The 139991-nt window shown below is 40.7% G+C and overlaps 14 protein-coding genes, 2 long non-coding RNA genes and 1 other non-coding gene across 32 annotated transcripts in view; 5 read left to right on the forward strand and 12 right to left on the reverse strand.

The window, feature by feature from the left end:
* Positions 1 to 564: 564 nt before the first annotated feature.
* LOC125967480 (uncharacterized) lies at positions 565 to 2095 on the forward strand. The gene is made up of 2 exons (XM_049718627.2): positions 565 to 1165; positions 1233 to 2095. The coding sequence occupies exons 1-2, from the start codon at positions 736 to 738 to the stop codon at positions 1943 to 1945; spliced, it is 1143 nt and encodes a 380-aa protein (XP_049574584.1). The 5' UTR covers positions 565 to 735; the 3' UTR covers positions 1946 to 2095.
* Positions 2096 to 2181: 86 nt separating this feature from the next.
* On the reverse strand, positions 2182 to 5892 carry LOC125967486 (low choriolytic enzyme-like). 2 transcript variants are annotated; one of them, XM_068650437.1, is made up of 10 exons: positions 5829 to 5892; positions 5610 to 5677; positions 4686 to 4719; positions 4526 to 4576; positions 3789 to 3938; positions 3573 to 3702; positions 3116 to 3294; positions 2810 to 2891; positions 2458 to 2582; positions 2182 to 2340 (listed from the first exon to the last, which is right to left on the reverse strand). In XM_068650437.1, coding segments are annotated over exons 1-10 (870 nt in total). In that variant the 5' UTR covers positions 5878 to 5892; the 3' UTR covers positions 2182 to 2338. The 2 variants fall into 2 exon arrangements, with proteins under 2 accessions (XP_068506538.1, XP_049574599.1); XM_049718642.2 differs by lacking the exon at positions 2182 to 2340 and having other exon boundaries at positions 2450 to 2582.
* Positions 5893 to 10772: 4880 nt separating this feature from the next.
* Positions 10773 to 15098, reverse strand: LOC125967485 (hatching enzyme 1.2). Of its 2 annotated transcripts, none has more exons than XM_049718640.1 (8): positions 14954 to 15098; positions 13348 to 13381; positions 13181 to 13228; positions 12414 to 12563; positions 12207 to 12336; positions 11713 to 11891; positions 11304 to 11385; positions 10773 to 11188 (listed from the first exon to the last, which is right to left on the reverse strand). In XM_049718640.1, the coding sequence occupies exons 1-8, from the start codon at positions 15089 to 15091 to the stop codon at positions 11056 to 11058; spliced, it is 894 nt and encodes a 297-aa protein (XP_049574597.1). In that variant the 5' UTR covers positions 15092 to 15098; the 3' UTR covers positions 10773 to 11055. The 2 variants fall into 2 exon arrangements, with proteins under 2 accessions (XP_049574597.1, XP_049574596.1); XM_049718639.1 differs by having other exon boundaries at positions 13181 to 13231.
* A 107-nt stretch (positions 15099 to 15205) lies between these two features.
* LOC137840216 (uncharacterized) lies at positions 15206 to 24956 on the reverse strand. The gene is made up of 2 exons (XR_011086721.1): positions 24806 to 24956; positions 15206 to 24654 (listed from the first exon to the last, which is right to left on the reverse strand). It is a non-coding gene; the product is annotated as an uncharacterized lncRNA (long non-coding RNA).
* Positions 23269 to 35563, forward strand: c1qtnf4 (C1q and TNF related 4). The gene is given in 5 exon segments (XM_049718626.2): positions 23269 to 23530; positions 23532 to 23587; positions 23590 to 23629; positions 30341 to 30704; positions 31764 to 35563. Coding segments are annotated over 5 exon segments (1323 nt in total). The 5' UTR covers positions 23269 to 23450; the 3' UTR covers positions 32547 to 35563.
* Positions 35564 to 37453: 1890 nt separating this feature from the next.
* Positions 37454 to 38875, reverse strand: LOC125967494 (uncharacterized). Its single transcript, XR_011086720.1, has 4 exons — positions 38537 to 38875; positions 38177 to 38258; positions 37741 to 37865; positions 37454 to 37626 (listed from the first exon to the last, which is right to left on the reverse strand). It is a non-coding gene; the product is annotated as an uncharacterized lncRNA (long non-coding RNA).
* Positions 38876 to 42202: 3327 nt separating this feature from the next.
* Positions 42203 to 47569, forward strand: LOC125967487 (low choriolytic enzyme-like). 4 transcript variants are annotated; one of them, XM_068650448.1, is made up of 10 exons: positions 42203 to 42250; positions 42293 to 42510; positions 42857 to 42890; positions 43007 to 43057; positions 43770 to 43928; positions 44011 to 44140; positions 44424 to 44602; positions 44985 to 45066; positions 47165 to 47289; positions 47401 to 47569. In XM_068650448.1, coding segments are annotated over exons 2-10 (816 nt in total). In that variant the 5' UTR covers positions 42203 to 42250; positions 42293 to 42456; the 3' UTR covers positions 47403 to 47569. The 4 variants fall into 4 exon arrangements, with proteins under 4 accessions (XP_068506549.1, XP_068506548.1, XP_068506547.1 ...); XM_068650447.1 differs by having other exon boundaries at positions 42216 to 42256; XM_068650446.1 differs by having other exon boundaries at positions 42226 to 42250; positions 42297 to 42510; positions 43010 to 43057.
* A 4940-nt stretch (positions 47570 to 52509) lies between these two features.
* Positions 52510 to 71889, forward strand: pkd1l3 (polycystic kidney disease 1-like 3). 5 transcript variants are annotated; one of them, XM_049718621.2, is made up of 23 exons: positions 52510 to 56964; positions 59343 to 59456; positions 59566 to 59591; positions 59669 to 59690; positions 59772 to 59833; positions 59934 to 59996; positions 60216 to 60374; positions 60459 to 60571; positions 60664 to 60787; positions 60868 to 60990; positions 61147 to 61363; positions 61689 to 61870; positions 62537 to 62767; positions 62873 to 62974; positions 63600 to 63778; positions 64134 to 64280; positions 64347 to 64549; positions 67577 to 67764; positions 67898 to 68030; positions 68117 to 68312; positions 68413 to 68629; positions 69900 to 69984; positions 71146 to 71889. In XM_049718621.2, exons 1-23 carry the CDS (start codon positions 56649 to 56651, stop codon positions 71187 to 71189), a joined length of 3246 nt encoding a protein of 1081 aa, XP_049574578.1. In that variant the 5' UTR covers positions 52510 to 56648; the 3' UTR covers positions 71190 to 71889. The 5 variants fall into 5 exon arrangements, 3 of the variants coding, with proteins under 3 accessions (XP_049574578.1, XP_068506546.1, XP_049574579.1); XM_068650445.1 differs by lacking the exon at positions 62537 to 62767; XR_007480748.2 differs by lacking the exons at positions 68413 to 68629; positions 69900 to 69984; positions 71146 to 71889 and having other exon boundaries at positions 67867 to 68030; positions 68154 to 68295.
* ist1 (IST1 factor associated with ESCRT-III) lies at positions 71120 to 80019 on the reverse strand. 2 transcript variants are annotated; one of them, XM_049718628.2, is made up of 12 exons: positions 79861 to 80019; positions 76689 to 76792; positions 76408 to 76588; positions 76212 to 76299; positions 76042 to 76125; positions 75807 to 75917; positions 75546 to 75731; positions 74927 to 75028; positions 74431 to 74470; positions 73086 to 73252; positions 71319 to 71361; positions 71120 to 71223 (listed from the first exon to the last, which is right to left on the reverse strand). In XM_049718628.2, the coding sequence occupies exons 1-10, from the start codon at positions 79887 to 79889 to the stop codon at positions 73086 to 73088; spliced, it is 1092 nt and encodes a 363-aa protein (XP_049574585.1). In that variant the 5' UTR covers positions 79890 to 80019; the 3' UTR covers positions 71120 to 71223; positions 71319 to 71361. The 2 variants fall into 2 exon arrangements, with proteins under 2 accessions (XP_049574585.1, XP_049574586.1); XM_049718629.2 differs by lacking the exons at positions 71120 to 71223; positions 71319 to 71361; positions 79861 to 80019 and adding an exon at positions 77697 to 77864 and having other exon boundaries at positions 72019 to 73252.
* A 1210-nt stretch (positions 80020 to 81229) lies between these two features.
* mphosph10 (M-phase phosphoprotein 10 (U3 small nucleolar ribonucleoprotein)) lies at positions 81230 to 87447 on the reverse strand. Its single transcript, XM_049718625.1, has 11 exons — positions 87288 to 87447; positions 86168 to 86819; positions 85915 to 86069; positions 85652 to 85817; positions 83796 to 83937; positions 83154 to 83221; positions 82922 to 83059; positions 82713 to 82823; positions 82053 to 82160; positions 81700 to 81942; positions 81230 to 81473 (listed from the first exon to the last, which is right to left on the reverse strand). Exons 1-11 carry the CDS (start codon positions 87371 to 87373, stop codon positions 81327 to 81329), a joined length of 2016 nt encoding a protein of 671 aa, XP_049574582.1. The 5' UTR covers positions 87374 to 87447; the 3' UTR covers positions 81230 to 81326.
* On the forward strand, positions 87436 to 90411 carry mcee (methylmalonyl CoA epimerase). Its single transcript, XM_049718651.1, has 3 exons — positions 87436 to 87497; positions 88162 to 88502; positions 88879 to 90411. Exons 1-3 carry the CDS (start codon positions 87470 to 87472, stop codon positions 89029 to 89031), a joined length of 522 nt encoding a protein of 173 aa, XP_049574608.1. The 5' UTR covers positions 87436 to 87469; the 3' UTR covers positions 89032 to 90411.
* fth1a (ferritin, heavy polypeptide 1a) lies at positions 90219 to 92551 on the reverse strand. The gene is made up of 5 exons (XM_049718649.2): positions 92281 to 92551; positions 91680 to 91785; positions 91071 to 91217; positions 90724 to 90849; positions 90219 to 90624 (listed from the first exon to the last, which is right to left on the reverse strand). The coding sequence occupies exons 2-5, from the start codon at positions 91779 to 91781 to the stop codon at positions 90466 to 90468; spliced, it is 534 nt and encodes a 177-aa protein (XP_049574606.1). The 5' UTR covers positions 91782 to 91785; positions 92281 to 92551; the 3' UTR covers positions 90219 to 90465.
* A 2037-nt stretch (positions 92552 to 94588) lies between these two features.
* trnaw-cca (transfer RNA tryptophan (anticodon CCA)) lies at positions 94589 to 94660 on the reverse strand. The gene has a single exon. It is a non-coding gene; the product is annotated as a tRNA-Trp (tRNA).
* Positions 94661 to 95676: 1016 nt separating this feature from the next.
* On the reverse strand, positions 95677 to 97294 carry LOC125967493 (large ribosomal subunit protein P2). Its single transcript, XM_049718653.2, has 5 exons — positions 97125 to 97294; positions 96531 to 96654; positions 96386 to 96434; positions 96047 to 96142; positions 95677 to 95844 (listed from the first exon to the last, which is right to left on the reverse strand). The coding sequence occupies exons 2-5, from the start codon at positions 96651 to 96653 to the stop codon at positions 95765 to 95767; spliced, it is 348 nt and encodes a 115-aa protein (XP_049574610.1). The 5' UTR covers position 96654; positions 97125 to 97294; the 3' UTR covers positions 95677 to 95764.
* Positions 97295 to 97485: 191 nt separating this feature from the next.
* On the reverse strand, positions 97486 to 104150 carry lin7c (lin-7 homolog C (C. elegans)). The gene is made up of 5 exons (XM_049718648.2): positions 103937 to 104150; positions 101963 to 102081; positions 101334 to 101405; positions 100980 to 101189; positions 97486 to 99922 (listed from the first exon to the last, which is right to left on the reverse strand). The coding sequence occupies exons 1-5, from the start codon at positions 103971 to 103973 to the stop codon at positions 99755 to 99757; spliced, it is 606 nt and encodes a 201-aa protein (XP_049574605.1). The 5' UTR covers positions 103974 to 104150; the 3' UTR covers positions 97486 to 99754.
* Positions 104151 to 107033: 2883 nt separating this feature from the next.
* bdnf (brain-derived neurotrophic factor) lies at positions 107034 to 119666 on the reverse strand. Of its 6 annotated transcripts, none has more exons than XM_049718632.2 (2): positions 119469 to 119666; positions 107034 to 108089 (listed from the first exon to the last, which is right to left on the reverse strand). In XM_049718632.2, exons 1-2 carry the CDS (start codon positions 119613 to 119615, stop codon positions 107256 to 107258), a joined length of 981 nt encoding a protein of 326 aa, XP_049574589.1. In that variant the 5' UTR covers positions 119616 to 119666; the 3' UTR covers positions 107034 to 107255. The 6 variants fall into 6 exon arrangements, with proteins under 6 accessions (XP_049574589.1, XP_049574591.1, XP_049574594.1 ...); XM_049718634.2 differs by lacking the exon at positions 119469 to 119666 and adding an exon at positions 118864 to 119201; XM_049718637.2 differs by lacking the exon at positions 119469 to 119666 and adding an exon at positions 118651 to 118813.
* A 14038-nt stretch (positions 119667 to 133704) lies between these two features.
* Positions 133705 to 139991, reverse strand: part of kif18a (kinesin family member 18A) — a 17203-nt gene continuing 10916 nt past the window's right edge. Inside the window, exons 15-18 of the mRNA XM_049717364.2 lie at positions 136064 to 136409; positions 135225 to 135314; positions 134567 to 134661; positions 133705 to 134457 (exon numbers count right to left, since the gene is read on the reverse strand). Coding sequence (XP_049573321.1) covers positions 134300 to 134457; positions 134567 to 134661; positions 135225 to 135314; positions 136064 to 136409 — 689 coding nt within the window. The 3' untranslated portion in view covers positions 133705 to 134299. The remainder of the gene's footprint in view (positions 134458 to 134566; positions 134662 to 135224; positions 135315 to 136063; positions 136410 to 139991) is intronic.

Genomic DNA, 139991 nt, shown 5'->3' on the forward strand with positions numbered 1-139991 from the left:
TAAGATGCTGGCCCAGCGAAGAATTTCCTTCCCAGGTCTTTCTTTACCAGGTCCGGCTAATGGATGCTGGCCCGTCGACGGTGTACAGCGTGTCGTCCTCCGTCGGTCAGATGGCGGGTATGAGAGAGTCCCGGGTTTCGGCACCAAAATGTTAGAGTGGTGCTCACTCTCGCTTATTTTTGCAAGAACCACACGGAGACAGTATGCCCTTCTTAAGCTGTTGCAAATGGAGAACCATCGAATGAGGTCTGGTTCAGGCCTCTTGCAAGAGCATATTTATTGAGAACAAGCAGCGTGGTGGTGACATTGGACATGTTTGGTGGTCACCTCAGCAACTGGTTAATCAGTGCGGAGGGTCCCAGCTCATTGTTTTACAAGGTCGTGGAAATAGAAACTAGTGGGGCATTTTAGATGACTAACTAAGGAAGAATGTTTCCACACCATTTGGAAAGTTTCTACAACCGAATGGTTAAACTTTTCAGAGTCAAGGAAAGGTAAAAGGTTTAAACAAAGTTAATAATTCTAGTCTACATTCCAACATAATCATACGATCAAGATAAGCTGTAAACCCTAACACTATTTATACACTGGTGAGGTCCGCCCTCAGTGATCCTATTGTTGTAGGACATCACAGTGGATGCAAAACATAAAGACGTCAAAAAAACACAAAAGACAAAAAAGAAAACAGAGGAACAAATTTTGCATGGATTGTTTGATGCTGCAATCAAAATCAAGATGGCGGCGCGTGCACACGCAGCGGCCACTCTCTGTGCCGTCAGTACGGTGATTTGTTCGTCTAATGAGTGTTCGTCCGACAGTCTTGTGTGTTCGTCTCGTCCGTGCTACAAGTACAGCAGGCAGGTTCTGCTTGACATCGGCAGAAGTGGGTTTTGCGGCGTTCTGGACTTTGAAGTGTCGACATTAAAGGCGCTCGGACTGCTACGTCCTGAAACGTCGCCGACCTCACCCGCTATTCCTCCCCCGGTTGGGAGCCGTCGGAAACGGTGTGCGAGGAGGCAGAAGAGAGGCAAGCGCGGAGGCGTCCGGGCCAGGCTGAAGGCCAACCTAGCGCGACCGGCGGTGCCCTCCATTCTTCTGGCCCAATGTTCGATCGCTGGACAACAAAATGGATTACGTTCGCCTGCTGAGGTCTACGAACCGGACGGTGCGGAACTGCTGTGTGCTCGTGTTCACCGAGACCTGGTTGAGTGACAACATTCCGGACTCTGCAGTGCATCTGGAGCGGCTAGCGTGCTATCGGGCGGACCGTGCCATTGTACGAGGGGGAAAGTCGCGAGGAGGTGGAATATGCGTCTACATCCGAGAAGAATGGTGCCGGGACTCTGTGGTGGTATGTAAGCACTGCTCGCCGTTTGTGGAGTTTGTGATCATTAAATGCCGTCCTTTTTATCTGCCGAGGGAATTTACCGCGATTCTGCTAGTCGCGGTATACATCCCGCCTTCCAACATCGAAGGAGACAGGATCGCGGCGCTTGGTGAACTGTACCAGGCTGTCAGTGAACAGCAAACAGCGCACCCTGACGGTTTCACCATCTTCGCTGGAGACTTCAATCATGCCAACCTGAAGTCTGTTTTCCCGAGGCTTCACCAGCATGTTCCTTTTCCGACACGTGGAGACAGCTTCCTGGACCTAGTCTACTCGGCGCAAAAGGGAGCTTTCAAAGCCACCCACCTCCCCCATCTGGGGCTTTCTGACCATCTCACCGTTTTGCTTTTGCCCGCATACAGACATTTGGTAAAGGCATCCAGGCCGGTTCGGAGGCAGGTTCGAGTGTGGCCTGAGGGTGCCTCCGATGCACTTCGTGACTGCTTCGACACCACTGACTGGGACTTGTTTAAGCGGGCAGCCACCTACAACGATTGGACGAAAAGAAAACAGAGGAACACATTTTGCATGGATTGTTTGATGCTGCAACAAGTTTAACGACACGACCCATTAATGACCCTTGGTGGCATGTCCTTGCTTTCCTCAATTGCCAAGGAGCCAAAGATGCTGAAGAAAATGGCAGGCAATGAGTGATCCTTTGCTCTTTCATTTTTTTGACTGCATCGAATAAATCAATCAGTTAGCTCATCTGTGTATTGTCAACCTGGAGTCCACCTACCTCATGAGCCAATGGCCTATTCTACAGAGAATCTTTTAAAGGGAAAACTCACACATTTAACTCTTTACAATGTATTTATTTTTGGATTCAAATATATGTAAATCACTGTAAGTTATGACTAATTACCAGTTAATACATTTAAAATTAGTATTTCTTTCTGTCACCACCGGAGACCTCAACAAGACTTGGACATCCGCCGTTTGTCTTGAAGTTTCTAATGGTGAGAGGGAAAACAGACAGCAATTAACAGGCGAAATTATACAGTTAGGCAGATGTTCGTGTATTTTGTATGTTTTTGGAGCAAATGGTGATTCACAAAGTGTTTACTCACAGCACTCATAAAGACGATTGACAAGATCATAGTCTCTGGCACTCATCTCTGTTGCGGTGCCAAAATTAGTTATAGAACTATCTATGGCAACGATGGTCGGTTCACCATTTGAGGAGAAGGCACGTCTACAAACAATAATTAAATAACCTATTATGTTTTCAAATCATAAAATGCTGAATTAGGTGAAAGTCAACTGGAATTTCCCATTGTGGATGACCAGTAATCTTTTCAAATATTTTCTAAATAGATTTGCCACAACAGACGAACAAAACAAAAAAAAAAAAAAACAGAAACATTGAGCAGTTGGACATCTAGATTCAAATAGATCATATGGTTGGACAGATATACTCACGGGGCGTAATGCATCACAGAGTCAAAATCATAGGGGGTTCCCAAGTTGTTTGTATTTGCAATCTGAAAGTTTCGTTCCGTTCCTGCATACAGGGAGAAAGCCATAATTTAATTCAAATTTCTTTCAGTAAGATGAAATTCCAATAAAAAATATCCATCACCCATCTTATAGTCGGTGGGAAGTAGCATACACTTTGGACTAGCCGTCAGCCATTTCCAAGAAGATAGTAAATAAATTGAACCATAGTCAATATGTTCACATGTAAGTCCAGTACCAATTCTGTAAAAAGTCTGTAGGCAAGCTAACCTGATATGATGTTTTCAAATTTAATGATGACGTGATCATCTCTGTCAGAGCGGACCTGCTCATGGTGGAATCCAAGTGCATGGAGCACCTCGTGTTGCACAATGTCTTTGTACACACAACCATATCTCTGCAAGGAGATTGGCTGTCTGCCACCTATTTGACCTAGGTATGACCAACACCTGGCACACAAAATCAATTGATATCATGATTGATTTGCTGACTTTTAGCCAAATGGAAAGTCAGAGATCTGTACAGAATTTTACTAAATTGTTGCCCCACTGTGATCTTATGACACTAAAGCAAAATATGTGCAAGCAAGCTACTGACTCAAAAATAAGAAATGATTTCACACTAAAAAACAACCACAAAAGTACTAAAGTATGAAGGTGCTTTTTTGTGCAGATAAGCTGGATCAATGGGAAAAACAAATGTGAGTTTTAGCAACTGTATTTCTTACCCCGAGTTTGATATGAAGGATAGATAGTTTCTATCTCTTCCTCTCTTCTTGACAAAGCGAACGCAGGTTGTGCGCTCTCCATTACTGAACTCATTTAGGGCATTTTGTATAAGTCTCTTTTGTCGTCTGCCTGCAGGCATAGAACATTGAACTGCTAAGTTTGATTGATCAAAGTTACACCTATAGTTTACAACCCTTTGTGTTACGATGACTTACTAAAAGCGCCAGAGATTTCATAGGGAATTATGACTTCGTTTCCAGATTTTGGCCATTTACAGCCACTGCTGGTGCAGGGGACAGCATTCCTCAAAATTCCGTCGTCATCAATCATGTCACCCATGATGTCCCCATATGTCAGGTTTAAGCCTGTAGAATAACAAACAGCAGAGATTCAGACAGTGTGATTTGTCATGTCGAACAGTTTCTTTAGTCAGTTATAAGGTAAATGTTTCCACAACAGGTAGACAATATTTCAGAGGTTAACACTTTACCAAATTTTCCATTTTCGGTTAAAAGAAAGTTATACCCCCGACATGAGAAACCCAATTCGATTGAAATGTTTGAGTGCATATACCAGAGTATTTACACCTTATGGCCTAAGAGCTTTACAAAGCCTCACATTGACCTTGTATTTTTATTTGCAATATTAAATCGCAAACAAGTTTAACATTTAAAACTCATTGGTTAGCTACCTTACACTTTACATCGATTTCACTTAAAGGCTTCCACTTCGGGTTTTTTTTTCTAACTTTAATACATTGACATGAATAGACCAGATATAAATGGTGATACAATATTAGGTTGACTACGTAACTGAAAAGAGTCAATTAATTTATTGTCGGTTTTATTGCCCATAAATAGGATTTTGGAAAATGTTTGTGTTATATGCTGTGATGCAAAGACAAAGATTTCAGTACATACATTACATTTCATTGCCAAAGGAAATCACTTACCTGGTCTAACATGTGCATTTGCTTTTTCAATTTTTCTAGAAACTGACTCTTCTGGAAAAAAATAAGGACAGATACAATCACAAAAAAAGCACTAGAATATTTTCATATTGTTCACACTGAGACTCGAACAACCAATTGTATAGTAATAATTTGTACACACCGTTTTTCTTTTTGCCATTGCGCTTTGTTGAGACCTGAAAAAAAAACAATCACATTCTTAAGTGTCCAACACAACAGTGCAAATGTAAAAGGACAAATCATTTCATGTAAATTGATCATTTTTATATTAGGAGGACTTTGAAGAGACGAAGACCACACATTTGTATAAATTTTTCTGGAAACTGCAATAGCAGAAAAATCCTACAAAAGCAAAATAGCATTAAATTCTTCACAGAGAAGATGTGACAAATCACAAAACCCATCCATCCATCCATTTTCTGAACCGCTTAGTCCCCACGGGGGTCGCGGGCGTGCTGGAGCCTAACCCAGCTGTCATCGGGCAGTAGGCGGGGGACACCCTGAACCGGTTGCCAGCCAATCGCAGGGCACACAGAGACAAACAACCATTCGCACTCGCACTCACACCTAGGGACAATTTGGAGTGATCAATCGGCCTACCAAGTATGTCTTTGGGATGTGGGAGGAAACCGGAGTGCCCGGAGAAAACCCACGCGGGCTCGGGGAGAACATGCAAACTCAGCACAGGGAGGGCCGGAGGTGGAATCGAACCCGCACCCTCCTAACTGTGAGGCGGACGTGCTACTCAGTGCGCCACCGAGCCGCCCTAAATCACAAAACCTTATTTCATAAAACTTCAGACATTTTGGTATTAAATATCTGAAAGAAAAAAAAAAAAATATGTATATATATATATATATATATATATATATATATATATATATATATATATATATATATATATATATATATATATTTCCATATATTTCCTTATAAATAGTTAACATGTCACTGATAATGATGGCCAATTATTCAAAAATGTATATCAGTAAAAATATTAAATGCATGTCTTTATTGTCATTGATCAGAGGATATAAAAACTTTTAATTCGTAAACTTGATCATACCGGAGAAATGGCTGCAACAGACAGAAGGAGAACAGTGATGACAATTGGCGTCATGGTGTTGCTATTTTCTAAAAATGAAGATAAATAATAATAAAAAAAAACAGACATTAAAAAGTTAAAATCACAGTGATGGGTGTGTGCGAGAGAGAGAGACAGAGAGAGACAGAGAGAGATGAATTGAAAGATAAAGCAACTAAAAGTAGAGCAATTTTGTCTTACCGGTGTTTTCAGGTATGCCTGTGGTCCCTGGTGGTTGCCTTTTATACATTGTAAATAAGGTGTGTCTGACGCATTCCAGCTGTCAAATTAAGTCATCGTATGTAAGTTTCTATGATTTGTAGTACGGAACAACATACCAAAACTTCCCACTTACCAAGAACACTGTCACGTCTCATCTCCAGTGGTCCATGTGTCAGTGTTGTCATAGTTTCCATTCGCATCTCTGTGCACTCGCCCCTCCCCTCCTTTGTCTACCCATCATCATTGTAATTACCGTCACAAACCTCTCGATACCTGTCCAGTATTTAAGTCATGTCTGCATGTCACTCCTGGTCAGATTGTTTGCGGTTCCTCATGTTACTCTGTCTCTGTCAGTTCGTTTCTGTTAGTCAGTCAGCCCCGTTAGCCCGTCTTGTTGTTTCCCTGCTTGGACCTGCCTGATCCTGCTTGTTTGTTACCCTCATCCTCTCCTCCAACACCCTATTCCCTCAATAAACCCTGGTCCAAGCTGCATTTGGTTGCCCCGCCCCATTCCTGCACATGACAAACTCAAGATCCATCCATCCATCCATCCATCCATCCATCCATCCATCCATCCATCCATCCATCCATCCATCCATCCATCCATCCATCTTCTATACTGCTTGTCCCCACGGGGGTCACAGGTGTGCTGGAGTCTATCCCAGCAGTCATCGGGCAGTAGGCGGGGGACACCCTGAACCAGTTGGCAGCCAATCGCAGGGCATATTTTTACCTATAGAATTCCCACAAATATTTCCTTATTCATTTTCATTCAATGTAACTATGTATTTTTTTTTTTTATTCAACATTTAAAAATATTAGCAAAAAATCATTTTTGTTTGTGTCATTCATTCTCTTCCGTCCGACACCTAAAATGATAATTAATGCTCTGGGGTGAAAGGAATTTGGTGCTGTACCGTAATGTGTAATTTACTTGTCTTGGAAGAAAGACAAATTATTACTTTTATGTTCACCATAGAACATAATAGGGCAATCAAAAAATTAACATCAGTCAACGTTTGTGGAATTTGGATTGTGTAAGTAATCAAATATAAAGATGTGTAACTAATCCTAGTTACGTCGTAAAACTTAACGCATCGGAGAGCTGGTCTCTGAGTTAGTGGCCTGGGTTGTTTGCTCAGTGATTACCAGAGGTGGCCATCGTCCTCCGTCCCTCAGTTTTCGTCCCAATTTTAGCCTCGCCCAGTCAGTCTGTGTCCGCCAAATGCAGTCTAGAACAGACTTACTTTTACCACCTCACACACGTGTTGCACATCGGACATGCAGTCAAATAAATGAAGAATAGTTTGATACCTTTCAGATTTACTGACTGCAGTGACAAGTGTCCCATCTTGTTCTGATTTTTTGTTGTTGTTTCTACATTTGGCTACTTGTACATTAGCTGCTTGTGTGATTCCCGTGTGTACCGTGGAAACTATGTTCCAATAGAATCATATATTCAATGTAAATTTAATCTGACATTGAGAGTATGTAAGCTTCAATGAGGGTGCTTGGTGAAAGCTTACCACTGCTCGGCAATACTATATTTACATTTACCGTATTTTCCTATATGTCGCTCGAGAGTACAAGTCGCATCAGTCATAAAATTTTAATATTTGACAAAATGCAACACCAAGAATAGACATGAATACGCACAGACTAAACAATACAATATGCTAATGTTACATACACACAAACGAGGAACTGAGAACGTGCCTGGCGTAATATATTAACAGTTATTCAAATAAATATAACATAAACCACACGTTTATCAAACCATCTGTGTCACTACAAATCATCAAATCCATCAAAATCTTCGTCCTCTGTGAAAACAATGCCGCTGCTGACTCTGGAAGTACATGCGGCACTGAGGTTAGACTCATTGTCAGATGCGACTCCAATTATTCCACAGGCCAAGTCAAAGTCAAAGTCAAAGTCAGCTTTATTGTCAATTTCTCCACATGCCAAAGACACACAAAGAAACCGAAATTTTGTTCCCCCCTATCCCACGGTGACAAGACATGGCTCACAACAGACAAACAAGTAAACAAGTATAACAAAAGCGTGCTGAATAAATAATGAATAAATAACACAACAATAAATAAATAAATAAATAAATAAATAAATACATAAATAAATACATAAGAGGAGCAGAAAAAAAAGGAGCAAGTGCGCGTACAGCAGACATTCCCGAAAATAGCGCAACAGTGCCCCACGCTACGCAGAAGGGGGTAGCGAGTTCAGGGCCCTAACAGCCTGGAGAAAGAAGCTGTTGGCGAGTCTGGTGGTGCGGGAGCGCAGGCTCCTGTACCTCTTCCCAGAGGGCAGAAGGTCAAACTAAGTGCGCCCTCATGCGGTTTAAAGTGAAAATAACATGTGAAGTTACCAACTATATGATGTGTAAGTGATCAAGTAATAATGTGTTAATAATTTCACATATAAGTCGCTCCTGATTTTAAATCGCACACCAGGCCAAACTATGAAAAAACTGCGATTTATAATCCAAAAAATACGGTATAACCTAAATTGTCAATCTAACCTTGCTAGACTAGCTTCACAGGTCACAAAGCAAATAAGTGCAGTGATTCTAAACAGTTTATGGAGGAAGAGGTGAACCTCTCAATTTCATTAACAAAAATTGGATAGGTAGTTAAAATTTTACATTTGGTCTTAAAAACAGAAATGTCATCATTCTGAGAGCATAAAACCATTTTTATTTTTCTCTACCGTGAAGATCAAGATGAAAAGCTTGTAAAGAACATGCATGCAGAATGCTCCTTCCTCTTTATTGTTTAGTTATGCTAAGAGATCAATATATTCTCTTCAATGCAAACAGCACAGCTTTCAATATAAAACTCATCATCCTGCCAATGTGTATGCCTGTTTCCTTGGGCATAAAATGTGTTGGAGTGAGGAAGAGAAATGTGGCTTGATCTGCACTATAGACACTCTGCTTCTATAATTGGACACAGAGGAGCAAAAAGATCCTCCCTTGGGCATTTTATTATTCAGATACAGTGAAGCATAGCCCACATATATCCACATTCCCAGCTCAAGGCCTGCACACTTATATCAGAATCAGCTTTATTGACCAAGTTTGTGCATGCCAAACAGGAATTTTGACTCCGGTTGAGCTCAGCTTCTGTACAACATTTAAGTGACTGACAACATTCTGGTAGCTAACAACATTTAAGTGACGAGAGCAGGATGTTATTGCACTCTATTGTGATGTCTCTGAGTCTCTATGAGTGGTGTGAGTTCATCAGAGCGACAGCCTGGGGGAAGAAGCTGTGTCTGCTGGTTTTGGCGTACAGTGCTCTGTATTGCCGTCCAAAGGGGAGTAGTTTGAACAGACTGTGACGTGACCTGGGTGAGAAGGGTTGAACTTCCTGAGCTGTAAAACCTCTGCTGGGCCTTCTTCCAAACAGAGGCTATGTGGCCGGTCCATTTCAGGTCCTGGGAGATTGTGGATCCCAGGAACTTGAAGGTGACTGTGGTGGGAATAGCATTCCTGAGGATGGTGAGGGGTGGAAGTGGCAAAGGGCCCTAAATCACAAGCCTCAAAGGGCTTCACATGTACAAAAACTGACGATTATTCTCAAACATTCCTTGATCGTAAACTCCCAGGAGGGCACAAAGTCCAGCCAAATCGGCCACCACAGGTTCATTAAATGCCATGTCATAAAAATGTGCCTTTAATCTTGTCTTAAATGTTTCTATCGAGGTAGCAGTTCTAATATCTATCGGTAGCGCATTCCAAAGCACTGGAGGCCGAATAGAAAATGCTCTAGACCAGGGATGGGAAAACCACGGCCCGCGGGCCACATCCGGCCCACAGGGCCGTTTGATCTGGCCCGCCAAAGCTGAATAAATTGTATTATTGAACAGTCTTTGAGTCATTTTCCCTGCAATGACTGCATTTCACCAGTAAATGGGGAAACGCCCGCACGCGCATTTACTCCCGGAAGTCGTGTCAGAAAGCTTGTTGCACACTCATAAGTGTGTGTATGTACTCAGTCGTACGGACCCGCGCTCTATTTCCAGTGTGAGCTGTGACGTCAGCATTCTCGTAATTCGCCAACAGAGCAAATGTCTATCTTATAAGGACATGTTCTTGCTTTCTAGCTTTTTCCTTTCTCGCCTTTTGCTTAGTATAAAAGCTTCTGACCTGGAGGGTGGGCATTGTTTTACATCTGCTGCAGTGCCTCGTGTACTGACCGCCATTAAACAACCCAAGATCTTGCCAATAAAGAACCAACTGTTACTCCACATCTTTGTTTTCCTTGCTCAACGACAGACATCTTGAACAAAACGCAACACTACAAACAGGAGCCTCGCGATTTTTTTGCATCTACTTACAAACCAATTTTTGACTTTTGAACTGACCCACCAGCATCTCATGACAGAGGCTCTGATGTGATATGAACAATAGTTTTTGTTCTTGTGTGTACGGTTTTTGCAACCAAAACCACAAAAGGACAACATTTTTCCCCAGAAAATTAGAAGGGTTTACTGCTGAGTGAAGCATCTTTTGCTTCCAGCCTTATAGACTATGTTTTGCCATTTGTTCATGGCCAGATCATCAATTGACCCTGGCTTTTGTATGTGTATGTGTATGTGGTTGTTTCCATCCAATCTTGTTAATTAAAAGGTCAGTACCCTCTGCCTGTACCGCAATTACAGGATCTCTTGACTTTAACTTGAACACTATCCATTAACGACCCTTTGTCCTGGCATGTCCTTGCTTTCCTCTATTGCCAAGGAACCAAAGAGGATGACATGAAAATGGCAGGCGATGAGTTAGCCTTTGTCCTTCATTTTTACTGCTTAGAATAAATCAACGTCAGTTCATCTGTGGATTGTCAACCTGGAGTCTTGTAAGAAATATCCCAGAGAGAATCTTTTAAAGGGAAAACTCACACATTTACTTCTTTAAAATTTATTTTTTTGCATTTGATATACATATGTGAAATACTGTATCTTATCAACAACCACCAGTTAATACATTTAAATGATATGATTGAGCACTTAATTTGATCACCACTGGAGAGCTCAACAAGACCTGGAAATCCTATGTTTGTCTTGAAGTTTCTGATTGGTGGGGGGAATACACAGCAACACGTGTAATCATCCAGTAAGGCAGAAATCAATGTATTTTGTATGTTTTTGGAGCAAATGCTGGTTCACAAAGTATCATACAATGTGTTTACTCACAACACTCATAAAGACGATTGACGCGTGCATAGTCATTGTCACTCATCTCTTTTGCTCTGCCAAAATTAGTTATAAACCTGTTTTTGGCAATGATGGTTTGTTTGCCATTTTTGGAGTAGGCATATCTGCAAAAAATAAATACATAGTTTTAAGTTGGGCAAAAAGAACAGAAACATTGAGCAGTTGGGCATCTGCATTCAAATAGATCACATTGTTGTATGGTCGGACAGATGTACTCACGCGTCAAAATGCATCACAGAGTGATAATCATAGGGGGTACCCAAGTTGTTTGTTGGTGCAATCTGAAAGTGTTGCTCAGCTCCTGCATAAAATCAGAAAGCCAAACAAAAGTAATTTAAAATTGTTTCAGTAACAATATGTACCAGTTTTTAGTTGTATTATCTGAGTATCATGAAGTTTATTTACTCAATAAAAGTGATGAGGATGGTGGAACATTTACATACATGATAATATGGATGCGATTCTGACTAGTACCCATCACCCATCTTACAGTCAATAACAAGTAGCAAGTAGCAGCTATAGTCGAGCTGCCAGCCATTTCCAAGAACATAAATGAAATGAACCAAATACAATATGTTCTCATGCACGTCCGGCACCAGTTCTGTAAAAGGTCTTTCGGCAAGCTCACCTTGTATGATGTTTTCATAATTAATGATGACGTAGTCATCTCTGTCAGAGCGGACCTGCTCATGGTGAAATCCAAGTGCATGGAGGGCTTGATGTTGCACAATGTTTTTGTGCACGCAACGGTCTCTCTGCAAGGAGATCAGCTGTCTGCCACCGGTTTGACCAAGGTATGACCAACACCTGGCATACAAACACATAAATTTAATTGATGTCATAAACTCACTGATTGCTGACTTTTAGCCAATTGGAAAGGAAGAGAGATGTACAGAATTTTTTTAAATTGTTGTCACACTTGATTTTACCACATTAAAGTGAAATATTTTCTGGCACTGCGTGCGACCAAATGCCTCCCAAAAACAAAAAAGCGATTTCACACTGAAAAACCACCAGAACAGGACTAAAGTCTATCAACTCAAAGACGGAGGTGCTTTTTTATGCACATAAGCTGAATCAATGGGAAAAACAAATGTGAGTTTTATTAACTGTATTTCTTACCCTGAGTCTGATATGAAGGATAGATAGTTTCTATCCGTTTCAGTCTTCCTGACAAAGCGAATGCATGTCGTGCGCTCTCCAAAACTAAAGTCTCTTAGGGCTTTTTCTATAGTTGTCCTTTGACGTTTGGCTGCAGACAGAAAGTTGAACTGCTAAGTTTGATTGATTAAAGTTACACTTATGGTAGGTAACAATACCATGACTTACTAAAAGCTCTGGAGATTTCATAGGGAATTATGGCTTCGTCTCCAGTTTTTGGCCATTTACAGCCACCGCGGGGGCAGAGTAGAGCATTCCTCAAAATTCCCTCTTCATCACCCATGTGTCCCATAATGTCCCCATGTGTCAGGTTTAAGCCTGTAGAATAACAAACAGCAGAGATTTGTGATTTGTCATGTGGAACAGATAGATTCTTTCATCAATATTCCCACAACAGATTGGTAATGTTACTGAGATGGACACTAAATTTACAAAATGTTGCCAGTCCGTCATCTAGCCTTCATCCCCGGACTTGGACACCCTTCGGTCCTTGTCTGTCCATCCTTATTCCTAATTCATTCGTCCCTTCATCCATTGTCGGTCACAAAAAAAGTGATACCTCTACAGGAGAAAAACCCAATTTGATTAAACCATATGGTGGCTGCTAAAGAGCTTTAGAAAGCCTCAAATTCACTTATATTTATTTGTAGTCTCAAAACACCAAAACGGTGGCACTTGACCCGAAAAAAGACGATTTCTGGGACGGAATAAAACCTCACTTCTGTGAGTGCTCAGTCTGTCGGGTAGACTCTGTCCTCAGAAGCTATTAGGATGAAAGATGAAACTTTAGTTTGACCTAGTAATGAATAATTTAAAGTTCAATTCTTTATAGGCCAGAGGTATTACGATAAAAAAAAAATCTACAAGAAAAACAGTCAAATAAAATGTTAGCTGAATCCTGCTCAAAGATAGATCTCTAAAATGAAATCACTGACCTGGTTTGACATTTGCATTTTCCTTTTCAATTTTCACAGAAACGGGCTCTTCTGGAAAAAATAAGAATAAAATCACAAATAAGCACTAGAAGATTTGTTCACATTGACAATTAAATAACCCAAACGTCGATTGTTTGGGTTGACAAATTACATAGGTTTTTACAAACCTATTTTGTTTTTGCCATATCTATGTATGGAGCCCTGGAAAAAAACAGTAACAAAACACATTTGTAATCACGTTTTTAAATCACATTTTACAGTAGTGCACATATGAAAAGGCTAATCATTTCACGTATATTGGTCATTTTTATTATAGAAGACCCTAAAAAGAAACTCTGAAGAGACTAAGACTATACATTTGCGTAAATTTGTATTGAAAATACAGTAAGAGAAAAGTCCTACAGAAGCATTAAATCACATTAAAATCTTCAGAAATCACTTTCCAAATCTTAGAACAGGGGTGGGCAAACTTTTTGACTTGCGGGCCGAATTGGGTTCTAAATTTTGACCGGGGGGCCGAACCAGGAGCAGATGGATGTAGTGTTTGTGTAAAGTAATATAAACGAACTGTAAAGGTCATTGCATAAAAGGTTTTGGCCTTTAGTAGGTAGTAAAGCATGGATATTCAAAAAAAAGTTTTTTGAAAACAAATGCATTTATTAACAGCATTAAAAAAAAAAAAAAACATCCCTAAAAAACTGCTATCAGTGATTCTCATAAAATATGACACTCTTATTATGAATAACAGTCTCCATCACTTCAGTGCCTGCAGGTCAAATTAATGAAAGATGTATGTTTATCTTATGAGATCACATCAAACGGCAAACATTCTGACCAAATATATCATCTTGAAGAATTGGTGAAAGCATACATCCAAATAAAGTAATCAAAACGGCAACACAGTGAGGGGTGTCTGAAAATCAGAGCAGAGTTTTAACTCACAAACACCTGGTAACAGAAGTGAGGAAAGGGAAAACACTTCCTTAAAGTAAGCCTTAAGAACTTTAAAGGTTAAGATTAGTCACAAACAGGTGGTGCATCAATGTCCTTGAGCATCCTGCATTGTTTGAAAATGAGAATGGTCGCTAGTTTCAATCCCTGCTATTTGTACAGATCATATTCAAAATGCATTTTTTTACAACAAACTTGAAAGCCTCCCCTTCATTTTCAGTGTTCATTTGATGTTGATGTTCATGTTGCTGAACGTCACGTCGCGTACGTCGAGCCAAATTGGCCACTCTTTTTAAACACTCGGCACTCAGTGTCCACCTTGCTTTTCCTTGGGCGACTCATTTTAATGGAAAGATTCCAGGGGAAGGTTTGTGGGTGGCTTTAGCGTAAAACTGTATCCGAAAACTCGGCGCGCAAATTACAAGAATGCTGTCGTCACAGCCCACTCTCTAAATTCGGCACTGCTACAAATAGAGCGCGAGTGCGCCATTTCCGTACTACTGAGTACGTACACGCACTTGTGAGTGTGCACCGAGCTTTCTGACACGGCTTCCGGTAGTAAATGCGCAGGCGAGTGGTTCCCCATCTACTGGGGAAACGCAGTCATTGCAGGCAAAATGACCGAAAAAAAAAAAAAAAGTTTAATAATACAATTTATTTAGGGTTGGCGGGCCGGATTAAACGGTCCCGCGGGCCGGATGTGGCCCGCGGGCCGTAGTTTGCCCATACCTAAGACTTAGAACCTTATTTCATTACATTACAGACTTTTTGTCATTAAAAATTACCATATCACTTATTACGGGTTTGTAAACCTGATCTTACCGGAGAGACTGCTGCAACAGACAGAAGGAGAACAGTGATGACAATTGGCGTCATCGTGTCGCTGTTTTCTAAAAATGAAGATAAACAAATAAAAGAAGTTAACATAAGTACAGAAGTTAAAATCACAGTGATGTCCATGTGTGCATCCATGTGTGTTTTGAGAGATGAGAGGAGAGACAGACAGAGAAACAGACAGAGTGAGAGAGAGAGAGTGAAGGAAAAACAGGTAAAAGTAGAACAAGTTTGTCTTACCGGTGTTTTCAGGTATGCCCGTGGTACCTGGTGTTTGCTTTTTATAAGTTGTAAATCGGGTGTGATGCCAAATCAAGTCCTAATATGGAAGTTTCCATGATTTATTGTCCAGCATTATGCAACCTGAGGCTGAACTCGATTGTTTGAATCGTCCAGTCATGGTACATCATGTATCTTTCATCTATCATAATAACAGTGCTTGCTTGGTGGACTCTATTGTGGTTGTATTTCACCATCCGTTTTAATTGTGCTTCACGAAAGCGATTCTAGGGTTATGTTAGATTACTCAATGAGGAGTGCCCCAGTTGCATTTTACAGCATAAAACTAATACCAATTGTCTATGCCCAACTTACTCAACGCCTGTTCGTTTTTCTTTAGTTTAAGGAAAGTATTTACACCGACACACACACAAAACCATAAACAATGTGGGTTGAATTGTAGCCCCGCAGTCAGTTCTGTTTCTCTGCTCTCGCCTGAGCAAAAACTAACAAAAAGCATATCTGCACTATAGAGGCTACAAAACAAAATGAACCAGCCAACTAATGGAAACACACTTGTTTTACGGTGCCAAATTTTGGGTTCACAGCTATCCCACTTTACTGAAACCTCGCTGGAGCTTCAAAAACGAGCACTACGGACTATAAACTGCAAACCATACAATTTTCACACAAAAGAATTGTTTCTCAATTATAAAATACTAAAGCTCCATGATATTATTCTAGGACTTAGTGTTTCTGTAATCTCCTTGCATCATGTCTACATTCACAGGCAGGCACATGTTCCTGATAGTGTAACCTGTAAATGTGAGATGGAGTCGCAGTCTTGCAGGCATTCTGGGGGCTAGTCTCACAGCGCAGGAACAGGCACAGCCTCTAGTGTATTATCAGCAAAGGCTCTCCTAAAATGGGTCTTCAGGTCAATCAACTAGACCATCGCCACTCGACGCACTGGAACTAGCGAGCCGCGGTGCCCCCGTGGTACCGCTCTCGCAGGTACACAATGGACGGTTGGGGCATAAAGGGAAATGTGCTTTTGTGAGTTTGCAAACATATTTTTTAAGGTTGTGTTAAACTTATAATCATATTAATATCTAGTATTGGAGTGCTCGTGTGGATTGGTGGGGGGCGAAGAATGTGCAGGCAAACTGCATGAACTTGTTTTCGTTGAAGTGTTGTGTATAGGCCCAGACAGGGAGTACCGGACGAGAACACCTCAAGGTCGTTGAGGAACGAGAACAACAGCACGTCTATGTCTAAATCCAACCACCTGACCTCAGCGATAACACCGACACGGGGAGGAGATGGCCATCGACCAATCATCTCACAATATTTTGCATGCTTTAATATTGATATTGTGTTTCTTTAAAACTGGGCAACCCGGAAGAATGTGTCGTCTTTTGGTGATCACAAAAACGCACGAGTTTTAGTGTGAGGGACCCGGGACCCAGGCCTGTTTAGTGCGCTTTGTCAGGAATAAAGAATTGGTAAATTTGGTCTGATTGATCTACTGGTCTTCTCGTTGACAGAACGAACTCGCAAAATTGTTAGGTGCGCCAGTGTGTGGATTAGGACATAGCAATTTATGTGTCAAGTGTTGATCGCAATTTGGAGTCAGATCAATAACTAAAATCCGTAACCTAACAGGCAGGTGGCTTGTCTTGTGCCTCAGCATGTTGGACACAGAAGATGTTGAAGATGTGTACATCTTGATCTTCATTCTTCTCGGATGGCTCTCTCTGACCCTCACGGTTCTGCATGTGTACCAAATGCCAAATCTATTGCTACTGACATGATGTTTTGAGAAAATCCCGAAATTAGCTGGAATAGGTTCCACCTCACCCGTGATTTGATTTTTGTCATGCATATTTCAGAGATTCTTTCACCTAATGGGAAGCTGTGAAACCTTGTCATCATCTATATTTTTTAATACAATGATTATCTAGCCATCTCCTGTGTCTCCTCCATGGAGAAAAGGCAAAAGGTAAGATGACAAGGGCCTCCTTGGGGAAATATCAAGCTCCAAACTGGAGAAAAAAAATGTGTGAAATTATTACACAGCAAGAGGAAAAGATGTGAGGGGACAGGAGGCAAAAGAAACTAAGATAAAAAGGGGATCAGGGAATAGTGTGAAATAGGATGGGATTGAAGTTCAAGGAGAAAGCGAGGGGTGTGGGGAGACGGAGAAATTAAGTGTTGATGGAAGTAAATACATTCACTATACAATGGTGGCCCTCTGGCAGAACCAGATTAAGACCATCACGTCAGCACAGCGAGGTTTGTGCTACCTGCATATCTTTAATCCCTATGCAAACTGCAGGCATGGGACATGCCTACATTTACATCAGGATGTTTCAGTAAAAAATACTCCTATTTTTAAAGAGCATTAACAGCCAACACCTAATTACTGATTACACAAGCAATAGAAACGTCATCATTCAGCACTAACAAGATTAGGCCAACGCAATGAGGAAGCTTTACACATCCAAAGTTTTCAAGTTGTCTCACATTTTAATTAAACTAATTATGAAGAGGAAAGTTTGTGGTAAATCCTTCCTCATAATGATAGTTGTGTTACCTTAGCTCTCTGGATTGGTTTTCACCCTTCCATTTCTTCACAAGGGCACGATTTCATCTACATGTTCGACATGTACCATTTCCACAGTCATAGGAATGCTATTCCGACCCCCCCTTGTAGTTCAAGGAAAAACATTCACTGGTTGGTTCAGCAGTGTTATTGAATTTGTATGTATTATTCGTGTTAAAATGAGTCTTAATTTACACTGAGCACAACTACAGTAATCCCTCGCCACTTCGCGCTTCACCTTTTGCGAATGCGCTACTTTATATGTGGGCTTATATATGACAGGAGAATGGCGTTTAAATAAACGCTGATAGCGTGGGGCGAGCCTCTGAGCAATGTGCGTCACTGCAGAAGCACCGGAAGCGCGGCATCAAGCATGTCACGAACGAGGCAGGACAATGTGCAATGTGTACCATGTGCAACATGGACTATTTAGGGAATACAAAATGAGGAAAAAGGGAAAAGGGAGGCTAGAACCCCAACAGAGTTCTGGTGGCATCTCATTACACAATGCAATTCATCTCATACAACTACCGTATTTTCTGCACTATAAGACACACCTAAAAACCTCCAATTTTCTCAAAACCCGACAGTGCGCCTTATAATCCAGTGCGCCTTATAAATGGACCAATATGGATTCGTGAATGAGGACTAACTTATTAAAGTAAGCTTTACGTGTTTACTTTGTGTGTTGTGTGATATTAACGTTTGAACAACGTTGAGTTATTCATATATTGTTATTGTTTTCACTATTTCGAGTGTTACTATATTGTGATTGCATTAACGTTTGCGCAACGTTGAGTTATTTATTCTATGCGCCTTATAATCCGGTGTGCCTTATATATGGACAAAGTTTTAAAATGGGCCATTCATTGAAGGTGCGCCTTACAATCCGGTGTGCCTCATAGTGCAGAAAATAGGGTACTCAAAATACATCCAGAAGGAGTGAAAACAGGGCGCACAGTGTCAAAATCAGCAGAAGGTCTGATGCTAATTAATATGAAAATAAAATAAATTTTTGTGTCATCTCAAGATTATCGCTTTAATGTGTCGAACGTTTCCATTGATCGAAGGACCTGAATCCTCAATGAAACAAAGTCTTTTGGCAAATCCTTCTCTATACTGACAAGAGATTTCTGAAATACTTGTCCTTGAAGTGCTTCACACACATAAGCAGATGTGGGAACTTCGTCCTGAAAATTTTGATTTAACCAGGCATTTCTTTGAGATTCTCATGCTGGGGGACGGTGTAATGAGTTGTGTGGATGAATCTATCCAACAAGGGAACATTTTGATGGCTCCACTTCAGCATCCTTGTGTTGTTTGGACTACAAAAGTCTCTCTCTTTGTAATAAAGATGGCGGATGTCAGGTCTAAGTACCATCAGACATTAATTCACACACTGAAACAAAGAGGAGAAGACAACCAGTATTTGTTTTACTTGCGAGGAGAACTAACAGAGCATTTCAGTTACATTCTCTTTCAGTGGTTATTGGCTCGTGGATGCATAGCGCAACCCTAGTCAACCTCAGTTTGTTGCAGTACAGCCTCTATTTTATGCGCCTTTTAATCCGGTTCGCCCTATATATGAAATAATTTCTAAAATAAAAAATTCAATGAGGGTGCGCCTTATAATCCAGTGCGCTTTATGGTGCGAAAAATGCGGCCTCTAGCAGGGATGGCCAACAAACCAAGAAAGAAAGGGAGGTATAAGATGAGAGCCACACATACGACTGGGAGTTAAAGGAATTCTCTGGAGCTAGACAGAGAGCTTTGTTGGAGCAAGGGAGTCCATCCATCCATCCATCCATCCATCCATCCATCTTCTTCCGCTTATCCGGGGTCGGGTCGCGGGGGCAGCAGCTTTAGGAGGGACTCCCAGACTTCCCTCTCCCCAGCCACTTCATCCAGCTCATCCCGGGGGATCCCAAGGCGTTCCCAGGCCAGCTGAGAGACATAGTCTCTCCAGCGCGTCCTGGGTCGTCCCCGGGGTCTCCAACCGGTGGGACATGCCCGGAACACCTCCCCAGGGAGGCGTCCAGGAGGCATCCTGATAAGATGCCCGAGCCACCTCATCTGGCTCCTCTCAACGTGGAGGAGTAGCGACTCTACTCAGAGTCTCTCCCGGATGACCGAGCTTCTCACCCTATCTCTAAGGGAGAGCCCGGACATCCTGCGGAGAAAACTCATTTCGGCCGCTTGTATCCGAGATCTCGTTCTTTCGGTCACGACCCATAGCTCGTGACCATAGGTGAGGGTAGGAGCGTAAATCGACCGGTAAATTGAGAGCTTTGCCTTTTGGCTCAGCTCTCTCTTCACCACAACGGACCGGTACAGGGTCCGCATTACTGCCGACGCTGCACCGATCCGCCTGTCGATCTCACGCTCCATCCTCCCCTCACTCGTGAACAAGACTCCAAGATACTTGAACTCCTCCACTTGGGGCAGGATCTCATCCCCGATGAAGGGAGTCCAACTCGTAAATTATGAGGGCCTCTGTCACCATCCAATTATTCCAACAGCGGATCTGCATAACCGTCTGGCCACACCCATTACCTTGTTTGGTACTGCCGCTCCAAAGACTGTGACATAATAGATAATTGAACAGAGTAAAAAATATCCCCCAAACTGATTATGAAAATATCTCTGCAGCACCTGGAGGGATTAGATTAAACTTTTCTACAATACTGGAGACTCCAAGTCCACAATAAAATGTATTTAAAAGTGGATTTTCCACGATATAGGAAAATATACTACACCGCCTTGAACTTTTTTGGTTTTGCAGCATGTGATCAGTGTTAATTCACATTATAATCATCTTTAATTTGCTTTATGAACACACCTATTCATTGATGGCATTTAAACACCTTTGGCAGTTTAATTACAGGGTTTAGCATGCAGACAAAAGTGCTGTCAAATGAGAAATCAAGTTATACTCGTAAGCAAAGTTTTATTGGTTAATTTGGATGGACTATTTTATGGGTGGGACGTGGTTGATTGGGTAGCACATCCGCCTCACATTACAGAGGTAGTCGGTTCAGTTATGTCTCCGGCCTTCCTGCGTGGAATGTGCATGTTCTCCCTCTGCCTGCGTGGGTGACCTGTGGGTACTCTGGTTTCCTCCAAAATTCCAAAAACATGCATGGTCGACCGATTGAGAACTCCAAAATGCCCGTAAGTATGTGTGTGAGCGGTCAAGTGTCGGTGTGTGCCCTGTGACTGGCTGACGACCACTTCAGGGTGCCCCCCGCCTACTTCCTGAAATCAACTGGGATAGGCTTCAGGACGGCCGCAACCCTTGTGAGGATAAGCAGTACAGATAATGATGGAGAAATGGATTTTTTTGTTGAGGGATTACTCTTCTATTATGAATCGATCCAAATCCCTCCTCCACACGATTCCCACCCTTCTAAACATTACTTACACTTAATAAATTATGAATCGTTTTAAAACACAGAATGTTTTAAATCCCAAGCTGATTGTAGTCTGTGTCCAGTGTTTATCTTCAAGGCAACATGCCAACATAATGAGGGAATCCTGCAATAGATGAAGTTAGGACCAAAAATGAAAACCTGCAAGTCTGTAATAGCACAACAGAGAAGTAACAAGGAAACCTTGTAACATTTTAATTTAATTTCAAAGTCTAACAAATTGCAGAAAGAAATTAGTCTTGTAAGACTAGACATAGGGCTGTAACACACAGGAAGACGTCCTGTGTGGTTCCGGTGCCAAAGATCACACACCCCAGGGAGCCCAACACTACAGACTTGAGGCCCTGACCTCTCATCTGATAAAGACCATGGAGAGGCTCATCCTACAAGCCCTCCGTCCACTGGTGAGCTCTGCGCTACCCCCCCCCAACTACAGACTGGAGAACGTTGTCATCCACTTGCCACACAGATGGAGCAGGGGGTGAACACTGTGAGGGTCATGTTCTTTGACTTCTCCCATGCGTTCAACCCTATCCAGGCTGCACTGCTGAGAGAGAAACTGGAAGGGGTCAGCGCGGACAAGCAGCTTTCTGCATGGACCATCCATTACTTCACAAACAGACTACAGTTTGTGTTGTTTCATGGTTGTGTGTCTGATGTGGTAGTCTGCAGCACCGGGCACTGTTCTTTCACCTTCCCTGTTTAGTCTCTCTACATCAGACTTCAGGTACAAGTCAGGCCACTGCCACCTGCAGAAGTTCTCGGATGATATGGCCATCATTGAATGCGTACCAGACGGGAGCGTTCATGAATACAGGGGTGTCATCAGTGGCTTTGTGAGCTAGTGTGGGGCCAACGCTCTTAAAATCAATGCCAACAAGACGAAAAAGATGGTCATTGATTTCGGGAGGAAGTCACCCCCTACAGCACGAGTGAACATCCAGGGTAAGGACGTTGACACAGTGGTTGCTTACAAGTACCTGGGTGTTCACCTCAATAACTAGTTGGACTGGACTACAAATACAGACGTCCTGTACAAGAAGGGCCAGAGTCGACTTCAGCTGCTGAGGAGATAAGTCCGACATTCTGAACGATCGTAGGTCATTGGGACCGGTGCACTGCCACCATGTGTTGCAGGCTGAGCTTTTTTTCATCAATGAATCATAATATTCCTATGGAGATCTGAAGCATATTTACTTCTCCGACACTGCCTTTTTCTATATCTGTGCAATTAAAAATTTTGAAAAAGAGATGGCATGTGGACTAGAAAATACATTTTCAGTTTATGCTATTCTTGCTCATTAATGAAAGGAAGTACCCGAGACATCTGCTGACATTCCTTCACCAAGATGAATAAGAGCACACCTACTCGCTTTTTCATGTCAACTCGACACTGCAGCAAGCATCTACAGGGGTCCCCTCCCCGCTTGGCACGTTTGCAGCAGATGCAGGTTAATTTACGTCTTCCGAGACGATAAATGGTTTGGTGATGAAGCTGGAGTTGCATAAAAATTAAGGTGTTGCTCGGCGAATAATAGCGCAAGATGCAGGGTGTACCGTCTTCCAAACTCAAATGTCTCATGAAATGGATTTTCATTGAGTAGAATTTATGATAACCGTAAAAAAAAAGAATGCATATAATTGTTCCAGATGATACCGAGCAAAAATATCTAACTAGAGCAGAGTCCCAGTGTTTGTGGGGGTTTCACACTTCATTATCTTTCATTGTCATTGTGGAGCTGTGCAGCCCACTCTTAAATCTATTTCTGCACGTTGGCCGAAACACAAACAGCACAGCAGTTTGCTGCAAAGGCGCTAAGATGATCAAATGCAAAACAGCGCAGCAGTCTGCCAAATGCCTGTAAAAAAATAGGTTCAGTGCATGTTTATGTGTAAGAAACAAAGTGTCAAATTTAAATATAGGGAATGCGGGTGGGTTGAATTTCAATTTGCAAATGGATTACTCAGACTTAAAAGAGAGGTAAGATGAAGAGAAAAATGTCAGGGGGGAGGGCTGGCTGCAATATCACCAGCAGCACCAAACAGCAAAGCTCACACACACAGACTGGGTGTATCTAAACTGCATCTCTGCAGTATACGCATTGCACCCCCGAAACCAATCAGATTACAACCCACCATAGCATATGATAAGAGTGTGAGGGAGGGGGGTGGGTGGAGTGGAGGTGTGTTAACAGAAGGTACAAGAAGAGAGATAGAGCAGATGGAACAATGAATGATGGCAAAAGGAGGGGAGAGCAGATTGAAGGAAAAAGAGGAGGGTGAGTACGGGGAGAGAGAGCAAAAGAGAGAGAAGGTTTATCCAAACGGCGTTGGAGGGTGGGAAGTTTCAACGCTACTCTCTGCTTGACGCAACGACCAAGACACAAGGTTATCCCAAACACACACGCCAAGGTGAGAAGACTCCATCATCATCACTGTCATCACCATCCTCATCATCATGTGGTGTTTTTGTTTTTTTGCCAAATACGATATGTGATGGCATCCTAGAATGGTTGGGAGTGCTGCATGCAAGCGGTGAACTCAGCCGCAGCCCAAGTTGAGAGTGTCTGTGCAGAGGAATGCAACATAAACAGCAACACACCACCGGGGGGGCTTGGCGAGTCCTTTTTGCATCCTGAGAGATTGTCGACACAATTGGGAGCTCACAATAGAATGTGTTTTATAATTTTTATAAAAAAAGAATCCTTAGATATGTGTAATGTGCAAATGTTTTTCCAATTAAAGCAGTATGTTGGCATACAGCGAAGCACTTTGGAGGAAAGTCTGATCTTGTGTATTTGCATTCAGCATGCACTTATGCCATATTTCAGCAGAATGCATTATTTATCTGCTGTGAAATAGCGATATCTCAACTGGGAAAGAAATGTATAATGGATGCTCCAATGCAGTCATACATGTCATATTCAATAACAGGGATGAAGAAAAGAGTTATTACAGAGAAAAACAACACGTATGAACGTCATATGGTTCAGTATCTGGGGTGGTGGTGGTGGTGGTCCACGAGGCAGCAGGAAGCTGTGATGTGAATAAAGCTTAGGTCATGAGCTCTTATCTTAAAATGGGCTTCCATACAAAGGAGATTTCTTTTGTCTGCGGCTCCTCTTGTCTTTTACCATCAGTGTAAGATATGGCTGCTACATGAGATACCGTGTGGACCTCAAATTTGTAAGCAGTGCAGGTTTTTCTGTTTGCTAGGGTCCGTGTGTGTTTGTGTTTTTCGCTGCTTTCCTCTCCTGTACTCTGCTGTGTATGTGCAAGGCTGCTCATAAAAAAAAAAAAAATAATAATAATAACAATAGTGCAAACCAGTAAGATTGTGCATGTGTGTTTTCACTGTGACCTATTTGTGGGCAGGGCTGTTTCTGTCTTGACACTGAATGTTGAGGGTTGAATTTCTGTGGATTACGGGCAAAATTCTAAGAAAATAATGAAAATAGAAATAAATAAATACTCATAAATAAATACAAAATGATAAAATTTACCTATTTGATGTATTGTTTTTATGTCCAAAATTTGTATCTGACTATTTGCCATCAGATAGGATTAGAAGTTAAAATGAGTACTTACAGACATAGAAGACATGAGAGAACTATGTTGAAAAATTCTTAGACAGAGGCAACACGGCAAAGCCAAAACTATTTGTCAAAACAAAGCTCGAAAGTCACAGCGTCTGTGTACTTGTCAAGGAAGTGCAAAGCAACTGTGGGAAGTTTTTAACTACAGACAAACCGCAAAATATGTAATTAAAGTTTAACCATGATCAGTTCGAAGTTCTCACCACAGAGATTTTAAATAATTTCTGTGTACATCTGTTGTTGATGAGATGCAAGAGACATTTTCAATGTAAGAGAAATGTGGTTTTAAGAGTTACTTAAATGTACTTTTATCAATGCTAAATAATTCTGCGGCAATTCTTGATAATTGCTTGCTTTTGGCCGTCTGCCCTCTCTGTGCGTGACTCTCTTTAGTTTTATTGGGTAACAGAGGCACAGTGTTGTTATTTATTTTGTTTTCAGGTAGTGGCAGTAGATGGAAGACAGGTTGGATCAGAGTTCTGAGAAATACTTTGTCTTTCGCTCTTGCCTTCGCTGACATTAATTTCATCCCGAGGCTGTTTCTGTGTCTACAGTCAAGCAGGCAGCTGACAGCTCGCTGACAAGTGTTGAAGATGAGAAGCAGGGAGGGGGCGAGGAAGAGAGACTAATGAGAGGGGTTGCAGCAGCGGGGGTCTGTCAGTGCACCTCCATATAACAGCCCCCCTAACTCTTTGATATGTCCCAAGAGGCCAGGTCACCCCACCGCATGTACTTAGTGAGCTTTATTAAACATCTCGTGCGCTAAAAGAAAGGAAAAGGAGGTTATCTATAATCAAAGCGTGAATAAATAAACTTAGGGTGGCTTTCAATCAGTTTTTGAAATGAGGTATAATTCATTTTTTTTACTAAAATGTCATTTTCAGAGAACCATGCTTTGCTGAGGCTGTCTCAAAATATGTCAACACCCAATATTATATAAGGTATCATAAAGGCATACTTTTGTCTTTTAGATTGTTCAGGTGTTATTTTAAATTGGAGTTCAAACAGGTACTGGTAAAACCAGTGACTGGACTCCACTTTTGATGCCCATGCACATTTGAAGTGCTCATTGTTGAGGTTTTTTCAAACCCTCCTCAGTTTTTTTTCAACCCTCCTCACTTTGATATCGACCACTCTCACTATGTTAAGGGCAGCATCAAAACATTGCACTTCCAACTGAAAACTTCCACCCCTCCCTACTTCCCTCATGGAACTCCAAATAGTATTGTTCATTGTGGACAACTTTATATACTGCAGATGAATACAATTATGAAATCACCTTTTTTTTTAATTAAGCATAGCCCTAAGACTTGTGTAACATAACCACAGTGTGTATGCGTATATCTATACGGACTAGCTTGTGGAGGGTAGTTAGACTTCTGCAGTTACTACTTAAGGGGCAATTTTAATTTAGTTCCCGGAAAACTTTACTTACTGACTTATTTACTCACTCACTCACTCACTCACTCACTCACTCACTCACTCACTCAACTCACTCACTCACTCACTCACTAATAAACCTATTCAGGTTGTGTTTATCCAACAGGCACAAAGATTCCACTTTCAAGGTTTTCGGTTTCTAAGCAACATCTGTCCCCCCTGTCAGAACTACATTCTGTATTGACCTTCAAACAATTTACACTACAGTGCCTGCCAGGTCTTGCATGACAAATTTGACAGCCACTTCCTGTTTATTACCATAAAATGTATTTGACAATGAAATACAGTATGACCATAACTCATCAACAATTCATATTATTTTTACCTGAAGCCAGCTGGGAAGACTGTGTGTGACTGTAAAATGACTACATTTGTAGCAAAGTGTGATTTCTTCATTGTTTTTTGTGAAAAGCTGTAATAAAATTAAAATTTATAATACATTAGATAGACTAATTGTAAACCTCAGCAAACCACGCACTGTTTAGTTAAGACTTATCGGAAACTGATGCATGCCAAAATTGAAATTCATTTATTAGAAGCTCCTACACCCTCGTTCCACTTTATTTATTTATTTCTTTTTGTGCTCTTTTCATCTCTGCTTCTACCATCTATTGATCTGTCTCCAGAGCTCTATTTTTAGACACGTAATGCATCTCAGGGAGCTACTGGGAGAAAGAAGACAGATGCCACCGATACTGTTAGGTGGCTGTGTATTTGATAGCAGGTTGATAAGACTTCAGATGTCTTTTTGAATGTTTTTTTCACTTTGGCGCAAAGCCGTGAATAAGCCCATACACACTCATATTGCTATGTGTTGCTTGTCCTCGTGTTTATGTTCCGGGCAGCTTCGAGTGACAGAAATATTCTAAGATAAGACAGTTTTCACGATGGATTTAGGGATTTGATCAAATCACTCCAACTTCACATTCAAAACCAACACAAGGTCATTCTGTGCTATGCTGACTTTGACATGGAACAGAAAGTGGTGCAAACAATGTTAATTCAAGCGATTAATATCGTATTATTAGGCACAGTTTCTATGAACAGGTTTATTTTCAAACAAGTCACACTGCACTATAAGGCACATTATCTTTGTGAAGCTGTATGTTAAGTCGTCTATCATTAGAACACCCAATAATTGCATTGAATTGAATGGAACCAAACGTCTTAAATTGTTTATGGTCTGGTGTCTTGCCAACATGAATACAGGTTTGCTTGACAAAGATAAATACAGTACAGTAAGTCAAAGTGTAGACTGACTAGTTAGTCCGCATTTTGAAACCGTGGGGAAAGTACTCGTGTCATTATGCTGCGGAAGAATGTCACAGCATAAGGCAATTTGTTCAGGAACACAATGTTCAGCTCAGCCTCTTGCAAAATAATCAACTACAATTGTGCATCGTTTATTGACACATTTTTTGCCACCATAAGAAGGAAAATAAAATCCATAATGGAATACTCACTGAAATAATATTTGACCAGGGGTGCGACTTATACTCTGGAGCAACTTATGTGTGAAATTATTAACACATTATTATATAATTTCACGTTATTTTCACACTAAACCGCAAAAGGGCACGCTGACCCGTGTTGATAATTGTTTAATGAGTCGACGTAGAAGAGGAAACGCCGCATCTTCTACCTCCGTTGTTAGTGGAGTTGTTTAAAAGTGACACAAAGGATGAAGATTTCATTGGATTTAATTATTTGGTGTGACACGAATGGTTTGGTAAACTTGTTAGCATGTTATGTATCCTATGGTTATCTGAATAACTCTTAATAATGTCACATCAGGCACGTTCTAAGTTGTTTATGTGTCATGTAACGTTAGCATACCGTACATTTATTCAGCCTGTTGTTGCCTCTATTCTATTTTTATTTTAAATTGCCTTTCAAGATGACATGTCTGTTCTTGGTGTTGGATTTTATCAAATAAGTTTCCCCCAAAAATGCGACTTGTAGTGCAGTGTAACTTATATACGTATGTCTTTCCCTTTCTTATTATGCATTTTATGGCTGGTGCGACTTCTACTCTGGAGCGACTTAGAGTCTGGAAAATACGGTACATCCAAGTTGGAAGAAAATTGCAAAATGGATGCTTTTGACTGAATTTTAGCAATACTATTCAGACTTGCATACTATTTTGTGGATTTTAACTTGCATGGGTAAGTTTCATCTGCCTGATTTGCTCCCAATGGTGCTCATTACGGAAAACGATCGTTTGGTCGACTCTTTTCAGCGTTGTCACCCGTCTGTTGAGTACCATGAATCATATTAGAACGTCTACCATTAAATAAATGAGCCATATAAATAAATGTACAAAGATATAATATAAAAAGTTCTAAATTGTGTTGTAAAAATCACTATATATTTTTCAAACTAATTTGTAAAACAATACATTACTATGCTGTTTATGTTATACACCAAACTGAGAACCAGACCAAAGTCCGCAGCAATTCATATGAAGGGATAGATACTTTTTAATGACCTCTTTGGTGAACCGCAAAGGAGAAACAGACGAACGCTGACATAACAGTTATGTGAACATACAGTCATTTAATCACAACAGGTACAGGAGGTGAAATCAGAGCACAGAGTATGGGCCCTATTTTGGTGGTTACTGGCGTCCATGCACTTGGCAGAAAAATGGGCATTTTTGTACCTGTGTAAATCTAAACGTCTTTTTGGGGCCATGTTGTGCCTAATTGGAATGGCTGACAGGTCTGGACTGCTGGCTGGCCAGTCTAGTACTGCCACTCTATGAAGCCATGCTGTTGTACGTATAACACAAGCAGAATGTTGCTTGACATTGTCTTGTTGAGAATATGCCTGGACGGGAGCAACCTGTTTTTTTATCTTTCAGCATCATTGGTGACTTAATGTGTAAATTACACATGCCATGGGCACCCACATACCATTACAGAAGCTTGCACTAACAACAATCCAGTTGGATCTTTGCCTTTTTGGCTCAGAGGACACAATGTCCTTGATTTGCAAAAACACTTTGAAATGTGGACTCGTCAGACCAATACACACTTGTCCGCTTAGATGATCACAAATGAGCATAGGCCCAGAGAAGGTGGCAGCGGTGATGAGGTAATCTCATAATTTCTTGCAAAAATGTAAATGCTGTTTTCAAACGGTTGGACTTGCACAATTGTTCTCACAGTTGACGATTCACTAAGCAGTGAACCTCGCCCCATCCTTTCTTGAGTACAAACGCCTTTTAGGCATGCTACTCACCTAGTCTTGACATTTACCTGATCAGCTGTAGAATGTTAAGTAGTTAATTGGTTGTCTTGCATCTCTCCAACAACGAGCTGTCGTCCCTTGGGGAACATATTCAATGTAATTAATTTAAATGAATGGATGTCAAGGATGCAAAGCTAAACTAAAAATGCATTTTGCTTTTTGACACTGAATATACATCACAAACGGATTAAAGATTCAATTTATTTTTATTACAGAAATGATTGCTCATGCTATACTGTACAATACTAAATTAGAATGTTATTTTTAATACAGAATTAAAACCTGCAACCAGAACATACTGTATTAATATTAATCTCCATGGGGTGCTTTAAATTGCTATCCTCTGATTTTTAACCAGGTTTTGGTTGCTTGGCAACAGATATATTGCAGTCTGTAATTCACAGCTTTCACACATCTTGCATTGTAAACAGCAGCAATGAGACTATCTTAAGGGTCCTATGCCACAGTTTTTTCCCCCAATGATCTTTGATATACTTTGATCACATTTACATAATTTGGGATGGACATTTTTCAAGATATTTATGTGTTTTTCAATACCTGTCATGTAAAATGATTAAATTTCTCAATAATATTCAACATGTATAGAAACGTTCTGCTTTTCTGCGTAAAACATCCTTCCCAGGTTAATAAAGATGCAAAATTCCAATTTCGATATCTGTAATATTCATATTAAGGATTCATATGCAAATATATATTGGTTGTATGTTTTGTTTTTTGCGCTGCTGGTACAGTCAGTAGTAATATAGCCACTACTTTACTGTCAACTGAATTAAAAGGTTATTTATTTATTTATTACACATTTTCATCTTTTCAGAGACAAGATGCTGATCTCAGCAGTCATGCTGATTGGCCTGCTGTGCATGAGCCATGAGGGCGCTGTGATGGGTTTCGCTCGACTCCCAGACAACACTGAACTACGGTCAGCTTTCTCAGTCGCACGGACCAACAGCATGGAAGGGGGACCCAAGATGACGGTGACCTTTGACACAGTCTACGTCAACATTGGTGGCGATTTTGACCCAAAGACTGGCTTGTTTCGCTGTCGCATCCCTGGGGCCTACTACTTCTCCTTTACAGTGGGGAAGTTCCCTCATAAAGACTTGTCTGTGATGCTGATGAAGAATAGAAATGAGGTGCAAGCCATTGTGTATGAAGAGAATGCTGGAGAGGAGAGGAAGGTAGGTCAGCGCTCTGGCACTGCAGCATAGCAAATTTGTGTATAAAGTAAAGCACACTGCTGTACTGAAGAGGAATGCCAAGTGAAAGGCGTATGTACAAATGCACACACATAAGAAATGTGCTTTCACTTGGGTGCCTTTAAAGGCAGCGCAAAGGTGTATGTACAAACACACACACATAAGAAATGTGCTTTCACTTGGGTGCCTTTAAATACTTTTTAATTTTTTCAGTTATAGAATATATATTTGTTGCAATCCTTAGAGATTAACTGAACACTCAGTATATTCATTCATGGCCCAAAGGATTCTCTCGCAGTGAAAAAATCCTTATGAATATAGACCATTCTTAAATGGATATTTTTTGCTATTTGCTTTGGTTTTCTATCTATTATAGTCCAGAGAATACAGGGATAACATCTTGGTGCTTTCCTCTTTCTATTACAGGGTACCTGTAGAACAGTAGAAATTTTGAAAAAAAATGTAATCAATAACTAAAGGGGTACTCTCGTTAAGTGTTTATGAGTTCTGGAAAACACAGCATACTATGAGGGAAAAAGCAATTTCAATGATCACAAACGCCCTAAAAAAAATACCTTAGCATGTATGTATGTAATTGTAATCTTATAGTACAATAATTACAGTAAGCTATATTTGTAAAATTTGCTTTGAGTGCAACGTGTAAAATTAAAAGAAACCTCCTTCATATTGTGTACTGCATTATAAATTATGTAATTCTGTTTTCAGAGATGGATTCAATATTATCATTAACAAATATGATCTTTAGTGTCATTTTTTAATTAAATATACAAATCAAAATGTAATTTATATGGAAGGAGCTCACCTTTTCTCCTTCTCCAAATTCGGTCTTTTAGTTCTTTGCATACTCTAAATGCACCTACACTTTAATCCTTCAGTCCTCTCCATTCTAAACATTTTTAGGCTTGGAGCAATAGAGGATGAAGTTGCTTTACCCTTTATCAACGGCTAGAAGTGTCACAAATAGTTTTGATTGATGGTTGATGTGAAGGAGACTTCCCATGCAAACTTTGCTTCCTTTAGGTACAGAGCCAGAGTGTCATGCTGCAGCTGGAGTTTGGTGACAGCATCTGGCTCCGCCTCCATGGCGACCCTCGCTATGCCCTCTATAGCAACACTGGACACTACACTACCTTTAACGGTTACCTCATCTATCCAGACACCTACGACTACCAGACAAATCGCCCGCAGCAGGACCGCCCTGCTTACAACTCCCAACAGCCTCAAGAGCAGAATAGTAACCAGGCCACAGTGGATATCGGAACTGATCTGAAGAACATAGTAGGCAAGAAGGAGCCGCATCAATATGATGAAGAGGAGCGAGAGGACGAGGAAGATCCACGATCTGCTTTCTCAGTGGGTCGCACTCAGAGTATAATAGGAGAGAATCAAGCCGGTATGCCACAGCACCAGCCGGTCAGCTTTGACACGGCGTTTGTTAACATCGGTGAGGACTTCAATGTGACAGAAGGGATTTTTATGTGCCGTGTTCCTGGCACATACTATTTCTCCTTCAACGTGGGCAAGCTTCCGCAGAAGACGCTCTCCGTCAAGCTGATGAAGAACCACTTGGAAGTGCAGGCAATGATCTATGACGACAGCCACGGAGAGAAAGCGCTGCAGAGTCAGAGTTTGATGCTCTCGCTGAAAACGGGGGACACAGTGTGGCTCTACTCCCACCAGAGAGATGGCTTTGGGGCGTACAGCAACCACGCCAAATACATCACCTTTACGGGCTTTCTGGTGTACCCAGACTTGCCTCCCACTAGCACCACCAGTCAGTTGCATGCAGAAAAGAAGCCCTAGCCACAGCATTTTGGCTACAAACTAAATGTTGAGGGTGGAATTCATGCAAAATAATGGGCATGAATGATTCTTCAAGGCTCCTCCATACTTTCTCTTCCTGTGAATTTCCTTCGGTATGCTACAGAGAACGGATTGAAAACGGATATGAATTTCCGGAATCTCCAGCCTCACGAAATGAGATCTAACCCCGCTCTGCCCTTTGATTGATAGCGAGGGGTTGAATATGTAATGAACATGATCATTGTCTTTAGACCTCATAGACAAATTGACAAACATGGCTGAATTGACTTCAAACTGTTGGTTAATGTCACTGAATGGTGTGTCAGATGTAGTCCTGTAACTTTACTTTGATCATTCAAAAGAAATGTGAGCCAACCTTTTAAAGGGAAAGTCAAGTCTTTAAAATAGCATGTTCTCTGCAACCCCACTAACATATTCTGAGTAATGTTGTATTTGTGGAATATTAATTAATCAGAAAAACCCACTTGTTTTTACTCATCTCAAGGGGCAGCCAGTTTGACTTGTATTTTCTCTTGAAAATGACATCATAGTGCCTGATGGTTCAAATAATGACCGGCACGGCTCACGTGGTTTTTTGGGTCTGGTCAAGTGATGTTCACAAGCTGCGCCCTTAGACAATGTGATGTGATCATACGCCACAAACACAATATCAATCAAAATACCGTGTTTAGGCCAGTGGGGGCACATAAAACACACTGTAAAGTTTTTTTTTTTTTTTTACTTAAAAGAAAATGGTGATAGACAAAGTGTTTGTTCTACTTTAAATTAATTCTGTCTCGTGTTTCTGATTGTAAGTATTCTTCCTAATTCTATTTACCGAATTATTAAAAGACAATATTGGACTGTTTTGCTGTTGTTGACATAATTGGTCATTCCCATTTCAAAGCATCACTCACACTGAAAAAGCCACAAGGGCAGTTGAGGACAAAACTAACTTTCTTTTAAGGTTTAGTACAAACACCATATCCATCCCATATGTGCTGTTGACCACATGCCAGCACTGAGCCTGAAGGAATGGGCAGCATAATTTGATTTCTAATTCTGGCAGAGTGTAATTTATTCTTAAAATGAAGACCACTATGGGGAAAATTAAATTTCCTCTTCAAGGCCACTTTGATATGCATGTCGGTTTCATTATACACTGCGGGGAGAAACATGATGCCGTTGGAAATTGTGATTACCCTTGACATTATGAATTTATATGTATGCTGTCTGAGAAGGCCGTGATGTTTTTCAGATTAAAACTTTTCTAGTTTTCATCATAGTCATAGTTAACAGGAATGCAAATTATGAAAGAGGTCGCTTTATATAGGTGCTTTACTGAAATACTTTTCAATAGATGGAAATGAAATCATGTATTTTCATTACTACTTGAATACTTTTAAAAAATACTTTTCAGGTCTGCACTGTCAATACCTTATTCCAACTGGTTCATCGCCATTCAATGCCCTTAAAACCAGAGCTCAGATAAAAGCAGTCTCTATCAACCATCCCTCAACTACTTTTGCAATATACTTCTATATTGACCCGTCTCAAAACCCACCTCGTTAGAGTGCAAAAATGTTTTGCAAATATTTGAGAAGTTTTTTGTATATCCCTTTTCAGTTTGCTGTGGTGCAATTTGCATTTTGCACATTTATCTGAGAGTAATGGAAAAAAAACAGCGACTTTGGAAGGTATGATAATGACTGGTTTAAGAGCACGTGTGCACACATGCACGCCTACACATGCACTAATTGCAAGCCCTGGCCAACCCACTGAAAAATGTTTAGCTTTGCACTTGAATAAACCTTTTGTACATATAAAATGATACATACAGACAGACACACATATACATGCAAGCAAATAAAGTCTCTTAGGCCTAACATTTATTTTGGTCTGACACATGCAATAAAAATGTATTACATGATAAGTGTCAGTCTCCCAATAGACCGCCATCCACCTCAGTGGTGTTGATAAGCATTTTCTAAAGGATACTTTGACTCAAAGTATGTCGCAAGCTGCAGCTCATTCATTTGTGTGTTGCCTTTTTGTTGTAATGTTTTCAGCTCCAGCCACATAGAAATCACAGTTGACAATGGTTCTTTGTAAAACTTCCCACCACTACCCAAACTTGGAACATGTATGGAAAATCTAAATTAATCCATGGTGTGAAGTGACTTTATCATTCTCATCTGAAACGTCCAGTGGTAGTATGAGATGTGACGCATGCATGTAACAGAAAAGTCAATGAATTGGAAAAAGACTCTTACTACTTTCTTATTATTATTATTATTATTATTATTATTATTATTATTATTATTATTATTATTATTATTATTATTATGCAGCCATCCATTTTCTATACTGCTTGTCCCCACGGGGGTCACAATTATTATTATTATTATTATTATTATTATTATCCTGCTATTCCTTACATATTTTCTATCCATCCCTCACCAGTTTCAAAATAATCATGCCTTCCAAGCTTCCGTTTCTTTATTTAAAAAATTCAAAAATTTTTCCTAAATTTCACACTATTGATCCAAAAATTCTCATACTGAAATTCACATTCGACATAAAACATTTACATCATTATTGTGTGTTTGAAATTTTCAACATTGCAGAAATTTATATAGACAACTGTATTCCCTTATTATTATTATTATTATTATTATTATTATTATTATTATTATTATTATTATTATTATTGTTCAAAAGTATAATAATTTTCACTGCTCTGTTACTTTATAATAAAAGGATTACAATTATTATAATGTATTAAGTAGACATAGACACACATACATAAAAAGGGACTTTGACTGAAGAAAGACAGCTTAGCTCCATCTAAAATAAAATCACAGAATACATTATGAACCTTGTCTTATAAATGTGGCTTGTCTTTTAGCTGATGAATTTTTTTTATAAATGTGGCTTGTCTTTTAGCTGATGAAAATTTTGACAGTGAATTCACCAATTATTTCTCCATTCAACAAAATAAAACAATTTAAAAGATACATTGGTTTGATTGGATGATCATTTTATCTCCGGATAAAGAAAACAGACAGAAGCAGCAGTGCTCTGTTTCAAATGATGCTGTGGCGCTATCTTCAGGACAGTTGCCGCAACCACATTGATTTGAATACACACACATAAACACACTCACACACACACACACACACACACACACACACACACACACACACACACACACACACACATTGCAAATCATCTTTATATCCAAAAGTGAGCGTTTTGGATGGAGGGTAATTTATTCCATTTATCCTGCAAGCGACACTTTCCTTGCCATGATGAAGGTAGTAGGTGTCCAGTGTGGCTGGAATCCGGCATCTGCCTCACATCACTCAATCTGAAACCTCCAGGAATAGGTTGATTATGGATTTTTGCCTCCCATTTGGAGTGAAATTTGTGGACTGGATTCACCATCACAATTTGGAATTTCATAGAGTGACAGGATTTACTGAAAGACTGAGAATGGAAATTTAAGGGAAATAAACATTGTCCATAACAAGCTGAGTAAAAAAGAAGTGGTGTTTCACATTACCTCAAGTTAGTAGATAAAAACAGAAACAATAAACTGGAAAAATGTAAGTGACAGTGTAAGTGAATTACTAGTTTTTGACATTGTTTATTTTGGTTTCTACATCATGGCAGCGCATGATTGTGATTAAGCATGTAAATCTGAATTTAGTTTCAATTAAGGGCTCACAAAGAAGATAAAGAAACAAGGGGGGAACGACAAGATGACGAATCACAAAACAGAGGTAAATATGCTGTTTGCGTGTATTTTTTATGATATGTTGTTTTCATTGTGTCTTCAGACTACTGGTGAAGATGACTTTTGGGGAGGCAATCACTTATCAATTTGACTTGTGTGGCATAATGGATTGTGAGGGGGTCAGATACCAAATGGAGATATTATAATATGTATATATGTGGTTTTACTAACGGGGGATTGGAATTAAAGAAAACAAATAAGGGGTGATGCTATTTTTACTGGGATGTTCTACTTCCCCTACACGAATAAAGATAACGGGTGTTTGGGAAATCACAAGCCACTTTACTAATGGTATATCAGAATAGGTATAGATTAAATTGATTATTTTTTGGCTGAGTGAAAGGGGGGGAGTGTTCGATGTTTGGGGCTAAATCGTTGTACTTGTACCCCCAACAATACGGTGACAACCCCGGAGGTGAAGTTGTCGGATTGAAAAGTTGAACTTGGAAAGATCTGGCGCACCAGATTCTCAAGAATGAGGCCGATTATTTAATCAAGTGAGGCTACTAAAAGCACCTCCTTTTCAGATAGGCAAATGACGGAGTACCCTATATATTAGCTTCAGGGTAAAACGTAAGTCAAAAGAGGTCTTACGAATTTTGACTGAATTGTCACGTCTCGTCCCCAACTGCTCCACTATGTGTCTGTTGTCTTGGTTTCTGTCTGTGTGCTCGCCCCTCCCCTCCTATGTGCCCATGATCAGTGTGATTGTTCCCACCTGCCTCTCGTTACCTGTCATGTATAAAAGTCCTGTCTGCCCCTCAGTCCCGGTCGGATCATTGGTTTTGGTTGCTGTCGTTCGGTGTTGTCGTCCTGTCTTCATGCCGTCATGTCCTGCTGTCTTCTTGTTTCACGTCCCGGTCAGTCAGTCAAGTTATTGTTTGTTAAGTCATGTCAAGTTGCCTTTTGAGTTGCACCAATAAACCCTGGTCCAAGCTGCACTTGGTCGTCCTGCTCCATGCTCCACCCGACCGTGACATGAATATATAAAGACCTATGAACAATTCAGCTTACATAAAGGCTCGGAATACATTGTGTTTGTGTATGTCTGTGAACTAATTAAAGAAAATAGACTTGACAGAAACGGCACTTTTATCTATTTCAGCATTTCATGACGATAAGAGGCTTTATTTTTTTTTGCATTTGGTATACATATGTGATTTACTGTATCTTATCAACAACCACCAGTTAATACATTTAAATGATATGATTGAGCACTGAATTTGATCACCACTGGAAATCTTAACAAGACCTGGACGTCCTCCGTTTGTCTTGAAGTTTCTGATTGGTGGGGGGAATAGACAGCAATTAACAGGCGTAATCATCCAGTAAGGCAGATGTTCGTTTTTGGAGCAAATGCTGATTCACAAATTATCAGACAAAGTGTTTACTCACAGCACTCATAAAGATGATTGAGGCGTATATAGTCATTGTCACTCATCTCTGTTGCTCTGCCAAAATTATCTGAAAACCTATATATGGCAATGATGGTTGCTTGGCGATTTATGGAGAAGAAAAATCTACAATAAATAAATAAATGAATGAATAACCTATTAACACGTTTTCCCATCTTCAATTTATATCACCTAAACTCATAAAATGCAGAACTAAGTGAAAGTCAACTTAGATTTTCCATTGAGGATGGCCATTCATGTTTTCAAATATTTTATAGATTTTTCACAACAGGTAACAATATACCCATAATATAATTTGGTTGTTTAGTTCCATGTCAGAAACAACCAGTTGGGCCAAAAGAACCAAAACATTGAGCAGTTGGGAATCTGCATTCAAATAGATCACATTGTTGTATGGCTTGGACAAATGTACTCACGCGTCGTAATGCATCACAGAGTCATAATCATAGGGAGCACCCATGTTGTTTGTTGGTGCAATATGAAAGTTTGATTCCTTTCCTGTATACACAGAGAAAGCCAAAATTAGTTCAACATTCTTTCAGTAAGATGGTGTACTAGTTTTCAGTTGTATGTATTCTGAGTATTATGAAATATATTTACTCAATAAAAATGATGATGGCGGGACATTTACATATGTGATATTATGAATGCCATTCTGACAAAAAGCCCATCTTACTGTCAAAAACAAGTAGCATACACCACAGACGAGCTGCCCGCCATTTCCAAGAATAATAATAAAATGAACCAGTTCTGTAAAAGTCTATCGGCAAGCTGACCTGGTTCGATGTTTTCATAATTAATTTTGACGTAGTCATCTCTGTCAGGGCGGACTTGCTCATGGTGGATTCCAAGTGCATGGAGGACCTCGTGTTGCACAATGTCTTTTTGCACACAACCATTTTTATCCAAGTCGATTATCTGTCCGCCACCGATCTGACCAAGGTGTGACTGACAGCTGGCACAAAAACACACAAAATCAATCGATCTCATGAGCTCACCGATTTCTGACTTTTAACCAATTGGAAAGGAAAAGAGAATTCATGCAAATTGTTGCCATACTTAATTTTACGACACTAAAGTGAAATGTTTTGCGGCACGCAACTGACTCACACAGACAAAAAAGTAATTTCACACTGGAAAACAACCAGAACAGGACTAAAGTCTGTCAACTTAAAGAAGGAGGTGCTTTTTTATGAACATAAGAGTGAATCAATGGGAAAAACAAATGTGAGTTTTAGTAACTGTATTTCTTACCTATTGGATGATAAGAAGAATAGATAGTCTATATCCCATCTAGTCTTTTTGACAAAGCGATTGCATGTCGTGCGCCCTCCAAAACTAATGTCTATTAGGGCATTTTCAATAATTCTCTTTTGACGTTTGGCTGAAGACAGAAAATTGAACTGCTAAGTTTGACTGATTAAAGTTTCACAGATTGTAGTTAACGATACCATGATTTACTAAAATATCTGGAGATTTCATAGGGAACTATGACTTGGTTTCCAGTTTTGGGCCATTTACAGCCAAAAATGTAGCAGGGGATACCATCCCTAAAAATTCCCTCCTCATCGCTCTTGGGTACCTTAATGTCCCCATATGTCACGTAGGTCAGGTTGCCTGTAGAATAACAAACAGTGGATATTCAAACAGTGTGATTCGTCATGTGGAACTGTCAGTTTCTTTGGTAAGTATTCCCACAACAGGTTGACAATATTCCTGAGATAGACACCAAATTTTGCCAGTCCCTCATCTTTCCTTCATCCCCAGACTTGGACACCCTTCAGTCCATCCTTATTCCTAATTTATTCGTCCCTTCATCCATTGTTGGTCCCAAAAAAGTCCTACCTCCACAGGTGAAAAACCCAATTTGATTCAAATGGTGGAGTGCATATACTGGAGCAGTGGTTCTTAACCTTGTTGGAGATACCGAACCCCACCAGTTTAATATGCGCATTCACCGAACCCCTCGTTAGTGATTTTTTTTAATTATTTTTTTTAATTCAAGACATAGATGTTTTTACACTGGTGCACAAAATGAGCCGTGCATGAACATCACCTTGTTCAAAGAACAAAACCATCACAATGCATGAACTCTTAACAAATTACATACTGGCAAATCAGAATTTACACAATAAATCTGGTTTGTTCAGACCTCCTCAGTGGAGGCTCAGTCGAACCCCTGAGACCGACTCACCGAACCCCTAGGGTTCGATCGAACCCAGGTTAAGAACCACTGTACTGGAGTATTTACACTCCAGTGGCTGCCAAGAATTTCTACAAAGCTTCAAATTCACTTATTTTTAATTGCAGCTTCAAAACACCAAAACGCTTCAAACCCCAAAACAGGACAATTTCTGGGATGGAACGAAACACAACTATGAGTGCTCAGTCCCTCCTTTTTTGACTTTCTTATTCCTCATCCTTCAACTGCAAAATGTCTTTCTGTCCGTTCGTTACAATATTCATGTTTTTCAAAAGTCACCCTCATAATCCTAAAACAAATTAAAGGTAACTACCATGTCCATTCTTAAATGTTGTGTTGATCTGTTTCAATTGTAGTATTTCAATTTTTTATTAAACATACCTGGAAAAACTGAAGTGAATTTGCATATATATGCAACATCACAAGATTATAAGCACTAATTTCACTAACAACTGAGACAGACTCATGTTTCCCCGTTTGCATCTAATAACAAAATTTAAGTCATTTATTTGTTGCCTGCGCAATTCAAAAGCTATTGGGACACATTGGGATGAAATGTGGAACTCCTTGCTTGGTGGAATATATTGTGGTTGTATACCACCATGCGTTTTGTGCTTCACACAAATTATTGTAAGGGTGTCAAAGACAATTTTGTCACGTGCCGCATCATGGACTTTGGAAGACCACCATGGCTATGAACAAATTACAACAATTTGATGAATAACTAGTTTGGAAATAAGAGTCTCGTAAAACTGTTCAACTGAGTCTCAGAGTCATTGCTGTGCAATAACATCCTGCTCTCCACACCTTTTTTTGAATTGTCTACACTGTTTGTACTACGTGTCCTCTCTGCATCCATTGCAGCCTGGTCATCCTGGAAGAGGGACCCTCCCATCTGTGGTCTCTTCTCAAGGTTTCTCATTTCCCCTAGTTGGAGTTTTGAGTTTTTCCTTGCCCTCCTGGGAGTTTAAGATCAGGGGATGTTTGAGAATATTTGTCATTTTTCACACGTCATGAGTGTTGTTAGTCACCTAAATGTTGAACAGAGGCTGTGATGTACCGAATTCAAATTCCTTGTTTGACACGCTCAAACATGGCAAATAAAATCTCTTGAACCTTGAATATTTTAAAAAGTTGAAACGTAACCAAATCTGCTGGCAATCGCTCTATTTTCTTTTTTAAAAGTGAAGACAAGTTACAATTTTATTATTGACAGATGAAAAAAAATAGAGAGATTGCAAGCAGATTTTGTTTCCATTCAAGTTTTTAAAATATTTGAACAGTTTTACTAGTTTTACTACTTGTGAAGTATAATTATGATAGATGACAAATACTAGATATTGGATCATTCAAACAATTGAGTAATCCAGCATTCTAGATGCCAAATCAAGTCCTAATAAGGAAGTTTCCATGATTTATTTTAAGACATTATGCAACTTGAGGCTTACTACTTTTGAACTATAATTATGATAGATGACAAATGCTAGATATTGGATCATTCAAACAATTGAGTTCAGCCTCGAGTTACATACCAATGTCTTAAAATAAATCATGGAAACTTCTATATTACGACTTAATTTGGCATCTAGAATGCTGGATTACTCAATTGTTTGAAAGATCCAATATCTAGTATTTGTCATCTATCATAATTATACTTCAAAAACAGTAAAACTAGTAAAACGGTTCAAATATTTTAAAAAGTAGAACATTAACAAAATCAGCTGGCAATCTCTCTATTTTTTTTCGTCTGTCAATAGTAAAATTGTAACTTGTCTTCACGTTAAAAAAAAAAATATATAGAGATTGCCAGCAGATTTTACCATTTAACTTTTTAAAATATTTGAACAGTTTTACTAGCCTCTCGTTTCTAAACCAGTTATTCATCAAATTATTGTAATTTGTTCATAGCCATAGTGGCCTTCCAAAGTCCACGATGCGGCACTTGACAAAAATGTCTTTGACACCCTTACAATAACTTGTGTGAAGCACAAAACGCATGGTGGTTTACAACCACAATATATTCCACCAAGCAAGGAGTATAATTATGATAGATGACAAATACTAGATATTGGATCATTCAAACAATTGAGTTTAGCCTCAAGTTGCGTAATGTCTTAAAATAAATCATGGAAACTTCTATATTACGACTTGATTTGTTATCTAATGCTGGAATAAGTAAAAGACACACCCTATGTACAACTTATAAAGGACAAACACCAGGTACCACGGGCATACCTGAAAACACCAGTAAGACAAACTTGCTCTGCTTTTACCTATTTTCCTTCAATCTCTCTCTCTCTCTCTCTCTCTCTCTCTCTCTCTCTCTCTTTCTCTCTCTCTCTCTCTCTCTCTCTCTCTCTCTCTCTCTCACTCTGTCTGTCTATTTCTCTGTCTGTCTCTCTGTCTCTCCATCTCTCTAATAAACACACTGAGATTTTAACATCTATATATTTTTTTAGTTATTTATCTTCATTTTTAGAAAACAGCGACACCATGACGCCAATTGTCATCACTGTTCTCCTTCTGTCTGTTGCAGCCGTTTCTTCGGTAAGATCAGGTTTACAAACCCGTAATCAGTGATATGGTTTTAATACAAAAAAAACCTTTTGCAAACTTTTAATGCCAAAAAGTCTGTAGTCTTCAGAATTTGCAAAGTGCTTTCTGAAGATTTTAATGCCATTTTTGCTTCTGTAGGACTTTTCGCCTACTGTATTTTCAAGGAAAATTTACACAAACGTGTAGTCTTAGTTGCTTCAGAGTTTCTTTGGGGGGTCTTCTACAAAAAAAATGATCAATATATGAGAAATGATAAGTCTTTTCACATGTGCACTATTGTAAAATGGACACTTAAAAATGTGATTTAAAAATGTGTTTTGTTACTGCCTTTTTCCAGGTCTCAATACATAGAAATGGCACAAAGAAAATGGGTGTGTAAAAACCAATGTAATTTGTCAACCCTAACAATGGATGTTTGGGTTATTTAATTCTCAATGTGAACAAATCTTCTAGTGCTTATTTGTGATTGTATTCTTATTTTTTCCAGAAGAGTCCGTTTCTGCGAAAATTGAAAAGGCAAATGCAAATGTAAACCCAGGTCAGTGTTTTCATTTTAGACTGAAATATATTGAGATCTATCTCTGAGCAGCATTCAGCTGACATTTTATTTGACTGTTTTTATTATAGATGTACTTGTTGTAATACCTCTGGACTATAAAGAATTGAACTTTAAATCATTCATTACAGGTCAAACTGAAGTTCCACATTTCATCCCAATGTGTTCACATAGCTTCTGAGTTACGCAGACAACTAATAAATGACTTAAATTTTGTCATTCGACGCAAACGGGGAAACATGAGTCTCAGTTGTTAGTGAAATTAGTGCTTGTGATCTTGTGATGTTGCATATACATATATACAAATTCAGTTCAATTTTTCCAGGTATGTTTTAAAAATTTTGAAAACTATAATTGTCATTGCCATTTTAAAGCGATTGGCGTTTTGAGGCTGCAATCAAAAAGAAGTGAATTTGAGACCTTGTAAAGCTTTTTGTTAGCCACCATGTGTGTAGATACTCCGCTATATGCACTCCACCATTTGAATCAAATTGGCTTTTTCACCTGTGGAGGTAGGACTTTTTTGGGACTGACAATGGACGGAGGGACGAATGAATTAGGAATAAGGATGGACTGAAGGCTGTCCAAGTCCGGGGATGAAGGATAGATGAGGCACTGCCAAAATTTGGTGTCCATTGTCTGTTCCACATGACGAATCACACTTTCTGAATATCTGCTGTTTGTTATTCTACAGGCAACCTGACCTACAACCTGACATATGGAGACATTATTGAACACATAAGCGATGAGGAAGGAATTTTGAGGGATGCTACCCCCTGCTTCATTATTGGCTGTAAATGGCCGAAAACTGGAAAAGAAGTCATAATTCCCTATGAAATCTCCAGAAATTTTAGTAAGTCATGATATCGTTATGTACTATAGTAAGTGTAACTTTGATCAATCAAACTTAACAGTTAAATGTTCTGTGTCTGCAGCCAAACGACTAAAGAGATTTATAAAAGATACCCTAAGAGAGTTTAGTAGTGGAGAGCGCACAACATGCATTCGCTTTGTCAGGAAGACTGAAATAGATATAAACTATCTATCCTTTGTATCACAAAATGGGTAAGAAATACAGTTACCAAAACTCACATTGATTCAGCTTATGTGCATAAAAAAGCACCTCCATCTTTGAGTTGAGAGACTTTAGTCCTGTTATGATTGTTTTCCAGTGTGAAATTACTTTTTTGTCTATGTGAGTCAGTTGCTTGCACGCAAAACCCAAAAACATTTCACTTCAGTGTCGTAAAATTGTGTGGCAACAATTTGAAAAAAAATCTGTACATCTCTCTTCCTTTCCAATCAGCGAGCTCATGACATCAATTGATTTTGTGTGTTTGTGTGCCAGGTGTCGGTCAAACCTTGGTCAGATCGGTGGCGGACAGATAATTGACTTGAAGAGAGACAAATGCATGCGTAAAAACATTGTGCAACACGAGGTCCTCCATGCACTTGGATTCCACCATGAGCATGTCCGCTATGACAGAAATGACTACGTCACCATCAAGTATGAAAACATCAAACCAGGTCACCTTGCCGAGAGACCTTTTACAAAACTGGTGCCGGACGTACATGAGAACATTTTGTATATGGTTCATTTTATTTATCTTCTTGGAAAAGGCTGGCATCTCGACTATAGTGTATGCTGCTTGTTATTGACTGTAAGACGGGTGATGGGCACTTTTTGTTAGAATGGAAATGGCTGGCAGCTTGTCTATAGTGTATGCTAAGATGGGTGATGGGTACTTTTTGTCAGAATGGCATCCATATTATCAAATGTACCTCCATCCTCATCATTTTTACTGAGTAAATAAATTTCATGAGAGTCAGAATATACAACTGAATCTGGTACATAATGTTACTGAAACAATTTTAAATTACTTTTGTTTGGATTTCTCCTTTTATGCAGGAGCGAAAAAAAACTTTGACATTGCACCAACAAACAACATGGGTGCTCCCTATGATTATGACTCTGTGATGCATTACAACGCGTGAGTACATCTGTCCAACCATACAACAATTTGATCTATTTGAATGCAGATGTCCAACTTCTCAATGTTTCTGTTCTTTTTGCCCAACTTGTTGTTTTCTAGCATTGAACTAAATATCCAAAATCCCAGCAGCTGTTTGAACTATTTATTATGCAAATATTGTTACCTGTTGTCGAAAATCCATCCATCCATTTTCTTCCGCTTATCCAGGGTCAGGTCGCGGGGGTAGCAGCTTTAGGAGGGATTCCCAGACTTCCCTCTCCCCAGCCACTTCGTCTAGCTCATCCCAGGGGACCCCAAGGCGTTTCCAGGCCAGCTGAGAGACATAGTCTCTCCAACGCGTCCTGGATCGTCCACGGGGTCTCCTACCGGTGGGACATGCCCGGAACACCTCCTCAAGGAGGCGTCCAGGAGGCATCCTGATGAGATGCCCGAGCCACCTCATCTGGCTCCTCTCAATGTGGAGGAGCAGCGGCTCTACTCCGAGTCTCTCCCGGATGACCGAGGTTCTCACCCTATCTCTAAGGGACAGCCCAGACACCCTGCAGAGGAAACTCATTTCAGCCGCTTGTATCCCAGATCTTGTTCTTTCGGTCACGACCCATAGCTTGTGACCATAAGTGAGGGTAGGAGCGCAGATCGACCGGTAAATTGAGAGCTTTGCCTTTTGGCTCGGCTCTCTCTTCAACATGACGAACCGGTACAGAGTCCGCATTACAGCTGACACTGCACCGATCCGCCTGTCGATCTCATGCTCCATGCTGCTCTTGTTCGTGAAAAAGACCCCAAGATACTTGAACTCCTCTACTTGGGGCTGGAGCTCGTCCACAATCCGGAAAGGGCATTCCACCCTTTGATCATCAAGTCGATCATTGATCGAACTGCGGCCTAGGGTGTCCTGGTGCCAAGTGCACACATGGAGACCCTTATGTTTGAACATGGTGTTCATTATTGACAATCCGTCTCGAGCACAGAAGTCCAACAATAGAACACCGCTCGGGTTCAGATCGGGGGGGGGGGGGGGGGGGGCGTTCCTCCTAATCACGCCCTTCCAGGTCTCACTGTCATTGCCCACGTGAGCATTGAAGTCAACCAGTAGAACGATGGAGTCCCCAGAAGGAGGTTTCTCCAGCACTTCTTCCAAGGACTCCAAAATGGTGGGTACTCTGAGCTGCCGCTGGGTGCATAGCTACAAACAACAGTCAGGACCCGTCGCCCCACCCGAAGGCGGGGGGAGGCTACCCTCTCGTTTACCGGGGTGAACCAAAATGTGCAGGCAACCAGCCAGGGGGTAATAAGTGTACCCACACCTGCTCGCCTCTCACCGTGGGCAACTCAAGAGTGGAAGAGAGTCCAGCCCCTCTCGAGAGGGTTTGTAACAGAACCCAAACTGTGTGTGGAGGCAAGTACAACTATATCTAGTTGGAACTTTTCTGCCCCGCACACCAGCTCGGGCTCCTTTCCAGCCAGAGAGGTGAGATTCCATGTCCCTAGAGCCAGTTTCTGCAGCCAGGGATCGGACTGCCAAGGTACCCGCCCTTGGCCGCCGCCCAGCTCACTATGCACCCAACCCTTTTGGCCCCTCCCACAGGGGGTGAGCCCATGGGAAAGGGGACCCACGTTCCCACCCACTTGGCGAAGGCCCGGTCACCAGACGCTCGCCTTTAAGCCCCCACGCTAGGCCTGGCTCCAGAGAGGGTCCCCAGTGACCCGCGTCCGGGCGAGGGAAAACCAAATTCAATTTTGTTAAACATCACAAGGGGTTTTTGTGAGCCGTGCTTTGTCTGGCTCCTCACCTAGGAGCCTTTTGCCATGGGTGACCCTACCAGGGGCATGAAGCCCCAGACAACATGGCTCCCAGGATCATTGGGTCACTCAAACCCCTCCACCACGATAAGGTGATGACTCACGGAGGGGTGTTGTGGAAAATCTATTTAGAAAATATTGGAAAACATAAATGGTCATCCTCAATGGGAAATTTAAGTTGACTTTCACTTAGTTCTACATTTTATGAGTTCAGGTGATGTAGATTGAGGACAAGAAAACTTGTTAATAGGTTATTTATTTATTTATTTGTTTATTTATTTATTTACTGTAGATTTTCCGCCTCCAAAAATGGCCAACCAACCATCGTTGCCAAATATAGGTCTATAACTCATTTTGGCATTACAACAGAGATGAGTGACAATGACTATGCACGCCTCAATCGTCTTTATGAGTGCTGTGAGTAAACACTTTGTATGATGATGATCTAAAAACATACAAAATACATTGACGTCTGACTTACTGGATGATTACACCTGTTAATTGCTGTCTATTCTCCCCACCAATCAGAAACTTCAAGACACACAGAGGATGTCCAGGTCTTGTTGAGGCCTCCAGTGGTGATCAAATTAAGTGCTCAAGCATATCATTTAAATGTATGAACTGGTAGTTGTTGATAAGATACAGTAATTCGCATAAGTATATCCAATGCAAAAAAAATAAATTTCAAAGAAGTAAATGTGTGAGTTTTCCCTTTAAAAGATTCTCTCTAGGATATTTCTTACAAGACTCCAGATTGACAATCCACAGATGAACTGACATTGATTTATTCTAAGCAGTAAAAATGAAGGACAAAGGCTCACTCACCACCGGCCATTTTCATGTCATCAACTTTGGTACCTTGGCAATGTAGAAAAGCAAGGACGTGCCAGGACAAAGGGTCGTTAATGGATAGTGTTCAAGTTAAAGTCAAGAGATCCTATAATTGAGGAATTAACAAGATCGGATGTAAACAAACACATACACATACACATACAAAAGCCAGGGTCAATCGACATTCTGGCAATGAACAAATGGCAAAACATGGCTTACGAGGCCGGAAGCAATAGAAGAGAAGTCAGTTGTAAACACTTCTAATTTTCTGAAGAAAAATGTTGTCCTGTTGTGGTTTTGGTTGCCAAAACCGTAAACGCAAAAACTATTGTTAATATCACATCAGAGGTGTTAGAGTGGTCCTCACTCTAACTTCTTTGCAAGAACCACACGTGAGACAGTTTGGCCATTTTACTCCTGCAATAAAGAGAAAACCATCTGCACACTGTGTGGTACAGTGATGATTGAAGGCAGTCTGACTTAGACCTCTTGCAAGGGCATATTTATTGAGAAAAAGCAGGGTGGGGGTGACAGGTTTGGTGAACATCCTGTCAAATCAGAGTAGGGGGTGTTTAACGATGTTGTAAACAGAACAACTTTGATTGTTTTCTCTGCAGCTGATCAACTAGTGCAGAGGATCTTAGCACTTTGTTTTACTATGTTGTTAAAACAGGACAAGTTTGGTTAATCATTATAGTTTACATTCCAACATAATCATACGATCAAAATAATCCATCAACCCTAACAAGAGCCTCTGTCATGAAATGCTGGTGTGTCAATTCGAAAGTCAAAAATTGGTTGGTTGGTTGGTTGGTTGGTTGGTTGGTTGGTTGGTTGGTTGGTTGGTTGGTTGGTTGGAAGTTGGTTGGTTGGAAGTTGGTTGGTTGGAAGGTGGTTCGATTCGACCCAAAATTGTTGGTTTGTTTTTTGACAAAAATTCATTTGTTTAAAAGGTGCGTAAAAGGCCGAAATGTAAATAGTGTGCAAAAAACCTGTTGTACTACTAGTCCTGTTGATGTCATTACTCCTGGAATGACTCTTACCCAATCAATTGTTTTGTCAGTTTTTGTTGGCTATAATAACCAAATAGCCGGTTCGATTCCACCTCCGACCCTCCCTGTGTGGAGTTTGCATGTTCAGCCCGTGCCCGCGGGGGTTTTCTCCGGACACTCCGGTTTCCTCCCACATCCCAAAAACATCCTTCTTAGGCCAATTGAGCACTCCAAATTGCCCCTAGGTCTGAGTGCGAGTGCGGATAGTTGTTCGTCTCTGTCAGCCCTGCGATCGGTGGCAATCAGTCCAGGGTGTTCCCCGCCTATGGCCCGATGACTGCTGGGATAGGCTCCAGGACACCAACGACCCCCGTGGGGACAAGCAGCATAGAAAATAGATGGATGGATGAATGACTAGCCAAATAATTGTTGTGGCTAAACTGATCCGTCTGGCCATAGATCAATCCATTTTTACCATCTTGTTAGTCAAAGTCGAAAGTCAAAGTCAAAGTCTGCTTTATTGTCAATTTCTTCACATGCCAAGACACACAAAAAGATTGAAATTACATTCCCACTATCCCACGGTGACAAGACAGTTCACAATGTACATACAAGTAAACAACACAAGAAAAATAAAACAAGAAGGCACAATCAATGAATAAATAAGAGTGATGAATAAATAATAAATAAACAAATAACACAATAAATAAGTACAGGATGCTACGCAGAAGGGGGAAGAGAGTTCAGGATCCTAACAGCAGGAAGTTGTTGTCCCTGCACCACGCGGTCAGAAGGTCAACCTCCAACCTGTACCGAGTCGTCAGCAAACTTCACTATGCGCTGTAGGACGCAGTGCAGTCATGCGTCAGCAGGGTGGAGAGCAGCGGACTGAGCACACAGCGTGATGCTGGCGGAGATTTTGTCGCGAACACGTACCACCTGAGGCCTCTGACAGAGGAAGTCCAGTAGCCAGTTGCAGAGGTAGGTACTGAGGCCCAGCTTATCGAGTTCGCAGATGAGTTTTTGTGGCACAATGGTGTTGAAGGCAGAACTGAAGTCCACAAACAGCAATCTCACATACGAGTCCCTACTCTCCACGTGGGAGAGGGCCGAGTGGAGGCCATCCTCAGAGGACTGGTTGGCCCGGTACGCAAACTGGAAGGGGTCTAAGGTGGGGGGGGAGAATGGATCTGATGTGCTCCAAGACAAGCCGCTCAAAGCACATCATGATGATGGGCGTCAGGGCCACGGGGCGGTAGTCATTGAAGCAGGACGGAGCAGGCTTCTTCGGCACAGGTACGATGGTGACAGCCTTGAAACACGAAGGGACGATGGCCTGCTGCAGGGAAATGTTAAAGATGTCCGTGAAGACACCCGCCAGCTCCCCAGTGCAGTCCTTCAGCGCTCGACCTGGGATGTTGTCAGGGCCCGCCGCCTTACGGGTGTTGATAGCGGCAAGCGCCCTCCTCACGCTGTCGGCAGAGAGGCACAGGGGCTGCTCGTGTGGAGGGGGAGTGGTCTTCAGCGGGCAAGTGCTGTTCTGAGCGTCGAAGCGAGCATAGAAACGGTTAAGATCGTTGAGCAGACGGATGTCGCCCTCACAGCTCTGCGGCGCGGGCTTGCAGTCCGTCATCATCGGTTTAAAGTCCGTTTTCCAGGCGCCGCTGGGTTGGACTGGGTTCTTGATATGGCTTTCTTCCACCGGGAACGGTCCATGGCCATCTCGTGGTTGATGCCGAGTGCCTTCATGTCGGCTGACACGGTTGTCTGCCAGGTCTTTTTAGGTCGGCCACTGGGTCTTGTTCCCTCTACGTCAGTGTTTCCCAACCTTTTTTCATTCACGGCACACCTTTTCATTGGAAAAAATCTCGCGGCACACCGCCAACAAAAATCTGTTAAGCTCCTATATTAAAATCAGTTATATTACAATGAAAGACGTAAAGTCCTATTCCTATATATGTATGGAGAGTTGAATAATTTAATAGAAATAAATACTAAATATTCTTTAAATTGTATTTCTTTTTTTAAATAAAAGTGACATTTTTTAAAAAGGTTTTAGACGGTGTAAGAAATAAACTATTTAAAGTGATTGTGATTAAAATAGAATCAACGTGATTTTGTTTACTGTTTTAGACTAGGTCTATAAATATTGCAACAATAAGAACAGTCACTTTTAAAGACGCTCTGCCTTTCTGACAGCAGCTGAGTGGCTATCACAGTCAAGGTGTCTCGACTTGACTGCTTATTTTATGCATGTGAAAAATAACCAATCCAGGTTCTCCGGTTGAACTGCATGCTCTGATTTCCATTGGACCACAAACGCACCACAACCGTCATAGTGTCTGTCACTGTTAGCAAAAGCACACAGCAACACACACATAAAGTGAATATGTGCCGGTGCAATACAATTAGACCGACACAATATGAAATCTCAAAATTCTCAGATTCTCCACGCATGCACGATTAGCAAGTGGCTGACCAGGCCTTGCGCAAACTGACCACTGGTTTGGCGATCCTGTTTACAATGCGCTCCGTAATTAATATTGGACAATCCCATGGCACAGCTGAACGTCTTTCACGGCACACCAGTGTGCCGCGGCACAGTGGTTGGGAAACACTGCTCTACGTTATACGACATAACTTTCTTCACCCAGTCGTTCTCGTCCTTCCTCACTACATGTCCGTACCATCGCAGTCTGCCTCTCCTCACCACATCCACTATGGCCTCCACTCCCATCTTCTTTCTCAGCTCTGCACTGTTTTTTTTCTCCCTCATTGACACACCACACATCCATCTGATCATCCTCATTTCTGCTCTGTTTAGTTTTTCTTCGTGTTCTGTTTTCAGGGCCCATGCCTCATTTCCGTACGTCATACTACTTCTGACGCAGGCTGAGTACACTTGGCCTCTCATCTTCAGGGATGGGGCCTTAGATGTTAAGAAGGGCATGAGTTCCCTGAATTTCTTCCACCCGCTTCTCACCCTTGTGGTCACTGCTAGGTCCACCCCCCCATCAGCGTTAAGCATGTCTCCAAGGTAGCAGAAGCTGTCCACCACCTCGTACATCTCCACATCTACTATGAGCCCCTCTTGCTCAGCTGGGTCTGCTTGGGCGACTTCTCCCCTGCACCGCTTGCATTTGAAGGTCTCACTTGCAGCTAGTAGGCTGCCTTTTACTCCGCTGCATCTCCGGTGTACCCATCTCTGACAACCCTTGCACCGGATAGAGTTAGCTTGCACACCCTTCCCGCAAACTTCACATGGCCATGCTCCTGACTGTGGTACCACTCCCAGGCCAGCACCACCGACCATGACCTTTGATTTTGCTGCATTCACCTTCATTCCTTTCACTTCCAGGCAGGTCTTCCAGGCTGCTAGCTTCCTAGCTAGGTCTTCTCGACTGTGAGCCATCAATACCAGGTCATCCGCGTAGGGCAGCTCCCATGGTAGTCCACCCCTCACTTCCCTCGATACCACATCCATCACGATAGCAAACAATAATGGGCTGAGCACCGATCCCTGGTGCACCCCTACCCTTACTTCAAACCCATTACTGTCGCCAACTCCTGTTCTAACAGCTGTGCATGCCCTGCAGTAGAGAGTCATCACAGCCTTAACCAGTCCCTCTTCCACGCCCGACTTCCTTAGGGCCCATCTCACCACCTCCCTTGGCACCCTGTCGAATGCTTTTTCCAGGTCAACAAAAGCGAAGTACAACCTCTTCCTCTTCTCCTGGTGTTTCTCCTGCATCTGTCGGATGACAAAAATTGCGTCTGTTGTACCTTTACCAGGCATAAAGCCATACTGCATCTTGTCCACCTCTACCCGTGACCTCACCCTCTTTTCCAACACCCTCTCTATCAACTTCATTCCATGCTCCAGCAGCTTTATGGCCCTGTATGACCCGCATGCAAGTGGGTCCCCCTTCCCTTTGAATAGCGGCACCAGGACGCTTCTTGTCCAGTCCTCCGGAATGTGCCCCTCAGCGATGACACTGTTACACAGGTCAGTCATCCACTGCACACCGACGTCTCCCGCTGCCTTTAGCATCTCTGCCACCACTCCAGATGGTCCAGCTGCCTTTCCATCCTTCATGGCCTTCATGGATTTCCCCACTTCTGTTCGCGTGATCAGGCCACATTCACCCTCCACTTCGTCGCATCCCACCTCTCCATCCCAGTCATTCTCCACATTCAGCAACTTCTCCATGTACCTTCGCCATACTTCCTTCACTCCTCTGTTGTCTGTCACGATGTTGCCATCCTCATCCTTTACACAGTTTGCACCAGTCACATCACGCCTCTCCTTAACCATTTGCTTTGCTATCTTGAAGAAGCTCTTTCGTCCTCTCTCACTCTCCAATTCACTTGCAAATTCTTTCCTCTTGGTCTCTTGGGCCTCCCACACTGCTGTCCGTGACGCCCTCCTTGCCTCTACATACGGCGCTCGGTCTGCCTCTCTTTTAGATTTCTTCCATACTTTATGGCACCTCCTCTTCTCATTCACCGCTCTTTCGACGCTGTCATTCCACCACCATGTCTCTCTTTGTCTTGCTTTACCCTTTGACCATCCGCACACCTCCTCTGTAGCTTCAAGCAGAGCGTTCTTCATTCCCTGCCACTTGCCATCCACACCACCCGACTCCATCATCTCCTCCACTTCTTCTGTTATATGCTTAATCTTCTCCCTAAACTCGTTTTTACTCCCTGCGCTATGTAGCTTCCAGATCCTCAACTTGGGAGGATGCTACTTAGCTCCCACCTTCTTGATTTGCAGAGTGAGGTCTCCGATGACTAGGCAATGCTGAGACACACACTCTTCTCCGGGGATTGCCTTGGCATCCCTGACCAGGACGCAGTCCTCCTTTCTGACCATGATGTAATCTATTGTGCTCTTGTAGCCACCCGAACTGTATGTTACTAATTTGGCTTCGTCCTTCTTGAAAAGCGTGTTGCACAGCACCAGCTCCAGTGCGTCGCCGAACTCTAGGATCCTCTCTCCTTCTGCGTTCCGCATGCCGTACCCCTGTCTCCCATGTACCCCCTCCAAGCCATCTGACTCCCTCCCCACGTGTCCATTCAGATCACCTCCCAGAATTATGACCTCATTCTGGGGGATCCCTGACAGCACCATGATGGCCTTGTCCCAGAACGCATCCTTCTCGTCCTGACTTCTGCCAACTTGAGGGGCATAGATCGAAATTACGTTTGTCAGGCGCTTCCCAGCGATCAACTTCACAAAGATGATCCCCTCATTTACCCTGCTAATGCTTAGCACTTGATCTATCCACTTTTCAGCGATAAGTACTCCAACACCACCAGTCCCTTCATTGCAGCCTTGCCAGAAGAACTTGTACCTTCTGCCGATTGCACCCAGCATCCTTGCACTTCCACCCTTCCATCTCAACTCCTGGACACAGCAGACATCCACCCTTCTTCTGTGTAGAGCCTCAACCACCTCCCCGGATCGGTGCGACATGCTGCCGATGTTTCATGTAGCCACCCTAACACGTGCCTCCTGCCCCTCTCTATTCTGGTTCGGGCCTCCCCACAGTCCATCGGGCTAGGAGCCGTCATATCCACCTGCGGTTTGGCCTCCATTTCCATCATTCTTTTTGTCGTAGGCTAATGAAAATGCCCACGGGGTACTTAAGGCTGTACCCCACCTCTTCTGTGTTTGTCTAGCCATACTGAGAATATTTTTGGAGCAAACGTTTTTACAGTCGGATGCCCTTCCTGACACCAACCCAAGGGGAAATTGATTTTCTGTAGGGGTTGACTCCCTTAGTCCATTCCTCTCCCGAGGAGCCCACTGGGCCGTGGTACTATTTAACCCATAGTTGGGGGCTGGTTCGTGGGCACCAGGGCATGTCCACACACCGGTGGGCCTGCGTGCCGCACGTCTAGGGGCCAGACCTCCTCCGAGTCCCTTGTAGTTTTGCCTGGGTCCGTGTTGTACCCAGTTACCATGTGTCGCCGCGTGGAGGCACTACATAGGGCTTGCTGTTAGAGAGACTATGTACTGGCAGGGAGAGACTTACGCACTCGGCTCTCCCGTTCGCATACTGCTAGCCAGCGGTGAGGGTTGACAGTGAGAAGTGACATGCACTGGGCACTCCACCAACACACTAGACGCATCTCAACAACCCGACTTGGTCTTATGAAGTCAGACACCGTGATGGTCTGAATGCCCTGCCAAAGGCTCCGTGCGTCCCTGCTGTCTTTGAAGTGGGCGGTAATCTTGCAAGAGAACGCCCTTTTCGCTTCCTTGATGCCCCGGGACAGGTCGGCCCTCGCTGCCCTCAAGCCAGCCACATCCCCCGCTCTGAAGGCTTCGTCCCTGGCCCTCAGCAGCCTGAGGACAGCCCCCGTCAGCCACGGCTTCCAGTTAGCCCGAGTGACGATGGACTTCGAGTGAGTCACATCGTCAATGCACTCTGTGACGTAAGAGAAAACAGAGTCAGTATACTCCTCTATGTCTGTCCGATCGTTGCAAGTGGCCGCCCGCTTACACATGTCCCAGTTAGTAGTGCCAAAGCAGTCTCGAAGCGCATCAAAGTCACCCTCAGGCCACACCCGTACCCACTTGCGAACCGGCCTGGATGCCTTCACCCTTTGTCTGTATGCAGTGAGATGTTCAGAAAGTCCAAGATGGGGGAGGGGGGCGGCCTTGAAAGCTCCTTTATGTGTAGAGTAGACCAGGTCCAGGAAGCTGTCACCACGTGTTGGAAAATTAACATGCTGGTGAAGCCTCGGAAAAACAGACTTCAGGTTAGCATGATTAAAGTCCCCAGCGAAGATGGTGAAACCGTCAGGGTGCGCTGTCTGTTGTTCACTGACGGCCTGGTACAGTTCACCAAGAGCCGCGATCCTGTCGCCTTCGATGTTGGAAGGCGGGATGTATACCGCGACTAGCAGAATCACAGTAAATTCCCTCGGCAGGTAAAAAGGACGGCACTTAATGACCACAAACTCCGCCAGTGGCGAGCAGTGCCTGCATAGCACTACGGAGTCCCGGCACTATTCGTCACGGACGTAGACGCATATTCCACCTCCTCACGACTTTCCCCCTCTCACAATGGCACGGTCCGCCCGATAGCACGCTAGCCGCTCTCGATGCACAGCAGAGTCCGGAATGTTGACAGTCAACCAGGTCTCAGTGAACACGAGCACACAGCAGTTACGCACTGTCCGGTTCGTGGATCTCAGCAGACGAACGTAATCCATCTTGTTGTCCAGCGAACGAACATTCGCCAGAAGAATGGAAGGCACGGCCGGGCGAGCTGGGTTGGCCGCCAGCCTGGCCCGGACGCCTCCGCGCTTGCCCCTCTTCTGCCTCCTCGCACACCGCTTCCGACGCATTCCAACCAGGGGAGGAATAGCAGGCGAGACCGGCGACGCGCCAGGACGGGACAGTCCGAGCGCCTTTAATGTCTCCGCATCAAAGTCCAGAACGCCACAAAACCCACTTTCGCCGATGTCGAGCAGAACCTGCCTGCTGTACCTGTAGCACGACGTATTACGACGAGATGAACACATAAAACTGTTGGGCAAACACTCATTAAAGAACAAAACACCGTACGGGTGGGACAGAGAGAGGTCGCTGCGTGTGCACGCGCCGCCATCTTGAATTTGATTCAGCAGGAGGTTGAATTTTGAATCTGTTAAGACTTGAGGTAAAGCTTCAAACTATCTCAGATGACTGTGGGCAAAAACCAGACTACACCTTGGAGTAGTAGCTAGATACAGTCACACTAGTCAACCCCGTGATGATACTTGCGTTTTGCATCTTGTTTGAGTGTCGGCAGTGATTTTCCTAATGTATTGAGAACACATGCAGAGTTTTCTTGGAGAAAGCGCTCTGCTTTACATTTGTCGACTGAACTAACCTTGAGCAGTTGCTGCTACCAGCCGCCCTCTGCACCATTGTGTGAGCTAAGAAAAAGAGCAAACATGTTAGTCAGAGTTGCTGTTTTTTGGGGGGTTGCTTCTGTATATTTATCTGAAACAACTGAGCTCTGTCAACCTGAAGGAACACCCTCACTGTGTGAAAATGTGTTCAAAAATGCTTGTTATGAGATTTACAGCGAGTCTAAATCCTGGATGCAAGCAAGGAACAGCTGTGCACAGCGAGGAGGAGTCTTAGTGATGGAGTTTAATGATGCTGTCAAAATGTTTCTGAGCAACATCACCCAACAGAGAAGCACCAGTAACCTCAGCTGGTGGCTGGGGAAGCAAGTTTGCGTGGACAACCTGGATGCCTTGTTGGGTGAGAGTATTAAATTTTTGTTCTTTTGTAGGTCATTGACATTTCGACAATATTTCAACAAGAATTTTCACTCCGTTTCTACTTTCATTACCTCCATAAATGTGCAAAGGCAATCATTAGATGCATTGTTTTAGAAATGCTATGATGTGTTAGGGTTTTCAGGTTAGTTTGATCCTATGATTATGTTGGAATGTAGACTGTAATGATTAAATCAATCACGTCTGGCCCTCACAATGTAATAATTAAATCAATCACGTCTGGCCCTCACAATGCAGAGTCTGTTTCCCACAATAGTGTAAAACACCCCCTGCTCTGATCTTATCAGAGGCCGGGGGTTCACCAAACCTGTCCACTCCCACCCCCACTCTGTTCCTCCTAATAAATATGCCCTTGCAGGGAGGAGACTTTTAGACTTCATTCGATAATCGCTGTTCAGACAGCGACGAATGGACTCTCCACCTGCAGGTGTCTAAAAGAACTTGCCTGTCTTCTGTTTGGTTCTTGCAAAATAAGTTGGAGTGAGCAAATCTCTAACATGATGGCTAATGTCCTTAGTCAATTATCATACACACTACTAGTAGTGAAGTGCCCTTTTTTATTTTCCTCACAATGTCTTTCACAATTTTCGGTTATAAGTGAAAGGCAGACATTTTCTTTATCTCGCCCCTTGCTCCCCTTACATTTTTAAAACGGAAGTCAACCCCCAAATTTTCTTTGTAAGAGTATGTTCAGTGCATCCCAACAAGTCAAACAGTATTCCGAATAATGATTCATTTGTGGAATAAGAGTTAAGCAGCAGAATTCACTTATTTTTGTCCATCTCAGAGGATGGCCTTTTTGCCACTTGCTGTTGACTAAAAATGACATTACAGTTGCCAGGTTTCATGTCACAACCAATCAGCTTCATTAAACAAGCTAGCTGTGTTGGTTGTGACCTAAGGCCTGGCAACTATGATTTCCAGGTGACAGCCAACGGCTAAATGACCACCACCTGAGATTTATGAAAAATGTGGGATTTTTGCCGCTTAGCTCATATTCCACACACAATATTAATAATCAGATTGCCATGTTTAGACTATTGAGGGCACATACATTACATTACTCTAAATTAAATATTGAGATTGAGTTCCTTTTTAAGGCAACGTCTGCAAATACAGTTGGGGAAAAATAACAATTTGCACAACATGTACAACTGCATACAAGAGCTGTCTGTTCAATATCAGTCACGTTACACAACTCATCACAGGCCATTGAGAAAGCTGGAGCTGAATTAATGTCCTTGATTTGCTTATCGGTGATAGTTTTTCCCATTTAATTACCCTTTCCTTCACTGTTTTTGTGGAGAGAGGCATGGCTTTAATTTTCTGAATAATCTCGGTTTTGTTTTTTAAGACCAAAAATAGGCACTCTGATATTTTAATAAATTAATCCTTCTTGTATACTCACCATCGGTGAATTGTTTTCCGCGCTTTATTATCTCTCGGGCTGCAAAAAAAACGTGCAGCAGTAGTAGAGTTTAGAGGTAAAATTCACTTCTTGAAACTGTTTATTCTTGGTGATTGGCAGCAAATCTAGCATGCTTTAGCTGAAAATATCGCTCCAAATTGCTCTTCTTGTTATTTGACAACTTCTCATTGCAAATCAAACATGCACGCAATCCTTCAGCATTGGCAATGAAAGCAAATAGTTCAGTGCATTCTTTCTTAAACCCACTGGTCTCATCGGGCAATCTTTCTCTTTTTGCCTTTCGAATCCATGGCCCATCACTCACACAAAAAAAACAGCAAAAAAATATATTTTTCAGTTTACACGCATTATTGCAAAAACTCCAGGGAGCCGCTAGGGGCGTGCTAAAGAGCCGCATGCGGCTCTGGAGCCGCGGGTTGCCAACCCTTGATCTAGCTGGAATCCATCCATCCATTTTCTGAACCGCTTAGTCCCCACGGGGGTCGCGGGCGTGCTGGAGCCTATCCCAGCCGTCATCGGGCAGTCGGCGGGGGACACCCTGAACTGGTTGCCAGCCAATCGCAGGGCACACAGAGACAGACAACCAATCGCACTCACACTCACACCTAGGGACAATTTGGAGTCTTCAATCAGCCTACCAAGCATGTTTTTGGAATGTGGGAGGAAACCGGAGTGCCCGGAGAAAACCCACGCGGGCCCGGGGAGAACATGCAAACTCCACACAGGGAGGGCCGGAGGTTGATCTAGCTGGAATGAAACTAAAATTAATGTCATCAGTAGCATCTTTCACTGAAATACCAGTTGCCAGTCATTCAAATGCAAACAATGGAACGTTGGTTCAAGACTTTTACACAGAAATGCGTTTGTGACTTGCATTTGTGCATCTGTATGAACACATCCTCCTCCTTCAGAAGATGCTGTTGCCTCTGAAGACGCTACCAGCTGCACGTATGTGAAGCTGAATCCTTTCCAGCTCATTGTATCATCCGACTGCAACCACAAACGAAGTTTCTTCTGCACCCGCAGTAGGTGTCACATCGTTAAGCAGCTCTCCTTTTGATTCTACACACAAACATCACCTAATTGTGTGAACATCCAGATCCAAACATTTATTGTCTTTTTTTATCTGGAAAGGTTTGCAGTTGCCACAAAACATACAGGTGAGATGAACATGTTGTTTACAGTAGAAAGCCAAGTAAGAATGTTATTAATGTGCTGCTTTTGTTTATAATTATAGAAATCATTGGGATCTAAATCACGTGAGTGATACTGCTTGACAAGTCATAAAAGCAAAATTAAAATTGCTGTTGTGTGATGCTGTCAAACATACCGTGTTCTAGGGTTCAAAAGGAGTGAACACCCGATGGCTCCCCATATCTATGACATTGTAAATCTCCTTTTGGTACGTATTATTTTTGGGGCTCAATATATTTTAGAAATGTAAAGTTGTTTTGCATATATTTGCATAAATTTAAAGAATATTTATGTTTGATTTGCAAAAGGAAGCTGATAATGAACTCATGCGAATGGAAACAGAAGTAGGGGAGCCAACAGAGGAAAGTAGGGTGGGTTACTAAATTTATTTTGATACTTGAGGACACTCCTAAACCTTCTAAAACAGCACTATAAATATTGTGAGACACATATTGTAAATACATTTGCATGATTGAATCACTACTCTGTATAAAATATGAAAAGAAATACCTAAATACCTCGGCTGCCAATAAGAACAATATGATTTTTCACTACTGCTTACATAATACCTCTCTTCTCCTCTGTTACAGAATGAATTCATTCTGTATTTGTTGAAAGGCACTCAAAATATGTCACCTGAATTTGCCCTTGAAAACACGGACATAATCAGTCACATCATTAGCTGCAGCATTAGCATCCTTGACATCTCCATGAACAAATGTGACATCCAGACGAGCCCTAACCGCACAGTAAGTTTAAAATAAAACATAAATACTTCAATACTTCAGTACTGTTTCAATTGAAAAATGGTAACATATCACTACCTCTACCAGCCCATATTTGAGGATATATTTGAAATTTTCCGGACCATTTTAATGCTGCTGAGTTCAGAAACATTGCAGAGAATTGTCATCAGGTTCTCAACAGGCACCATCTACCAGAGCAGGTTGGTTCAGGCTTTCATCATAGTAACTCAGGTGACAGAAACTTTGCATTTCTTCCAACTATAAAAATTCAGATTTTCCTGTTTCCACTCAGTCACAAGCCGGAAGACCTCAGCAATGTTATTCTGGGCTCAGTGGAAGATGGTGAGTTCATCATAATGCCCCCATACTCCATTCTGCAGAGTCACATTGGACAACATGAAAGAATCATTGCTCAGGTGTGTGTGCACACCATTGGGCATGTATTTTCATCTTTGTTGTCAGAAGTGACACTCTTATCAGTTGTTTTGTTTGGTAGATGTCTACATTCTCTGTGAATCCTCATCCAACTGATGACAATATCTCTGGAACAGTTTGCAGCCTTTTACTGAGTAATGGAGAATCAGATGTTCCAGTGGCCAATCTCACAGAAACGATAGAGGTACAACTGTGATAAGACATGATTTGGATCACTCGAGTATGCATGTACTGTATCTTTCCTATATTTGTCGTTTTTGGCAAAATCAAAGACAATAAAACTGCAATGAAAACACAATCTCAATGGCAAAGGTAATGACACTGAATTGTTTCTTCACAGATATTTATGCCTCGCCCGTTCACTCATATAATTAACCATACAGTTGCACTTGAAGAAAATACAAAAGTACTGACTAGAGTCAATGTCTCAGACTCTTCCATGTCCATCTGTGTCAGAGTGGAACCAAGTGGAAACATGTCCTTGATTCTTACACTTTCTCAAGGGTCACCTCCAAATTCCAGCTACTTTGCTAACGTGACCATCGTAAACCAAATAGGTAACCATTACGTCAAGCTTCTTGTTCTTGCTTTTCATGATAACATGTTTTGATTGAGTGTAAAATTTGGGGTAGGGACTGCCCTTGAGCAAGAAACTAAATGGAGCTTTCATGACATTTTTAAGATGATTTTTTTTTCTATTTTTAATCATAAACTGTAATGATTAACCCTAATAGGGCAGTGGTTCTTAACCTGGTGGTCTTGCAAAGGCAACAGCAGAAGTCACACCGAACATACCGACTTTATTTGTTTGTTTGTTTGTTTGTTTGTTTGTTTGTTTGTTTGTTTGTTTGTTTGTTTGTTTGTTTGTTTGTTCAACCAAAGGAGGCTATCAATGGATCATAACACCAGAGATGTTACAGCAGACTCCTGGGATATGGTACATTAGTAGTGAACTCTTCAACTCCACGTGGAAGCAAGGCATTACTCTGAGCATCACCACTTTCATGACCAAGTGCATGTACTGGAGCATAGACCGGCAGATATGGAGCACAGATGGCTGCCAGGTGAGTTTCTACCAGGCAAATCATTCCAAAACAACATTCCCTGCACTCTCTGTACACAGATTCGAAAAAGAGAAACATTCAAATTACATTTTATGTTCAATTCTATTCCTGGAGGCAGTTGAGCTCAGTTTGCTGTTGTTTTGCTTGTCCTTCAAGCTTCCTTGGTCAACAAGTTTGTTTTACTTCAGTATTAGACCACATATACCGTATTTTCCGGACTATAAGGCGCACCTAAAACCTAAAATTTTCTCAAAAGCCGACAGTGCGCCTTATAGTCCGGTGTGCCTTATATATGGACCACATTCCTAAATTTAAACTGGCCCGAAGCGTTGTGTCATGAAATCAATCATAAGTGGCCGGCTGAAGACTATGAACCATGAATCAAAAAGACTATGGATCATAAAGTAATTGCGTCTGAAGTTGAAATAAAAAAGATAAAATGGAGAATGATTTGATTTGGATTAAAAATCTGACATGATGCATTAATGGTGCGCTTTATAGTCCGGTGCACCTTATATAAGGACAAAGTTTTAAAATGGGCCATTCATTGAAGGTGCGCCTTATAGGCCGGAAAATACGGTAATTGCAATTTAGGTTGGAGAAGGGTCACAAGTCAGAATTTCACACGGCATCTTAAATTTCACATCATGTTCTTTTTACCCGCAGGTTGGGAAGCAAAGCACTCCTGGACAAACTCATTGTCTCTGCAATCACCTCACTCTTTTTGGGAGTTCCTTCTTTGTCATGCCTAACCATGTGGACTTAACACGCACAGCTGAGTTATTTGGCTCTGTGTCTCAAAACTATGTGGTGCTTTCACTTGTTTGTGCTTTCTTCGGCCTCTACCTGGTCACTCTCTTGTGGGCGTACTATGCTGACCGCAGATCACTCTCCAGAGTGAGTCATTGAACAGAACCCTTTCTCAAAAGCATCCAAAAATACTCATCCAATATTTTGTTCACCTATCGCTAACCTATCGTTATGGCAATAATCAAATGTCAGAGGAAGATGAGTCTGCTGGAGGACAACCACCCGTGTGCGCAGTACAACTACTTGGTCAGTGTCCAAACTGGACAGCGCAAGAATGCAGGGACGACTGCCAATGTAAGTCTTTATGAATGACTCACAAACAGGTGTTCATGATGGAATATAAAGTTATGTCCAAAAGATGTCTTTGGACAATGACTGAGTTCTTGTGATTTTGCCCACCAACTCAATGAATAGGAAATTAAACAATCAAGAAAACGGATCCCTCATTGGGTTGAGCTCCGGTGAGCAAATTGGCTTTTGAAGAAAATTCCACTTTGCTTCGATTTGATTCCAAGTCATGAGTTACTTTTTGCATTTGGCTGAATTATCATTACAATAAAATAGTATCTCATAGCTTTAAAAATTGTTAAAACTTTGTCATCATTCATGGTTGTTTGAATCAGATTTAATTGTTTTAAGTTCACAAAAATGTTTAGAGATCAATATGTAGCAAACAAAATTATGCTAAAGGAAAATGGTCATGTGTACTCGGTAGTTTCTTTGACAAAGTAATTTTACAGCAGCAGTTTCAAATTCAAAACTTTGACTGTGACAACAAAATACTATTATATGGCTTATTGTAACATAAAAAATAATAATAATTTGATGTTTGTGAAACATAGTCTACATTTTGATGTCAAGCATGCTAAATTTAGGTTTGCTGATGGGTGAGTAGAACATTCATTGTTTCTCTCTTAAGGTCACTGTGATGCTGTTTGGCTCAGAAGGACAAAGTGATGCACATCATCTCATGGATCCTGACAAGCCTGTCTTTGAAAGGGGAGCTGTTGACGTGTTCCTGTTGGCCACACCCTTCCCACTGGGTGAAGTGCGAAACATAAGGCTGCGTCACGACAACTCAGGAGGTCATCCATCATGGTATGTGAGACTTGTAGGGCGATTAGAGGCACTTGTGGGAGGATTGGGTGATTCCAAAATAAAAAGTGCATGAGAGTAATCCAGGCAAGATGTGATGAAAACACAACAATGGCAATAAAACTACTCTTCATGACAAAAACGATACATTTATGGAAAATCAATCACACTCACCAGGGAAACTTGAGATTAATAAATGCATTATCCTGTGCATACAATTTAACAATCCAAATTTAGACTTAAGGATGTAAATGTTTGTCAGTGGTTGTGTTAGCGTTTAGAGAAGGCCTTGCTGGCCCTGGCTGGCACCTGACTACCACATCTACACACTGATCTAGTGAATTCCTCCTGTGTTAAGGTATATAAACAAGATGACCATACGCGATCTCCAAACTCAACATGTTTGGCACTTCTTTTGTGACTGTTGGATAAGCGGTGACCACGGAGATGGTTTGACGGAGAAGATATTCAATGCTGCAAAGAACAATGAGGTTTCCTGCTTCAGGTAATGTCAGATGTCTTGAAGGCATTGGGAAAATCTGACATACATACTTTGCCTCTTTATTATCAGGAATATTTTCCAGAGCCGAACATCGACGGGTTTTAGGGATGAACATATTTGGGTGTCCATTCTGGATCCGCCATCTCGGAGCCCTTTCACTCGAGTTCAGAGGGTTTCTTGTTGTACGAGCCTGCTCCTCTGCACCATGGCCATCAATATTGCCTTTTGGAACATTCCAGAGAATGAGGATTCTCCAGTGGTCCTTTCTATTGGTAAACCTGCTTTTGAATCATGAGTGTGCGATTATATCGAATTTGTCAGCGTGTGAGATAGACAATGAATTACAATACGTAGAATAAAACCATCTTTATTTGTCATTTATGCACACAAACAGGAAATTTGACCTCTGCAATTTCACCCATCAGAACAATCTGAACGTGTGAAAACTCTTGATGGGTTGAAGGCAAATGACAAATTCATGCAGCTTCCGCGCAGGTGTTTTTCTGGAACTCTGGGAGGAAAAAAAAAAACATATATGCCCTTTACCCTAACTCATTTATGATAAACTCAGCAACTTTAATTTCAAGTTTCTTCCTCATATCAACTTTAGAGTACTGTTGATCCTGGGATGAGCTACAGAGGATACAAAAAGTCTACACACCCCTGTTCAAATGGGTTTTTGTGATACAAAAAAATGAAGACCTTTAGCTGCAAATGGGAGCTTTGTCAAGGTGGAGGAAGTCATAAACAGGGTGATATTTATAACAATTGAAGCAAAAATTCTACAGACCTCAGATAGGAAACAAAAAAATATTTGCAAAAGTCTACTAAATCATAGTGGTTTGACTGGTTGTGTCCTGAATCGCATATAAGTTTGAATGTGATTGGTTAATGGTTAAAATTGAACACAGCCATACCCTCAATTATATTAAGGTGTGCACACATGTGCAACCACATTATCTCAGTTGCTTGTTTGAACTTTTCCCATTGATTCTTTTTTCCAATCTAGTTGAACAGGTTACATTATGATGGAAAAATGTCGCAAAACCATTTAACAATGTCAAATTTTTTTATACCGCAAAAATCAGGCACTTGAGCAGGGGTGTGTAGACTTTTAAAATCCACTCTGTCACGGTGGCAAGAGATAAACAGAAGTGCGGCCTAATAACATGCATTTACCGTAATTTCCGGTGTATAAGCCGCACCGGTGTATAAGCCGCACTAGCTAAAATTCGGGGATATTTTAGTTTTTTTTCTTACATAAGCCGCACCGGACTATAAGCCGCATGTGCACACGAGTTTTTTACAAAGAAAGACAGTACACAGAAAGCCTTTTTGAAGTCTGAATAACATGTTTTAACATGTCTTTCTCAACATTTGCCTGTGACGCAGCAGTAGTACCGCAGCAACACGGAAGTGTGCACGCGAGTTATTAAAGAAATACTGGACACAGAAAGCTTTTTTAAAGTTTTAATAACATACCTTAACATTTCTTTCCAAACACTGCCTGTGACACGGCAGTAATACCGCAGCAACACGGAAGTAATACAGCACTAATAGGGTTTGATTAAATAAAACATACCGGTCAAAGTCACTGAGACGCGGCGGTAACACAGCAGCAACACGGTAGCACAGCACTAACAGGGCTGGTTAAAGTAAAAGTAAAAAAAAGAGCTTCATCGTCTTCATCTTCCTCCTGAAACCGTCGAAGTCTTCCTCCTCAATTTCCAATTGGAATAGCGTTAGATATGCTTCGCCACACACTTTCTCAGTATCTCTTTTGTCGTCGTTTTTATCCATTTCTTCTAGCATTTTCTATGATGAGGGTCTGTTCATGCTAATCTTATTCATGCACGAAGCGCTAAATTACATTAAACTAGCGAGCGACACATATAGCTCCAGAGTAGACGGACGGGACCACGAAATAAAGAAAAGGGTGCCGCAACACAATGTCATCAACATCGACTGCCTTTAGCTTAAAAGCGGCATCATATGCATTTCTTTTGTCCCCCACAATGACGGTTTGTGTATAAAAGATTCCTTTCAGTAATGTCCGTCTTGATCGCGTTCTGCGTGACGCGCGAAATGTTGTAAACACAAACTAGCACGTCTTCTTCGGCGCATTATCTCTTCTTCGCCTGTCTCGCTCTTGCTTCCTGCTAGAGCGCCCCCTGGAGGCCGGAGGCCGTAAAAATCCATAGGTATGCCGTGCCGCCATTTAAGCCTCAGGGTTCAAAGTAACCTTCTGAATAAAATGCATTAAAAGTTCACATTCATTACAACTTGTTTTTGGTGAGCAAAATGTCAGAAGAATTGAATTTAAATGCTGATTGATTGGGTTTTAATACAATGCAGATGGTCAGCGCCACTGCTTTGTGTAATCTCTGAGTCACATGGCAGACCAAGAGAAAGGGTTTAGAGCACAGGTGTCAAACTCAAGGCCCGGGGGCCCGATACAGCCCGCCACATCATTCTATGTGGCCCGCAAAGACAAATTGTGCATCAAATTCGTGTATCAATACTAGAATTGCAAATTGTCTTCACTTTTAATAATATATATTTTTTATATATTTGACCAGTTTTTACTCGTCTGATTTGAAAACGAGTTATTTGTCAGTTTGTTCTGTAGCTTTTACTGTATATAATAGTGTTAAGAGTAAAAGTGATCAAGTCATCACGAAAATCCCGAAAAAAATCTTATATAAGCCGCACCTGACTATAAGCCGCAGGGTTCAAAATTTTGGAAAAAAATCGCAGCTTATACACCGGAAATTACGGTAATATATTGATCCATCACACCAGCAGAGAGCGCAAGGGATTACTTATCGCACTGATTTTGAACTGGCCAAGTTAATGTAAAATTTTATTAAATGTGCATCCAATTATTTTAGAATAATTATTCAAAACATAAGCACCATAAATATTTTAATGACATTACTATACGTTTGTGCTTTTCCTAAACTCCAGCACATTGTGGGTAGTGAAGTGTGGGCTTTTTTAAAGTCATATTTTATAGACTTTTATATATGCATCTTAATCTGTCCTCAATGCCAACATATAAATCTTTCGTAGCACTTATTGTCATTGTGCTTGCGGGTGAGCCTTTAATATCCCAGCTGGTTTCTGTGGACGGGTCAACAAGAAAATGGCTAGCTCAGCTCAAATCAGGTGGATGACTTTTATAAACATGGGTTGTGATTGCTGATTACCATGGAAAACTGTACGTTTGATAGCACCCCTCAATTACTTGCTCATTGGCACATCCGTTCTTCTACATTCTGTATATGATCCCTGCCCAGCTTCACTGCACGTTACATGGCAGGATATCATGGTGGGCGTTGAGAGCGGTCTTCTCATGTTTCCAATAAACATCCTCATCATCACCATATTCCGAAGCATCAAACCTCGCATCGTTTCAAAGTCTCAAACAAGCAGCTCGGAGGACACAATGAGGCCGCGGGAGGTTACCATCCCAACCATTCTAAAGGTATGTTTAATAATAGGCATGGCTTCATTGCTGACCTTGTAAGATCACACTGCCAGTCCTGATGTAGAAAAGGGGCGCTGCGTATCTGTTACTTTCAACCAGGTCATTGTTTTGGTCGGCTGTTCCTTGCCAGGAAACCGAGGTGGTCCTTTCGCTGCTGAGCGGGAGTCTGCGGAACAAAATGGCACAACTGTACAGACTTGAGTCCATTAATGATCTCTTTTCAGCCTTTAACAGAGTGCATGAATTCATCCATCTTATGCAAGGTACCTCAATTATCATGCAAAAAAAAAAAAAAAAAGATATTTGCAGGGATGCTAAAAAATTCTTCTTGGGGTTTGTGTCTGTCAAGGGGAAACTGAAAGCGACCTGCATTGGGTTTATTGCAGCAAATTCCTCCTAGCTGCGCTTCGTCGCCTGCTCATGTGTCTGGAAAGGTTGGATGGAAAGAACTTCCCGACTCCGCAGGATTATACACGAGCACTAGACATCAGCAACCTGCTGGTTCGCAAGTCCGACATGGTCTTCAGCAGTCATTTAGTATGCTGGTCAGCTCTTTGTCTGTCACACTTATACAAACAAAATGCATGTTTGATGACTTGCTTCATTTGATGAGAACATGTGCTCGTTTTCTTGTCTGTGACCAAGCCCACCTCCAACGAAAAAGAAGAGGGTGTCATCTGAGTGCCGGTTGCCCTGGTGGTGTGTGTTTCTCGGCTGGTTCCTGCTGATTTCCCTGAGCGGCGTGTCCACATTTTTCACTTTACTCTATGGCTTTTACTATGGCAAAGCAAAGTCCATCAAGTGGATCATGTCTCTAGGCCTCTCTCTTTTCCAGAGTATTTTTATATTGCAGCCTCTCAAGGTGAGTTCGGGTAAAATCTGTCCACTTAATAAGACTCCTTGCAATGGGTACTTTTTCAAAATTCTCCTCTTCTCTGCTGTTTTGCTTGTAAATAATATCAGCCTTATGCTTACCGTATGCTATTTATTACATTGAAGCGCACACTTGTAACAATAATAATAATTTAGTTTTAGTTTAGTTTTAGTTTTATATAGCGCTTTTCTAAACACTCAAGCTGCTTTACATAGAAAATTCACGCTTAATCGCACGCACACACACACACACGCGCACACACACACAAAATGTAATACTGTAGCACTGGCTCAGCCTGACTAAGTTGGTAATTACAGTGGATGCGTATCCAGTATGTAGTAAACAGTACTAATGTGTTAGATCGAACTTTAGTCGGTGCTGATCGCTTTTATAGGAGATAGTTTGAGAAACGCGATTGTTTACTGAGGGCTCATCGGTTATTGGCCAGTGGACGCATACCGCAACCCTAGTCAACCTCAGTTTGATGCAGTATAGTTTCTATTTTATGCAGCTTTTCATCCGGTGCGCCCTATATATGAAATAATTTCTAAAATAAAATATTCAATGAGGGTGCACCTTATAATCCAGTGTGCTTTATGGTGCGAAAAAAACGGTAGTCGGTAAGCTCACAGCACTTTACTTTTTCCATATTACTCATGTTAAATCCGTATTCTAAAATAGAACACCAAAAATAGTTTCCAAAGATTCAAAGTAGGAAATTGTTAGTTTCTTATTTTTAAGACATTTGTACACAGAAAAAAAATATGGGAGGTACAATTTTGAGGGGAATTCTTTCCATTAAGTGACATAAAAAAATGTAATGCTGAATGTAATAATGCAATTTAAAGAATGTAAAGAATTAAATGCTGTTATAAATTCCAGATGTACTATATTATATTATTATTATCATTATTATTATTACTAAAGGGGATTTAAAAAAAAATGTAATTTGACTTTTTTTTACTTGAGTTTAATATAACAAATCTTTTCTGAGGTGCATAGAGAAATCCTCAAAATAGGCTGTTTCTCAAGGCTGAAAAAAAGTTCAGTGTAAAAGAAGCTGTAAGTCTTGATTTTTGGGGCATTTTAAAAGTATGATACAGACTTTACACGCAGACAAATGAGAAAACAGAAATACTACATCTCCTCTAAAATCTTTATTGCTATTGTTACTGTCCGTTCATTTACCTATGCTATTGTGGTCTCATTCTGTAAGTTCTTTAAATGTGATAACATTTTATTTTATTTTATTCCAAAGGTGATTGGAGTTGCTGTCTTTTTCGCCCTGTTGCTTAAACCAGTAGCTGTTGACGAAACCGAAGAAATTGAACAAGTGCTTTCAGGTGAGCGGTCAAACTGCTGTAATACTTTAGCCCTTGCACTCCATTTACCATTTGTTGCAGTGATGGCAATAGGATTGACATTTGTTTGAAGAGTTTTCAGCAGCCTCCAGGTTCTAAATTAGGCACATTCAGTGATTGTCCAAAATACCTAATATGGAATTCCAAATATGCTCGGGCCTACTGTTTGGAACTTTCAACCCTTTTATCTACTCCCTTTAAACCCGGAAACATATATACTCTATTTCATCCCTTAAATATAATACAATGATAGATAATGACTTTGAACTTTAAAAACAATCTTTTTATTTGATCACTTTGTTTTTAAAGGGAAATTAATTACTTTTCATCACAATTGAATTTAGTCTTAGTAAGAACATAAACTATGGGATGGATTGTATTTCACTAGTCACATAAACTGAACAGACTTCTCACTGATAATTTATAAAACTAGAGGTATGTATTCCATTTGGCACAGTGCTCTTTGACCAAGAATGCAAAACAAGGTTAATACTTAACGAAAACTAACAAAATAGTCCAATTAAAATCAAGAAAACATGTTTGTTAATGTAATAAAATAAAAACATTCATCCTTTTTAAAAAAATAAAAATTTACTGAAACTAACTGATAATTACAATGTAATTATAGCAATAATCTTCACCTTTTTTTGTTCTTTGTCATTATATATAGCTTTAAGAGTTCAGTTTAAATGTATTTATTTTGGAATTGCTCTATGTTCGTACATAAGCAAGGTCCAACACTCGTTTGAGAATTAGTAGTTTATTTTATTACACACCACTCAGTGTTCTTTTTTTTTTTGTAAAACTTTGTACTCCATAAATACTCCATATATTTAAAAATAAAACTGAAACTATTACTAAAACTACCAAAACCTAAAATCATTTTATGAAAAATTAAAAATCAACCTGCTCTAAAAAACTACTTACTACTAAACTTGAAAACTAAAAGTCAAGCTAAAATAGAAATAATAATACACAGCCCAATAATAATGAAAACTATTAGAATCCTGACGCTTACAATATTTGTCATGACAATGTGGCATTTTTGTTATTTTCCCTTCTGAACAGGTCTGTTGTGGGTTTGTATCAAATTAAGTAACATAACGGTACCATGAGACTCAGTGCATCTGTTTAATTTAACAGAACAAGAAGACAAATGCAGGCGTTACTCCAGGGGCGAACTCTGAGCGTGTAGCAATCCCTCAAATCCTCTTTTCTTCCCTTGAACGCATTGGACGATAAATTTACATTCTCTTTTGTATATGCTTCAATAGACTGGATCGATTTGACAATGTTGATTTATGGTAGAGCCTTACCTTTAATGGTAGTGTGTGTGTTGTTTTTTGAGCAGGCTGGCTCCTACAAAAACGTCAGAGCAAAAATTGGTTATAAATGGAGCAAGCATAATGCCTTTTTGTTTTTTGAAAAATTGTCACAAGATTGTTTGGTGTGAGTCAGAATTCTGGAAATACTCAATGCTGCTCTGAGTAAACTGACCAGATATGGTCTTTTGCAAGACTAAAGACAACTGAATAAAAACAATCCTGTTCCTTCAAATTATCCTTGACGAAAGTGTGGAAAGTTGGCAACTTTTTAAAATTACCTTATCAATAGATTTGACAACACTTTTTAAAAGTACCTGATCATTGGATTTAGCATAGTTAATTTTTCATGACATCTTTTCTTTGAAACTAGACAACAATTAAGTTGTTTTATTTAGGCCATTTGTGGAGTGTGGAGATGACTTGTGAATGATATGTACTGTTTGTACAGTATGTACTATTTTTATGAGGTGTATGTAAGATGCACTAAAAAATTCCGGTGTGTGACAAGCTTCATGGACCTGCCTAAGTTTGGAATTGAATAAACGGTTCTCGTTTCAAACAATGTGTTTTAACAATGTGTTTAAATTTTGTTTTTGTTACACTTAATCCATTAAAATGAAAACAAATGTTATACTCCATCAAAGTAAAAAGGACTACAGTATACATATAGAAAACAATTCAACTAGTTCAATGATTTTTACTTGTTTTATTAAATTGATGGGAAAACACCCAATTGTTCAACATGGAAAACACAAGAGTGGAGTTCTGCAGTGTCATTTGCTCAACTTTCCAGAAACTGCTAAATCATTCATTAAAGGCAGCCGTTCTTTGGCCGTAACAGGTGTGGTTGGGTCGGTGGACACGTGTATGACTCAAGTTCCAATGCTATCAGAACGTCACCTTTAACCAAATAGTTTGTGGGTAATGTGACACCTCAACAAAACAAAACGCAGGGAAATGTTTCCAGTCTTGATAGCAAGTGCAGGATGAGCAATCTTTTTACAGATTGGCCAAGGCCTCTGGTGAGCAATTGACAATAAGGCAAATGCAGCAGAATACAGTGTAGGACACATGACACATAGAGGAATAATCTAAATTGACACCTCTGTGGGGTTAAAATGTATATGTAAAATCAAGTTGTGTGGGCTCATCTTTTATACACTAGATATATTTGGTTAATCTGAAAGGTATTTCATTTGGAAACAACCTTGTCAATTATCAGAGCACTCCCAACTACCTCACCCAGTTACTATATATAAAACATGCCCTCAACTGATGTGTGTGTATATATATATATATATATATATATATATATATATATATATATATATATATATATATATATATATGGACAATGCTTGCAAAGTGGCTGACAGCAAAGATTAAGTGAGTCCTCAGGAACTGAAACCCAGTCATCCAACCAACATGTAAACAGGCCAGCTAGACTTGTTTAACTGGTCTAAGATGAGACTGGAACGAGTCGGTGGGAAAGGCTACAGTATCACATTAGACAGGCAGCGAGCTCCAGAAAAACATTATTAAATTATAAAGTATATCACACCAATAAAAGATTGATATTACAGTACAGGCCAAGCAAGAAGGGAGAATGACTATATGTTGTTAGCTTCAGAACATGTCCAAATTAAATTGATATGTGGTAAGAGTAAATTATTTAGTTTCAGATGTTTCTATAAAGTCAGAGCCTTGAGCATGTTTTACTTTGTTCTCATGTGCAATGTCAGCCTGTGTTTAAGATACTTAAGTCTTCTTCTTCAGCTCCTCAAAGCGTCGCGTTAGGTCATCAAAGTCGATGTCATCCGAAGTGCTGGTGGTGGTCTTCCCGCCGAAGGAGCCTGCTGGGAGTGTGTCTGGGACCGAAGGAAGTTCTGGGAGAGCGTTGTTGTCGTATATTTGTGACGGCTGACCTGCAGAGGAACATGTGGGGGCTGTCAAATGAGCTGGAAACAATGTTTTGCTATTTTATTTTGGACAGTGACATGACAAAGCATAACACAGAGGTACTCAATCTGGCAAACATGACAAGTCAAATGTAGCAACATTGTCCACTGAATTAATATTTGGTAGAGCTTCCTTTTGCTTAAATTACAGACATCAATCTTTATGGATAGGTCTCTATTAGCTTTGCCCGCTTAACATCAATCTTTTTGGATAGGTCTCTATTAGCTTTGCCCGCTTAGATATTTGCCCATTCTTCCTTGCAGAATTGCTCGACTTCAAATTGTCAAGGTAACAGCGATGGTCTGCTCTCATCAATATGCTCCTCGTCCAGTTAATATAACAAATGGTACAAAAGTTCAGTGTTGGCTGGCGTGGGTCCATTCATTGTCTATCATCAAGTCCACACTGAATGCAGCTGTCTACCAGTAAATTGTACAGCATTTCCTGGGTCCTGCTGCCAACGAGCTTTTTCCCAGCAGGATTTGGAACCGGCCCACCAAGCCAACACGACCGATAACTGGTTGATTAACCATGGAATAGCAGTACAACACTCAATAGGCCGACGAACCCGCCTTACTTACACCCCATTGGAAATGTCATGTGGTATTGGCAAAAGGAAGGCGAGGCGACAGAAACCCCAAGATGCAAATAAATCTGAAAAGCTTGGGCTACAATCACACCTGAACTGGGTCAACGGCTGAACTCCACCTGGATGCTGTCATTCATGCAAAAGGAGGCCCAATGTACTGAGGGCATGTTACTTTGATATTCTTTTCAGAAGGCTGACATTTCAGTCCAAGATACTTTTTCTTGATCACATGAAGTGAAAAACAGTCTAGTTGACATTCACACACTTTCCATCAAATGTAAAATAAGGTTTGAAATATTTCACTTTGTGTGTGGGGAACAAAATACGAAGTTCCCTTTTTGAAACAAACTATTGAAATCAACAGATTTTTTCCCTGATATTTCATTTTTGGGTCCCCAATTTTAGAGCAAGTCTAAGAAATGGACGCCTAAAAACATCTCTGTGTTTCACTTTTGTATAGAACTATGACAGTGAATAGCATTTTCCATGACATATTTCATGAGATGAACCTCTGGGTTTCAAGGGCCATACTGAATACAGTATTTAGTAACTTACCTATGGTCTGGGATGGAAGAGAGTTTTTTATGTCATCAATCTGAAACAGAAGAAGGGTGCCTGTGACAACATCGCCTTATATTTGAGCCTTATAAGAATGTCGGTTATAATGTGTTAGTGCTTAGTGTAGGAAAAGAAACAAAGGTAACATGCTTGTGGCGCTCAACGAGAAACCAACACCTTTAGGGTGCATCAGCCTTTGGGCTAGCTTGAGTCTCCGCTGCAGCACTCTTCTCAGTCCTATCTAATCCCAGGTCAGTTAGTGGGATCACTGAGTTGTTAGTGCTTAGAATATGTACAAGCCATTCATGCTGCCTACTTATGTGCACACAAAGCAAAAACGTCAGCCTATTCAGGGAAAGTGGCAGAAGTGCAGAGGTAAAAGCTGAAGCTAAGTGAACAACTCTTCCCTGAGTGACGCCCTGCCTGCCCTGTCCATCCTGTCCGTCTTTGGGAACAGGGAGGGATCATGGATGGGATGAGTTGGGTGACTTACAGACTCGTATGTGGGGGGAGAAGTGGGCAACTGAGGGGGCTGCCCTCCTCCCACAGGGTGCGGGAAGCTGTTGTACGATCCAATGGCTGGAGTGAACGGTTCCTGGAGGAAAACAGACCATGGATTTCACTCATCAAACAAATAGGGTTGGGAATCACAACGTGACCTGCAAAAGCATGTGATCAGATTTTTCAAAAGACAACGATAACTGACAATTTAGCATTGTTTCAAACTATTTTTGCAAAGTTAACCATCGTCTAAGTGAACATCCATTTTCTGTACTTTGTTCATTATCCAAGGTTGTCAACACTAGGTTCTTTAAAATTCAGCTACATTTGTGGACTTGTCTGGACGCTCTGGGAAAACAAAGGAGCAGTGAGAAACAGAGCAAGCACATGTGTGACTTCGCAAAAATTGTTCTCATTAGTTGTTTAAATACACTAGTTTAAAAAAAACTGCAAAACAAAATATTTCACAGACTAGTTTTCTCATGTCAGTGTGACACATTCAAATTATTTCCTTTCAATAGAATAAAAAATGTTATACACAACATGACTGGAAGTGTCTAATAATGCACATGGTTAGAATCTAAACAAAGGTTTGAAAATAATGATCTTACTCCTTTGGGAGTTGGATAGTTGAAAGGCGTAGGCATGGGCATCGGCATGGGCATCGGCATGGGCATGACAGGAGCCATGAAACCACCACCACCACCACCACCTCCGCCTCCTCCTCGTCCTCCCCCTCCGGACTTCTTGTCATTGTTCATGTCAATCAGGTCTGCTTCATCACAACTCACCTCAGGCTATCAGGGAGAAAATGTTATGATGCACGCAAACTAAAAGACAACATCCTGATTGGGACCTCAATCTATTCTTACCCGGACCATGGCATCAGGTTCATACGGCACATTGTAATTTTTGGCTATCTCAATCAAGTAGCGCTCCACCAAAATCTTAGGGGGAGACTCCACGCTTAGTTTGTGCATCAGCTGCAAGCATATCAGACATTTTATCAGACTTGGAGTGCTGGCATATTTCTTGGCTAGAGTCAAGGGAGTCCTGGGTTTAAAAAAAAAAAAAATAGAATAATAAAGAAAAAAATTATATGCCAACCCTTTCATTGACCGTTCCAATCTGATTTGTCCTGCACAGCTTGCCATACTCCTTGCTGTATTTTACACAGAGCTGTTCGGACACCTATAAGAATTGAGAATTTAAAGTGTCAAGATCTGAGAAGACCAGATAATATTGGTGCCAATGCTTTTCTTTAAACGTGTACTTACCAATTTTAATTCAGACACCTCTGACTGAAGTCGAGGAGCTGCCCAGATAAGAGTGGACACTGCTTCTTGTAAACCTGGATCCAACTCCCTGAAATAATTAACCCATCAATACATAAATACCCTTTCATTGGAAAAGGTCATCCCGCACCCCTCCAAAGAAGCGATTTTAATGCACTAGGCAAAGTCCGCTCCTTACTTCATCGATTGAATGAGGCCGAAGCGTGTCAGGAGCAAGTCACAGTAAAGCTCCAGGATCTCCATGCCTTCAACCATATAGTCCTCCCTGATGATGTGCTCCACACGGATGCGCGCCCGCTCATCTTTTCCTGCTGACAGGTATTCCGATATCTCCTTCCGAGCCTTTTGAGCGAGCTCGGCTTCATTTTAAATTGTTCAAGGGAAAGGAAAGCATTACAATGACATGAGATTAAAGAGCAAAACCAAGCATTGGTGTGTTTTTTTGATTTCAGGACTCACTTTTCTTTTTCTCAAGGAGCTTTAGTCGATTGATGACGAGCCGCAGGTTGACTCTTAACCTCTCAGATTTGAAGCCTCCCGGCATCATGTCTGAGTTATCTTCCCTGTGGATAAAAGGTCGTAAGACTATGCGTGTGTATCCGTCGTTGAATGGCTGTTAAATGTAGTCACTCAATGAGCCACATGTTTTTTTTCTATTCATGTAAAGTTGACAACTATTATAGAAATTACGTACAGCAATAAGCCATTATATATGCCGTGCTTTACATTACACACACATATATGATTTTACAAAAGGGAGGACTTCATATTATTTCACTAAACATTTAGTTATTTATTGTGGTTTTCTAATTATGAATTTTGGTATCCTGAAATTTACCAATGGGTTCACATTTAGTGACTAAATTAATTAATTTAGGACATTAGCAATTATGAACAAAATGTTGTGTTTTCTGGTTGTGTGTTTTAGCAAGCTTTTCAATGATACCAGTGTAACTCAATTAAAGCTTACCAAATGTACACAGACATCAAATTACTTAAGTGACCTCCTCGAGAAGTTTTTCAAATTTACCGTCGGCCTCACCCACCACCCTCCTCGTGAATCACTCAATCATGTGAGCATGACCAACCCATGGAACAACAACGGATCTACAAATAAAACCCCAAATTGAAAACGACTCTCACTGAAAGGAAAAAAAGCAAGTTGCTCAAAACTACTCAGCATTTAGCCTGTAACGGCGCCGTGCTCCTATAAAGCGATGCCGACATTGCCCACATCATGAACTATTCGCTTACTTACTAAATTGGCTCTGAGCAAATATTGGATTGTTACTGTTAGCAATCTTCCTGCCTGGCATCTGGCTAGCCAAGCTAGCTAGCTCTCGCTACATGCTAAAAAGGACGCAACAAATATCCTGAGACTCGTTGTACGGGTTTAAACGACACGAATAAGTCCGAAAGCTCTTAAGGGTTCGGATAGCCGCAGATAATTTGGTGTCGATAACATACCTTTTTGTAGCACTCGAATACGGAATTGACGCTGTTTGTGTTGCCTGCTTCGTCGCCTAGTTTACTTCCGTGATTATTTGTTGTGACGTCAGGGGGGTTTCTATTTGGGGCGGACAAGGTGGAACGCAAGCTCAGGTGCAGCTGACGACGGACTCACGGAAATATGTAAATGAGTCATGAATGTTAACGATGACGCAGCAGGGCTGGAAAAGCAAGATATTCTCCCACCAATGAGTCATTGGCAGAGTTTATTTAACTTATTTTATGTCGGCTCACAGAAAGACGTCCTTGCTTGACGTCTCTTGTTTCTGGACTTCAAAATTTTATTATTATTATTATTATTATTATTATTATTATTATTATTATTATTTACCATACATATGCATACAGTTTAAATTATTTTTTTCACTTGTTTTCTTATTCTATTTAGCATTTGTTTTTGACTCAGGTCAAAATGATAGCAACATTTTTGGGAACATGTTTTAACAGTGTCAAAGGTCATGTTGTTGAACATTTGTGAAAATTTTAATAAAATACTCAAATCTTTGCTACAAAAACTTCAGATAAATCGACTTCATGAAATACAGTGATCCCTCGCTACTTCGTGTTTCGTTTATCGCCGTTCAAAAGTTTTGGGGTCACTCAGACAATTTTGTGTTGTCCATGGAAACTAACATCGTTGCAGAAGGGTTTTCAAGGGTTTTCTAATCACCCATTGGCCTTCTAACACCATTAGCAAAGACAATGTACCATTAGAACATTGGAGGGATGGTTGCTGGAAATGGCCTTTATACACCTATGTAGATATTGCATTAAAAAAAACAGACGTTTGCCGCTAGTCATTTACCACATCAACAATGCAAAGTTTAATGTTATCCTCATTGAAAAAATAGCCATTTTATTTGGATAATAAGGACATTTCTAAGTGACCTCAAAACTTTTGAACGATAATGTAGGTACTTAACAATAAAACAAATTATGCTTGTGTATTTTTACTTTACTTGCAAGCTCTAATTTTATCTTTTTTTTTTTCAACACTATTTGTATACGCGATGGTGCCCCACTGGGGCAAGTGGTTGTTATAGTCCTATCAGAAATGAGTAGAAATTCAATTAGCAGAGCATCCCCGCTAGAATTTTATTTTATATTAAAATGTGGTGGACCTCAGGACCAGGCCTCTTATCCGGAAGGCTGGCAGTTAGTGTCAGTTGTTACATCATGTTGACTTTATTGCTTTGATGACTTGTGTCTAATCTGACTTGCTGGTAGTCAGTCATGGAATAAAGATGTTCCAGAAGACTTCTACCATAGGCCCCATAAAAAAAAATATCACTTTTGGCCTGCTGTTCAATGCTGTAAACTGAAAACACATATAACCAACCCAATATGGCAGGAGCGAGGAACATGTCTTTATTCCATGACTGTCAGACTAGACACAAGTCATTAAAGCCAAAGACAACATGATGAACAAAGGACACTGCTGGGTGAGAGGCCTGGTCCTGAGGTACGCCACAAAAAAATATATTTTCTCCCAAAAATTTCAACCCCCTTTTATCAACGGAAGAGATGAAATCCTAGTGGCGTGCATAATCTGTTCTTCTACTTATGTCTGCTACTTTTGCCACATCTGATTACTTCATTTGTACTGTCATCTCAAGTATGCAGGCTTATAAAACATGGGAACAAAAAGCTACCAGCATTCCAAGTAGTTTAGCAACTCCCGTTGCACTAAATACCAGTAACAGCACAGTACTGTGAATTTCAGGGGGCAAAAATAACTCTTCAAATACTGCTGTTTAAGGGGAAAATTATTACAAAAAAACAACTTTGTCAAACGGCTGGCACACCGCATGCCAGCCATTCAAGTTGGACAAATATAAAGATAGAAGGCAAACATTTCAGGGCCACTTTTATTTTAAGGCTGGCCATTCACATTTGGCAATTCGAGGACCAGTCCAGTTCCACGGGACACTTAACCCACCACAGACTCCAATACAAGTACATTTATCCAGATCTGATGTTGCAATTCATAATAAATGACATCTGCCAATTCGACTGCAACTCGATTTCAAATTTGATTCCACATTTTATATAGAAAGGTGTGCCAGCATTTTGAACGGGCTTTCTCAATGGCTCCCAATCACTGGCGCACGCTTTGACGTACCTGCTTGATGCATCTTTGCGACTACCCATTTCATCAACATGCAAATGTGAAATTAAATACTGTTAAGTCCTGTTGTAAAACGCAATATTAATGTAGCCAGTTGGGTCTCCAACCCTTATCAATGGTAAGCTTTGTGTGTGGCAGGAAAAGCAGACACGCTTGAGTCACTCTTTCCAAATGTAACACGCAAATGGTTGTACTTTGTCTTGTTTGTAGTAGACTCAACTTTGTAGTCCATCTATAAAAGGGAGACAATCATAAAGGAAGCATAACAACTGACATCATTTGTGTTCTGGACGAGACATGCTTTGCATTCAAAGACTGCATAGGTCTTATCCAATAACAAAGAAAAACTCTCAGCAATGTATTAAACATTAAAAATCACAAAAGTCTAAGCATTGTGGACAAGCTAGCCAACGTAGGTGTGAATTCACTTTGATATTTTATGCAATTATAATAAATGGTTCATTTGGTCCCTTAAATTTTGAATAGGTGTCTATAATGAAATCACTTGGCTGGCTTTCATCCTCCCAATTTTTGGTATTAGTGGGTGGGATGGCGGGTATTAGGCCTGTCATCCAGCAGACTTGTAGTTGGGGGCATGCTTATCTATACGCATGTGCTTCGTAGAGTAATATTGCCTTTGTTCCCTCATGTGCTTTTTACTGCTGCCACAATGTAATCGTATACTGGCCAAAGGCTTCAATAGTTTTCAGGACTGGATATACATATAATTAGTATTGTTGTTTCTCAACTTAATTGATTTTTAAAAACTTAAAATATACTTTACTTTATCTAAAGTATTTTAATTAATGTCATTATATTTGTTTGAATTGATGCAAATAAAGTAAATTTGAAGTGTGAGTTAATATTCCCTTGCTTTTTAATGCTGTTTTAAGCTTTTGTCCTGGTTCTATTTCAGTACCTGTATCGAGGTATTTTATGGAGGCATGGTATTGAAGTCAAAATGTTGGTATCATGATGACGCTATTGCCAATTGTAGTTTCCTTACCAGACACTGAATCCTGCAGGTGAGGTTGTGTAATAATACATTTGCTCGGGTTGATTGGTGGTAAATTATCTCCTCATTGTTGTAGCACCTGCAAACCTGTCGCAACTATACAGTACTAAAATATAGTTTTTAAATATTTCTAAATTTACACCATTTAACAAAATAAATACATTAACCAGCACAAACTCAGTTAGATGCAAACTGCTGCCTGGTGTGCTCTCTGGTCTTTGACGGTTTTCTGGTACGGACGGGGTACTCGGTGACTCTTGAATTAGAGAGTAAAGCAATTCATCTTCCTCCACAGTTACCCGGGGAAGACACTGAGTAGTTAACACTTGACAAAGAAAACCAAAGCACTTCAGTATTGTTTCATTTTAATAAAAACACATCTTCAAGATTTCAAAAACTGAAGTTAATAATAAAATTGGACTCTGTACAATATATTTATCGGTCACTATAACTTGAGTTTGCTGACAGAAACCTCTTTCTGTTTCTTTTTTGGAGGCTGCCCCTTGGCACTTTTGATTTGACTTTTCACTTGATCCTGCAGCTGAGAGAAGAAGGCTTGAGAGGAGCGCAGAGCTTTATCCCGTCCCTCATCCTAACACAAGAGCCAAAATATTAGTCATGCTTGTCATGTATATTTTCACATTTATATTGTCATAACTACCACACATGCATACCTGTGCATCATGCACACAATTTATCTGAATTACACAGTACCTACCTTGTAAAATGCATTTGCAATTTTTCAATTGTCATATTTTGTAGCTGATTTGTGGCACTTCTAAATTGAATTTGAGATAAACATTCAAAATGCCACTCACTTTGAGTATAGTAGCTTTGCCTCCTTTAGTGAGTTTCTTCAGGTCTTCTTTTGCTTGCTCCTTGGATGGCTTTTTGTTCTCGCTGGCTTGACTGGCTTCTTTACTGGCTTCTTTGAGCTTCTTTTTCTTTTCTTTCTCCTTGATTTTGAAATGTTTCACCTTCTTCTTAAGTCGCCTCTCACGCTTCTTATCTGTTGATGTCTTCTCTGTGGCACCCAGGATATCACCAGCTTTGTTTTTCTCCTTTGGTTGGAAGAAGGGATTTTACACATTTTGTACAAGACACATAATGTTTGCAGAAACTAAATTAAAAAAATAATAATAATAAAATAAAAAATAATAATAATCCAAACCTTGATTTCCTCTGGTGCAAGCAGTGTAGCATCACTGGCAGTGACTGGAGCCACTTCTTCCATTGTGATAGATGGCAGGTTGGAAACCACCTTCACCTCAGGCACAGACTGAAGGAGCAAAGGAAACGTGAGCAAGTGGTCAAGTAGCAAGGTTTTAGGACCTGCCTCATACTAAACAATGTTTCTTACCTAATACATTAAACTTGACTATTTGGCTGCACGAAAAACATGTAGTAATTCTTTCAGTAGATAATAAAAAAAGTCATCTTTTAGTGTGTACATGTTAAATTTGGCAATCAATATATTCAACGACTGTAGAGCACGTTTTTCCAATATTGTGCAGGCCTAATGTGACCTCCGAAAACACAAACAGGGTTGCTGTTTTTCGGATGCAGTGCATCGTCGGTAAATGTGCGGCGCTCGATCACTTGGTGTGAGGTGAAAAGTTGGCAACAGTAATTTTTTACTGTCATTTTTCCTATAATGCCTCTTTGTGTCATTGTTTGTTTCAAATGGTATCTATAACTGTGAATATTTGTATTCTCTGGTCAGTCCTCCTATCTCATGTGTTAACATTGCTGAATATGCCGGAAACACAATAGCCATGCCTTCAAATTACTTCAACGTTTTTTTTCTCGGGCCTGTAAAAAGAAAACTTACAGGTTTGGGTGTGAAGTGGAAATTGGAGAGCGCATCCAGCTTTAAGAAGAGTGTGTCCATCAGTTTTTGTATCTCTACATGGGCTGGATTCTCCTCTTCCTCTTTCTGTGCCTGAAATCATTATGAAGATGTCAAAAAGTTAAAAAACAAGAAACAAAACAGAAATTAAATGCATTTGCTAAAGGGTCAATGTGAGATAAATGTCGAACCTGTGTTTGCTTGAGGTATTCCTGCTCATAAATTTCTGCTAGACTCTGTTTGCTCTTCTCGTGGTCTAACGTGAGTCTCTTTTTGTACTCAAACACGTCCTCTTTGGGCTTCTCTTTTCGGACCACGTCATCAAACGCCTAGGGAAATAAACGTCAAATAGTACTTCATTACATAAGCAGGCAAAGAGCAGAACTTAAAATGATAAAGCATTTTAAAACAACTTATTGAGACCTGGTCTTTAATTCTCTGTCTAATGATGTCTTCCAGATGCAGTGTGGTTTCTTCGGTTATAGCAGGAGCTGACAGGGAACAGAGCAAATCTCATGGTCAAATTAAAATTGTTCATTATTTATTCAAATGATTTATCAATGCAGAGTGGTCTTGTTTCGGACAATTTTCTACTTTTTGTAATGGGATCCGTTACAAAAATCAACAGTACCCTATCACTGCAATTGCTGCCCCAATGGATGGCTGCCAAAAAAGTGGTATTATATAATCTACAGGAAGAAAAGAAAGTAGTCGTACAATACTGCCAGTTGCCTCCTTCCTTCTTTATAGTACACTGCAGGTGACATTAATGCACCAAAAGTATTGGGCAACTGCCAAAAGAAAGATTTGGGGAAAGAATCTCAATTGTATTGCTCACAATCAAATATACATGTGCATCAAGCAGGAAAAAAAAAATGAAAATCTGAATTGACATCGAAATGGCAGAAAATGATCCAGTCATTAGCACAGTTTTTTTTCCGCCGGTTTCCTCATTCTTTGGGTTTCGGCCAAGAATTTTCATTTTGGTGCATCCCTACCTACTCATAGTATAGAACTGTTAGCACCATTACACCCACTGCATCCATGTCACAGCGTGTCACCTACCCTTCCGAGATCCCTGCTCAAAGTCCAAATCTTCCTCAAGCATGCTGTTCTCCGGGCGTGATTGGGCTGTCACCTCTCCAGACAACTGCCATGACTTTGAAGCAAGAGACGCTTTCTCCAACTCCTTGATCTTCTGCGACATCTACACACAGCAAGAGAAGAAATTATACTGACTGATTCAAGCTAAAGGCAGTGATGTGAGGAATGGTGTCGCCATGTTAACCATGATGCTCCGGGAAATAATATACCGTATTTGCCGGGTGTATAGGTCGACTCGGTGTATAAGTCGACCCCCTAAAATTCGACGGAAATTTACGATTTTATGATATATCCTTTGTATAAGTCGAGCTCAATTGTTGCATTATATTAAACTTCAAAATTCAATATGCGAAATTTATTGACGAAATGTGTTCAAATTCCAGGAGGCCGTGCGCATGCGGCTGTTTATAAGCACCGCGGAGGAGATCGCGGAGCCTCATTCGACTTCCAGCGGCCGGCGAGCTCGCGCACGCCGCCCGGCACCAACGGGAGGCCGGAAATAGCTCCAAGCCGAGCGGATCGGCACTTTATAAGCACCGCGGAGGAGATCGCGGAGCCTCATTCGACTTCCAGCGGCCGGCGAGCTCGCACACCCGCCCGGCACATCCGGGAGGCCGTGCGCACGCGCCAAGTGGCCGAAAATAGCCCCCCCGAGCGGATCGGCTGTTTATAAGCACCGCGGAGGAGATCGGAGCCTCATTCGACTTCCAGCGGCCGGCGAGCTCGCGCACCCGCCCGGCACATCCGGGAGGCCGTGCGCACGCGCCAAGTGGCCGAAAATAGCCCCCGCCGAGCGGATCGGCTGTTTATAAGCACCGCGGAGGAGATCGGAGCCTCATTCGACTTCCAGCGGCCGGCGAGCTCGCGCACCCGCCCGGCACATCCGGGAGGCCGTGCGCACGCGCCAAGTGGCCGAAAATAGCCCCCGCCGAGCGGATCGGCTGTTTACAAGCTCCGCGGAGGAGATCGCGGAGCCTCATTCGACTTCCAGCGGCCGGCGAGCTCGCGCACCCGCCCGGCACATCCGGGAGGCCGTGCGCACGCGCCAAGTGGCCGAAAATAGCCCCCGCCGAGCGGATCGGCTGTTTATAAGCTCCGCGGAGGAGATCGCGGACCCTCATTCGACTTCCAGCGGCCGGCGAGCTCGCGCACCCGCCCGGCACATCCGGGAGGCCGTGCGCACGCGCCAAGTGGCGGAAAATAGCCCCCGCCGAGCGGATCGGCTGTTTATAAGCACCGCGGAGGAGATCGGAGCCTCAATCGACTTCCAGCGGGCCGCGCACTCGCGCACTCCGCCCGGTTCAAATTTTCTAAGTGCAACGCACAATGAGATGCATGAGAAACGGCCTTGGTTACCATCACATTTGAAGCGATGAATACGAAGTTAAATTTTATGACTCGGTGTATAAGTCGAGGTCGATTTTTTTCGGTCGATTTTGGATCAAAAAAGGTCGACCAATACACCGGCAAATACGGTAATTTCACTTAATTGGCCTGAAAATAATTATTTATTTACTACAAACAATGTATCATTGTTCATCTATCCATGCTGCTCATGTATAGGTACAGGCACAACTATTAAATGCTCTTTTATTAGATACCAGAAGGTATAATTAACATTTGAGTCCCCACCATTACTACTACTGTATTTGTACAACAAATTAACATAGTTTTAATACTACACTAATGTTGAGCATTTGTTTTAATGATTGTATAATGCAGAATGTTGTCGTGTGAGAGCATCTTCAAATGCTTCATTATGCGCTAAACCCATCACAACAACTTTTGCAGCACAAAAATCTATGTACTACTATTACCTTTTCTTGAATTTTCTCATGTGATGATTGGGATTGAGATTTTTGGGAGTTTGGGTTTTTTCCTCCCAAAATATCTTCAAGGTCCTCCCCTTCACTGTCTTCATCTCCAGAAAGGTTAAACGTCACCTTTTTATGAGAAGCTTTTGCCCGGCTCATGTCTCCGTTCCTTGTAAAAGGCAGATAACAAATATATTGTGACAAACTGTTTTGACCCTTGAAATTTTAAACATCCAAAAGAAACAATATATAATGATCAGTTTTACTCATTGTTAAAGTCCTCGCCAGAATCATCATCATCATCTACTTCTTCATCTTTGTCCTCATGCATGTTGTCATCCTCACTGTCCAACAGCTCGTCTGCATCAGCCCCTTCGGAAGCAGTAAAGTAGTCCTTGTACTTAAGGTCTCTGGAGCTCGTCTGTTAATATAAAAAAAAAAAAAAATAGTAACTGAAATAAAAAAAAAACATTCCACAAGTCCCTAAAAATCATAATGTAAAGAAGAAACAATACATACGGTGTTTTTCTTTGGCTTTCTGCTGGAGAGCAATTCAAGGTCAAAATCGTCATCCTCATCTGAGGGCAGATTGTGAAAGTAATCCACATTGTTTTCGTCATCGTTCTCCTTTCCTTCTCGCTTGTCCATGTCATCAAGAAATGACTCCATCTCTGACAAGCGGAAGAATTTATCATCGACTTCTGAGAAAGGGCCATTCATTTGGGAATGTTTCTCTGTGGGGTTCCTCTTTTGTTTCTCCCGCTTCTCCAGGGCATCCACATCAAAATCTAAATCAGAGTCCTCATCTGTGTCATCTTCTGCGTCATGGTCTCCCATTTTCTTCAACCCACGTAGCTTCTCGTCAGCTTCTTCCTCCATGTTTTCATCGGGCTCTCCTTCCTCATCCCCAGTTTCTTCATCCATCTCCTCATCCTCTTCCAGTACCGCTAACGTCTCATCAGACAAAGCCTCATCAATAGCATTTTTAAAGTGTTTTAATACAGCAGAGTTCTGCAGCTCCAGCTCCTGCCAGATTTGTTCTTCATCAAAGTTTTCCACCACCAGCTGAACAAGCGGGCTGCCGTTATATTCTGCTGGCTCCTGGGATTTGTGGAGGTCATAAAGAGTTTTGGTGAGACATGTAAAGTCCGCTGCCACATTGTCTTGAAGGCTGCAACAATAAAAGCAGAGAGCCATTGCATGTTATTAAAATCCACTCAACCATTTTTGCACTGCACCACAGCACATCACGGAACAATGTAGATTCGGCCTTACCGAGCATTAAATTGCCCATCACTGTGACATTGATATCTTGTGAAAATATTAATACATATAAATACAACAAAATGTAGTTCAAGTCTTACATTTTTAATTTAAAAACATGACACCTGATTCGATATACTGCACTGTGCTACGACAAAACCCCATCTAAGATCGGTATTAGCAGCTAACACCATCTTTTCTAGCTACAGATAATTACGCGATCATATTCTGTTCTTGAATCAACACACACAAGTGTCACCGTAAAGATATTCTCATCGTTAGCTTAAGCTAACACTTAGCAAGATCGAAAGACCCTCCAATTCAAATTTGAGACAAGTTAAAGAAAACCACAAAAGTTTGTAAAATTAGCACTTGCCTCAGAAAATTATGTGGATGCTGTGTGTTGACGTTAAGTTTATTCAAACATTCCTCCAATGTGATACATTCGTCTGTTTCAGCCATCGTTGCTTACACGTGAAAATGTATGCGTCTCATATAAATAGGCTCTGTGAGAAACATTTGGTCTTGTTTTTTTAGTTCCGTCACTGGGGTTCCAAAATGGCGGCCGCTTTACTGAAGGTTGCAGGTTGGTTTTGACATGTTTAAATATATTTAGGCAATTGGCTTTTTTATGTGTTTTTTTTATGATACGCTACACATGAAATGCGATGCGTTATGCAACAAACTGGTTTGAACAAAATGTAACCAATTCGCGAGCTTTCCTAAACACGTTGACGTTAAGTGTTTTTGTGTCTGTGTTATTTAAGTGGTTGTCGCTACTTTGCGGGCACAAGTTGGCATTTCTAGTCAACATTTTCAGCAGGTAACCATAAATAGTAATTTGTTTGCTGCGAATATAACAATTGAACGGCTGTCAAGAGTTTCTGTCAAGTTATCCTAAAGTACGTGTTGTTATTATTATGATTATTTTATATTTTTGTATTATTTATTTTGCGATAATTGGCTCGGTCATTTGATATTAATATTTCTATTGGCGCAACAAGCCCATGCCGTATGACCACTACAGTGTCAAAATATTTTTTTATTTTTATACCAATACATCTTTATTCACACAGCATGAACAGTCTGTCTGTAGATATCGATTGACTTCATCTACGCGTTCTATCTTTATGCATCTGTATGTTCTTTCAACTGAGAAATGTGACCTATGCATAATAAACCATACTTTAACTCCAGTTGACAAACAAATAATGTATTTACCAAAGCTTCTTGTCCTGTTGGTCTTTAAGTTTCCAGTCTTTCAAGCTATTGCCACCTCACACTTCGAAGAGCACATTCGACCTCAGCATCCCTTCATCAGAGAAGCCTTGGATCACTGTGGAACCTGGGAAAGCTGAATCATATTGCCATTGCTGTCCCAGACATGGACAAGGCCACAGCTTTGTATCGAGATGTCCTGGGGGCCACAGTGAGTGAAAAGGTGCCTCTACCAGAGCATGGCGTCTACACAGTGTTTGTAGAGCTTGGCAACACTAAGTTGGAGCTTCTCCATCCGCTTGGTGAGAAGAGCCCAATTTCTGGATTTTTGCAGAAGAACAAAGCTGGAGGAATGCACCACATTTGTATTGAGGTGAGCATTATCATGTGTATTTTGTTGTCCCTTCTTATATACCTAAAGCTTCACAGCTGGATACTCTGACATGCTTATGATGGTGCATGTCAAACCTGTCAAGAAAAGCTTTATATTGTATGCATACATTTATTAGCAATACTGGTACAATGATTTTTTTTGCTTTAGCATTCTCAAAAAATGTCCATTTATACCTTTTTTAAAAAAAATACATACATTGTTAATGTACTGCAGAGCGTTGCACCCCATATCAGTTTCAATTACAAGATGATTTTAAAATGTGTACTTTATTTACTTTAAAGATGTTAAATTGGAGTACCATAAATCAAACTGATCATTTTTACACGAGGGCAATGGAATATGTGATCTGTTTCAGGTTGACGACATCAACGCTGCAATCAAAGACCTGAAAGTGAAGAACATCAGAACTCTCTCACCAGAGCCGCGAATAGGAGCTCATGGGAAACCAGTGATGTTTCTTCATCCCAAAGACTGTGACGGTGTATTAGTGGAGCTGGAAGAAGCATAACAAAGATCACGACCCCTGTTTGTTGAGCCTTATATATATTCTAGAGCAGTGGTTCTTAACCTGGGTTCAATCGGTGAGTCGGTCTCAGGGGTTCGGCAGAGCCTCCACCAGGTCCGAACACAAGCTAGCATTGAACATGAAATTTCAGTGGTGGTATGTTTGAACACGTTTCATAAAAATTATGTGTTGAATTAACTACTTGGTGAGTGTGCATGTGAGGAGATGGCCTTTTATAGGATATTCAGAATTGGGCTATAAATTTACACAATGAACTTGTCCAAGTTTGTGGGTTTTGCATAATTTCCAATGTTTATGGAATTACTTAAGTGCCTCTGTCATTTATATTGTGTGCATGTAAACAAATATTGAGCTGTAGTGACAGATGAAGTGTTAAAAAAATAATTAAAATCTTGCACAAAATGGATGAAATACTCATTGAATGACCGAACCCAATGGATCGCTGGAAGAAATGGTATAGAGAATGTGTCCTACCTTTATGTTGATTCCCTTGAAAAGTGCAATAAGTGCAGGATTTTAAATTTCAGTCATAAAATGTTATCACTCACGCTGGGTGAAAATCACCCAAACGAATCTCTTGGCAAGAACAAAAATGTTAGGGGGGCCTCAAAGATACAATTCATGGCATCAGTGGAACTACCAAAGGACCCATTCAGCTCAGACATCAGCAACACAATTAAAATTACATGACAAGAATTGTTTAGGTGAAACAACTGTTACTTTTCTACAATTAAATAACCTAAAATTTAACATCCCATACACCTGGATAATTATTTCTATTACCAGGTAATGGAAAAGGGACAGAGAAGTTCCACCATAGTATTTCATTCATCAAATTCAAATTCCTTTATTTTCCTGAGTAGTAACCAAGTGTAATCATTGTGGGGCCATTAAGCAACCTTTGTTATTCCCAGTTATAAAGGTCAACTCTTTTAAAGAGTGACGACAGTGATGGCTAACAATTTTTATTTATAGTTTAATTCTTGCTAAATGCATTACCTTCACTAATAAAAGCACAATTTACCCCAAGTAGTTAAGAAAACTTTCATTCTAAAATGGAATCAGTTACATTATTTTGATTCTGGTTTAGACTTTAGTGAACTTTGGTGTGGAGCTTCGTTCAGTGCATTTTTTTTTTCTTTTGCAGGCAACACTACACAGGTGACAAATCATCTTTCAGGTGGTTTATTTGGTCTGATGACACTGCGCAATGTCAAACATTTGTTATACCATGAGGCGGGGTGGTGCCAGGTACAGCAAGCCATGTCACAAATAATTCAGAGAGCACAAGTTCATTTAAGCAAGGTTATCATGAGGCTAAGTTACCAAATTACTAACATACTGGCCAAAAGCATAAAGATGGATTCAACATCTTCAAACACAAAGGAAGATGTAAACAAAGTAATGTGGAGGGATTTAGCTGCTTTCCTTGCCCAGAGTATGTTTGTCAAATAAGTACTCTGCCATCCCGTTCTGTGGGGCACCCATGCGGCGTAGGTTGGTTACCCAGTCTCCCAGCTCTTTGATGGACTTTACCTGCTCGTCAAGGTAGTGGGTCTCGATGAAATCACACAGCTGAAACATTCAATTGTCATGGTTGAATTTAGATGAGAAATAGTCTTGGAAAAAATATATAAATATTATATAATCTCCGGTGTTCTACTTAAAACTTACATGTGGGTCATTGTGATCGGCGCACAGTTTGTGCAAGTCCAGAAGTGACTGATTGACGCTTTTTTCAAGCTGCAGGGCACACTCAAGAGCTTCGATACCATTGCCCCACTCATCCCGTTCAGGCTTCTGTAACGTAAAGCGGCACGAATTGAATATTCACCGGCCTGACGCAGATAGCAACTACATTTTCATTCACGTAAGGTAATCATGTTTGCAGTTAAACATTCTACTTGTTTGCAAGACTACAAAAGATAAGCAGCACTCAACACCCACACCCTCAGTATCTTCGTTCACCCTGTGCTGCCCTCCCAACATGGCCCTCGTGATAAGAACTTAAAAGTCAATACCCTGACATCTTGAAGGAAGATCCTACCACCCCGCTGGTTCTGAAGTTTCATGAGCTTCTCTGCATGCTCGCGCTCCTCGTGCGACTGGTTAAGGAAGAACTTGGCAAAATTGTGTAAAGCCTGGTCATCTCGGTCAAAGTAGTAACCCTATGAACAGGACAATAAGAGCGTTCAGGTCAGAGCTACTCATTAACTTCAAACTAAGCAGTTTGAACAAGTCTGAAATAAACATGTTCTTTGTCAACAAAATGAGAAATAAAACAGTGTACATAAGATTCTCAAGCCAGTTTTATTTTTGCTGATGTATTTCATCATGTTCACAGTGACTCATTGTGGTCTTGCATTTATGAAACATGACATCCACTCAAGTTATGTGGATTACTGGCTGTGTTTTGAGGACAAGGGACAAATCCTCTAACCTTATCTCAAATGCACTTTCACCTATGTTTAATAGCAGACTCACCATAGAACAAGGACTCACTTTGCGCATTTGATTTGCTCGACACAAGTTATATATAACCTTAAGAACTGCTTTATTTAATTATAGAAAACCTTCACCCAAACCAAATTTTCTTCTCTGTTGATCTCCCAAGAGGACACACGACTCACCATGGACAGGTAGACGTAGGAGGCATACAGCTCCAGGTTGATCTGCCTGTTGATGGCAGCCTCACAATCCTGGTGGAAGTTCTGTCTCACCTGGGAACTCATTGTTCTGAAATATGACACAAATTAGTCTTTATTAACACATGCTACTCAAATTGGAGCTGTAATCTAGGAACCTAGGACTGTATAAAAGATTAGAACAAACTGCTCGGAGTTTTTCAAACAGTTTTTAAAAACAATAGTGATTAGTTGTGCAAGTGTTACCTAATTAATTGGCAAAATGTATATTCTAAATTTTATAGAACGTTTCTTTATTACATAACCGCGCTAAGCCTAATTACAGACACACGTGCAAAACATAATCTCAAATTGATATTGTCCTTCAACACCACTTCCTTACTTTGCGATAAAAATAAAGGTTTCTATGCTTTGCATTTCAAAGAGAGATGAAAGAAAAACGTCGTCAACGATCGACGGAAGCTGTTGGAATAAACACGCTAGCAACAAGGCCGACACTGCGCCAAGGCCTCAGTGACGACATATAAACAACCTCATTGCAGATGGGGTTAATCGAAAAATACATACAATTACAAAGTGTTCTTACCTTAATCGTGAGCGGCCTTTGATTGCGAAAATGTCGAAATGCTTCAAATAATGTGCGACGTTAGCAAAACAAATAGTTTAGCCTACGAGAGAAAGCAATTTTTCGATAAAGTCAACCAGGAGTTTCTTTTTTTTTTCCTTTTTTTAAAAATCCTGTTCTTTTGGTTTTAGCGATTAAATCAAGACAGAGGAAAGGTTGCCGTTCAAGCACTGTTGAAGCAGGTAACCTTTACTGTCCGCTATCAAGACGTGACTGAGCTTTTGAGCTTCAGCGTCACTTGTTAAGGGCGTAAATGATGACGTCACTGACCCTCCTCTCAAAGGGTGGAACCGAGGCGCCGCTGTGACGTTGTAACCGTTTAATCCAAAAAAATCGTAGAATATTCTAGTTAGTTTACGTTTGTGCTTGCTCTTTGCGCACAAGACAATGAACAGACAGACAGATGGACGCACGGATATTTATGGATACCGAACGTATAGTTTATGACAAAATTCTACATTTTATCATGTTAAAATACCCATCAAATATTCAAAAATTATATATTTTTTTCTTTTGTAATATCTACATCTTTTGACTAATTCAAACCTTTTCAAAAATTTCATTTTATGTCTACCGATTGCCAAATTTTGACCACCATTATAACCAAGAAGCAACTCGAGGACCACTGCTTTGGCGAAATATTATTTTATTTAGCACCGATTATTTAAAAACCTATACAGGCTATTTATGTGCATGTCTATTTTGAGAATCCCAGCTACATTTGACACAATTTGGATGGGTGAATAATCCAACAAATTAGCTGGAAAATAAATCAAATCTAAATCGATTTGAGGATTCAACCCACCACCTACAAAGTTGACGTCTATCATTCTATAACCGAGCCACGCTTGTTGTAACTTTGCTTGGGGAGAGGCGAACCTATTCAACACTTGGTGAAAACCCAGGAAAGAAAAATAAATTGATGCTACCATTAATGGCACTGCATGCCAGGCCCTACTGGGCGCAACATAGAAATATACTACTTATTTTCACAAGTTGACTTATTCTAACAGGACTTCTGTTAGAATTAGTACCCCTCTGTAATTTTTGCTTGGGGAGGGGGGGAACCTGTTCAAAGGGAGACACAGAAAAAGTCACTTGATTGTTCACAAAATTAGCTGGAAAATAAATCAAATCTAAATAATGAATCAATTTTATTTTTAACAATGTTACAATTATTTTCCATTTCTAATTTTGCGGACCACCTGCAACACCACTACGGACCACTACAGGGCCGCGATTCACCAATTGACAACCCCCTGCTTTAGGACTAACGTTCCACGCCCACCGTGTTGGTAAGGTCACAGAAGCTTAAGTACAAAATTGACAAATACGGGTTTAGCCGAACAGGGCTGTCAGTGTCCACTAACTCAGCCCTGTGTTTTTCCAGTGATGTCATTGTGCAATTTGGCATGGAGAAACAGCGTTTTTGACTCACCGCCAGGAAATGACTACTTGTCATTCATACTTATTAGGAAATATATTACGTTTCTGGATATGTGTTGTCTTGATAGCAAGGATGGATAAACAATCAGAAGAAAATGAGCCAAACCTTTATTGATATTGAATTGTGTCATATTACTCAATTTAACTGGGTTTTGAATCTGTCTTTGTTTATTTGCATTGTGCACAAGATCAGAATTAGGTGGAGATCAGAGACTATTGAAATTCCCTCAGATTGGTTTACCTTTTATTTATCGCTCACGAAGTGCACTTCATTGCTTAGTTTGGATGGTTTTGATGAGGTTCCACAAGAACTGCCAAAATGTACTGCTTGTGTTAGTGTACCATCTGGAGCTCCCACGTTGAGGTCTCTTTGGGTAAAGGGAGAACTATTGAAACGTTTGATAAATATCTGGTGTTTCCGTTTTTGTGTTTTTTGATTTGTTTATTTCGACAAGTACATAATCAACATTAATTACAATTTCATTTTACATTATGTTAGACATGGCTTGTCGAAAAGGGAGGCTGGTTAAGCAATTCTGCTTATGTAGTCCCGTCCCCATTTTAACCAAAGATTTGCCTTTGACTTCCGTAACTACTGACTCAGAATCTGAAAGAAAGAAAATGCATTTGTCAAAAAACTGGAAATGAGACCAAAACAAGGACACGAGAGCGAAAGCATGGAAGCGAAATAATTTGATTGAAACAATTAGTTTTTAAATTTCTCTCAAAACCTTCTGGAGTTTTTTCATTTTAAAAAGTATTTCCCGATTGTTGTTTGGCACAAGTCCGATACTGAAGATGGGGAGATCTCACCAAAAAAATTTGACCCTGACGTGATTTGAACACGCAACCTTCTGATCTGGAGTCAGACGCGCTACCGTTGCGCCACAGAGTCCCATGGATTGATCAGGCCTACTGTGGTAATATGAAGGGTTAGTTTGTAAATTTGCAATTTTTTTTTAAAATATATTTTGCTGTAACTCTGTTTTTGTATAGCGCTTACGATTCATATATAAATACATACACATATATTAAAAATAAATACGAAAATGCAATTAAATATCAATTTATATATATATTCATCCATTTAAAAAAAAACTCGTTTGTATTTACTTGCAATTATTTTTTGCTGTAAAAATTTTGCTGGGTGCTGGTTCAGGACGTGAACCAGCACCCGAAAATATGAGCCTGATACGTTCTGTCGCGATTAAACAGCTGCAAATATAAATAATATAACCCTTATTGACGTTTTTCCAACTAATTTTTGTTCACATTGAAAAATGTATTGAACAGTCAAGGATGTTTTACTATTACCTTCTGGTCAGACGTGTTGGTGGACGTTGGAGTGAAATGTTGTCATCCAAGCGTGTTTTGCATGATGCGAGAGACGGTGTACTTAAATAATTCCAAAATATAAATAAAAAATGCTTTCTTTGCTCGACAGACACAAAACTGCACCTACTTTCCAGTTGGTGTATGACAATAAATAGCACTATCACTATTGAAGAAAAAGGTAACCAAAATCTTAAAATGTTGGTGTTGACAATCATACATCATGAACTTCCCGCTGACACATTTGCTTTGAACATTTACCGAAACATATTTTCAAACTATTTTCTAATCTAGGTCACATTTCCTTAGTCAGATCGTTGAACTTGGAGCCTATCCCAGTAGATTTTGAGTAGAGTACACTCTGGTGCAGTCACATTCACACCTAGTGAACGCAACATGCCCACAGTGGGGGCTTTAGCTGAGATTCAAATCCAGGACCTCTTGATTGTACGCGATCGGACTGCTCATTTATTTTTATTTGGGTAATAAAATAAAATCCCAGAAATACGAACACAAATAAATGGAAGAATTTTAACCATTGAATTCTCCTCCCAAACTATTATCAATAAGATTCTTAACTACACTCTTGGATTTTTTTTAATGCAATTTACACTATAAAAACAAGAGTTTATTTTTTAAAATCATCATTAAAAATTTATTAGAGCGCTTAGTCAAAAAGACCAAATCCCATGTCGTCATCAGATTCTTCAGACTCTTCCTTCTTCTCTTCCTTCTTCTCTTCCTTAGCTAGAAATCCCCCAAAGAAACAGGTATGTATTAATGAATTTCAAATGAATAAGTTACAATACTATCAATTTAAATAATTAAATTATGGTGTGATTATGCGGGCCACCCAAAAATAACTTGGTGAACTAATCAGATAGCAAACATGCCAAGCAGAAGCTCTGCATGCCAAGAGCCAAGTACGGTGGAAATCTTTGACGTTCACCTGCGGCAGGGGCAGCGGCTCCTCCTGAACTAGCAGCCGCAGAGGTGGCGACTGCTACAGCACCGCCCGCTGGCATGCTGGCAAGTTTGCCCATACCTGAGGAGACAATACATGAATTGCATCATCTGTTAAGACTGAGGAAGTAGATAAATTTAGCAGAGGGCGGGGTGGTAAGCATCATGAAACGATCCAGGCAAAAAAATAGCACAGTAGATTCAATATTTGCTTGTCCTTTGCTCTGTGTCAATTCTATAAGCATTTAAAGGCTTTGCAGAGATCAAAACTATTTATTTTTAAATAATTGTTGTTGGTTTGACTTTATTGCAGCTTTTCACTTACCAGCAGCAATCACATCATCCACTTTCTTGCCTTTGAGCTCAGAGAGGACCTGTCCAAAGAAAATGACATTTGTGTGATGCACTCATGCAAAACACAAAAGTAACGTCTATATTAAGCAAGTTAGGTTAAACACCACAACAGGTACCTTTTCCAAACGGGTGTCGTCAGCCTCAATGCCGACACTTTCCAGGATCTTCTTGATGTGACTAGCATCTGGGTTATCGTTGCCACCAAGGGCGGATAACAGGTAGGCAGCAACGTAACGCATTCTGTATCAAGTTATAAACATTAGAGTCACTATGACATGCATGTAAGTACTCTTATTTTAGGTTATAAACACAGGAACGAGCTTTATAATCGTTATTGGCTGTCAAGTTGTTTCCAGAGTTTAAAAGTTATTAGCTATCCAATCTCCACAAAGCAGCACAGCCTCAGAAAAAACATTTGACTACATCAAATAACTACATGATTATTTTCCACAGGTATAACAGGGAGCAGTTAACGAAATTAATCACTCTAGTAACGAACTATACTATTTATTTACTGGCGATGCATATTTCTAGCAGCTAGCGACCATGTGGCGGTTCTCTTCGGTACGGTTCACTAACAGGTTTTAAACCTTCATTTCACCGAAACACCTTCAAATTACCCAGGCGTTTGGTAATAGTATAATTACTCGGTCACGTGGTTCATTTGATCACTTTAAGTAGTAATAAAACGCTTTTAAAAGGCCACTCACTTCAGCAAAAAAGGCGAACGCGTGTTCACTGTGAGGGTGGCACAAACGGAAAGGAAGTTACGTCACACAACCAACACGGACGCGCACTCACTTCTTCTTCGTTTTGTGTTTGGCTGCAGGTCAAGCGCTACCTACTGCACTTTCCAAGGATGTATACAGAACTGGTGATTAAATCGTTTGAGGAAAAAAGTCAGAATCCTGTCACGCCCCCTTATGTTCTTCACTGGCCCTTCCGTAATTGAGACACTAAGAAAATTTAGAATACAATTTTGAACTTCTAATTTAAAAGATTCACTGTCACTAGAAACAAAACAGTTCAGCGCACCGACATTGTGTTGGAAACTGAAAACAAAACTCAAGATTAAATCTGTCATATTTATTTAACTTTCACTTCTATTGCTACAATTAAAACTATATACTTTACATTGCACATAAACACAACATAGTAAATAAGAAAAAGAAAGAGCACAAACATAACACAATCTACAGGTAAACAACTTTAACAAGCACAACTAAAATACTTCAAAACATTATCAAAAGCTTCACATATGCTGCAAGTATGCTCTTGGAATTAGAGAACGCACAAAGACCAGTTTAGATCTGAAAAGGGAGCATTGACGTAGGCCAGTTTGTCTGCAGAGTACTAACATCCAATTTGCTGCCCAAATACAGCCCTGCTACACACACACACGCAGCACAGACAGGCTCACATTGCCCCTAATTTGTTTTTTAGCAAAACACTTACAAAAATTGAAAAATATCAAAAGAAAGCTATTATAAAAAATACTCTATTCACCATCCCAACAGGAAGATTGCGTAAAATGGCTAAAGTTGAGTTGATTCACAATATTTTGCAATGACGTCAAATGACAGTGACATTCAGTGTGTTGAAATACGTGTGCAGAAAATCTAACATGCTGCTGTGGAATAAAACCATACAAGCTAAACTATTATAGTATTTAGCCAACTAAAATATGTACATGGAATGGTGTGCCAGGGGGGAGAGAGGGAAAAAAAAAAAAAAATAATAATCAATGGTAGCGGTGAAGCCCCTGAAATTCTCCAAAAGTTTTTTTTTAACTCCAATATAATCAATAAGTGTCATTGTGCAAGTTGAATTAATGCTTCATATTCAATTATGCACCGCCTTGGACACATTCTAGATTGACATTCTACATTAAAACAAACAGTTTTGCAGCAATTGAGGACAATAATCCCCCATTTTAAAAAGAAAAGAAACTTTGCATAGATTGACTTGTACATTTCAATTTTGTGTCTTTTTAGTCAGACTTCCGTACATATTATTATTTTTTTTATATACCAGTTTTCCAAATTAACGTTATTTGCACTACATTTGGGAAAGAAGTAACATCATTCATCTTCTTACAATCATTTTCCTTCACCGAAAAAACAAGGCAGTGCTTTGAGATAATTAGCTCGTGTTTGGTATTTCACTAGTAAATAAGAAAACAACTGTTGCCTGAAAGGGTGCTGCACTAAGTCATTGTGGTAGCACTGAGACTTCTTTTTGAACACAATCAATAGTTACCAACATTACAGGTCACCCAAAAAAAAACATTTGCTGAGAATGATATAAAACTTCAGATGTTGCATTCGTACACATTAGTGTATTACATACATGGTTTATTCATTGCATGGCTAAAATGCTAAAGATCAATATCAAGTTATGGTATGGCGTGTAACAAAATAAGTGTCAGTAAATATCCTAGTATTCTACAGATGTTGCAGTGGTTGGATACAGTATGTCATCACAAGCATATTTGTTGCGTGGTCGAAGCCATTTTGCATTCGTTTGAAAATAGGAACCATAAACCCAGATGAATAAGGAGACATTTTCATCCTCACTTTTGATGACTGTTGTAGCATGGCACACCAAACGTCAAGACACATAATCAATGCCGTAAAACCATGTCTTAGTCTTTACTTGTAAATATCTGCTTCGGACTATAATGAACAATCAGTGAAAAAAAGAGGGAAAACACACACGTAGTGATCTCCTGCTCACTTGATGAGTTGCCAACTTTCCTTGTTGAAGGAGTTTTGTAGTAGCATTGAAATTGCCTGTTCCAAAGGTAATGCACAAGTTGTGAGTGAGCTATGCTAAGCTGAAGTAAAAGTTTCCAAAATGGGCATGTTGGTCCGATCCACATCCAATTATGAGGCCTTTAAGCATTTCCAGCGATTTACAACGCGAGCAGCTCTCATACTGGACACCTAAGCAGGTGGGAGCAAAATGTTTCTGAAAAGTTATTTAGGACCAAGTCAGACATTTTGAATGGATGAGGGTCTATCCATGCCAGTTTCCTATTATGTGACCTTTGTAACGCAAAATATAAGCCTGAACCTGTTGCCCTGGTTATGGAGATGGCTGACGAGCGGCAATGTGTACTGATGTCTTGGCTGTGTTGTCCAGGACAGTAACTGTGAGTAAATGCTGCTGAAAAGGGCAGAAACTAAGTACAACGTATATACTTTGCTGTGCATCGACTAAAACTATGTGTGTGTAGGTTTGAATGTTTTGGATTTGGAATATATGAAAAAGACCAGAACAGATGGCCTGAAGGCTGGAGGAGGAGAGCCGTAAGAACTGGCGTCGACATGAAACAATCCTACTGGGGATAGTTGGTTTGCTGCCGACGCTTCGCCGACCTCATTTTCTCAAAACGTGACTCCATCTCTTCGAGAACTTTGGGGGTGTACCTCACTACCAGCTTCACTGTGCCCTGAGCTGCTTTAAGTAGTTCCACTGCTTTCTCGTGGTGCTCACCTTCCACGCTCTAGAAAAAACAAACCATAAAACTGTTAGGATTTTGGCAGAGTGATAGTGGTGTTTTTTTTGTGTTTTTTTTAAACCAACAAGCATTTGTGCCTCAGTCAATGTCTTCTCACGTTTGTACAGGAGATTCAAAAATGAGTTTCTGTAGCACAACATTCACCAGCTATCCTTGTGGTTGGCCATCAGAAATTTATAGGAAAAGCCAAATGGTGGCAAGTACAAAAAAGTAAAACCATGCACACTCTGAAATGGAATATTTAGAGGCGTAACACAAATCACCAATATGGATTTTCAAGGTGTTCAAAGCCGTATTGAAGCGCTGAACAACAAAATAAAGAGCATTGAGAGATGTGGTTTATAAATGCCTTGATTTTGCAAAGTCAATGATGCTGTCGTGATTCGCTTGCTTTAGGAGCATGGATTCAGTCCCCATTCACTTGAGAGTGTAATATAAATAGTGATGGGAAAATTAAGGTTTGAAATTTGCTTTATGAACCAGTTGTATTTTTTTACTCCTCCAGATAGGACTGTTGCTTTAAATAAGGCGTTCAAGAATTTGCAAGTCATTGTACTTTCAGCAAGTCAAGAATTTGCAAGTCATTGTACTTTCAGCAAGTGCCAAGGGATGAGTGAGGAGTCAAAAAATACAACAACTGTTTCATGAAGCAATTTTGGAGCTTCATTTTTCCCATCACTGAATACAAACAATAAATGTCTGTTTGTGTCAATACGTGTCCTGTTATTTACCGGCAAAACCAAAGTCGTATCGCTGCATGGACCAAAGACATGGGGCCAATGTTAAAATGACAGTGAAAAGCCATGGAAAATGCAAAGTAGGCGGAATTGCCGTCTCTTTAGTGGCATCTTTTTATGTGCAGAGAAAAAAATAATCTAAAAAGGGGATTTCTGATTAACAGACGAGGCAGCCTTTTAGGAAATCAGAATAAGACGCGCGAGTCAAATTTGAGACCATAATCAGAGTCCAACTACTAAACAGTAATATTCCAACAAATGTGACAAGATAATTGACTTTTTGACTGTAAAGGAAGCAAACTTACCACCCCGTTGACAGAAAGAAGCTGATCACCTCTCTTTAGTCCACCGTGTCGGTCGGCGATGCCTCCTGGGATGATGCGTGAGATGTAAATTGGAGAGTTCTGCTCCTTTCCGCCCATTATGTTGAACCCCAGGCCTTCTTCTGTTTTGGGAAGTTCCACCACACGTGGATGTGAGTGTCCCTCACTTGCTGCAAAAGCTGCCACGGTTGCCTGTACATTTAGAGTTTCTGTGTTAAGACTTGAAATATAAATAGATATAATATATATAATATATATATATATATATATATATATATATATATATATATATATATATATATATATATATTAAAAATAGGGACTGTATGATTGTACCTTTGCTGTAGCATTTGCTCTGACTTCAGGACTGCTGTTGATGTCCACTGTCTCATATACATGCTCATAAACCTGGAGGAACAAATTAGCCAAAGATCAAAACTTACAGTGTCAACTACAAATAATGCAACCTCCCATGAAAAATGGTACAAGTGGGTGTTCAAACCAAAGGAAAAATATGCCACAAATTTAAAACCAAACTTCCAATCATGATACCTGATGTCACCTAAGACAAATCCTGTGAAAGGCGCCTTCAAGTAGGGATTTTACTTGAATGACCATCTACAAACTTAAAACTAGTGATGGGGAAACAAAGCAGCTTCAGATTTGCTTCATGAACCAGTTCTATTTTGTTATTTTTTTTTACTCCTCCTGATGGCACTGTTGATATAAATAAAGGCGTTTATAAAATAGCAAGTCAATGTGCTTTCAGCCCAATGTTGTACAGTAAGTGCCATCTTAAGGAGTCAAAAAAAAATACAAGTGGTTCATGAAGCAAATTTGAAGCTTCGTTTTCCTATCACTACTTAAAATCGCTTGTATAATTGATAGTTTTAATTATTGGCAATAGTTGGAGCCTGGAAAAAATTTACTTGAGATGGGAAGATTTCTTCGCTAAAATTACTTACTTCTCTGACAGCATTGCAGAATTCACTCTGTAAGACCCTCTGTAGGGCTTGCAGCTTCTGAGGAGGAACCTCCCCTGTCCTCTGAAGCTTGTCAAGCAGTTCAATGGCACGGTTAATATCTGCCAACAAAGCACACGTAACACAACCAAAACAATTGCTCACATGAAGTCCTTAAACATTTCGAGAAACCTAGTGAAATCTCAGAGTACTGAAGTGCATTCACTTGGGGGAAAAAGAAGAGAGGGAAACCAATAAAAAAACAAAAAAAACAATTAATTTTACTTCTGTATTCATTTTTGTTTTTCAGATGTTATATTTCCTCGGTTCTTTTATCTTTAATGCTCGCTATGCTTATAGTAGTTACCAGGAGGCTGCATTCTCAGTTTAACTATTTAATGTACGGCCGAAAGATCAAGACATGGCCATGGAGCCTTTTCAGCGAGATTGCGGAAGGTCTAACCCCCACCTCCAGGATTCCTATTCATACTCTTGGCCACCCACCTACACGGGGGCGGCTCTGCCTACCCTGTGTAATAATGTGTGACCTTGCAGTCTTCACTGAAATTAACTAATACGTGCAAAGACTGTCATAGAGAAGGGAAGGCCAGTAAAAGGGTCATAGCAAGATAGCGGCATACCCTAAAATACCTAGCTAATCACGTGTGCCAAAGAGGATTATTCTATCCATCCATCCATTTTCTGAACCGCTTAGTCCCCACGGGGGTCGCGGGCGTGCTGGAGCCTATCCCAGCCGTCATCGGGCAGTAGGCGGGGGACACCCTGAACCGGTTGCCAGCCAATCGCAGGGCACACAGAGACAAACAGCCATTCGCACTCGCACTCACACCTAGGGACAATTTGGAGTGATCAATCGGCCTACCAAGCATGTTTTTGGGATGTGGGAGGAAACCGGAGTGCCCGGAGAAAACCCACGCGGGCTCGGGGAGAACATGCAAACTCCACACAGGGAGGGCCGGAGGTGGAATCGAACCCGCACCCTCCTAACTGTGAGGCGGACGTGCTACCCAGTATTCTAACACAGATTAATTTTATTTTTTTCCCCTGATAATTTTGGTTTTCTGTTAATCATAACTCCCACTACTTTCACAAGTTATTTGTTTCCTATTTTAAAAATAATTTTAATTTTGGGAAGAATAAGAAAATAGAAAAACAGAAAAATACTCAGAGCAACTTAAAAAATACTTTAGAGGGAAAAAAGGTTCTCCAATCTCAAGATTTTCTGAGACAAAAACTATTTCCTGAAACAGAAACAAATACTTTGATAAACAGGAACAATAGGAAAAATTAAGAAAACACAAATTTCTTGAAAAATTACCCACTCCCCCCTCCTCCTCAACACGCACGCACAGACAGACAGACAGACAGACAGACAGACAGACAGACAGACAGACAGACAGACAGACAGACTTCAAGACATCACATACATTTATAATCATATGGCAAAACTGAATGAACTGACTCAGAAAGGCTATCTTTACAATAATAACGTGTGAAAGTTTTTACGATTGCACTACAGGAGAAACAGCTAGCAGCGGCTAACGTCGGCTTTTCATGGCTAGCAGGGCACAAGTGCTGGCCTTTAGCCCGCGTCGGAATCCATCCTGAACATTCTTTTTCTTTTAGTTTATTACCGCTGAAGTATACAGAAATTAAAAATCATGTCATTAAAAATAAACGTTGCCGACGTTAGCTAATTAGCTACGATAAGATACAAGCGCTGGTAATTTTTGCATGACGTCCAGCAGAACGTCTTCTCGGCTTCGAAATCAGATACAAATGAATTGCTGCTAGCAAACGACCACTACGAAGTACATAAACTATCATGGTACCATAATTGCTACGGATGCTTGCTTTTAGCAATAGCATGTGTTCTTTGCTAACGGTAGTTTTATGACAAATGTGTCCATCGACACAAACATTTCGAAGCGACACTAGCTAGCCAATTAACTGTACCTCTCTCCAAACGTACAGGCTCCCCTAGCGACGCCATTTTCCTACTGGGATGCTGTTTGATGTCACGCAGATATTACGTTGAATAGCAGCAATGTGACACTAAAATTGATAATCCTGGCTGACACTACAGGCTCTCAACAGAGACGATAAACCAGATTAGCTAAATTAGCAGGCCAGGCTAGCGGCCAGTGTCATGGTGCGTTCAGGTAACGCTGAAAAACAGAGAGTCGCCACGAAATTTAATTTGAATTTACGTTTCAAAAAGAATACAGTTGGTTAAGTGACAGCAACTATGATTGTTTTTGCAGTATATTTGGATTAATCGGTGAACGGGTTTAACACCATTCTCCTGAATGTTAATTACCTCTTCAACCTAAAAAATAAAAATCAAAGTCAAGTCAAAGTCTGCTTTATTGTCAATTTCTTCACATGCCAAGACACAAAGAGATCGAAATTATAAATAAAACAATATTTAGTACTCCCTGATTATGATCATTCAAATCTGGAGTTTGATACCCCTGGCAAGTGAAATCCTTAATTTTATTCCTACAAATGATATGTAAACCACTGTAACATGCAGAGTGTAAACATTAACACTGTGTTCAAATTCTTTAAATGAACTAACTTAAATAATTTGATCAAAATTGTCTGCAAATAAAAGAAACAAATGTACCTATGTCTTTAGTGTTATCAATGCCACTGGATACTGCTCAATTTTTGCATGGCGTTACGTATTGCCTCTGATTGATCAAAGTCAGATAAAATCATAAAATTCCATACGTAAATTAGATAGAAAATCTTACCAGTTTACTTACAAATTCTCTTGTCTGGTTAGCAGTATTAAAGTTAGCAAGTAGCAACCAATGTTCGCAAACCTACCTGCATGTAAATTGTAGAGGTCCAATGAAAAAGTAAATCTTGAACCCCTTTTCAGCAGACAGAGCCAACCGCACTTTTAATGTGAGTGTATAGGTGAATATTTTTGTACCCCATACCTGAAATACGAAATGGACAAAAGTTGTTTTCATAATTCTGATAATCATATTTTTCTTACTTCCCGTACTATATTGATGTACTTTATTTCACGATATTTCTTCCATTTAATTTTATTTTTCTTCCTGAGTGCTGGGGCGACTCCTTAGTGCCCTCTATTGGCCAGCCGCAACTATAATGCCATAGATTGATCTGTTATGGCAGTTTGATTGATTGAATTAGTTAGTTGGTTAGTTAGTCTTTTAGATGGGGAAGACCCCCCTACAAGTTACCTAGGGATTTTGTTGTTTTAAACATTGAGCAGAAATGCCTGTTATAAGATGGCTTCAGCTGACAAATTTGTACTGTCCCTCAGGAATGTGTACCGTTAAAGTTTTGCATTGTGTAGTGATCACATTATCTTAAGCATACATATAATTACATCTTGCCATGATTCACTTCCATTAGCTACAAAACTGCTGCAATATAATTTCAGCATTTCCTTACTATGACTGTACCTGTTGTTGGACACTCATATAGAGTAATGATGATCGTACCTTTTGAGCAGCTGTATGAATCCTTCCTTACATTTAGTGTATGAAAGGAAAGCACAGTAAATTCTCACCACATTTCATGGGCTGGAAAGAGAAGCGAGGATCAGTTCTCTGGTCCTGGACATTTTCTTCAGCAGCTTTCCAAATTTCAAAGGGCAAGTTCCAATCCTCTTTCAGGGCTTCTTCTTATCCTCAAATAGGTGGTGGTGAAGGAAATTGAGGTGAAAGTTGCATACATTAGAACAAAAGTTACGCAATTTATATAATTGGGTTGTTTTTGTTTATTGTATGTGCACCCCCTTTTCTAAATTGTGATCAATGAGTCACTGAATGTACCAGAAGAGTTATAAAGATGTGAAAGAAAATGGTGTTTCATGGGCTGTTGATGGAATGAACCCGTGACAACCTTACCCCTCAGGAAACAGACAAGTCGGTTTGCTTCAGGTCTTTGTGATTGTACCACTCAATGAATGCCCTGATGACTGATCTTTTGTTGAAGACACATCATGATGGGATTCACTGAAGTTGTGCACAGATGCATGGGCCGGCTGAAGCCTTTAAGTATGTGTCAAGAGCACCCAGAGCCTAACTTCACAAGTCGAAACTTGATCGTGCAGACACTTTTTTCCTTGTGAAAGTGAGGATTATTTCTGATTGTGGGATTATGGTGTAGGTTGAGTGACAATAAAGACCATGCCACTTGTAAATGAGTGCCACTGCTCTTTTGTAGTTCCCCCATTTCAACAACAGTCTCTCTCTCTCTCGCTCTCTCTCTCTCTCTCTGAAAAGCCCAAAGCTCCAAGTTCCCTTCGGATCCTGACATTTTTCATCAGTCCCAATTTGAAATACTGCACATTATTGGTTATTGGGTAACATTTTGGTCAATTTGGCGGCTGATTGTTGTTTTATGTTTTATGTGCGTCAGTATTTGTGACTATAACTAAAAATGGAGGGTTGAAACTTTATCCACATTGGTTTTGTTTTTCAGTTGCCTATAGTCATTTTTATTTCTTCAAATATTTCAGTTTAATATTGCAAACAACTTCACAACATACAAAATGAATAATATTAACCCAGAAACATATCTCATATATATATATATATATATATATATATATATATATATATATATATATATATATATATATATATATATATATATATCTTTTTTTTAATATATATATCTTACTCTGGTGGGAATAAAAAAATAAACAGCAAAGCTTTGACAACAGCACCTTGACATAGTATGTAATCCCAACATTATACCTTGAGAAGTTTAGAACAGTAAACAGATAAATTACTGGAGAGGAAAGTTGTTTTCCGCCGAGTATGTAAACGGAAAGTTGATATATATATATATTTTTTTTTTTGGTCAGCCTCTTATTATTATTTTTTTTGTAAGTGGAGAATTTCTCAATTCACAATTGAAGCAGCATGCAAGCTTTTGAAGATGGAACTGTCCTCTCATTCCGTGCCTGTTTTTTTTCCACCTCATTTTGTAAATCTTGGCAACATAAACAAATCCACAATGTCTTGAGGAATGTGATATAGTAATTTAAAGTGGGAGCAAATGACTGATCAGATTTTTTTTAATCGTTTACAAGGTCATGAATATGTTCAATAAATAGACTGTTATATCACTTTTACTGTATAAACTTCATCTTTTTTTTACATGCAGTCCATAAAATTTTCATTTGACGGAATAATTTACCCTGTTATGTATATATACAAATAGATATTTTCTCTGTATTCTCTTTTTTAAACTCTTCAATAAAATCTATACATTTTATACATTATCTCCCTCTTTTAATGGTCAATGTGCATACACAGGAAGTGTCTATCCTTATAAACCGCCAGCCAATCTTCTTTTTGCTATCCATGGTGAGGGCTCGCACGTAGGACTGGGTTGTCCTGCATTGGGAGTTATAATGCCGCTTGTCTATTCCTCTGCAGCCGTCTTTCGTGTACCCCATGGGGTTGCATTTGGTCTCGTAAAAGTATTGCTTCAGTTGGCCGTTGGGGACGGGAACCTTTTCCATGACGGTAACCGTCTGCCCCGACATGTCTATCGCCGTCTTTTTATCCACCGCTGTCACCCACTGGCTAATACTGTCACAAACGCTGAGCTCTCCACGTCGCGAGGGGTCAGAGTGTCGCCGCACCCTCATGGACATATTAGCAGCATCCAGATAGTTTTTGTATTCCTCCAGAAGAAAGAGCAACGGCGGCTCCAAAGGCACTTGGTTGCTGATCATCACCCGCGAGTCGTACACATCGACATCCTTGCTTTCGGTGGCCGCGTCTGAAGCCAGACCCCCGCCTCCCTGGCTCCTATCTGCCCCCTGTCCCATCTGTGCCGCCTCTGCCTCCCCCTCCACCTCCAGCAGCTCCTCTATCACCTGCTCAAAGGTGTCTGCGAGCGAGGGCATCCCACGCTGGCCCGGCCCGCCACCACTCTGTGGAGTCCCCCGGCCTCTTGCGACCGTCGCGGCGGCGCCCAGGTAGCCTTCCGTCCGATGGCCCTGCATGCCTGGGGCGTCTCTCAGGGGCACAGCTCTCATGCAACTGAAGTATGAAATAACCATAGTAAGGAACAGGATGGTCATCACTCTTCTAACCTGGTGGAACTGGAGGGAGAAAGAAAGACAAAAGGGAAGGAAGGGGACACCCGGCGAGTTAGTGGACAGTTGGCTTGTCATTGTGAGTCATAATCAATTGAATTGAATATTCAAAGTCTCCCCAGAGACTAGCTTCATCAAATGTTTGCAATCACACTGAATCTTGCCAGTGGTTTCCTAACATGCGTAAACCAGGATCATCCGATTCATATGTGAGGCTTGGCATCAATTCACCTAAGATGCGCTTCACATCACAGAGCGCCAAGTGACTGTCGATAAATAAACCCTTTGTGTGTCGTATTTGTACTGCACCATATACTACAACTAACTCCCCGAGGCAATCGCAGGTGGAAGCAGCTCTTGTTTTAGCAAAAAGTAGCATGTTTAACACCTGTTGCTTTGTTCATTGGCTTGTTCCTTGACTGCACAAGTTTTGGAGATGTTACAACAAAGTTACAACTTTCTTTTGTCTTGTTTCAGCGACCACAAAGTAGCCCGACAAACAAAAATAAGGCGCTTTTGCTGGAGGAATTATTATTATTATTATTATAAGTGTTTGAACCATCTTCCTTATTACATCAAAACAAAATAAAAAAAAAATCCTCCAATGTGACACTCTGCATCCTATAATTTGTGTTGCTGAGATACAGAAATCCCAACCTTTTTCATTTGAGCGTGGCATCATTTATGAGTTTTGGCATCATCATAGAACACGCTGCTGAGTGCAAAGACTGCCACACAGCAGGATGAAGCTGGACAAATACAATTCAACTCTTGTCAGCAGTTGAACCTGTTTACACTTGATGGACACAATTATACGTTTTGCATCTGAACCGACACACGATGGCTGAATTTGAGGTGCTACGCACAAACACTGCGGACAGTTGTCATGTGTTGACATAAGAGAATACGTTTTTTGTTTGTTTTGCGTGTTTGATAAAGGGACATCCAATGCGGAAACACTGAAAACATGGGAATGATTTGTTTAGCAAGAAAATTCCGATCCTAAGTAGCAAGAACTTTGCAGCGAACAGGTGGATGACTCCATAACTCTCGAGGCTGAACCCAGCAGGATAACGAATGACTCAAAAAATGTGTCATCTTCGCTACCAGGGAAGGTGCCAATCTTTACACTGACATGATGATTAAACCCTGCTAGGTGTCACTCCAACACTGTGAACATGCAAATGATCTAAGTAGAAAGTCATCCTTACAGAAATGACTTGTCTTCAATGATGGACTTATTTAGAAGAAAAACAAAAGTGATCATGGCTGTGAGCGTCCCAACCTTTTACAGGAATATGTAGAGAACAAAGACACACACACACACACACACCCTCCCCTCTGAATGGACACAAGGACCTTTACCGTAAAGAAGGAGCAAGCCCCGCCCTTCAACGCATTTGTTTCCTTCTTAATTGGTGTCTGGGGCTGCAATTAAACAACACCGGTGACTGCCATAGAGATATCGGCTCTAAAAATAGATGTGCTGGGAGTCTCCCAGTCTATTCAGAATATCACATCCTTCTTCCTAATGAGCCACTCATTCCCCAAGCTCAGGGACGTGCGCGCGCCTCCACAAAGTGTGTGTGCTCCAAGGAGGATGCATAGGGAGGGGCTGGCTTGTAAGAAGATTGGGGGTATCTTTCCCTCTCGCCAATTAAACCACAATAAGGACAAAGAATGATGTAAAGTGCAAATCCATGCTAGTGAAATGTAATTACATGCTAAAGCACCTCACCGATTAACCCCTCATTGTTGTTTGGATTCCAATCAGGAGATGTACGCGGGCCTTCCCAGCACTGAAAAATCATGTTGCTTTACGGGACGGATGCCAGTCACGAGCTTTATGTGTAGGATGCATTTAGGCTGATATTATTATCAGCACTGCACACAAATGGTTCCACTTCCACATTAAGGAAATGAAGGGAGAGGGCTGATTACTGTTAGGCGTCAAACTTCATGCTGGAAATGGCGCAGACAAAGTGCTGCATCTTCCGTAACCGACCACAGGGGTAATATTGCAGCAGCAGGGGGTGGAGAGGGTGGCGGCGTCATTTCGCAGCATAACAACCACAGATGACGTCTCTTCCAGGTCTCCACAGGGGAGAGAATGGAGAGGAGGAGGTTGCTGGGGGTAATGCCACTCAACAGCGCGCAATTGCATGCAATTCCCTCAGGTACGCTCACACCGGGAACAACAAATGATTGTATTTATATCTCTGTGATTTCCTGTTTCCATCAGGGCGATCAATATGGCTCATGTTCTCAATCAACATCCTGTTAAAACGCAATAAAGCCAATGAATCATTTAATTGCTGTGGGACCGGCTGAGAATTATACAAGCGGCCAAGGAAGATGTTCCGCGCACTGCAGGATTTTCACAGTGCATAACAGCATGTGTTTGTGTGTTTAACACAATGGGCATGAAAACTCAAGTGAGGGGGGATCCAGATATTCCAGAGGATTTATTGCAATATCTAGACTTGATGCCAGGGTATTCATTTGTGTCCAATAATTAAGTCTTGACCATTGAGAGGCAGCATTTCCTTCCTTGCATTTATTCATCTATCCATCCAACCCATCCCTTCCGCCAGATAGATGACATGAAGCGGGGAGGGGGGGGGACACACACACAAAGGCCTCAATAAGCACTGCTCAAACATGCTTTTCATGCGCGGTGACACACCTCAAGCCACGAAGCGCATGGAACAATGCGAGCAGGTGAGCGTGTGGCCTTTTGGACGTCCACACGCACCAAATGACCACCTGTTCGCCTGCTTTGAGGGCACGGCCTGCAGGCTGCCATATGTAACTTAGTCTCGTGTTTATTCTTTGCGCCAGGTGGGGATTACAGCGCTAAATACCTCATATGACAGATGATGAAAAGTTTCTAAAGGACATGAAAGGGCTAGCATTCCTTGTGATTATTAACCATATACCTTTGCTAGACTTTATGGTATAATCTACCCCCCCATAGGAAAACTTCAATATGAGAGATAAACATCAGATTGGACTGTATGGCAACATTTGTTATCTGTCATGTCTTGCTTGTGTTTTGTACACTTTGTTCAATTTCTCAACAACCTTGCGAAGTGGAAGTGTTTACCAAGCAGCATGTTTGGTCACGTCCAACGTGCACAGAACTCAATGCCAAATGTTCAGCTATAACAACAGTGGGAAAACAAACATGCACACATGAAATTAGATTCAGGACAACCCTTGAGTTCTATAATATATGCAGTAAAAAACAAAAGAAAAGCAAATCAGGCTGTCATTGGTAACAGCTTACACATGTGGAACATTGCTGCTTGGAGATCTGTTTTAAATCCGAGCATATTTAGCAATACTGTATACTGCAAGAGCAGCAACAGGGGATCACACCTGGTCTCAGAACCAAGCCTTATCAACTGCCATTTTGAAGCCAACAAGAATTCAAACTGCTGCTGTCTGAGCTGTGCTGTCCAAAGCGGTCGCCTCCCTCCCACACATCATGCAGCATTGATTAGGAGAATTCACCTCTATCGAAACAAAATGCAGTCATATGCTAGTCGATGTCAAATCTGCTTAAAATTCGATTCAAAGTGTTCATTTGAACCCAAAAATCCCCCGATAACAAGGAGATTGCTGTACAAATTTTGAAATTGGGGCATTGCAGTTATACACGTTGCACACTAGATGGCGCCCGAGACCGTAGAATATTAGCAAGCTTTACCATCCTCTAGATAGATAGATAGATAGATAGATAGATAGATAGATAGATAGATAGATAGATAGATAGATAGATAGATAGATAGATAGATAGATAGATAGATAGATAGATAGATAGATAGATAGATAGATAGATAGATAGATCAGTAATTTGAAGACACCCAGTGCAAACACAACACCAAGAAGTGGACCAAAGTGGCCGCTCTCGGGTTTCTCATAAAGTCTTAATGAGTGAAGAATCCAAAGTTTGTTTTTGCCTCGGAACTTGTTAGTTTTAAACCCGTTTTACGTTGATGATTTTTCTAAAAACTTATAGGATGTTCCAATGCGATTGTTTTTACTAAATGCTGCCACTCAAGAAGAAAAACTAGCCCAATGCTCATCACTGTACAGTGGTGAAACAGGCGTCTTACTTTTGTGTTATAGTATTACACAAATGAGTCCTTGTTCTGCTTTGGAAACCCAATCAACATAATAAGTCCGTTTTTTATTAATGAACGGCGGGATAAGATTACACATACTCCCCCCTGGGGCCGCGGCGCTGCCTGTCCACAGGATAACGACACTTGATGGGGTTCTTTCAGACACACAGCACACAAACCTAGCACCAACTTTTGTCTTAACATTCAGCTCAATAACAGCAGCACCCATTATAGCTACAAAGAAGTTGGGAGAGAAACGTACCTTGTGCTGCCCAGTCGTAAAACAGACCATTCAACAGGACAGTGTCATCTGGGCTGTCCTGGGCAACTCCCTGAGTAATTTAGACTTTAGCGATACTTTCCTCTCTGTGTCCTCCTGACAAGCTTCAGGATATCTCTTCAAGTTTGGAGCAAATACATTAAATTATTGATGGTGGAAATTGCATGGATGAGGTCATGCACTCCCATGGCTGGACGGCTCCGGTGGAGATGTTGTGTGAAAGCCAAGTTGTTGCCTGCATGCCGCCGCAGCAGCAGCAGCTGAGGAAGAGGAGGAGGAGGAAGGAGGAGGAGGTTGAGGAGGAGGAGCAAACCAGTGGCGGGATGAAGACAAGACAAGAGAGCCGTGGAGCTTGCAATGGGGAGCCTGTGTGGAAGTCGAGCAACTTTACTACACGATGACGCTGCAACATGTGACCAGCGGCTGGCTGGCTGGCTCACTTGCTCGCCTCCGACTCCTGTTTAAACAGCCCGGAGGCGGAACTATTAGTGTGCCTTCACTGCGCATCTTGTCTTTTTTTTTTTTTTTTTTTTTTTTTTTTTGTTCGAGCGCATTCCGTATACACCACACCCACGCTATATATATATATATATATATATATATATATATATATATATATATATATATATATATATATATATATATATATATATATATATATATATATATCACGCACGCAAAGCCTCCTTGCTTCCGCGTTTGCCCACCAAACATGGTGGCATGTTTCTTGAGGGCTGTGCGTCAGCGTGCAAATCGTGACCCAACGCGGAGATGTGCAACAATAGCCTGAATTTATTCATAAGCAACACCACCCTTAGTCATATTTGCGTGGACATTCTATTTAAAAAAAAAAAAAAATCTATTTAAAAAAAGATATTGAATTAGAATTGTTGAACGTCAAAAGACATTGGAGGCTAACAAAAAGATTAACTTGGTGAAAGAACAGCGTTGCTTTTGCAAATAATAACGCCATCCTCGTAACAAACGGATGGATCAATGAACAAACATGTTTGCATTACAGCATTTTAACAAAGGCTTGCATTGGTTAACAATGAACTGAGCAGGTCAAGCCTTTGAGTGCATGTTGAACATGTTCAAACTGATGCTCCGCTTTAATGGGGAAACAGCGCCTCATTATCCATTGTGACTCGTCCAGAGCAAAGATTGAGTGATTTGTTTGCTCTATGACCAGCATAATTCTTCCCCGCATTGGCGTATGTGCTGGGAAGCTCCTATTTGGCATGCAGCAATATGGAAGTAGATGCTCACACCTGCCTAATGAGTCCGCCCGACCTCCAACACACACAGGGACATGCCAAGATAGATATAGCGCTCCTCAAAGGCCCACAGGTGAGGGCGAACCCTGGATGACAAAAAGCAGCAATCATCGAGGGTTTTGACTCCAGCGAGGACAAAAAAATGCTCAATGTTCCAAACAAGTAATTCATAAATAAATCACTTGCAGTCTCATGAGCAGAAAAAACAACAGTCTCTCTCTCTCTCTCTCTCTCTCTCTCTCTCTCTCTCTCTCTCTCTCTCTCTCTCTCATTTGTGCAAATGCAGCAAAACCGAATACAGTGTAGCAAGTGGTCTTTTGGCTTGCAAGCAGCGTCAGAGGCTTTAGGGAGTAGTTTTCTGAATGAATTCAAAATAATGTATGATAAATGGAAGCAACAAGGCGCTCAAAGCTCCAGAGATAACTTTGAGGCTTGTGTTAAAGCAACCTGGAGTCCTTCTGAAAACTAAGCCACTATTTCATCCGCACCGTGGTGTTCTATTTCTACAGGTTTAAGATTTCTCAGGGACAATGACTTCAAACTGTTTGAGGCGTATGGATGAACATCTTTTGTCTTTTGTTGAAGGGGGGGGGGCATGGCTCAGGTTTTAATCGAGCCATGTTGCAAACATGTAATTTGCATTTACACTTCTCTCTTGCTTAACGTCTTCCCTGTTTGTGCAGCACAGAAAAGAAACACATGTATAACATTTCTTACAGGTTCTGATGCCAAATGCAGACAAACTGTCACTGCTGATGCTTCATTCAGTCAGCAGCCTACCTGCTTGTGCAAGACAGGAACTGCGTAACATGGAAAAGGGGGAAATGACATTTGAGAAATTGTCATTTTCACTGGGGATAAAAGAAGGAGATGAGGACACTTGGATCAAAGTAGGAGTACATGCCTCCTGGAGCCGATCTGAGAAAACACTGTTTAAGCTTAGATGACGTCAAACAGCGAGGGCGGGTTGCGGACCACTTGGGATGCCTTTTAAACAGATACATTCGGTTTCTTCAATAGAATGAGACACTAGGATGGGGAGGCAATACAATATTTCCTGTGATGACAACATATTTATCATAATTATTAGCAAGATGAAACAGACATTTATACTATATATATAATTTGCAACTCTAAAGACAAGTTGTCCGTCTTTCTGTCTCTTACTCAGAAAAGAAAACAGTGATATGAAATTATAGTATGAAGTTGCGAGAATTCGGTGCTGCGGAGACCAGACTGTGATCGAGCAAACGCACACTGCATCGTGAATCCGCCTAGTTCCACGGTCACACGTTAGAACGGCAGCCTTTTATTTGCAGTTTTTTTTAAATATTAATTTATTAAACCCGTATCCGTGTTGAAAAAAAAAACACACAGAACGTCCGAACCCTTGCCTCTTGACGGAACTTGTTTAAACAAGCCTGTTAATTGGATGAAGGTGATGGTGATGAAGGTGATGACGGTGGTGACTATAAACGGCAGCGGTGGCGGGGCGATGGAGCCTTCGTTGCCATCATGATTAAGATGATTATTCCTTGCTCTAAATATATCGTGACGTCCGCCTGCTGTTGTGTGGAGATTTCCGCCATCTATAGCCCAAATATAATCGATAGCCCATTGCTTATTTATATACTGTGCACGAGAGCGCCGACAGTTTTTTATAATTAATGAATGAGAAATATACCGGAAAGGACGCAGTATGGAGTGAAAAGGGGGTCCTGTTGTCATTACAAATATTAAAAGATAAAAAACAACAACAACTTGATTTTAACAAACCCGTTCGAAGCATAGAAATTGATTGAAATAAGACAAAGGCCGAGATAAAAACACACAAGGCAGATGTAGGAATCAAAAGTAAAACGTTAAAATTACGCCTTTTCTAAAGCCAAGCGAATGATTTGATGTGAATTTTGACGCCCACCACAACTCTGCAGCGAGAGAGAGAGGGAGAGCGAGCGAGGAGATTCTCAGTAAAGATAACGCGTGCGTCCGCGTGTGCACGCAGACGCGCGCCCGCACACACACGCGCACAACCCCATTTATGGACTGATCCGCTGACGTACATTGCAGAAAAGTGCTATAAAAAAACCTTCATACATACAAAGTGTGTCGTGCCACCCCACAGACCCCTCCTAACCCGCCTCCGCTCATCCCTCCTCCTCCACCCATGCACGCCCACGCCCACACCATAATCCCACGTATCAGTCGGGAAAAAACATGTATATATTGCAACATGCATAGAAAGGCACGCATTTCGCTTGTCATTTTTCTGGATACAATTACATCGTAGACATACACAAAACAAACAATAATTAATTTTAAAAAAAATCCCTCGATGGGAAAAATAGGATTAAACCATACAGATTTGTTACTTAAAATAATAGTAAAATAACCTCACAGCTTCGTGTAATTATTTTAAGATTTTGCAAGAAACGTTTTCTTATTTATTCACCCGAAACGTGACTGGAGAGATGTGGCATTCATTAGCAACGTATTATGAACGTTCTAAATAATGTGAGGTTTTCTGCTCGTGCAAAATGAGCATTAACAAACGGAATATGATCGGCGCACGTTGCACACGCATATAAAACGAGCGTGGTCGCTTACACACAAGTTCCACCATTCAAACACAATCAAACAAACGTGAGGAATACATTCGTTTTCGGACTATTTATTGGATCACGTGCCGCGTGAAAGGTGACTGCTGATTAAAACAGAACTGACTGTGGGCGTTGGGGCTTTTCTCTCCTTGCTTTGCAATTGCTTCGTCTTGGATCTTAAATCTTTGACCGGAGGAGGAGGAGAGGGGGAAAAAAAGAGACAAGAGATGGAGAGTGGAACTGAGATGAAGATGGGGGGTGGAAATAGACAATATCCAAAGCTTTTCGAGCAATTTTTGTGAGAAAATTATGCACTTTCAAGTGACGATCCTATAAATCTGTCTCCATCAAGTGTCCAATCACAGTAATTCTTTATTTTTGAAGCGGGGGGTAATAATTAATCCACGCTACCGCGTCAGCACAAGTGCTCACGGAGACATGTTATCGCTCCATCACATCTGTCAGTGACGTACTGAGCCACGCCCATTAGAATAATTTCACACAAAAAACTAATTCTGCGGGCTATAAATTGAAAAGTTCTACGAAAGGACGTGATCACGATTGGTATATTTTTAGAGTGTTATTTCTGTGCAGCCCGTGGTTGTGGTGTACGCCGCCCCCCCACACAAAAAAAAAAAAGAAAAAAAAAACCGAGGGGGATAGTAGGGGGAGCAGGTGAAGCGAAAAGCACCTTATGAATGAAACCGTGGAGCGGGCGTAGTAAAAACACAAGTGATTTGATGGCGATGACGGGAGGGGTGGGGGTCCGGGGGAAGGAGGGGGTAAAGCGTAGGGCTATATTTGGACCGATAACAGAATCCACAGACATCAAGACAAAACATGAATGTAGCAGCACAAGCATATGGATAAAAAAAAACAACGTAGAATAATTAAAATAATAATAAAATAGGAGGATGCAAGATTTCTTTCTCCCCGTACGTGCTATCACGACTACATTGTACGCACATCCAAGGATCAGTCTACCGGTTATGGAGCAGGATGACTGGATCACTGCAGCGTCTTGGTCTCATACCGGGAGCATGATTAGGCATAACGCAACCATTACGCACATTGTGTTGCAGCAAGACAGCTTCGGAAACTCCAAAGATTCAAAGAAAGAGAAGCCCATTTTAAATCATTTAAAATGGACAAGTCTCGATAGAGACATTCCACGAGACTTACACGCGAGCCTTTATTCTTGCCTGATGCATTCAATTTCGTTACTAAAGAACAGGCATTTGATCAACTGGAGTTATTTTGGAGACTAACGCCGACAACGCAGGCGAGGATGCAAGCTGCATGCTGTGCTTAAAAAAAGCCCAAGTTAGAGAAAAGCCCGCAAAGACGACAGCAAAAAAAGAGTGATATGGAAAAAATGGATTGGGCTCTTACCTTTACAAGGGCTGACAACCACTATGTGCGTGGTTAGATCTCCGCGACCAACGCTTGCATGTCCCAAAGTTTAAACGCAGTGTGGGGGGGCTTAAAGGTACTGAAAATGTGCAGTGCAGAAAAAAATAAAAATAAACAAAAACAACAAAAAGGCAAAACAAAAACAGCAGACAGCCTAATGTTTCAACTTTGACAGTGCTCTACAAAAAAAGCACATGCGCTTTTCTTTCCCCCCTACTCCTCTCTCTCCCGTTTGAATTTCCCCCCTCTCTTTAAATCTGATGTAAAAGACAACCGTCTCCCTGAAAATAATCTTACCAAAAGTTGGAAAAACAATCCCAGGTTTGGCAAAGGGGGGAAGAGAGTTGGCGTCCACCGTGTGCGCGTTTAGTCCATGCACGGCTCCGGTGCCTCTGTCCAATGTGCTGAAAGCATCACACAGCCCGGGGAACTACTACAGTATGAGGGGGCCACAGAAATATCTGGATACTTTTGTTGAGTGCCCACTTAAAAAAAGAAAAGAAAAAAAAACTGCTGCTGCTGCTCTTGTCACGTGTATTTCCCCTCTCTGCCAAAACCAACCGCGTTAATATTTGATCACATGTCGGGTGGACATTTCCTTCCAGATAGCGGCTCCTATTAATGAAACCAAACCAGAAAAAACAAACAAACAAAAAAACGGTCCAGCCGCCCTGTTTAAATCCGCCTTAAAAAGATACTATACCCGATGAACCGGATCTCCAAGTGTCTCACTTAAGTGGCACATGTTGCTTTAAAAGAACATACATGCATGTATAATAAAGCCTCTCGCTGGCAGCAGGCACGACCCACCTGGAAGCCCCAGCATATACACGCACGCACCAGTCATGTATTCCATGGTTGCCTTACCTGCCTCGGCGTAGCCCTAAAACGCCACACAATCTTTTTTTTCCCCCACACAAGCTTTGTCAACACGAGCCTTCAACACACAACGCAGTCTCGCTATACAGGAGCGACTTTGTCAAGTAGAAGCCATCCAAGCCCGAGCGGCAATGCAGCCTTAAACACCAAACGCGACTATTTTATCCTTAGAATGTTGTGTTATTCCAAACGCTTACTTACCATTTCCCCCCCTACGCTGTCCTGGATAGAAGTGTCTTAATAGCCACTCACTCCAACAGATGCTGGTAGGTAATGTGTCTTGTTTGAAGTCATCATATGAGAAGTTCTGCTGTGCTCAGTAGATCGCCCACCACTTCGCTGACTTATGAATCTAATAACCCTTCGCAATAACGCCGTGCTTAAACTGTCTCAGGAAAAAAAAAATCAATCAAACAAACAAAAGCAAGCACCACCACAACAACAACAACCTTGGTGGCTTTACGGGGAAAGACAAATAATCAACAAGAGCGACTTGTCAGAGAGAAGCTTGCACAGACAGACGTAACACACTCGCCCGGACAACGCCATTATAGGGGCTCTTACGCGATTGAAATACGCTACGGCAAACAGGCAACTTTTATGACGGGGGCTAGTTCCTTACTGGGGGGCTTCTTGGCTGGCCGACAGCTGTCAAACGTAGTCGATCAGCGAACGAAAACGTACCCAATTTGTCGGACAAACGTTCTTGCTTATAGGCCTGTAATTCGCTTTCAGAATTAAAACCAGCATTCCATTCGTTGCTTCCCGCATAACTTGTTGCTTGTTCAGAGCCAAATGATACTTACGTTGCCTCTCACACAGATATGATCGAAATTCCCCCACAACCCCTGCAGAAGAGTTCTACTCTGAGAGTTTATCACCCCGGAACGATACTTTTGGATGAAGATTATGGGGAAGTTCAAAGACGAAATCTGTTTTGAGTAAAATTCCATCAGTTGCGGTGCCAACACCGAGCCATCTGATTGTTATGCAGTGACGAGGCGATGTGCTTGCAAGCCATGCCCCAAATGTACGAAGCAACATGAGTAATAGGTGAGATTCGCCTGAGCCGATGCCAGCAAACAAAACTTTCTTAAAGTGTCTGTGTCATTCGTTTGGTTTAAAATACTTTAAAAAAAACAAAAACAAATATCTGTGTGTGGGTTTTTTTTTTTTTGGGGGGGGGCGGGGGGGGGGGCATCCTCGTCGGAGGAAATCACACTGCATGGGTGGTGCACGGGGTTGTATACTGACTGGAACCTGTAGGCGTCTGGAAGAGACAATAGCGGCAATGTGACAACTCATTGCACACTTGTGTCACAAACACGAAAGCTGTGAATCAAACCAGGATGTCATTCCGAGCATAGCTGCCTAGGACAACAACCACACGAAACCAGGAAAGCGTCTTATTAAATCATCATGTGATGATTATCATAACCATGATAAGAAACTTATCTTTTTCAACATCACTATTCGATGACACGCTGACCAGGTACAATAAATAACACAGCACACACTTAAATTATAACAAGCAATAGACTTGACTAGAATACCTTCATTGTCATTGTACAACAGGTATGCAACAAATTTGTATAAATAATCAGAAAGTCACATGAATTATGATCAAGAAAGCAACCTCTTGTTCCCTTTTACTTCGGGCTACTCGGTAAGCTTGCACGTTTGAGACGAGCAACAAGTGCTGTAGCACACAGGCAGGCTCCTATGGCTGATTAAGTATATTTCTCATTTAAAGTTGATTTCTTACTAAAGTGTGCTAAAGGAAGATGCTGTAAGCACGTGGGCAACAGTTTTTTTTTTTTTTTTTTTAAAAGGGGAGTGACGTAAAGAGGGTGAGAGGTAACACATCAACTGGCTGGGGATGAACAATTAACCTTGTTGGCTGCACATGATTTAATGATAAAGATGTATGTGTCCCATCACCTCCAAGCGCTCCCACGCCACCGCTGCAACCATCAGCATCATCATCCTCCTCTCTGCTTCCTGACGTGGTAACTTGAATGGCTCCTACTTGTGATGTTGTTAACACTTCCTCTGCTCCCACAGCTCCTTGCAGACTCGCCGCCTGACTCATGCTCGTCCCTTTTCCCACTAGCCGAGCCTTTGCCACCTCTTCACCACCATATATCTTATGGCTTGGCCTGAGGTCACGGATTAAACACTCACGCACCCTGCCTAGTGTTGCGTTGCTCTGTGGTCAGCCGAGATGCTCACTCTTTCAACTTTGAAGTGCTCATGTGAAATACAATTTGCTGCTTATACTTGAAAACCAACAGGCAGCGCACTTATGAAGATGAATGTGCGCACTTTTGTGCTCTCTAAAGAAATATGTATTGTGGAGCAAATATTTAGCTCAAGTATTATCACTATTTAATAGCGGGCTCATTTTACCACTTCACCATTACTTAGGGATTTCGCTCCATTTCTAAAGCAGCAGACTCCCCTTAAAATGTGATCTCATTCTATTTAATCCAATTGTTAGTGAGATGTGCAAGCAACTGACAGCAATATGAGCTTGAAAAGAAATCTCAGCTCTGCCTTTTCTATAAATGATACCAAATAGATCTGCAGAAAGGTATCGTTATTGAAGCACCACGTTAACACGGAAAGTCAGCATACCTCATTGTTTACATCTGCTAATTGCTTTTGGACCTCATCTGGTCTCCAGAATCATTATGAAAATAAGTGCAAGCCCAAAATTTCTTGTCAATCAGCACTTTATGCTTCACCACAATGACAACTTTCAAGTCTTACAATGAATACTGGCCGCATTATTAACAAGTGCCCTTGTTGTAGTGCTTTCATTCTATAGGAAATGAAAGCTCCGCAACCTCTAAACACTCATTCTAACAAACGCATTTTCATCACAGGCCACATTGTTGTTATGGTTTCACTCAGAAGGCAGCTATGATTGGAAAAAAATCATATGAATGTATAATCACATACATATAGGGACGTAGAGAGTGGTGTCTGCGCTCGGCAAAAAAATTGCCATTCATTTTGGTCTACTGTAGTTTTGCGTGTTCTGGAGCACGTTGTGCCTCATTGGGTATTCCGGCTAACAGAACTGCCTCGACAGCCACAAACTTGCTTATTCGGTCACAGAAAGTAGACTAGGGTCGTAAAAAATGGCGTATTTCAATTTTTGCGCCGGGGCAAATCTTGTGTAGCGTGTTCATGAAGTTGGTAAATGTCTGGCCGGGTATTCTGAGTGACGCGTCTATATCTGCTTTAAAAATGAAGCGGTGCCCTCAGCCCTTTGGTCGGCACCCTTGGAGGTTGAGGTCTGGGACCCAAGTCAAGTCAAGTCAAGTCAAGTCAAGTCAAGTCAAGTCAAGTCAAGTCAAGTTTATTTATATAGCCCTAAATCACAAGCAGTCTCAAAGAGCTTCACATATACAAAACAAATTTACAATTATTCTCAAAGCATCCCCAGATCTTACGTTCCCAAGAGGGCAAGGAAAAACTCAAAATAACGACAAAGAGGAGAACGCAAACAAATATACGGAGAAACTATTCAAACCTCTATTGGAAAACAAATATAAGGTCTTGATTGCTTTAAAAATAATCAGGCCCAAATCACAGTGAAAGCCTGTTGCTAATGTGCTTCATATTGCTGTAAAGTATCCCTGAAAAGGGTGGAAATTAATTACCAGGCTCGGCCAGTGACTCAGAGCTTAGGTCGTGTGGAAGTAATGCGGCCTGTAAATGATTGCCCTGCTGCCACCATACTTCAAGCTGGTGCCAAGTGCAGCATTTGTGCTAATTTGGCTGTTCTGTGTACAGTGTGACGGACAGTGTCAGGATGGATGGTTGTTTGGCTTGCCCCGGTTTCTGCGCAGGCTGAAATAGAACCAAAGGAGACCGTTTCGACGTGGATTTGCAGCTTTATCATCTGTCTTTCAACCGCCAGCTGAACACCGGGAGAGTTTGTAAACAGTATTTACCCCCCTCAGAGGGAATTTGGAGCTTTTGGTACGATATCTTACACTAAATCTGACGAACATGACTGTGGTCAAACCCACATCTATATTTGCTGCGTATGCGAAGTGGAACGGTACCCGAGTGATTCTTTTGACTTTTCTTTTAAAAATGGACATTGTGAATGGCAGATAATATATTTTATTGAAAGGTCCAGGGTGACATTATTCAAGTTACATATAAGGTTAATATCAATTTGAAAACGGAGACATTCATGTATGTTTTTATCTATTTTGAAATTCCTCGTCTGATTCAGATGAAACTGTATGGGGCAACAGTATATATTGATCATGTGTCGCAATGGAAAATAAGGGTTATTTCAATATTCTGAAATCAGAGGCCACATTAGGCAAGACAAAAAACCTTAATCTCCGAGGGGTTTCCCGTTGAGTATAAAGAGGCACTCCAAATGAAAATGAGGGCTTGCTTGGGTTGTTTTTCTCAAGTGGAGGCTGCTTTGACCTCAGTCAGACCCCACATCTGCTGGAGTGGAAGATGCAGCTTGTAGCTTTATGGCTGCTCTGCTCAGATAAGTAATCTCAACCTGTCACCAGACTGACGGGGCTGCCAAACCCGACGAGATCCCAAGATTGTCTTTGCTCGGTCTGATTTTGCAGGTGACGACAAGGCGCAGAAAGGCGAATCCGAGTGCACCTACAACTGTAACTCAGCTCAGGATGGTGACACTTTAATGGTGCATTCTGAATGGATGTATTCATCGTGCGGCATGGTGCTCCAAGAGTAGTTTGTTTTTCCTTTTGGCTTGAACGACTATTGAGATGTGAAAATTTGAATACAGGTATTTGCATGTTGTTGCATGGTCAAAGCCACTGCTGGCTACCAGCGAAAGAGACTTGAAAGTTTGCATAAATGGCAACCCTGTGAATGGCAGCCTCTTTCAAAACATGTTGCAAGTATGATGCACTGACATTCAATGCGGAACATATGTGGAACATCTGTTGACAAAGATGTCCACATTTCATTATAAGACCCCTCCTGGTTTTCTGCTGAACTCTACAAAGAAACATCATTCCATTATTATCTTATTGCTATGCTAAATTAATATACAAACACGCTTGCAGTCAGACACAATTGTAATGTGACTCAAAATACAGTTACAGATACGCTTGATATGTTTATGTTAAGCCATTATGCAGCGCAGCGGCCAACCACATCATAGTCACTTGCAAAATGTGTTCATGTTAAGAAATGAAATTGCATTAAAAATCAAATTTCGGATCAAGAGCTGGTGTCATAATATTTTGGTAAATTACCTGCTCGTAATTTACTCTGGGTAGTGATCTAGTAAAACATGTAAAGCACTATACCTGGCTACAAGTCAAGTTTAAAGTAAACGTAAGGAACAGCTGGTGATCATGTACTTACTTTAAAGCCATTGTCAAAAATGCTAATCAGGAGTAAACATGCATTTGTTCACTAGCAACCGAAAGGTCAGACAAGCTGTAGAGGGCAAAATGACTAGATGTAGTACTTTCTCATTGGATAAGTCAATTTGTGAGGAAATTTAGATGAGATCATCTATATTTCCAAAAATGTGTACATTTGTGACATTTTTTTTCTATGGTGGTGTGAGATTATTCTAATGCAGGGTATACAACTACACTTTGCTTTTTCATCTATCTGCCATGGCTATCTGTGACTTTAGAAAATCAATGTCATTTTAAATGACTTTGTTGATTTTTTAATTGTAACTGCAAATGTGAAGATTATGGTAGTCTTGTTACATTAAAAGACATTTTCGGTCATATGCATAAAAAAACTTGGCATCTTGATTTATTGAGCTAGTATTTGTAAATTGGATGCCTTGTGCTCAATAAAGTTTGGGAAATACTGCTTTAGATGTTTTTTTTTGCCACTTTGTTTACCCATTTTGCTTTGGCTCAGGTCTGCATTGTACTATGTTTAGTTATATTTGGTTACTAATAAACCCTAAAATAAAATCGCAAATACTGTCGGTTTTGGCAAACAAGTGAACATGTTGATTGGTTTTCAGTCCTAAAAATCCCCAAACGTTCTACCCAAAAGAGTTTAAATTCGAACTATAGCATCAACCTGATAAGAAAAAACAAACTTTCCACGTCAACATAACCATAAAACGTCCCGCCCCCGGCCTCTACCACAAACGCATCCAATATATGCCAGCGACAGTTGACAGACAGATAGCAGGCACACAGTCTGAAATAAAGGAAATGAAAGCTTTTCATTGAATGGGGAGGCAATTGTTAAGTCAAATACAAAAGAGTGGGATTTCTCCTGCGAGGGATATCCCGGCCAAAGTTTTTCTATACATCAAAGGGCTGCTGCAAATAAAAGTACACTTGTCAGGAGCGAACAAACTCGCTCCTTTTGTGACATCGAGCAGCCAAATTCATGCACACAAAGCCGTTGGATGTGCAACACTGAAAAGAAGACACCATTCAGATGACATGCTTTGCTCTCCCGTGGGTTTGCTGCCTGCTTTTGTCTGTCCTCATCAGGACGGAGAATATCACAGGATCAAAAACCTTTCAGGCCTTTTTACACAGTGTTAAACGACTCCTGTTGCAGCCCCCTATTACACTCCACAATTCTTTCTTTTCTTAAAGTAAACTTGATGCAAGCAGATAATACTGGCCCCAGGCCTTATCCCCCCAAATGAGTCTCAAGTTCGTTTTGTCTTTTTTTTTTTTTAAGCTAAAGGCCCTGAACTGTCACCTCAGGCTGTGAGCGGTTAAGTGTGTTTTTCACACTTCCAACAAGTGTCACCTGCATCTTTTACATGTGGGTGAAATAAATCACCAGAAGACAGAAACACAGGTCATGCAAGGCACCTGGCACACCACAAGCCATCCAACAGCTTCAATTTCTGCATTACTACATAGGTCATCAATTATTTATGGTGCCTCATAAACAGATACAACATTTTTAGGATTGGTTGCAGTTTCATAACAGTTTTTTTTCTTTAGTTTCCTGAGGGAAGCAAGCAGCGTTTCCTGAAGAAGAACCTGTTGCATTTTCTGCACACACAAGAGGCTTCATGAACAACACATGGTGTCCTTGCTGAAAGAAAATGAAGAACATGAAGTAGTAAAGTATATTTATACTTAATGTTGGTCCTAGCTGAGCTACCACAATCACACATACAAGAACACAAACACTTACTATACCATAAATCTTAGCTCTATGCTGACTGACTGAAGAAGTGACAATCAAAGAAAGGCTGAGTGAACCTCATCGCTCCTAAACTGAAGTCATAATGCCTATCTGCCGAGTCTGACAAATGTTTACATTTCTATGTACAGTACTGATGGGCTGAGAGGACACTTGTGTAAATGTGCATAGATCAGTGAAAAGTTGAAAATGATCCCTTTATCCATTCATCCACCTGGTCATCTGTCCAACCACCCACCCACCAATTTTGGCCAGATTCCCTAGGAAATTAAAGCATTCATATACGGCAAAATTCAATGTAAAAATTCATTTTTCGAGGCATAGTGTTCTGGTCATTGAGCTGATGTCATAGTTATTATATTTGATAAATAGAAGATTCCATCCATCCGTCCAACCACCAATTTTGGCCAGTGTCCCTAAGATATTAAAGTATAAATACATGACAAAATTCAGTGTAAAAATTCTTTTTTCTAGGTCTGAAATTGGATTAAAATATAGGACTTGATTCAAAACATAACAATTTGGTTTTATTTATCTGTGTAACTATTTGAAATATATTTTATTTTCTCACACACGCACAGACACACACACACACGCGCACGCGCACACGCACACACGCACACACGCACACACACACACACAAAAACAAACGCACACACACACTACTGCGTGTGTGTCAGAGAGAGGCATCATGCCAGAGTATGTCCCACAGAGACCTTCAAGAGCAGAAAGTACCACAGAGGCAGTTTTGAGCATTTGGCCACATGTTTCCAAAACCGGGCGTGGTCCAAACAGGACAGAGTGGAAGTAGTAGGTAGTGGCTAGGACCACATTACCAAGCCTATTAAATAACAACACGACCGAAACAATATGAAGCCCGAGTTCCTGACATTCAACCGGGAACAAAACTATGAAAAACATCAATGAAAAATAAAATATGACAACTGCTTTTTTTTTTCTCCCAGAAACAGCTAATTTAATAAAATATGTATAGGGTAGATATGTGAATTGAAAGCTGCTTAAAGTGTTTTTTTCTTTTTAATTTGGGCTTGTATTTAGGTCGAATAGAACTTTTTTTTGCATGTACCCTTTGTATGAATGTCTGTGATTAATGAATTGGTCTTATTTGTGCTCTTGATTGTGCCATATTGGCACAATCTCACAACAAAACTGATCAAAGATTTTGTTGTGAGCAGATTTTCATGCCGTGGGGTTTGCATCAACTGCCAAATTTTTAGAGCTTTGAGCTTCCTGAACATTTTACACTGATAGTAAAAGATTGTAGATCTGCTTCTACCAACTAACGCCATTTAGATGTCTATTATTAACTTCTTGACAATAATGCTACAGTATAATTTGAGCTGAATGCAGTAGGTTGTGATTAGGGAAATAGCATGTTGTTGTTGCCGCGACAACCCCAAATCAACCTCTAGTGGTTCATATGATTGGTGGACTGCATGAGTGTATCAGTGCTAGTACCAGTATTAATGTTGCTATTTAGAGTTATGGTCAGAGACGACTTGAACCGTTCTTTCAAACATGAAAACAATAATAAAATAAACAAAACAATGATAATTATATGATAATGAACACCAATATAGCAATAATGGATTAGTTGTTAAGGGTGGCCCAGTGGCGCATGTTGGTACACTTGTTAGCTTGTCCGCCTCACAGTTTTGAGGGTGCGAGCTCGATTCCATCTCCGGCCCTCCCTGCGTGGAGTTTGCATGTTCTATCCGTGCCTGCGTGGATTGTCTCCAGGCACTCCGGTTTCCTCCCACTTCCCACTGGCATTCTGATTAATATTGCTTTTGTGGAATTTGAGTTAAACAGCAAAATTCACTTGTTTTTATCCATGTCAGGGGGCGGCCATGTTTACACTTGCTGTCGACTGAAAATGACACCACAGTTGCCAGGTCTCTGATCAACACCAATCATGGCTCACCAGTTTTCTGAAGCTGAGCCATGATTGGTTGTGACCTGGGTCCTAGGCGAGGGACCGGACAAAGCACAGTTCAGAAGACCCCTTGTGACGAGTAAAATAAATGGATCTAGTTTTTCCTTGCATGCAGGACACTGGACCTCGAGAACCAGGAATGAAGACCTCTGAAGTAGTGGATAGCGAGTGCTTGCAAACCCAGCTATGCTACAATAAAAACGCCTATATTTCCCAATCCAGCTGTAGCATATTCTGATAATATAGCCCAAAACGTCAATAACTAGTTTTACACGAAGATTCCCAAATTTTGATTGACGCATGATTTTTTATTTGTTTGTTTAAATCGCCATAAAATCTGGATAAATGCGCTGGGGTTTTCTGCTAGGAACTCATCTGTTGCGTCATACCTGACTGATTTCTGTTTAGTATTGTTATGGGCAGCGTGGTTGCTAAGTGTTTTTACATTGCCGCCTCCACAAAAAGAATACGTAGGTCAAGACAGAGGGTTGCATTTTTTTTTTTTGTGTGTGGTGAATCTCCCTCCTGTAAATCCTGAGTTGAGGGGCGGATCACTCTCGGTCAGGGTGGCCAGAATATGACTTGGAGAAGAAAAGATGAATTCACTCAATTGCACCCACACAAAATAATTTTCTCTTTTAACATTTATGGATTGGGCAGACATTTTTTTTTTTAAAAAGAAAAATGGAAGGTAGGAAACGCTGCTTAGAAATCTCAGTTTCTAGTACATGGGGATCATAGTAAAAAGGCTACAACACACATTTTGTCATTATTTTTGGGTGGTGGGGGGGCTAAAGAAGTTATTTTACTTGGAACAGCTGTGGCGCTGTGGAGTCATTTTCTCAACAAATTATCGTAAAGTTTTAGTCAAGCCGTTATTAGTCTACATAAATTTGCTGGACAGTCATTGTTTTCATGTACCGTATTTTCCGCACTATAAGGCGCAACGGATTATAAGGCGCACCTTCAATGAATGGCCCATTTTAAAACTTTGTCCATATATAAGGCGCACCGGATTATAAGGCACACCTTCAATGAATGGCCCATTTTAAAACTTTGTCCATATATAAGATATAGACATTTGGCGGAACAGATGGACTCACCCCTCACCCCTGAGTGTGCAGTGCTTATTGGAAGTTGCAGGAAAGAGTAATAATGAGCACACACCGATGCACAATAGTGATGTCTCATAGCGCTAGGTTTGGGACTCACCCTGTCTCCATGGCAATTGCCGCAATGACGCCAAATTTGCAGTTTCAATAAAGAAAATACAATTCTGGAGGTTTAACTGATGCCTCACCGTTGTACGTGTCACTGATATTGTCATTACGTGTGCAACACAGCAGGGACGCAGGAACACAGGGGGATTTTCCCCCCCCCCTTGTTGTCGTCTGAGTAAAGCAACAATGGTGTGTCAGTTGGCATTTGCAATGTGTGGGTTTCACATTTGAAGTCATCCAAGTACTTCAGTTGACTCTGCAATTTGTGAAATGTTTATTTGCAATTGCGCTACTACCTGCACCGTACAGCTCATTCTCCTGAGGATGAGTCATCCACAGGCTAATATAGAGTACATCAGAGGTGGGCTTTGGATATGCTGTCTGAGGAAAACGGAAAGGGGCAAGATACACTGCTGAGCCATCTCACTGCTACTGATTTTCTGTCACTTTGTTTCACAACAGGAGACTATACCTGCTAAAGGAAACTGTTAAGCAAACCCACCCCCACAAAGCCCCTCTGGTTCAACTATGTCACAAGGTCCTACCAACAGGCCACATATTATTGATAAATAGTGTCATATGTTTGCCACGCAAAAGCCTCAACATGAAGAATATCACCTTAAAACATTAACATCTATTGAGAAAAGATGTCAGGAACAAAATTAAAGTCTTGCAGACAGCATCACGACCTAGTGATGTAGAGATTCTTGTATGAGTCATATTGACGTTTTTTTTTTCTCTCTCCCCCAAATAGCAAATACAGAATTAGTGAAGATGCACAAGATTGGAAAAATATGCCTTTGATATCAGAGGTCAAAGTACATCTCACATTACAACATATCTCACAAGACAGACAATCTAACAAAACTTGGTCAGTGAGCATATAAATGATAGATTCCTCCAAAGGCCGAGTTGTCTTTGTCTCTTTTATAACCATAGAAGAAGAAATATACGGCTGGCTACTAGCACACTGGCTGCTAACAAATCTGCATATCATTACAAGCCCTTACAAATTTATTATTGTTTTCAAGTAGATTTTTTTTAGGTATCTGTACTTTACTTGAGGAGTTCTGTTTTTTACTCCATACATTTGAAAACATATCTATACTTTCAACTTCTTATTGCTCATTTCAAAACAAAAAGATGACAAGATACCTTCATGTAAGACATGTTGAGATTTGACTGAGAGACTGGTTTGATATCTCAGTAGCTGAAATAATGATTCACGGCAAACGTGTTGTCCTGTGACTGCCGAAAAATCACCGACCCCTGCCACCGGCCCCCACCCTCATGCGGGTAAAACATTGCACGTTCCAACACCAAATATTTATTAATGCATCTTCTGTATTAATAGTAATAGTAAAATGTGTTTGGATTGTGACACTGCAGTTTCATTAAATGATGACAAATCAAATGGTAGGTTTTTAAATGTTACTTGAACTACTTTTGAATTCAATTTTATTCTTTGGACTTCACTTTATTTCTTAAAAAGAAGTTGTAAAATCACATACATTGATTGGGCAAAAAGATAATCGAAAACTTACATTAATTGTATGCAGTTATAAAAATTGCTGTGCTAATATTTGTAGGTCTTTAAAAATTGTATGAATCAAAAGTACTAGAGGGATTGGTTCTTGGTATTGGTGACAAATTAAGAATTGAGTATTTGTATTGGTATGGAAAAAAAAAAAAACATGGTCTCAAGCACCCCAGAACACATCCCCAAAGCTAAAGCATTTTAATGTGGATCAGCACCAAAGTCACAGTCTATGTAGTATATTTCCAAAAAGCAAAACAAAGTTGTTGTTTTTATACAGATTTTCATTAAAGTGTTATGTACTGTATTGTCTTGTCCATGCACGAACCTCCACAAAAATATGTGGAAATAATTACCTACCAGACACATACCAATGAAAACTATCACTAATAATGTGATAAATCAGAAAAAAAAAAAACCAATTCAGAAACAACATGAGATCATGGCCCTTACCTTATTATCCCAGCGGTATATTAGAATACTAACATCAGTTGAAGTATTTTTCCAGTTCCAATTTAATAGGACATACAGATCATTCAAGTTTAGATTTTTATATCTTTACTTTGAAAAGCTCGCTGTAGTGGACAGTGGCAACTTTATGTTGTTAACAACACTCCTCTTGGCCCTGCTTTACATGACAAATCTAGTGTGCATCCTAGGAATTTCCATAACCTCCCATTTAAATATTTGCATCCAGCATCATGAGGCAGAATGAGAAAAGGCACTTTATGTTTGACATAGAGATGAAGAAACAATATACTCACCAGATCTGAAATGAATAATTAAATCTGATTTTCTATAACTTACTTACCTTGTACTTTATTACAGGTTTGAGCAAATATACTGTGCTTCGAGTGTAGCACAATAAATGATTTGATTTAAATTAACGGCAAATGAGACCGTAAAACATTTTTTATAATCATTATTTAGGTCCAAATTTGTATTAAGTAAACTTTTCACTTGTGCAGGTACTTGTTTAGGGAGAGGAGATAGATACTATATGCAGTAATGCAACATATAGTTAAAGTCATTGACTCCGTCTCACGATGCAAATATTAAATAAATTTAAAAAAAGAGTAAAACTTTGTGACGCATTTGACAGATGTGTCCCCCCCACCACCCTTCACGAATCACAACACATATCATGTAATGTCACCCAGGGAAGCGAGATAAAACAATGGGTCCAACATGATCTGAGATTCTACCTGCAGTTGCTAAGCAACACCCACTTCCAACCCCTCAATCTATTCTATTGGTCAGCAGGAAAAACGCACAAGGCACCTCATTGGCCAAGAGAAAGTTAATAAACTTTAGCCAAGACCTGCTTCACTGCGTACCCGCACACACACGTGCATGCAATGAAGAGCTTCTTGTGAATGAGTGTCAGCGCTTGCGCACTACAGTGCTGACATACTGTATGCATTGTGCCACTGTGCTAAAAATAAAGATCACACTGAATGTGCTGCTGCTGAAAGTTGCACGACTGAATTGAAAGTGACAAGTTCACTTCTGTCCAGACAGAGTGGTTTGGTCTGACACTCATCACAGATCAAAGAGACATGTTTTCAAATTTCAAAATATAGGAGTAACATGAGTGATGCACTCAAATCACGTTCATTTTGTTGGTGGGCGGACTTTGTACTAAGCATTTGTTTTCTTACCACATGCTGTGGCAAAGGTAGAGGGAGGGCCACAGGGGCACTGCCTCCACCCCGAAATATGCCTGCACCCTCTGGGAACAAGACCAAATAATTGAGTTTTGGAATTTGCAGAGTTTTGCGTTTCTGCTGATACGTACAGTAATACCTCGTTTATCGCGGACAATTGGTTCCAAAAACCACCCGCGATAAGTGAAATCCGCTAAGTACGGTCACCAACAAGAAGTACTGGGCAGGCTAACGAGTTAGCGGAAAGATGCTAATTCGCGATCGTTCTGACACGCGAAAATGGACTTCTAAAGCAATGTAAACGAACATTTGGAGCATTACTACATTGTCCTAATGGTTAGACACATGTTTCCTCAATTTAGAAGTTTTATTTTGACTTTTAAATGTTTTTTAATTTTGAAAAAAAATCCGCGATGTAGTGAAACTGTGATAAACGGAACGCGAAGTAGCGAGGGATCACTGTATATCGTTGGCTGAAGGAAAGAAAATCCTAGATTCGCCACTATCCCCTTACGTTAAAAAAAACACAGGACTCAAAATTTATTTCACTTCATTCTATTAGGTAGTGTATATGAACATAAAACATGCAAATATTTAATGGTATCTGATTAAGTATAAAAAAAACCCGACAACCCCCGTACACTGTGCTACTGGACAATTTTGACCCGTTTTAAGTGATGCAATGTTTTCTTAATCTTATTGCAGTAAATAAGATAAAAGCTTTCTGAAGCGCATTATGAAAGAAGAAAGTTAAAGTCCCAATGATCATCGTCACACACACATCTGGGTGTGGTGAAATTTGTCCTCTGCATTTAACCCATCCCCATGTGATTTTGATCCATCCCCTGGGGGAGAGGGGAGCAGTGAGCAGCAGCGGTGCTGCGCTCGGGAATCATTTGGTGATCTAACCCCCCAATTCCAACCCTTAATGCCAAGCAGGGAGGCAATGGGTCCCATTTTTATAGTCTTTGGTATGACCCCGCTGTGGTTTGAACCCACAACCTTCCAGTCTCAGGGCGGACACTCTACTACTAGGCCGCTGAGCTGGTAGAATCGATTAACATTAGTTTCCCTAATCTTATGACATGTTAAGGACCAAATCAGTAACTGAATCATCATCATTAAAAAAATAATTAGTACTACAACTAACCTGTAATTGACATTACCACTTGTGTGATATTGCTGAATTGTTCCTTTTTTGGTTTTAATTATTTAACAATGTCAAAGAAAAAAACAATGATTAATTAATAAGCAGTAATTAGAAACAAAAGTGAATATCTGTTATGCAAAATATATTCAGATCCGATACTTGAATTACGATTACCTATGTTTGATCGTGACATTCCAGCTTTACACTGAAATGGTAAACAACACATACCATCATTCTCAGAGAGTTCTTTTTGCTCTTGACTATAAATATCCATGTTTTAAATTACCAGAGACACTCAGAAATTCCTGATCATGATTAAAAAACACACTTGTGGTACATACTTTACTTAAAAGCTTACATTTTATTTTGAACGAATTCGACTTCTGCCATTTGGCAAACAATGATGAAGTAATTTTAACAGTAACACCCTAGTGCTGACTGTTTCATGAAAGTAAAATGTACAACTATTTACAATGACGCCCACATGTCTATATTCTTTCCTTAGATGCATTTTGGCACATTGACAAAACATCTTTGTTAAAAAGGTGAGCAAGCAGTAGGCTTGGACAGAGATGCAGCAGTTTACATTGTGGAAAGAACAATTTCAAGGTCCCCAGAAGTCCATCTGACTTATATCAAGTGGGTTTAAAATCTTTAACACAAATAATATGTCACAAGAGGAGACCAGGAGTGTTTGGGAGGCTGTCAGTCAATGAATGCTTTAATAAAAAGTTTAGGTGCAATTCACATCAGTAGAAAATGGATTATGTTGTACCATTGTTACCTCTCATCCAATGAACATGGCTTAACAATCAGATTATCTTGAGTGTGTGTTCAGTGGTTATTTAAAGTCAAGTATTAAAACAAAAGCTCATAGAGCCTAAAATGCTAGTTAAAATTGTTTCACATAGAAATAAAAACACACAGAAAAGGGAATTAGATCCATTTGGTCACTTGACTGAACAGGTGTGACTTAGGTTTAGATGGTATAAAGGCGTTCAGATTTCCGTCAGAACGTTTGGACGGTATTAAGAAGTTCGGATTTCCTTCAGAAATACTCCTGACAGCTCTCTGAGGTTTGTCCTCAACCGAACCTGATGATAACGCAAAGACGGTATTTCAGAATCAGTGACTGAGCTTTGCACCAAGACAACAAACATACATTCTGTATTGAACGTGTGCCATTCTACAACTGATACTTACCAAAGAAATTAGGGGGTGGTCCCCTCTTTGGTCTGGTGGAAATGGAGAGGGCTTTCTTCACACGCTTTGGTGCGGACAGGTTTTCATCATTCTCCCTAACAGAGAACCAAAAATGGAAAAAATTGTCTAACAAAAAGACAGCAACTTATCACTGTAGGTAATTTCACCATGAAAACAATTCTTTGACAACCGTAGTGAGCTTTTTAATTTTGAGGGAAATATGGGGCTCTAAAAAGGACAAGAAAAAGAACACTATTTTTCATGGGAAACAACGTCGTATACAGTAATCCCTCGTTTATCGCGGACAATTAGTTCCAAGACCATCTGCGATTTGTGAAAATCCGCAAAGTAATGTCACCCTCTCATTTTTAACATACATGCCATAATTCCTCAATTTAGAAGGTTTATTTTGAATTTGTCAATTTTTTTGGACTGAAGCCGCGATAATCGAACTGCGATGTAGCGAGGGATTACTGTACATCAGGTTTTGGGCTTAAAAAAAAAAGAAAGAAAGAAAGAAAGAAAAACTAACTATTGCCCTTTCTGATTCTATTTGTTCAGTTTTGTTAAGGTCTGGATTGTTTCCAGGCTGGCTGCTAAGGTGCAACACTTGTGATATGCAAGGCAACAAAATAAAAGGCGATTGAACAACAATTACCTGATATGTTTACGCTTTCCTTGCGCAGCAGACGTCATGCCCATGTAAGCTGGGTTGGCACGTCTTTTTTCTTGTAAGGAGAGCTGATGTCTGCATAGAATTTTTTTCTGTTAGGTTAATGCCTTTTCCATGAAATTTAATGCATTCATTATTCAAGCAAGAGTTGACAGTGGTTCTATTACAAAGACTAGCAAAGATCTGCTCCACTTGCCTTAACACTGTGTCTCCAAATTCAGGAGCAGTCCGGAGTTATTTCGACCGTTCAAAGCATTTTTATTGGAGGCCTCAGTAGGAAATGCCACTTGGGCTAAAACGTTCTTTGCACAATCCTACGGAGTGATGGGTAATTGGTAATCTCTGCGAGTTACGATTTTTTAGGCCCATGTTAAAAATTTATCTAGCCAAGATATTTAGTTTTTCCACACTACGACAAATCTTTCTACATAGGAATTCTCCCTTCCATGAAAAAATTCACGACAGAATGTCTTGGGAAGCAACCGAGTATGCTTACTAATACCAAGCACGATGTTCAGTCTATGGAATTTTCATCTCAAGTGGCAATCTAGAAACGGGCAGCCCATACATTTAAAACAATAAAGCGTGTTCCTCATATTTTGTGATTCACTGTTCTCCCTGATAGTATTGTTAAACTCAATATGAACATAATTACATCATTTTGGTTTTGAAAGTTTTAATAATCTGTGAATGAGACTTATTTTTTTATTTGAATGTGGTTTTGGGGGGAAACAATGTTTTCTATGGCTTCGCGAACATTCAGTTGGCGTGCCTTTTACTGAATTTAAGTACATGATTGTGTGTGTGGGGGGAAACTTTCTCACCGTTTGTTAGGAATCTGCTGGGCTTCATTGACAGGATTGATTAGTGGGGTTTGAGTTGAATAACCCTGTGACTTCATTTCCTGCGAGGGGTCGTCATCGCTTATTATGATCGTTGCATTGTCTTCATGTTGAACTTCAAGGGTCACGTTGGGTTCCATGCGGGTGGACAAACTAAACTTAACATCTTTTTGCGCAGGCTCTGGTGTGCACTGGAGAGGAAAGGTACCCTCCTCAAACTCGTGGGAAAACGTTTTTGGGCTTTGTTGTGGCAGCAACACAGCGAGATTTCTTCTAACGGCCCTTCGGGGAAGTATGTCTTGCTGTAGGTTTGGATGACTTCTGCTGCCTAGAACCCCAAGCAAACCAAAACATTGAGAAGGAATGAACACAATGTTTTTTTTATATTTGTAAGAAATCATAATTTTTGAAAATTTCTGTCATTACTGTCATATCGAAAATGACCGATCAAAATACAGCAATTCAAAGATTTCAATTCTAGGTTTATAATTACTCAGAAAATACGTATCCAGTCAACGTGAGTAATTTAACTTTAGGTATTTTTTTTTATCTAATAGAGGTTAACTTGTTCGCTAAGAGATCAACACTTGATCGTTGCAGCTTCACTCAGGAACAGAGTACGTACTCCAAATTATGTCTTGGAACAGATTGGGCCTGTCAGGAACTCTGCCGTTTCATACTACTGTTGGTTGTCAACTCAGGCAGCTATCACTTGTTTGCCAAAACGAGTTACTCCTCTGCTAACGTACTAAACATTTTAATTACTCCCAAGAGTTGTTCTTGGACATCCTCAGGTCTCTATGTATTAATCCAAGCAAATAATAATAATAATTATTATTATATTATGATGATAATAGTAACAATGAATCATTTTTCATGAATTTTCCCAATCAGAATTAGCCTGCATGCTTAACCTACAAAAACTTTTTTTTAAATGTCTACTTGTTGCCTATGCTGAATTGTGCCAATTCAGCTCAAGTTGGTTTTCAAATGTTTGTGAATTTTTAGGTATTGTTTTCATTATTCATTCGCAAAATATATCGTTGAACAAATAATGATACTATCACTTAGTAGCTCCTCTATAAAAATCACCCTCTTAAAAATGTAATTGAGTTGCAGATGAGAATGGGGTCAAAGCCCAGTGTCTGCATCACATGATGAAGCCCAATGCACTCATTTTCCTGCAGAGGGTTGTTGAGGCTTAAGCAAAAACACCAGCAGGACACTAAAGAGACGGTGAGCGTTCACATAACCTAAACCCCATGTTTTCTATTTTAATGTTATATTTATCATACATATATGAGCATCTGAAAGGTTGATCAGTGTGGTGATTACATAATTGCGACATATCATCATGTCACTGTCATCACATTGGTGTGACAGTGGAGTTATTCCTTGCAATAAATGGCAGCAGAATTCCTTCAATCACATATTTTGGGCTTGTGGGGGATTAATACATGCATGAGTTGCTATTTCTGGTAGAGGCGGCACTGAATTAGGGTCGCCTGGTTGCCGCTGCATGTTTTTTATAGCGCGCCTTTTCTGGTTGGCGGAGCCGGGGAATTTACGTCTGCTGACGTTTTTTCCTGCCCTGCTGTGGATCTGCATTTTCATGAATGAAGCTCAAGAGGGATTGGGAGTGTTCACTGCAAGGTACTGAGGAAAAAAAATCATTTGCGGGTGCAAGGGGAAGGCAGAATCAGAGACAATGAGAGGTGGTGAAGCAATGTCGAAAAGTAAACGTTTCGAGAGGGGGAAAATGAAAGGAAAACAAAGCAAAGATTAGATACAAATGAGAAAACAAAGACAAATAAATACTGCAGAGAATCTGTACAAAACAACAGAAGGACATCAAACGTCGACATGTTTTAATCCTCTGCACCTTCAAAGCGACAACTTTTGTGTATGTTTCTATTAATAACCAGCCGAGGCAAAGCGTCAATTCCCTCTTTAAAACCCATCAGTCCCTCTCTATCTCTGACCACATTTGATTGGCTTCGCAAATTGCAGGGAGGAGCTATTTCTCATACGCTGCAGTGTCTATCACAAGGACAAGAGGAGTAGGAGACGAGCAAAGCAGCATCAGGGCGACATCCGAGCAGTTTGTCAAATTCTGAATAGTCCTCAATAGACCCAAACCAGAGGTTAAGAAGGCATGTTTTGTTTCGCTGATGACAGCGTGAATATTTTCCATTGTTATACCCATAGAGTGAATACTATAAGAATGTGACAGTGGAATTAGGATATGCATCGGATGGGTTTGAGAGATTCAAGCGTGAGTCAGTGAATGAATAATTGAGAGGGATGCAAACAGTTATGATTTCATTAGAGAGATGAAACAGTGGCGGCATGTTCCCAATAATGGAAACCGGAGTGATTAACCGTTATATAAAGGCTGTATATATTACATTGATTATATTACATGGAAATTCACTAGTATGCTCTTTTGAAATCGCCGAATGCCTTACACTACAGGGATGCTAGCAAAATGAATGCTGCTTTGACCGTACAAGGAGATGAAAACACAACATACTTCTATTAATAAAGTCTAATGTGGAGTCTTGATTAACTGGTTTAAAAGATGAAATTGTCTGCGAAGATACAAAGGATGAGTAAAATAAGCAAAAAATAGTTTGCAGGCTAATGGAAAAGGCTGTCCAAATTTTACCAGTAAACTTTCAAACCAGATATTTTATCAGACTACAGTAAATAAATAAAAGGGACGTGAAAATATTAGTCTGAATGGCATGAATGCGTGCAGGCAGGAAAACATACAGATCTCTTTTTCCATGTCCTTCTGGATAGGATGAATTATTTCTATGTCTTTCCTTTCCCACAGTTTATTGTGCAAGACATTTTCAAATCATATGCCTAATGCACTTGTGTCCAATTATATTCACTGTTTACATTTGAATACTACTTCTAAAACACTACTGCACAACGTATGCAACAATAATTACGCACTGCTCACAATAAAAAATGTTCTTTGAGAGACTGTTCACTAATTTGAGAAAAATGTTGTTTTTTTTAACGTGAAAAAATTGGACACTGCCTGTTAACAGCACTTCCTTCCAGGAGGGACCCTAGGCTGCCCAATTCATCTTGGTTCTATGTTTTATTTTATTTTTTTTAAATCAGGTGAATAACGTACACCCCTGCTGTACCACTGTCATAGCTGGCACAACCAACATTCGGTCCACATTGTTTATGCATTAATTTGGTCACGGGGGCCAGTCAGCCTCCAATCATTTTGTGACGTGGTCACATGGGTAATGCAGCCAATCCAGTGCTTGTGGTGAGAGTGCTGTTGCAGCCATGCTAAGCAACATGCCAACCTAAAAGTCACCGTTTAGAATGATGGCTAAACAAGACTACGATTGTATTGACAAACTATCACTACCGCAATAGTACTAATATGGAGGAATCCCTAATACATAAATACAAAATTAAATAAATGATGTATTAATTTAATGACTGGCACAGGGAGCACTTGTCAGCTTATCCACCTCACAGTTCAGAGGTGCAGGGTTCAATTCCTGCCCGTGTCCGGTGAGGGTTAAAAGAGAGTGAAATTGCTTAGTGGTTTGGAGATTCAGAAGAGGCAAAATATGGTAATGACCAATTTATTTAATTAATGAATAAGGTATTTATTTTATTCAGTTTGGGACATATTGGGTGACGCATCCCTATTAGGAGCATTTGGACTATTTTGTCAGGAACATTTGGATTTAGTCCAGTTTATTAGACGGGGGAGTTGCAATAACATCAACAAATGTTACCACAATTGGTTGGTAGCGGCCAAAGCTAATGTCGCACTTAAAGACCCACTTGCAAACAGCAAGTTCTGCATGTTGGAACATTTTCGACCTCAACAAAACAAAGTATGATCAAAACGAAATACTTGACACCG

The sequence above is a fragment of the Syngnathus scovelli genome, chromosome 4 (genome assembly GCF_024217435.2).
Source record: "Syngnathus scovelli strain Florida chromosome 4, RoL_Ssco_1.2, whole genome shotgun sequence".
Taxonomy (NCBI): domain Eukaryota; kingdom Metazoa; phylum Chordata; class Actinopteri; order Syngnathiformes; family Syngnathidae; genus Syngnathus; species Syngnathus scovelli.

Excerpts from the sequence above, each read along its gene's own strand:
- LOC125967480 (XM_049718627.2), top strand. The coding sequence starts at position 736 with ATGGCGGCGCGTGCACACGCAGCGGCCACTCTCTGTGCCGTCAGTACG. Across the intron at positions 1,166-1,232 it reads TGAGGTCTACGAACCGGACG|TGCATCTGGAGCGGCTAGCG; the intron begins GTGCGGAACTGC and ends CGGACTCTGCAG.
- LOC125967486 (XM_049718642.2), bottom strand. The coding sequence starts at position 5,877 with ATGTATAAAAGGCAACCACCAGGGACCACAGGCATACCTGAAAACACC. Across the intron at positions 4,577-4,685 it reads CAATGGCAAAAAGAAAAACG|AAGAGTCAGTTTCTAGAAAA; the intron begins GTGTGTACAAAT and ends ATTTTTTTCCAG. Across the intron at positions 3,939-4,525 it reads AAATGCACATGTTAGACCAG|GCTTAAACCTGACATATGGG; the intron begins GTAAGTGATTTC and ends GTTATTCTACAG.
- LOC125967485 (XM_049718639.1), bottom strand. The coding sequence starts at position 15,091 with ATGGACATCACTGTGATTTTAACTTCTGTACTTATGTTAACTTCTTTT. Across the intron at positions 13,232-13,347 it reads ATATGGCAAAAACAAAATAG|AAGAGCCCGTTTCTGTGAAA; the intron begins GTTTGTAAAAAC and ends TATTTTTTCCAG. Across the intron at positions 11,189-11,303 it reads TCTGTGATGCATTTTGACGC|ATATGCCTACTCCAAAAATG; the intron begins GTGAGTACATCT and ends TATTTTTTGCAG.
- LOC125967487 (XM_068650448.1), top strand. The coding sequence starts at position 42,457 with ATGACGCCAATTGTCATCACTGTTCTCCTTCTGTCTGTTGCAGCCGTT. Across the intron at positions 42,511-42,856 it reads CTGTTGCAGCCGTTTCTTCG|GTCTCAATACATAGAAATGG; the intron begins GTAAGATCAGGT and ends GCCTTTTTCCAG. Across the intron at positions 45,067-47,164 it reads TCTGTGATGCATTACAACGC|ATTTTCCGCCTCCAAAAATG; the intron begins GTGAGTACATCT and ends TATTTACTGTAG.
- pkd1l3 (XM_049718621.2), top strand. The coding sequence starts at position 56,649 with ATGTTAGTCAGAGTTGCTGTTTTTTGGGGGGTTGCTTCTGTATATTTA. Across the intron at positions 64,550-67,576 it reads TCCAGTGGTCCTTTCTATTG|CTTCACTGCACGTTACATGG; the intron begins GTAAACCTGCTT and ends ATCCCTGCCCAG. Across the intron at positions 68,031-68,116 it reads ATTCATCCATCTTATGCAAG|GGGAAACTGAAAGCGACCTG; the intron begins GTACCTCAATTA and ends GTGTCTGTCAAG.
- ist1 (XM_049718628.2), bottom strand. The coding sequence starts at position 79,889 with ATGGGTAGTCGCAAAGATGCATCAAGCAG. Across the intron at positions 76,793-79,860 it reads CGCAAAGATGCATCAAGCAG|GGAAGATAACTCAGACATGA; the intron begins GTACGTCAAAGC and ends TTTTATCCACAG. Across the intron at positions 75,029-75,545 it reads ACTATCCAACTCCCAAAGGA|GAACCGTTCACTCCAGCCAT; the intron begins GTAAGATCATTA and ends GTTTTCCTCCAG.
- mphosph10 (XM_049718625.1), bottom strand. The coding sequence starts at position 87,373 with ATGGCTGAAACAGACGAATGTATCACATTGGAGGAATGTTTGAATAAA. Across the intron at positions 83,060-83,153 it reads GACAGAGAATTAAAGACCAG|GCGTTTGATGACGTGGTCCG; the intron begins GTCTCAATAAGT and ends TTATTTCCCTAG. Across the intron at positions 81,943-82,052 it reads TTGCACCAGAGGAAATCAAG|GAGAAAAACAAAGCTGGTGA; the intron begins GTTTGGATTATT and ends TTCCAACCAAAG.
- mcee (XM_049718651.1), top strand. The coding sequence starts at position 87,470 with ATGGCGGCCGCTTTACTGAAGGTTGCAG. Across the intron at positions 87,498-88,161 it reads CGCTTTACTGAAGGTTGCAG|TTTCCAGTCTTTCAAGCTAT; the intron begins GTTGGTTTTGAC and ends TTGGTCTTTAAG. Across the intron at positions 88,503-88,878 it reads TGCACCACATTTGTATTGAG|GTTGACGACATCAACGCTGC; the intron begins GTGAGCATTATC and ends GATCTGTTTCAG.
- fth1a (XM_049718649.2), bottom strand. The coding sequence starts at position 91,781 with ATGAGTTCCCAGGTGAGACAGAACTTCCACCAGGATTGTGAGGCTGCC. Across the intron at positions 91,218-91,679 it reads CCTACGTCTACCTGTCCATG|GGTTACTACTTTGACCGAGA; the intron begins GTGAGTCGTGTG and ends TCCTGTTCATAG. Across the intron at positions 90,850-91,070 it reads TCTTCCTTCAAGATGTCAGG|AAGCCTGAACGGGATGAGTG; the intron begins GTATTGACTTTT and ends TTTACGTTACAG.
- LOC125967493 (XM_049718653.2), bottom strand. The coding sequence starts at position 96,653 with ATGCGTTACGTTGCTGCCTACCTGTTATCCGCCCTTGGTGGCAACGAT. Across the intron at positions 96,143-96,385 it reads GGATGATGTGATTGCTGCTG|GTATGGGCAAACTTGCCAGC; the intron begins GTAAGTGAAAAG and ends TTGTCTCCTCAG. Across the intron at positions 95,845-96,046 it reads AGCCGCTGCCCCTGCCGCAG|CTAAGGAAGAGAAGAAGGAA; the intron begins GTGAACGTCAAA and ends GGGGATTTCTAG.
- lin7c (XM_049718648.2), bottom strand. The coding sequence starts at position 103,973 with ATGGCGTCGCTAGGGGAGCCTGTACGTTTGGAGAGAG. Across the intron at positions 102,082-103,936 it reads GCCTGTACGTTTGGAGAGAG|ATATTAACCGTGCCATTGAA; the intron begins GTACAGTTAATT and ends CTTTGTTGGCAG. Across the intron at positions 99,923-100,979 it reads TTCTTTCTGTCAACGGGGTG|AGCGTGGAAGGTGAGCACCA; the intron begins GTAAGTTTGCTT and ends TGTTTTTTCTAG.
- bdnf (XM_049718632.2), bottom strand. The coding sequence starts at position 119,615 with ATGGAATTTTACTCAAAACAGATTTCGTCTTTGAACTTCCCCATAATC. Across the intron at positions 108,090-119,468 it reads ATATCTGTGTGAGAGGCAAC|TTCCACCAGGTTAGAAGAGT; the intron begins GTAAGTATCATT and ends TTCTCCCTCCAG.